At 41.6% G+C, this 144179-nt stretch overlaps 8 protein-coding genes across 9 annotated transcripts in view; 5 read left to right on the top strand and 3 right to left on the bottom strand.

Annotated features, from left to right (window-relative positions):
• LOC137881405 (uncharacterized) overlaps positions 1-5784 on the bottom strand; it is a 6871-nt gene extending 1087 nt beyond the window's left edge. Inside the window, exons 1-3 of the mRNA XM_068723336.1 lie at positions 5759-5784; positions 3597-5132; positions 1-1351 (exon numbers count right to left, since the gene is read on the bottom strand). The exon at positions 1-1351 is cut by the window's left edge and continues 1087 nt beyond it. Coding sequence (XP_068579437.1) covers positions 58-1351; positions 3597-3604 — 1302 coding nt within the window. The 5' untranslated portion in view covers positions 3605-5132; positions 5759-5784 and the 3' untranslated portion in view covers positions 1-57. The remainder of the gene's footprint in view (positions 1352-3596; positions 5133-5758) is intronic.
• A 28562-nt stretch (positions 5785-34346) lies between these two features.
• On the top strand, positions 34347-59172 carry ankrd26 (ankyrin repeat domain containing 26). 2 transcript variants are annotated; one of them, XM_068722983.1, is made up of 45 exons: positions 34347-34402; positions 35205-35496; positions 36298-36412; positions 36562-36735; positions 37170-37276; positions 37359-37496; positions 37645-37805; positions 37932-37958; positions 38262-38298; positions 38379-38448; positions 38526-38577; positions 38679-38866; positions 41449-41617; positions 42047-42108; positions 42196-42295; positions 42552-42656; positions 43011-43075; positions 43161-43230; positions 43341-43385; positions 43850-44122; positions 44270-44371; positions 44461-44534; positions 45296-46195; positions 47394-47569; positions 47816-48031; positions 48606-48636; positions 48731-48872; positions 49025-49238; positions 49346-49529; positions 49797-49943; positions 50178-50640; positions 50982-51487; positions 51612-51764; positions 51952-52127; positions 52291-52384; positions 52527-52553; positions 52961-53038; positions 53980-54114; positions 54230-54342; positions 54884-55010; positions 55100-55390; positions 55617-55852; positions 55951-56194; positions 58140-58185; positions 58296-59172. In XM_068722983.1, the coding sequence occupies exons 2-45, from the start codon at positions 35297-35299 to the stop codon at positions 58424-58426; spliced, it is 7164 nt and encodes a 2387-aa protein (XP_068579084.1). In that variant the 5' UTR covers positions 34347-34402; positions 35205-35296; the 3' UTR covers positions 58427-59172. The 2 variants fall into 2 exon arrangements, with proteins under 2 accessions (XP_068579084.1, XP_068579085.1); XM_068722984.1 differs by lacking the exon at positions 52527-52553.
• A 9158-nt stretch (positions 59173-68330) lies between these two features.
• Positions 68331-80147, bottom strand: LOC137881908 (forkhead box protein P2-like). The gene is made up of 15 exons (XM_068724099.1): positions 79640-80147; positions 77190-77294; positions 76100-76186; positions 75556-75664; positions 74734-74911; positions 74203-74307; positions 73060-73147; positions 72638-72766; positions 71748-71937; positions 71584-71654; positions 70758-70859; positions 70519-70640; positions 69755-69824; positions 69550-69671; positions 68331-69460 (listed from the first exon to the last, which is right to left on the bottom strand). The coding sequence occupies exons 1-15, from the start codon at positions 79793-79795 to the stop codon at positions 69331-69333; spliced, it is 1764 nt and encodes a 587-aa protein (XP_068580200.1). The 5' UTR covers positions 79796-80147; the 3' UTR covers positions 68331-69330.
• Positions 80148-83957: 3810 nt separating this feature from the next.
• Positions 83958-89971, top strand: ppp1r3ab (protein phosphatase 1, regulatory subunit 3Ab). The gene is given in 5 exon segments (XM_068724070.1): positions 83958-83989; positions 83991-84851; positions 85118-85185; positions 85297-85394; positions 86068-89971. Coding segments are annotated over 5 exon segments (4266 nt in total). The 3' UTR covers positions 89275-89971.
• Positions 89972-92733: 2762 nt separating this feature from the next.
• samtor (S-adenosylmethionine sensor upstream of mTORC1) lies at positions 92734-97304 on the top strand. The gene is made up of 5 exons (XM_068722662.1): positions 92734-92978; positions 95501-95642; positions 95761-95889; positions 96211-96325; positions 96653-97304. The coding sequence occupies exons 1-5, from the start codon at positions 92819-92821 to the stop codon at positions 97286-97288; spliced, it is 1182 nt and encodes a 393-aa protein (XP_068578763.1). The 5' UTR covers positions 92734-92818; the 3' UTR covers positions 97289-97304.
• Positions 97305-100088: 2784 nt separating this feature from the next.
• Positions 100089-105769, top strand: LOC137881001 (transmembrane protein 168-like). Its single transcript, XM_068722661.1, has 4 exons — positions 100089-101561; positions 102174-102316; positions 102423-102697; positions 103323-105769. The coding sequence occupies exons 1-4, from the start codon at positions 100431-100433 to the stop codon at positions 103868-103870; spliced, it is 2097 nt and encodes a 698-aa protein (XP_068578762.1). The 5' UTR covers positions 100089-100430; the 3' UTR covers positions 103871-105769.
• Positions 105770-110678: 4909 nt separating this feature from the next.
• ptdss2 (phosphatidylserine synthase 2) lies at positions 110679-127936 on the bottom strand. Its single transcript, XM_068723788.1, has 13 exons — positions 127726-127936; positions 126871-127237; positions 123342-123443; positions 120450-120532; positions 117849-117916; positions 117003-117137; positions 116187-116237; positions 115603-115716; positions 114292-114410; positions 113625-113739; positions 113077-113222; positions 112646-112831; positions 110679-110832 (listed from the first exon to the last, which is right to left on the bottom strand). The coding sequence occupies exons 2-13, from the start codon at positions 127101-127103 to the stop codon at positions 110679-110681; spliced, it is 1506 nt and encodes a 501-aa protein (XP_068579889.1). The 5' UTR covers positions 127104-127237; positions 127726-127936.
• An 8485-nt stretch (positions 127937-136421) lies between these two features.
• cdkn1cb (cyclin dependent kinase inhibitor 1Cb) lies at positions 136422-138693 on the top strand. Its single transcript, XM_068723880.1, has 3 exons — positions 136422-137159; positions 137317-137434; positions 137918-138693. The coding sequence occupies exons 1-2, from the start codon at positions 136625-136627 to the stop codon at positions 137430-137432; spliced, it is 651 nt and encodes a 216-aa protein (XP_068579981.1). The 5' UTR covers positions 136422-136624; the 3' UTR covers positions 137433-137434; positions 137918-138693.
• The last annotated feature ends 5486 nt before the right edge of the window (positions 138694-144179 follow it).

Genomic DNA, 144179 nt, shown 5'->3' with positions numbered 1-144179 from the left:
TTAAAACACTGTTAGCACTGATTTACTAGATTGCTGGCCCATTCCAGGTCGATACTGTTACTGCTGTACCCATTGATCTGTTCTCAGCTGCTGTGAGACATACTGACAGAAACACACCCCTCCCTCCAGGTGACCGGTGGTGCTGGGCTGAGGAAAGGGAAAGTGTCTTTTAGCAAGGCAGCAGGCATAACCTGATGAGAAGAAGGTCAGGGCTCTTTGAAACATATCCTCTGCAGAACCCTCCTCAGAAAACGTTTCTGCAAACTCTTGTTTGCAACCGTTCAGATTAATGTACACCAGATAGATTTTTGAATTGGAACAACAGCCCATTAACACTTTCTCCTCAGAGAGGATTATGTTTGCCTGGCCTATAGCTTTCTGCATTTCCCTCACAATGTACTTGATATCATCGTTCTTCCAGAGACTAATCTGAATAAACAACCCCAATGGAACACAGTAAAAAATAATAGTAGTGATTAACCATGCTCCAGTAGGGTGGACCTTATCCTTTGTGATCAAAGGATGGCCAGTAGCAAATGCCAAAACTGTAGAAAAAGCTGCCATGATTAGAAAAAATATTACGCCTGTAAAGTAGATCAGTACCCTAACCCAGAGTGGACGAAACCACACTTTATTTTGAGAGACACTGTTGATCATCCTCACAGCCTTTCTGTACTTCTCGTGGTCCTGAATGATCAGACGCAGTTGGTCTGGCACCTCCATGTCACTGAACAGACCACAATCCCATTGGTTGAGTCCCTCATCATTGACAGCAATCAAAGGCAGCAGGGCCTTCCCATTGTAGATAGAAGGAGGCTGGAAGGGCACCACAGTGGACCCTTGAAGCTGGTGGTTGGGGGTGCAGAGCACCTTGAGCAGCTTGTTCTTGAAGTCGGGGTCGTTGGCCTCCAGGTAGGTGAGGTGGCAGAGGTGGAGAGGAACAGAGACTCCTGGCTCCAGCAACACTGGGACGATGGGTTTCCTCTGCAGGCAGTCTCTGAACAAAGATATGTTGGCCTCCAGGAGACACCAGCGGCTCCTCACAAACTCCTGGCTGAGAACCAGCAGGACCTTCTGGCTCTCCTGGATGCAGTCGGACATGTTTTCCAACACGGTGCGGCCGGGAGTGAAGTCTCGTTCATGGTAGCAGACCTGCAGGCCACAGGACTCCAGCTGGTTGATGAGGGAGTGGGTCCACTGGTAGTCGGTGCTGCTGTAGCTGATGAAGACATGGTAACACTCCCCATCTCCCAGTGTGGGAAGATCATTAGTAGAGGGAGACAGTGGGACAGCAGGCTGTGACACAATGTCTGCAGTCTGCAGTTCATTGGCTCCATTATCTATGAAAAAACTAAAGTGAGAAGAAAATATGATTTAGAATTCCTTTCAGAAGCTTTCAATTAACCATGTTTTTTTGTTCGACTATAGAAATATGCTATCAGCATGCTTCTTTAAAAGAGGATATTACGGGTTTTGGATCACCCAAAAGTGACCTGCTTATCTACAGAAGCAAATCAGCAAGTAAAACATCTTTTTGAAGAAAGTTTCCTTTTCTCACAGGTGGTTTAGATGTAAATGTGTCTTACAATTTCCTAAAAAACAATGTATGGACTGAAAACAAAAATAATCCCTCTCAATCATCACTTGACCCTAGAAAAGTGTGTGGCGGTGTCTATCTAGAGACCTGCCCTCTGCCTGTATTTTGTCTTGTTTCTGGGTGGCAGCAAATAGCATTTGGATCACGCGTGGGGGTGTAGCCCCCAGTGAATAAACGGGGTTTGCAGCCAGTTTTCATTCCCAGGTCAAACACTGCCACTTTGTCACGCCCCTCGGATTACCGAGGCTCAGGGTAACTGGAACTCTTTAGCGTCTGATACGCGGCGGAAAAAGGACTGCTACATCGCTGTGTGTTCTTTGTGTAGGCCAATATGTTTACCCTGCCGGTCTCTCTGCCGTGTGGCGCTTCATTGGACTGTCGGTGACCGAGCGGAGACACAGGCACAGAGAGAGCAGGCAGGCCACAGCAGGGTAAAGGGTGCCCACTGCTGCATTCAATTAGAATCTGGCACGTTATAGCAAGTGTGTGACAAAGTGTGGATGTCTTTACTTGTGCTTTAGAACGTCATCGCCGTGAATCAATCGGAAAATAACGTTTTACTCTTCTGAATCATGCCTTTGTTCTCACTAACCCCGGTCCCTCACCCCATTCCCTGTCTAACTCGCTCAACCACTGCTGCGCGCTCTGGAGAGCAAGAGCAAAGTGAGAAATCTGTGTTTACAAACGGCAGCCAACAATGGGATTACATATTATACTTTTAATTATACATAAATTCACGTGTCGTTAGTTTCTTCCTTCTGACCTTCAGTAGTACATTTCTATCTTGTTCCTACATTCAACTTTAAAATACAGACAATTTCAGAAAGCATGACATTTCTCAAAGTCATCCTGATACTCCCACATATAGAATAGTACAAATGATTCTCAAACAAGTTAAGGTTTGTGGCAATCATGAGTTCTGTTACTAAAAATGATGATTTCAAGTGAATCTTTGTCGGTCTGTCCGTCTTTCTGTGTGGTCTTTGCATCTCTCCCGAACCGCTCATCCAATCCACTTCACACTTGGCAGGAGTATTGCTGGGGACCCAAGGGAGTGCTTTGCTGAGTTTGGTGCGATTTGGACACGCGACACGTTCACTATCAAACTATAAACTTTGAGTAAACAAGCACACGGTGCTCTGTGCAGCTGCGGGAGCAGAGCGTTAAGCACTCTGCGGAATCATGCATGTCGTCTGCAGCTGCCAGACAGCGGCTGGATCGTTGATGGCAGTTCACTTTGGCTGCTGGATAAATCCTGCTAGAGCTGGATTCTGGATAACCTTACAACTGAAGTTTTCTTCACTTCCCTCGAGTCAACGAGCAGGAGCAGAAAGCCCACAGGAACAGCGCCACCCTCCCATTGCAACTCAAATTGTTCCCGTTTTTGCCACTCTAATTTATAACACTAATAACGTTGTCAGCACAATGTAATTATTATGTACTTAACTTCTGTTCAAGGTCGAGCTTTCAATTCTAAAATGATGCTGGATAGTTTAATGAATAATAATGCATCAACGTTATACTTCTTGAGTCAAATTTGGATTTGCAACATAACCAGGAACATCTCAAAAGTCAAATAAATCTACTACATTGTTTTCCTACACTACACTATGTCTGTCAAATTAAGTGAAAAATTTCAGCTGGTTTCATGTATAACAATATACAAATCTAAAAGGTGTGATGTGACACAACTCACTGCAGAATAACCCGTAAGGAACTCAGTGCTACTGAAAATATACAGTAAGTAACATTATGGTGTATAAAGATTTAATTAAATAAGCTTAACTTCAAACTTATTGAGTTATAATGATCCATGTTGTATAAACATTTTTTAATTTTTTTTTAAAAGTGTATACAACAGACAAAAATGTTTATCTGTGAAGTAAATCATGCTAAAGGTCATGCTAAAAAAACAACAGAATCCTACTGCTCTTTTTAAGAATGAAACCTATCATCACACTAAGGACAACATACACTGCACAGAAATGTACATTCATACCTGTTCATGATACAATAAATTCCAGCAAATTCAATGAGTGATCGCACAGTGTGGATGATCAAGAACTGAAAGTAAACTCAGGAAGAAGAGGGTGCCAAGCATCCTGTTATGCTTTCAGGTTTGTTAAAGTGACATCCTCCATCTGTGGGGCTTCAAACATGAATTAAGTTACTGTGCCTTTAATGGCTCTCGGTGGCTCGTATTGGTCCGACATTACATGTTGACTGGGTGAGCTTTGATCTAATAATAAAGACAAAAATGTAGACATTGCTATTCCCATTGATCTGTTCTCAGCTGCTGTGAGACATACTGACAGAAACACACCCCTCCCTCCAGGTGACCGGTGGTGCTGGGCTGAGGAAAGGGAAAGTGTCTTTTAGCAAGGCAGCAGGCATAACCTGATGAGAAGAAGGTCAGGGCTCTTTGAAACATATCCTCTGCACAACCCTCCTCAGAAAACGTTTCTGCAAACTCTTGTTTGCAACCGTTCAGATTAATGTACACCAGATAGATTTTTGAATTGGAACAACAGCCCATTAACACTTTCTCCTCAGAGAGGATTATGTTTGCCTGGCCTATAGCTTTCTGTATTTCCCTCACAATGTACTTCAATTGATCTTTTTTCCAGCAATAAACATCAAACGTCAAACACAATACAATACAGCTGAGACAAGCAATAAAGACCGCCCCAAGATTTAGGTTCATGCCTTTCCATAAACCAGTATACAACGAAACTCCCCCAAATGAGGATAGAACTGTGAAAAGGAACATCAAAATTGCATTGATAACAAGCTTCAATAATCTAAGCCAGAGTGGGAGCACTTTATTTTGAGAGACACTGTTGATCATCCTCACAGCCTTTCTGTACTTCTTGTGGTCCTGAATGATCAGACGCAGTTGGTCTGGCACCTCCATGTCACTGAACAGACCACAATCATATTTGTTGAGTCCCTCATCATTGACAGCAATCAAAGGCTGCAGGGCCTTCCCATTGTAGATAGAAGGAGGCTGGAAGGGCACCACAGTGGACCCTTGAAGCTGGTGGTTGGGGGTGCAGAGCACCTTGAGCAGCTTGTTCTTGAAGTCGGGGTCGTTGGCCTCCAGGTAGGTGAGGTGGCAGAGGTGGAGAGGAACAGAGACTCCTGGCTCTAGCAACACTGGGACGATGGGTTTCCTCTGCAGGCAGTCTCTGAACAAAGACATGTTGGCCTCCAGGAGACACCAACGGCTCCTCACAAACTCCTGGCTGAGAACCAGCAGGACCTTCTGGCTCTCCTGGATGCAGTCGGACATGTTTTCCAACACGGTGCGGCCGGGAGTGAAGTCTCGTTCATGGTAGCAGACCTGCAGGCCACAGGACTCCAGCTGGTTGATGAGGGAGTGGGTCCACTGGTAGTCGGTGCTGCTGTAGCTGATGAAGACATGGTAACACTCCCCATCTCCCAGTGTGGGAAGATCATTAGTAGAGGGAGACAGTGGGACAGCAGGCTGTGACACAATGTCTGCAGTCTCAGGTGAATAAACTGGCTCCATCATCTAAAGAGTGATAACAACATTACAAGAAGTATAAATGTCCTACAAGAATACTCTTTACCATTATCGTACAGCTATGCATTTAAAAGTAAAACCCACAGTGCATTAGCAGTGTGGTTATATATGAGATATTTACTACCCAAGAGTATAAACATTTTTTTGTTAAGATAATCCAGGGGCTGAAAAACACATCCACACCTGTAAAATCTATTTCTATATAGTATTAAAGTATTTGTCAGAGAGGCGTTTATCCAACGTAATGGTAAAGTGAATTGCCTTACATGTTACAGTATTTCTGTATTTCTTTTGCCACAGAGGTTCACAAAAATGCTTTTGATTGAATTTGATTATGTATTTTACGGCTGCAAAAGCACAATAAATAACTACTTCTCTTTTTCCAAAATGAACAGCATTGGAAATGATGCATGAAGTCACTAAACTGATCCTGTCTGCCAAAATCGACATACACCAAGACATGTATATCAGTAAGGGACCACAAAATGAACACGTCTTTAACAGAAAGTGAATATTAGAGTGCAGATATTCAAATACATTTTCTCAATCTTTTCCCCTACAGTTGAATTCCGACAAATAATAATTGGTTTTAAAAAATAGAAGTATTCTCATACCTGCAGATAATAAACTTGTAAAGCAGTGCCGCAATGGTTCACCAAAAGTAATATCAGGAAGTTGAATGGAAAAACACTGCTCTGTTAGGAGTTTTATTAAAGGTATATAGCCTTGTACCAATGCCTTTATAATGTGGCAGCGGTTGGCACAGTGACTGTACCTTTTAATGAAAAGGACTATCAAATGACATCACCCTAACCGGAGACGTTTCAACCTGTCCGCCTGGCTGGTTATGGTCCAACCTGTCTTGGGTTGTTAATTATACATTTTAAAACACATTGTAAGATTTATAATCACCTTAGGAGCCTGATGTGATAGCACACAACAGTTTACAACACAATGATGCTACTATACAGCTTTCTGAAGTGTCAAAACTAGTTTATTAGTACACAAACACTGACACACACACTTGTGGTAGAGTTTTGAGTCCTTTCCTGGTTTAAATCATATTTGGAATATGACATTTACATTTAGCATAGATACCCCTGGTTATTTAGCTCCTTACATATATTTTTCAGATTTTGTCTGCATGCAAGTGTGACTTTGACTACTTCAAATCTCAGCCACTCACTTCTGTTCTGGCTGAGCTGAACCCAGTCTGGTTTCTGGCAGCCTTAACACTGCTGCATTTATCACTCGCATGTATTACTCTTAAAGAGAGTTACAACACACCTCAACTTTACCAGTATGAGACTTTTACTCACATTCATTGTATATTTGGAAATAAATAGAAATTAGGTCAGATTATGCCAGAAGTTTTAAGTTTATAGGTTTATTTAACAGGTGATGCAACTTCTGTAAAGTACTGTATGTAGATAAATCCATTAAATTATTTTTTTCAAAGGCTTGAATAGGTTGCTTCAGGTACTTTTTTGTGTTGTAAGAGTGACCCTTTAGGAGCGCTGAGATTGTGTCTATAGTTGTTGGGTAGTAGCTCAATTCTGTGTCATTTTGACTAAATGCTCACGGGCCAATTCTTCTGTGGTTGACGAAGGGAACTGGGCATGTTATGTTATGGCTCTACATTGACCAGAAACAGCTGCAGACTTCTAGAGGACAGCCCAAACATAGCGCATATTAAAAAAAAGAAATCCTCACGATTCACACTCTCATAGTGACTCTAGAGAGTAACCCAATAAAGATCTGTAAGCAAGGCCTGTCTGTTTCATTGACCTAGGGCCCTTTTAATATCTTTGAGGTATTGAAAACCAAGGTGAATTTCATTCATCAAAACCACCTTCCTGTCCCAGCTGACATTTAAGAACAATTTAGAGCATAGAAAATGAAACTGTGCCGTCTCTCCTCTGACATTTGTTCACAAATTAGGTTCTACAGATCATTACACAAAGACACAAACAGAAAATATGAAAGTGCTTGGCCTCAGGGGTGTCTTTTTTTCCTCTACTTCCTGTTCAGCAAGTGTTTTCATGCGGACCACTTCTAATCTTTTGGTGGCAGAACGAAACAGGGGCCTCAAGGCAGAAAGGGAAAGCTGCTCTAACGATGTAATGTAGCAGTAATCAGGACCAACATCGGGTGCTCTCCTGATGCGCCCAGGCTGGAGGAGCACTGAGCGGACATGATGCTGAACACTTTAACACCCTTCACTCAACCCAACTCCAGCAGACTAGAAAATATTTGCATATCAGACACAACTTATTGTTATATTTGAAAGGAGAGTCTGCAGGGGATCTTCATATAATATACATTTACAACTGCAGATTGCATATTGATGACTTATTAACATTATTAACTGTAGACATGGTCAATTGTAACTGACTGTAAAGCATTAGCAAATCATTTGTCAGCCGTTACTAAAGCCATTGGTTACCATGAAAAAAAATGTCAAGGAATGGTATCGGTTTTTTTTTATATTCCATATGCACACAATTGTGTCATGTAAAAAAGCAGCTCCACAAATACATGATATTTGAGGCATTAAGATGTAGTGGACTAATGTCTACCTGAGCCTTTTAGTGCATGTGAGCGTGCCACACTGGCTCGCTCACAGCCGCCACTCTGCACTCCGATGGCGGTCACAGCTGATCGTGATCGTTCCCCTTCAGGTAAACACTGTTAGCTCTGTCAGCACTGTTGCCGTTGTTTGCACTGTTAGCTGAGAGCCGCAGGCTCAGCCGTCGCCATGTTTAGAGCCTTTTGGAAGCAATAGATATGCGCAGAATTTTTTAATTTAGCCCCTTTAACAAACTCAAGAAATGGGTTCTTCCCACAAGGAGAGTGGATCAAGTATCAAGGTTCTACATGAATGCCATCTCAGTTTACACTTTGAGTAAACTGAATCAACAATCTGCAGCAAATATTTCCACAGAGTCACATTCTACACTGAAACAATATTTTCACTTGCATAAACATATACAGTATATCCCAGGTCCCACAGTGCATAAACCATTATTCATGCAGTCATTTTTTACTTTGACTGACAAAGGCATTGAAGCTATTTATTAGTTGTGCCAGATTTAGGACAGGTATGGGTAATGACAAGATTGAATAGGCAGTGGAACATTATGCGTGTGTGTCTGTGTTTGTGTCTGCTTCTTCAGGTTTAGGCTACAGCGTCTGAACTGAGAGGATGAAAAATGTAAATGGGGTCCCAGCTTCTTTTGTCACCACATCTACCTGCTGAATATAAATTGTCATGGCTGCGGTGGTCTTTTTTTTTTTTTTTTTTTTTTTTTTTTGTACTAACTGAGACTTGATTAATAATCTTGTCATGACTTGGCAGGCATTAATGACCTGGCCAGCCTGTCATGATTAATAGAATATCATGATCTCTTGGGTGTGTGTCTGTTTGTACAGGCATGGTCCATAAAGATTCCTGCTATATGCATATGCACATGCAAGCATGACTGAGCATTGAAATGTCTGTTTACAAATTAAACAATAATCTGTTCACACATTTTTTTTATGCCTGTCAGTCCGTCGGTCGGTCCATCCACTTGAAATATCTCAAAAACTTTTGCCGTGACATTTGTGTTAGCGTTACCGTCGGGAGCATTTGCATTCAGCTCTAAGCATTGCTGTGCCTCAGTAAAGAGCCGCATGACCATGGACTCTTAGTCCTTTTTTAAGACAAACATACTATTTAAAAGGGAAGAACAATGAGAATATGTGCACACATAGATGATTTTACAATATGCCACAAAAGCTTTTGAAACAATTTACAGCAAGTCTTCCATTTAGTTTTGTCCGTCACAGTAATAGGGGGTTAAAGAGGCCATCATCAGACCTGGTTCTATCCAGACTCGTGAATCATTTCTGATAAATGTATGAGAATAAAGAAAATTCTTTGAAAAAAGTGTTGTTGTCCCGTTCCCATCCCCCCCCCCGCCACGGTGATGGGTGCCGACCGTGGGCACTGCAAATCCAGCTAATGCAGCATATCTTCACTCAGATGAGCCAGATGGCCAGCATGAAGCACCTGACCCTTCTACTCTCTGGCTACAGACTGTGTCTGAGACTGCCCATGGTTTAAAGCCTTTATTAGTTACATGGCTTTATTTATTGCACATCATATTCCACTTGTTTTTCCAGTGATAAATGCAGTTGAAGTGATAGCACTTTCTTTCAATATGCAGCTAAACAGATTACAAAGAGGTTTGACCCACTTGCGTCATCAGAATTGAGCTTTATGTGTACACATGATGATAAGGCTGCATTATCGTATCAAATCCCTTGACAAACACAATATATAATCACAGCAAATATTTAGCTTCCTCAATGCATAAACACTTGGCCCAGATCATAGAGATTATGATATTATTAGTATTGATTTAAAGGATAATAGACAAAATCTCAGGAAGTTGGAGGAGCACTGTGTTCTATCAATACAGTTTGCAATGATCTGATGGAGATAGATGAAAGTGGCATGCTGGATTTTTTTTTAAGTGGATGAAGTAGACAATCTGAGAGCAGCAAAGGAAAAAAAGTCACCTCATAGACTAGGATTTTCTGAAGAAGCTGTGGTAGGTTCATAAAACAGGGGAAAGGCTTTTTGATAGACAGTCAGATATTTAGCTTTTTATCTATTTCTCTGAATCTCTGTGCACACGCACATTGGGAAATGTGTCTGTCATTTTTTGCAGCCCTGAAATTTCCAGCAAGGCCAAAGGAATAATTAAAAAAAATAATATATATATATATATATATATATATATATATATATATATATATATATATATATATATATATATTATTTTTTTTTTTTTTATTTATTTTTTTTTTTATTATTCCTTAGGCCTTGCTGGAAATTTCAGCCTTTTTTCTCATAAATTTCAATTGCAAAGTTTGTGCAAGGACAAACTAAACAGTTTTTCATTTTATTCTGACTTGAAGAAAAGAACACCTTTTTTTAATCACATCAATTGTCTATGTGTGATTGACCCCTAACTCCAGCCAAATGCAGACACTAATGCAATCACAGTCATTGTCTCAAATCAGTAAACTTCCAGTACATAATCTAATTGACTGGTGTATCACATTGTGAAGTAAACAAAGGGCCAGTTTGAACTGTGACGTGATAGCGGTAGCCAGACATGACATTATGAAAGCTAATGAACACTTCTGCTTGTGTTTGCTCAGTGTTCCCATTTTGTTCATTGGCATATATCCTGTGCAAATGCATTTGGGCAATCTGTGTTGACACTGGGAATACACAGACAGACGAGGGCATTATTTACCCGGTTTTAAAGATAGGTCTTCTGAAGGTGCCACAGAAAAGGACCAGAGCACAGACAAGTCTGCAAAGAATTCATGAAATGATGTCTTATAGCACAAATACAGTATCTTCCCCGTTCCTTCACGGGGGAAATAATTATATACATGTTACTGAAACACCATGAAACAAATAGTGGACGAGTGTGGATAATTTTACTTTACTTAAGTAATGGTGACTGTAATATTAGGAAACAAAAAATCGATTGAGCAGAACCAGAGATATTGTGTTTTTTGATTCAGGACATTCTTCCTTCTGGTGCTTATATTACCCACAATGCAACTCAAACTCTAATATCCTACCTACCTGTAAACCTATGTCTCCTTGTATCATCAAAAAAACCTTCAACTGATTGTCTGCATCTGGGTCTTTTTTTTCTTTTCAGTCGTGTAATCACAGAGGATTGTACAGTACATCCTGAGGAACAGATCATACAAGGGAATGTATTCTTACTGTGTACTCCTCTATATGTGTTTCTCTCAGGTTGTCAATGTAATTTAAAATCCAATTTATATAAACAGACATTTGAAATTGTATCATTAAATGAGACGTATTGATTTATTGAACACACTTTCATCTGCTTTATCTGTCCCAAGGAGCTCACCACTTCAACACAAACTAAAGGAAACACATACTCAAAATGTTCTCAGAATAAATATGACTAAGAATAACAACTCATCTGTCTAGATTGCAGTTTAAATATACTGTCGTTGACCACATCCATCTGGTCTTGTGTTTAAATGTATTGACATCCCATGAGAGGTGCTCAATTGTAGTGTTTGTTTTAGAAGTATTAATCTGTGAGTACCTCTGCTTACACTTTGTTGTCATGTGGCAAGACCCACCAGCTTCTAAAATTTCAGATATGTAAACTTAAACAGGCTGAACTCAATGTTTACATGATGCACCGTCGGTGCGTTTAAATATTTTTATGGCTTGAACGGCAACATGGCGTGAGTATGTGAGCTATATGGAATTTGGATGTTGTGCAGAATCTCTAGGGACCTGAAAAGCCTGATGGTAGAATGCCGAGATTTGAATTGCAGAGGAAACGTGACCCCCACACCATCTACTCCATCCTATTGGGTCTGTCCAGTTCACGAAATATCATGAATGTCCCACACACATTCATCCATCTGGGCTCAGAGCTCTTGTGGTTAAAAATATAAAAGGCACAAATAAATCACATGGAAAAATATTTGTAACCGAGACTTAAGGGACAACAGCCAAGCTTGACATACAATCCTCTGAAGGGATTTGCACTCAAAAAAAACAAAAACAGACACTTGTTTTTTTGTGTACATACAGTTTGAAACAATGTTTCCAATTAAATTCCTAGAAATCATAATCTTAGACTAACGCACACATGTTTTCCAGTCTGGCCGCTTTTGGGATTGCTATACATAAAAGATTACCATGAAGCCAGTTCTGTCGGCCAACGCACATGGAACAAATTAGTGTGTGAATGTAGAAAATGTACAGCACTAGTGTTTAGGCTGTGACCTCGTCGCTCCCCACAATAAAAAGCACAGCAGAGTGTGTGTGTGTGTGTGTGTGTGTGTGTGTGTGTGTGTGTGTGTGTGTGTGTGTGTGTGTGGTGATAAACTTCCCTCTGAGGGGGATGGTTGATTCAGGGCCTGCAGGTGGCTGCAGCACTGGCCTTATCAGCAAGTGACAGCATAGCTTTCAGGTGAGCAATGTGGCAGCATGCATGCAACAGAAGAGTTGATAGAATACAGGCTAATCCTATATTTGTTTCGTTAAGTTATTTGTACCACAAATCTTGCTGTGGGTGGCTTTCAGTTACAATCATTATTCATCAAACAGGTAATTTAGCATCTTTCAGCCCTTATTCATGTTTTTACACAGAAACTGTTTTCAGGTAGTAAGTCACAGCATTAAACATATAAATCGTACAGTATTACCTTGAGACAAAAGACAATGTTTGGAGGATGAATGTCAGTATTATAGTAATTACCAATTTTTAACGATATAACCATTTCATTGTTAGCAGGTTGCAATATTGTTACCAAATTACTACACTATTACTAAACTAAACTATCTTTATCTTTCCCCATTATTACTTGTTGTATTTGTTCATTTTAGTTTAACATTACCCAGATACCCATTGTTAATACCAATCTATTACCTGATTATTACTTTGGTATTTACATATTATCACCTCTTTATTATCAAACCATTACCCCACTTTAACCCTGTTAAAAGCTGTAATGATGAATGCCACCCGAAACACCAAGACACAGGAAGCCATGAACTCAATAATGCCACACATCACATAGCAGAGACATTTCATACATATTGTGAAATGCTGCAATTTCATCTATAAAAACTAGCAAAAGAGCTCACAGATGGCCTTGTGTAGGCTGGAACAGACAGGGGAAGAGAGCCAAACTGAAGATCAATAATTGAATCAAGGAAACCTCCTCCTTTGACTTATTTATTAACTGCACTTACTTGAATGGGGTTATGTAAATTCGAGGAAAATGTTGACGCTCATGGGGAAAAAACTGTACATTCGTAACATAGAATGGATGATCAAGAACGTATATTCATTTTAAATCAATTTATTGTTTAGGTGTTGACATCCTTTAACAGTGTAAAAATCAATGAACGTCAGAGCTGCTTTTCATCTCAAGGAAACTTGAGGTTTTGTTTTTGATGATGCTTCCTTGATGTGAAGCCAAAGAAATACCTTGCGTCACAGACATGCATCTCGAACATGTCTCAGTAAAGCACATGCAGCTGTAGAAATGTACAGCCGTACACTTCCCACCACAAATTCCTGGTTTGAATATATTCTTATTAGAGAGAGTTTCAGCTGCCCTGCCTTGACTGCCATCAATCATGTCTCCCACAACTAATAAGAAAAAAGCAGCACCAGACCTTTTCAAGAAATTGTTTTTGTTTAACAGTTTCCTTCTCATAATCAGGGAGAGTGTTGTCATCAAGGCAGAACAACACAAGTGAGATGCTCTGAAGCCCCGTGAGAATGGTCAACCTTTTCCCAAAAAACCAATAGGCTTGTAAAGTATTCATGTTTTGATTTCTATTCTGCATACATCTGCGAGCTCATGACGGGACAGTTGAGTTTTCGATAGTTTCTCATTAAAGCGGTATCATTACAGCATTCATCTGGCTACACCTCTAGTTTCATTATAAATATATGCCTTGTGACAAAAGCTATGAAGAAAGACCCAGAGGAGATGAGACACGGACGGTCCCTCGTCTGAGTCGGTGCTGATGCTGTAATTGATCCAATCAGTTTTCATTACACTTCCAATATGAGGGCTGTGGAGGGCAAAGCCATCATCTTGTGGAGTTGTGGAGGAGCGTTGCTTGCCCTGCGCTGGATCGTTTGTCTGCATACACTATTTTCGTTATTGTCATTTTTTGGGAAAGCTGTAAGATAGCAGCGAGCCTGCAGTTTTGCATCTTAAACAGTACACATTTGGCATTAGTTGTAAAGTCCAATGGCATACTCAAAAAACTCAAGACATTTTTTTCTGCATCATTCATAGTCAGTGGAAGGGCAGGAGGGTGATCTAGTCCAGTGATTTCAACGTCTTACATTGTTCCATTAAGACAATGTTCTGTGGCCAGAAAAGAACTAGTATTACAGAAAAGAGTAAAGAAAGTAGAAAAGTCTACAAAATTGTTGCCATTCTGCACAAAATATAGACATGATGACATATTATAGACAATTACAAAATTGTGAAGAGTTCCTAATATGCAAGGATTAGAACTGAGGAAGCATAACTCAACGTCTTGCAGCAGGATTTTGATGATGACTGACACCGGCAGATTTTAGCAATTGTAGTTTGCCAGCTAGAAAAAACTTTCTGCAGCTTACTTTTTACACACTTCCAGCTGACTCATTTAAAAATGAAAACTGTGAAAAGGTATATAAATATTGACCTGATATTGTGCTAAAAGACAACAGCGTTGTTCTTTTGCATTACAGTGTCGAGCAAGTTAGTCCAATACGTATGATAAGTAAAAATGTTGAATCTGATTTTCAAACAAATGAGATCAGGCTTTTGTTGCCTGTTACATAACTGTCTCCATCTAAAATACCTTTCAGTGCACACTAAAACCCTCAAATCAGTCTTATCAAGAAGCACTGTGACTTATTGGTTTTCCGTGAGTGCTACCATATGATGCACCCAAAAGAAATCCTTTGAAAAGCCATCAGGTAATCCATAATTTGTATTGACCTCGGCGCTGCAACAGGTGTCTGGCACAACCTGTTTATGTTTCAAATACTCAAGTCACATTTTCACAATACTGGTGAGTAGATACTGCAGAGAGCCATTAGGGAATCAGGAAGAGCCCGAATTTCGCAATACAAAATTCTTTCTAATAAAAATACATTTGGCTTTTCTTTGGCTCGGGAACACATGCATGAGCGTGCTTCTTCCAAACAAAGAATACGAGGCGCAAAGAGAGTCCAGACACACACACAAGTCTCAGCATCTGGCAAAACAATCATTGCATCACTGTTTGTGATCAATGACAAACCCACCAATCAAACTCTCACCAGTGTGTTCTAGTCTGCTCCTATGAGGAGAGGATAATTCATCCCAGCCTCCAACTTACATGGTCAGAAACACTTTGAGAAAGAGTTAATGCAGAGCCCATGTTGAATTTCACGCACCCTGACAAAAATCAACACCCCCATATTTCTGGCAAACTTCTGTAAAAACAGAATAAATCTGTTTGCCGGATGTTATCATGGAGCAATCGACAGGCAAAGCTGGAGTGGTAGCTACCAAACTTCTGATGAAAAAGGGGCTTCATCAATCTTCACATGAATTCGGTTACTAATCCAGAATAAATGCACACAGAAAAAGAATGTATGTTTTCTAGGATTGTTATATCGGCAAACTTCATATCTAAACCTTTAGCAACTTTATGCAATTACATAACTTTTAAAAGTTAATTTAGAGAGAGTTTCCCAGCAATGCATGCTGTTGTACAGCAGTACCAACATAATCTCACAGAAATACGAGAAATGACCACGACCTCTTAACAGCGCATCAATGTGTTAAAATTACATTTCAGCACCACGGAAACAATGTAACAAAACAAAAACACTTAGTTAGGTTTAGGAAAAACATCATGAACACAATGACTAAACACTTTAAGACATGAACACCGGTCTGCTGGTTAAAAAGTCCTGTGTTTGTTTATCATTAGCTCTGACCGATGCGCTTAACTCATGTGTCCATCACGAAAAAGGATCCTGGTGTTTGACCCCCGATTGCCACCTGGGTTGTCTTATTTCACAGTTTGTGGGTTGGTAGGCTTTCCAGATACCCAAATGTATGTACACAAGCCCTGAAAAAAAGGTTTTTCATGATATGTCCTCTATGAGAAATTCCTTTTGTTAAAATGTACAAAATAATCACAACATTTTTATTTTCTGAAGTGATGAGTGGTGCTTGAATATCACAATATTTGTTATACTTTCACGTGAGACGTGCTCCTAAAGATAATTTCTGGATGATAAATTAAGCCACGGCATAGTTTATCGACTGTGATAACTAAAACAACTTCCTATAGAAGTCCTGTAGACTCCTGCTGCCCGCTCTTTTTGAAGGTTAACTGTTTTGTAGATGGCTTTACAATGACAGCATGCATGGTCTGTCGTCTTATGATATTACATGTACACACATCTTTCTGTATGTGGACAGACAAATCATTAGCAGTGCATTCCAGTTATTTTACTGTCAGATAAAGGGCCAAGCTAAGTGGAAACATGCTTGCACATGATGACACCAACCTGGCATGCCATCCTCTTCAAACATAATCCTCCTTAATCCCTACCCTCTCAGGTCAAGCATCACTCCAGAGGAGCTGTCAGGAGGAGACTGCAGCAGTGTTCAGTGTAGGGCTGCAACACGCAAACACAGAATGCAGACTGGCTTCCAAAAGAGGATTTCATGCCCATCACCTTCCTGTGTCTACCACACAGTGTCAATTTACCCTCATTCATATGAGTTGAACGCTGATTGTTCCACATGCACATTAGTGGAAGGAGCAACAGAGGCATTTCAAATGGTTATAGTGGGATTTGAACCAGGCTTTCTTAAGGTCTTTCTCCCCCCCCCTGAATGTTGGAACACGTTGTAAATTCATGCTATTGTGAGTTTGTTGAGTGAATCCTGGACCCTCACTTGGTATTGCTCAACTTCAGTTTGAAACCTGAAACACGCACAGGCCATAGAGGGAGGCCAAGAAAAGAGGTCGACACAGGGTAGGCATTGATCATAACTTGGTTCAGCAGGAGGTAATGACACATGATGTAAGTCACCTTACCTGCTGCTTTGAGAAAAGGTTGAATTTAGGAGGGACCTAAGAAGAAAGCATGTGTATCATACAGTATTTGATTACTTTCAACTTTATATTTCAGTGCAGATGTTTCCTATTCCCCCCCCCCCCCCCCCCCCTTTCTGCAAATGGAGAACCGATACCAGAAAAAGGAGGCTTTCTCATTTACAGCTGCAATAAACAACATATTTGCCAAGTTCCTGGTATCATTCTACGATCTACAAGGTTTTGCAAGAAGTAGCTTCATCATCTCTTATATTTGTGTGGCTGCCAAGTTTGGACCTATTTGCATGGTTATGACCTACTGAGTGAAATAATTACTTTGTGTCAGGGATGGAAAGTAGCAAAGTGTGTTCACTTAATTACTGGATACAGGTACCGTATTAAAGTATTTTAAAGCTAAACATTGTACTTTACAAATTACATCACAAAAACAAACAGTATGTATGATAGGGCAAGCTTCACCCAGACCTACTACAATATGAAATTGCTCCTTACACATAAATGAATCAATAAGACTCTTAACCATTTATACACATTATCTCCACATTGTGCTGACATGGAACAGGACAATGATCCTAAACATAAAAGACAAGGGAAAGGAAAGAATGGAATTTCTATGAGCGAAAACTGAAATATTCTTGACTGGCCAAGTCAGTCCCTTGACCACTATCAAACGTGCTGAAGACCAGACTGAGGGAAAAGTCCGCTCCAAAGAAGCAGATGATGACTGCAGTGCAGGACTGGTGAAGCATCAGCGGTGGAGGACGACACCTTTCTGCTGATATGGGCTGTAGTGACTGCCTGCACACTGACTGTGTGGTTGAGTCTCGCTGTTCTCGCCAACCTGCTCATACAAAACCATTGGTTTAAAGGTTGAACAGAGGTGTAGCTCCATTGAACTCAAACTACTATCTTATTCAGAATCAGGGGGAATGATTTGATTTCCTGTGTCTTGCAGATTTAGCCCATCTTGGTTCAAAGACGTGAATTTGTTTTTGTTTTTTAGATGTTGCTCAGAAAAAAGTGTGTGGTGATAGTCCATCTTTCTGTCAGTTGATACACACCATGTTTCCCTCAGGAAGAAGAATTGTAATTACTTTGGTGATCCTCTCTTACATTTTTCATCTACTGCCATCATCAGATCAAAGTTCTCATTTATTGAAGATAAGAAGATAGAAACGTGTATAAACAGTAGACGTAGTCACCGCGACGTTACCCATTGGTTTTTGGACTGCCGTTTTGAAGCCTTGAGTTCGACATTTTGATATTTGACCCTCACCATGTTGTTTTTTTGCAACCAGAAGTGACGCAAGAGGGTAAAACTAAGTTCAATCGAACACTGAATAAGACCCCTTTAGGGGACCGAAATGCTACAATTAACTTTCCTGATCTGAAAACACATCATGAAAGGGTTAAAGATGTAAGACGACAACACTCCTAGACCGGACAAGTTAGCCACGCCCTAAAGCATATCCTGCTTTTTTTTTAAGTAAAATAAACAATAAAATAGCGAAGACTTGAAAGTATAAAAAGAGACCATAAACTCATATTTACAATGTTGATATGTGACAATAAATCAAGTGAGAAATAGAGTTATTTCTTTTTGCAAATGTGTCTTCTGTACTTCTGCATTAGCCTCAGTTTTCAGACCCAAGAGGTTGTAGACTGTGCTGAATATGGAAAACATTACCTACTAAACATCAGAGATTTGTTTTATTTTTTTATTGTAAATGTGATCGGCTAAATCATATTTGTCACACTTCTGATTGTGGGTCAGATATTAGACTATACGACTAATTAATGAAAGTCCACAAAAACTTCACAAAAAGAACATGTTATCTAATTAGTAATATAAAGCAATCAATGCTATTCAAAAGAGCATTGATTAATAGCTTTACCTACAGAATATACATAGTGGCATTCTGAAGCACACAGTGTCATCTCAGTGTTTTCTGTAAATAGTTGGCATAAATGGATTACATAAACATGTTGGGAATTTACATTTCACCAGCTGTTAAAGCAGCTGAGAGGCTGAGAGGAGTATCGGTGTCAAGAAAAGGCCTCAGTGAGGTCTGAAGACCTTATGCCAATGTGATCCATCCTATGTCATACATCCCGCTGAGGTGTGAAGGGATGAAAGGATTAATTACTTCTATATTGATGTCATTTGTTTGCGGTCACTGAAGCTCTGACTCGAGGTTTGCAGGTGGTCGTGGTCCTTCAGAAAAACTGGGTCAATCAATAGCAATTGTCTCAGATGTCTGCTCTGCTGTTGACGCCACTTCACAGATGATTGCATAGATGACACATTTTTGTTGTTTCCTCAATAGTTTCAGTGTTGGCTCTGAAAATATGAGGATTACTCACTTGTTTCGTTCTTTTCCAGCTCAATGAGCGAGCCAACTACACTGTCCCAAAACAACAAAAAAAATCAGGCAGCCTGACTCTAATCTGTCAGTTCACAGCAGTGTTCTGCTGGGAGCTGCTCCTCTGTGAATACCAGACTGATGTGTCTTTATAAATCGTATCTTGGCGTTACTGAGCCAGCTTTCATCTGCTCGAGAGCTGGATGGATGCTGAAACTTTTGTCATAGTCTGCGCCAATGGCTCATTCTACACTTTTATCTTGGCTTTAAGTTAAACTTGAAAAGACTTCACAGAGCTAGATCATTTTGTTAACATGAACACTTCCATTTGATTGTTAGTATAATTACAAACAGGCAATAATAGTGTTTGAACTCAACAGATGGAACAAAATGTCAGGGTTTGCAATCACTCAGTACATCTGAAACTCCAGACCAGTTTTCTTAATAGAAGTAGATCACTGATGTAGATGAACCTATAAATAGACATATGGCCAAAAAGATGTGCACATCTCTCTCCACATAGTTTCATATAGTTTTGGTCTGTGGCTGTTTTACATTGTTTCTTGTTTTGCGATTAAGTGAAATCACAATTGTATATTTTGAATGCCATGCTTCTAACTCTAAGTCAAAGTCTGTCTGTCTCACTTGAGTGATAAGTTAAAGTTACAGGAACGTTCTGTTTGGAGAACAAAGCACGCCTGGCACTGGAGTGTTGCAGTTGATGGCAACGTCTCCTCCAAGCAAAAAAAATGTCTGGGTTCAAACATTTCTGTTGTGAATTTAGTATCTACCAATATGTGTTAGCTGTGTGACAGACTTGTGACTTGTCCAAAGTGCACCTGGTCTACCACCCAAGCCCTCTACCACTCTGCAAGGCATAGCGGGTTTTGGTCATGGAGGGGTGGAGCCCCATCCAACACCCTTTGGGATGAATTGGAACGCTGACAGCGTCACCCAACATTAGTGCCCGATCTCACTGATGCCCTTGTGGTGTATTGTGTGTTCACATGTGCCATGTAGTTAGGCATCTATTTCCAACGCCTAAAACAAGTGAAGGTACCATTAACTACCTCTACTCTCAACCTCTACTTGTTGTAAACATTCTTCTTGTAGCTCAACTCTTTTCACAGTTCCTCCTTTAGTTTTCTGTGGTTTATTATTTGTGTTTAAAGCTCTGGAAAAATCCCCAAATGCCCATCAGTGTCTTAATGTACCTCCCAGCTTTAGGTACATTGTTGACTGAGCTGTCAATGTTAGTATTTAAGAGAAAAAAAGGTCCACAGATGAAATCCAAAGGTCAAGTATACATTTTATTTAAACAACCCAATATCACAAATTTCCGTAAAGGGGCTTTACAATCTGTACAGCATACAACACCCTGTACCTTCAGAGCCTCTATTTGGAGGAGGAAAATGTAACCTCAAAATAAATTGTACGTACCTCAGGAAATGTCTCTCTAAAAACAAGTTCTTAAATATCTAAACGCTCTGTGTTGGTTTCCTTCAGTTAGAAACCAGACAAGCGGAAAAATAGTATGGAGTCGTTTGCAATGTAAGCCTAAACATTGTCAAATTACGTCTGTTGGATCCTGATAATTAATATCCATTTTACAAGGAAATTAATGTCAGGCGTCATGCCAGAGGCATCAATTGCAGGAATTATTTGATTGATGCATATGATTTGGGTGAAGGTTTCTCCAAGTCAAACATGCTATTTCTTACAGCGTGCCTGAGAATGTTGTTTCAAGTTCAAATCGAGATGCCAAACTGTCGTTGCTAGTTAAAAAAGTGCATGGACATTCTTTTTTTTGACAATAAATATAAAATCAAGAGCGTCTTCAAACTTAACTGAAGTCATTGTATTAAAATAATAATAAATAAACACACACACACATATTTATTTTTTATTTTTTTATATTTATTTATCATTTGAATATATATATATATATGAATATATATAAATAAATATAAAAAAAGAAATAAATATATAGTAAATAGCCCCTTTTGAGAGATTTAGAGAATTGCATCCACAAGAAACCCGCTCTGCAGTCTAAGGTTAAACCTTTCAGTATTTATTCTAGCCACACAAATACAATTAAGTGGGAGCAATATATATATATATATATATATATATATATATATATATATATATATATATATATATATATATAAAATAAAAAATAAAAATAAATATATATATATATATATATTTATTTTTATTTTTTATTTTGCAATAGACATTTTTCATTCTTCTACTAAATTAACCCTTTAGCAACCTACCCCAGGAGAAACCAGATGACCGATTTGATCTCTCCGATCTGCCCTGTCACTTCAGATCTTCTTTGACGTGAACCACATCTCCCAGTCCCATTTCCCAGCTCTGTGTCTTTTGCCAGCTGCCGAACATGCAGCACCGCCTCATTCTCAACTGTTTATTTTTCCAGAGGCATTATATTCCAGAGATTATACTGTGGGCTTCTTCTTGCAGATTAATACGGCATGGAAATCACGAATCAACATGGGAAGTTTCATCTCCAGTAAAAAGGAAAAAGAAAATAGAAAGATTGCAGTAATACTTTGGCTTTTCCAGGTCAGAAAACACGATTGGAATACCTCTGAGGAAACCTTTGATGATAATGAAGTTTGGCAGGCAAACAGAAATCAGAAAAAGGAATTTGCATTATGGCCTCAGATGCCATTAAACTTCATTAATGGAAGGGAGTATTTAATGGCTACACTGCACTCCCTTGTTGTTGACAACACATGAAGCCGCACTGTCCATCAAAACCGGAACATTAATGTTGTCTTACTTTCTGTACATTAGTTTTATGAATGCGTAACGTTAAAACAATCTTCAGTGCTAACGATCTCTGTTTTGTATGGATGTTGTATGTTTCCGTGCTTTTTCCTGTACATCACATTTGACCCGACTGATAACTTGGTTTATGTGAATAGAGGAGTGATTATGTTGGTCTTTGCCTCTCAGTGACTCTGCCTGGCTTCTTGATTTGTTCGGATGAGTCACTTTCCACACACACTGAGCTGTGACATTCTCACCTTAAGAAAAAGTTTGGTTTTCCAAGTTTGTGGACCCGATATTAAATTCTGATGATTTACTCTTGGCACTGTGTTAACCACAAAAGCGGCCCATGCGTACATGCTGGTAAGGTCATTTTAAATGGTGAAATCATATTGTGGTAAGAGATATAGTAGGTGAAGCTGACCACAGGTAATCATACATGTGGCTCAGACTTTCCTAATTGCCGAGCAATCTTTTGTATGACCTCAGGCAAATATTATTTTCAAATAGGATACATGAGACTTATACTGCTTTAATAAATGCATGTGTCCTAAAAGGTCTTATGTAATAGTACACAAAAAAATGCAGAAATGTAGCTGCTAGATCTTAAAAATAATAGCTGGGTGAACATTTACCATTCCTGTTTCATAGGACTGACACACATATGCAGTTCATTTGCAGATAAAGTAAAAGTAAAAGGGAGGTGTTTAATACTGATGGCTTGGATTGTATCCCATTGCGTCCTGTAAGTTAGTCTGAGTTTTTCCCAGATATTTAACCAAAACCTCAATCATTTTCCTCACCTCAAAGCTAGGGCTGGTAAACTTCTTCAAAAAACATTTTTGTTATATTTGTTAAACTTCTCTTCACATCCTGACAGCAGTTGATGAAACAAATGCTCTGACAACCAAAAAAAAAAAGAGAAAAATCTGACATATGCGACTGTAATAAGCCGATCATTTCAATGGGGCTGAATAAAATGCTTGGACGGCCTCCCTGCCTCTTTACCGCGGTGCACTCTGCCCTTGCACTCAGTGCATGTCACCAGAGTCTGATAAGCTGCTAGCCTGACAGCTGTGAGAACTAATAATAACCATGTTTGTTGTTTGTTTTCATCATGATATGTTTAAGATCATAACAATAATTTGGGGGGGGGGGGGGGGGGGGGGGGAGTGGCAGTGTTGTCAGCGTTGTCGACTTGGCGATTTCCTTGACAGATTTAGCAAATTTTGGAGTGAGTGCTGCTTGTTACTTTCAGTGGGAAAGAGTTGGCCACACTGGGCTAGGTTCTTCGATTGGATACGTTTTCAAACCTAGTCCACTCTTACTAGTTTCTCAAGATTAAAAATGAAATAACCCTTACCCTATTGGGAAACCACTAGAGGCTCTTTTTATCAAGGCAACATTTTTCAATAAGAAGTTCTTTTACTGGTGTTTATCTTAAAAATTGAACTCTGAGCGTGATAGTTTGTTATTTCATTTCTCTCTATTCTCCACTGTGCATCATAAAATTCCATGGGAATTACATTTGGTTCCCACTTGTTAACAGAGTTGTTGTCTTCTTCCATATGTTCTGATTTCAGCCCACTAATGGCAGACACACGCAAACTGTCTCCCAGTGAGAACATGTGAGGATGAACAGCTCCTTCACTGAGCCAGGATTCTCACTATGAATGATTCCCTGAACACTCTGCACGACAGGTGGAAACAGTTGGACTTCATCAAATGTGTTTATGTTATGAGGATTCTGAATGTTTTGGTTGCCAGGGATTTAAATGTGTGTCTGTGTTTGTTTCTGTGAATCAGTGAGTAAGTTAGGTGAGGGTTTGCTTTTGAAAATGGTTGGAAACAACAAAACAAAATTGCAATGTTTCACATGTGTTTACATGTTTGTCCATTTGGAAATTATGTGGTTTTGATTTTGGAGCACAAAAAAAGAGAAAAACAACAACAACAACAACAACAACTAGTGTTTCTTATATTCAGTCAACCCTCAGTAGACAAAATGTTAAAAACGCCTCTCAGTATAATTCAACAGCGCTGAGAAACTGACCATTATATCCTTCGTTAATTCAGGTTTTATTGCAGTGCTGTTGTGTAGATGACATTTGTTGTAGTTATAAGTTGACAACTGAGAATACAATGCTGTATCATTAGACAACATCTCAACAACTTTAACTACTGGGAGACCCTCCCGCTCTGTTGTTAGAGTTAATGGCTTTTCTCATGGTTGGTATCGACTCATTAAACATTAACCATTCCATTGAGTAATTGCGTGCCCATTCACTCCCTCCCACCTTCTCAACTGATGGGACTTGGACTATTGCTATGCTTTCCTGACAGCAAGCCAAGGTTCCCAGCCGAGCAGATGATGAGAAACAAAATCCTTTCCAGATGTTCCTACCAGTGGCCCTAATTTATCGGCCGAGGAGTCTCAAAAAAAGAAAGGGCTGATTTCCTTTCATTCTACAGCAGCAGCCCCTGTCCCTGGTGTCCCCGATTAGGGGTGAAAATATATCTGTATACGAATGAGTGTGTGCATGTTTGTGGCCTCACTCACTGACCCCCCCCCCCCCCCCCCTCATAAATTGAAATAGCACTACCCTGTCAATGCTAGGCGCTTCATGCTACCATTAGGCAATGTTTACATAATAATGAAGAGAACAAAGAAAGCACATCTGACCGTCGGATCGGACTGAAAGGAATATTGTGTTAGACTCAGTCAAGAAGCATAATACTGACATGACATACGAGACATGACTTGTTCCCCAATACACAGTATGTTATTTTGAAAGATTATTGGCAAGGATGACTGAAATGCTGAGTACAAGCCGCGTTGGTCTGCTACACTCCCACGTAAAATCAACAGTCCACTCACGATTTGCATTTCTGTTGAAAAGTGTGAAGTGTAAGCAGCTTTTCACACTTCTGTTGGACAGAACATGTGCAGAGACTTGGCTGCGTGGTGGATGTTATTCAGGGGGTCGCTTTAGGGAGGTGTGGGCATGTTGAATGTGTGTGGTAGTGATGTTGGTGTTATATTGATTGTGATTACAGTGTCCCTCCAGTCCCAGCTGCACTGCAATGTCGATGGTTTTTGACATATTCATTAGTTACAAACTTACTTTGCCTAAGGCGGACCCTGCGTAATGAAAATGGCCCTGTCTTGTAGAAAGACCTAGTTTTAAAAAACTATAGTTCACACCACTAGGTCTATTTAGTAGCTGTTTTGGAGCTTTTTATTATGTCACGTCATCTTCATATGCAGATCTAGCATCTGCAGTCATGGAATTGTAGATGTTCATCTTGTGATGTGAAACAATAGAAAGCTCCAGAACAGCTGTTAAATCGACCTTGTGATGAGATTCTTTCACAACTATCTTTTTAAAAAGACTGAACTTTAGATCTTTAGTTGTATGACCTTTCTTATTTAACTGTATATGGTGCTCACTTGGTGCATATTTCAAAATAGAATGATGTTTAATCGAATAACCACAAACTATCAGACATACAGAAATGCTCTTGCGAGGTACAGTAGTATTATTCCAGCATAGGAGTACGAGTTTGAAAATAATGACAAAAAATGAAGCTGGTATTTGTAGTCCTCTGTGTGCACTGTACTGTACTTAATTCAAACTTGGAAGCAAAGTCAAGTCAATATTATTCATAAAGCACAAAACAATATTAAAAGAAATCACAAATTTGCCTCAAAAGGCTTTACAATCTTTACAGCATACGTCTCTCTGTCCCTTGACCCTCGCTTTGGAAAAAAAAAACGGGGAGGAGTGGAAGAAACCACAACACATGTCGTGTGTATCCAATTATATTGTCATCGGCAGAACAAATTGAACAATAGATTGGAGGCTGCATGAGCAGGGCCAATAGGGACCCAAAGCAAATGTTTGCCCCGGTGCCTCCAAGCTGGTTAACCTGGCAATGTATTCAATGTGATTCAAACAGAATGACACGTTGTCTTATGACTAATTGCACAAATGTGTGTACAAGAAAACAGACTCCTGTTTCAGATCAGGATGTTCCAGAATGGAATTGTGTGCTAGAGGTCTCCTAATTCTGCAGGCTACACCACGTAGGACCCGTCATGGCCGCTTACTGGTTCTCATCATCGCTCTGTGCGGCTCCAATGAGCCGCACATGTTGTAACACCGTCAGTCATTCCTGCGCGACGCCATTTCAGCTTTGCCAGCAAGACCTTTATTCAACCCCTAACCTTTCACTGCATTAGTGTTACTCAATTCCACCGTTATCGAGCGTGATTTCACAAATTAGTTAACTATTAGTCACAGGGTTTCATCTTATCGACAGTTATCAAAAACAAAACAAAGACTGCTCCTTTTGGCACCATGTGTATTGTACTTTCTGTGTTGGCTGCCAGACGGAAACAAACAAGAACGACATCTGTGAATATGATAAATATCCATGACTAATGGCAGCTGTCTGTGTCAGAATAGAACGCAACTGGTTCTTTGGGCTAGTGTGTCTTCAAAACAAAACATCTTTACACCAATTATTAAAGACTGAGTATTTATGATAACATGTCATGGACAGTGACAAAGCAAAGACGTTCGTCTAAACTAAATACAGAATGACAAATGTTCTCTTGGCTTTTAGCTTGTTAACTCTCCTTGCTGTTGGAGCAGCTTACACTTTAATATCTCACGTCTCTATTTTTAAGCAACAGTGACCACAACAGATTTTACACTAAATGTCTTGGAAGATTCCCTAATAAATCCGATGATTTTTCCAGATTTGTAGAAGTTATTGCTGCCATAAAATTAGGCTGTGCAATCTCAAACATAGTCTTCTAAGCCATTTAACGGTTTTACATCTCAAACATCATATCCAAGTCACGTCTTTTAGCTTTGAAACATAGCTTTCCAAATATGTATTTAAATGTTTTAAAAATAACGTGAGGAAAACTTAAGTTCTTAAATTCATCAGTAAGCTCCTTATTTCATGCTTGCAGTTTGCACATAATAGTCTGGGAAAGTCTGGCCACATTTCAAATTCATTATTAGACATTTGCATACACAGGGGCTTGTTTTTCTTACAGAATTGGTTTTTTGCAGTGATAACAAGCAACGGTGAGGTTGCAGTGATAATTGATGTGTTCAGAAAATGAACCGTGCAGTGTTGACGTATCTTGGGAATGCAGTTAGCCTTGCTCAAATGAGAGAAATGCACCTCTGCATGAAGAGATAACTCTGCTGACACCTGCTCTAGTGATCAAAGCGTGTTTGACATGAATGACATCAAACCCAGCTTCTTTTAAATCACCAACTGTAGAGGGGAAATATTAGCTTTGAGAACACTGTGGTGAGGGAGTAGAGCCAGTGTACGAGCATGTAGGTGTTGTTCTCATTCCATGTTTGCTTTAGTTAGCAAATAAGAATTCCCCTCGCTACCTGCTGCATGCTCCAATTCTTAAGTTAGAGCAGATTGTGTGCTTATTACTCAATGCTGAAGTCAGTGGGTCATTAAAAAAAAAAGATAGGCAGCCTGGTTATGGCACTAAAGGAAAGGGCATTAACTCTCAATAGATACAGACCAATACAGACAAACAAGTAATTTAGTCATTTCATATCACCCTGTTCTTTGTGAATATTAAAAATAAACAACTAGATAATAGTAGTCCACTTGAAGACAATGAAGTGAATGTGTTTGTTTGCTTCTGCTGAAAAATTACAGATGTTTTAAAGAGCTTAAATGGCTTTGTTGTTGGGTGTTTGTTGAATTACAGTTAAAGTTGAAGGTGAGGTTAAAGCACTGAAAGAAGTTAAAGTGTTAGAGTTTAAGCACTTAGTAGAAGTCAAATATCCCTGAAGTGAAGCGATGAAACACATCGTGACAGTTGTTGGAGTGTAAAGCCTAAAATCAGTTGAAGTGACATATTTGTATTAAGTCTTAATATATTTGTCATCACACCTGGTTCAGCCATGATTAGATGATTTTTCAAAGAGGGGTATCATCAAATAAGACCTGGATTTATTCAGCTTGCCTAACGTCTAGTGTTGAGCTGTACTCCTGGGAGCAGACTGCAATAATCCAACAAGCTTCTTCTGGGGCCAAAGACAAAATTAGCACTGAAAAGAGATGTTTGAAAATTTCCCTGGACAACTATTGATGAAGTTTTTTTCTCTGCAGCAGCCCTGCCCCAATTCCTTAAACACAGTGTGACTGGGCAATGAGTCTTTGCCCTGTATTTCACCAGATGTTGTATACATGAGTATTCATAGTATATCCTTCCATGCATTCTTGGGGTCAGAGGGGAGCAATAGGAGACAATTTGTGGAAGGGGATATTTCTACATGCACTGCCCCATCCTGAGCTAAAAATGTAGCGCCCTTCGCTTCAAAGCCACTTGAGTTGTTTTAATTAACCGCAAAATGCCTTTCAACATGAATGACATCAGCTATACCAGATGAAAAACAGCAAATGGGGACATCATTGACTTCCTGCTTTAAATCCAACAGCAAAGCCAACTCCATGGGAACATTGTGCCCCCTGTTCAGTTCACTCATATACCATCGAGGAAATGTTTGGCATGTAGTAGCGTAGTCGCTGGCTAAACATAAACATCATGTGACACATGAAAAAAACCTCCTGTTCAAAGGAAAACTTGAGAATCAGTGTCTCTATGAAGGAGATCAATCCGACTGCATTTCAAGCAAGATGATGTAAGATTAAAGTATACTGAATATGTTTTTGTGGCACATACTAAATCCAAGTTTTTATTTTCTAGATGCATTCATTGATAATCGGCAGACAGGCCAAAACAATCTCCAAGCCTCCATTTCCTGTATTGCCTCACCGTTCACTGTGAACGCTATGAATCTTTCTGAAAAGGTTGCTGATCCTGAATTCATAGATGAATGTTGTTTACCCCCCCCCCCCCCCCCGTCTTCCCCAAGCCTCATATCCACCATTAACATTGACGCCTTTCACAGCACTTGCAAAGGGACCATTCGTGGACTGTCAGTCAGTTTGATGAGGCGTTGATCAGCGGCGTGTGAGAGGGAGCTGAGTCTTGTGAGGCAGCGCTCGGGTCCATCAGTGTTCTGACAGGAAAACGTGTGTGTGTGTGTGTGTGTGTGTGTGTGTGTGTGTGTGTGTGTGTGTGTGTGTGTGTGTGTGTGTGTGTTCACATGGCGTGAAGCTGTTTCTGTAGAAACACTATCAAAGGAAACAGCTCAAGTTGTTTTATTGATTTGGCCACTTTGAACAAATATATGAATAAATAAACATAAAGGAGATTGACAACTCCTGAAATGTTTACCTTTTTCTGGGGTATTTTCTTAAGGTATCCGTGAAGGACGATGGATCCTACTGACTTTAGTGATGCCCTGACTTTTCCTCAAGGCTTGACACTTTTAATTATTTATGAAATGTCTCAACAACAAGCAGACAGATTGCTGTGAAATTCCCTACAGATAACCATGATGATTGTGATCCCCCTTACCTTTAATCGATAGTGCCACCAGTGAGAGATCTTGCAAAACGCACACACCGTCATGGTTCAGAGGATGACTACCAATGACTTTGGTGATCCCCTCACTTTTCCTCCAGCACTTTTCCTCCAGCACCATCATCCGTTCAAAATGCCCTTTTGTCCAATACTTTAGTTTTAATACCTGTAAATATTCCCATGTAATCTTTTATCTGTACTTTTTTTGGTTTTGTGCTCAAATGTTAGCATGCTCACATGCTAAATTAAGGAGGTGTACAAGGTAGGGATGCACCGATCCACGTTTTTCACTTCCGATATCGATACAGATATCTGAGGTTTAGTATCGGCCGATACCGATCTGATACCGATCTAATAGAGAAAAACAGTGCTGAATCGATTTAAAAAACGCAGCCGCCGCTACGCGCCCCCAGGTTGTCCATCGCTTTTCTCATGTTGCTGGCGTTGTCCCTCAGAATCACGTGGATTTTGCTCAACGGAATTTGCCACTTGTCAAACATTTCCTTCAGGCTAGCTGCTATCTCTTCGCTGGTGTGTGACCCACGAAAGTTTGTTGCATTTAACATTGCACTGTGTGGCACAAAAGTTTCATCCAGCCAGTGTGCTGTTAAACTTAAAAGTGACACAGGGGAAACGTCGGAGCTCCAGATGTCTGTCGTGAAACTTATCGATTTGACATCTTTTATCGCCTTCAATATGTGTTTGCACACTTTACCGTGCAGTTCAGGTAGCGCCGTCTCCGACAAATATTTTCGGCTTACCATGTCGTAGCGTGGTTCCAGGTGGTTAACTAGCAGCCGGAATCCCTTATCCCCGACAACTGAGAGCGGCTGCCCGGTTCCAGATGGCTGATCCTTTCGCTCGCTCCATTTTGAAAACAATCTATGCGGCCAGTTCGCTAGCGCATGACGTTACGCAGAACACAACGCATATAATTGGACTGAATAGATTTGCCTTTATGGATCGGTCACATTGTCACCGATACCCGATCTAGAATTTTTTCCTATATCGGGACCGATACAGATATTGATATCGGATCGGTGCATCTCTAGTACAAGGTAAACAGACCTGCGAACATGTGCCATTATAGCATGATGACGATGATAAGATGACCACATAAAACATATTACAGATAAACTGGAGCCATGGTTATGCTACAGCACATACAGAATGTTGAATAACCTAATATAACGGCACTAATTAAGATGCTTTATGTCTGTTAAGTACAGGATGAGAATGCTAATTAAACTAAAGCATCCTGAAGAGTCAAGGGACAGGCAAGGAAGATAGACGAGATATTCCTCGGGCTAATGGAGGATGAGGGCCATATCTTCTGCGCAAACTCATATTGTAAAGTGACATATTGAACACTCACTATATCCCTCATCTCCTTTATCCCTCTGAGTATTAGAAAGTATTACAAGGCGTTTGTATGGAGGGTGTGAAGCATTTTTTTTGTGTTTTTTTCATAATTCATGTGTGAGACTTTTAATAGTGGGTCAGGACGGCATCACGATCGTTTTCTTTTCTTTGTTTAAGCTTGAATTTAATCAGCCCTTAAACTTGAAGCAAAACTTTAAGGATCAGACAGATTGGATTTTAGAATTTGTACCTTCAGGTCACACACCTTCAGCGAAGGTAAACCAGACACAGAAGGAATTCTGAGGGGGGTGGCTGGCTGGATGGATGGCTTTGAAACAAGTCCTCTTCGATTTGAGAACACAGTTAGCGATTGAGGTCGAGGAGCTGGACGAGTGAAAGTGGTTAATGCCTCTGCAGTGAACGGTTCAGTTTGAGGAGGGCAGGCAAGAGACCCAGCGATGGGACAGTGATGTGCATCTGTGTATGTGTGAGTGTGTGTGTGTCCCATCAACAATGATGACACAGAGCACCACAGGAGAATAAGTATGGTCTTCGTTCTCATCACAACCCCACCTGCCATGATGTGAGGCGTGTAATTGGTCCGAGCACAGAGCAAGGGACAAACGGAGCAAAGAGTGTGACAATAACAAAGCCCACTCTCTGGACTCTGTCCCCTATCTTAGCAACGAACCGTGGGGTTTTAGAAAGTCCAGCTCAGTATTGCATCAAAACCTTTTCTTTGCAGAAGCATGGTGGGGTCAAACCAGGGTAATTGCACAACATCCATGATCTGCAAAAGACCTGCAAAGACATGAACGAAATTGCTGAAGTGTCAGCTCTTGTTAATCAAAATACAAACAGCAGAGATTAGAGACTATGGGTTTGCTGATTGAAAATGTCCTTCAGTACTTCCTGCAACATAATCCTTTAAAATAATAACAAAGTAATTGGCTTTAAATACGTACTCTGCACTCTCCAACAAAACCACTATGATTTACAGATCATAGCATTTCTGGGGATTTACATTAGCATCTATGTCTTTGACGTCACAAAGAACTTGTCATGACATTTGAAGTGAAAACCCTAAAAGACCTCAATAAATTCCAGTGTTCATCAGGTTGCATGAATTGGAGGATAATGACAGTCGGGGCCAGCACATCTGTTCAACAGGACTGAGGACTCTAAAGTTTGGGGCTAAATTATGTGCAGCTGATCTATTTGGGTCATTTGAGACAACTTAAATCTACAAAAGACTGTATAGGTATTCAATAGGTATTCAAGTTGTTAGGTAATATGTTAGAAGAAAAGAAATACATTGTATTACTTTTATTATTATTTAGTTTTTACATTTTATTATTGTTGTATGTATTACAATTTATTTATTTATTACGTAGAGATACTTTACTGTGAAGGTTAATTCTTGAGTGGGAATTAGTATAGAAATAAAACATCTTAAATCAAGGTCCACTTGCTAGATTTTCTAAAGCTTGCAAACAAATCTCACAGACTGAGAGGGAAACATGTTTACCTTGTCAAAAGTATTCATTCATTTAGTACTATTTTTCTCTAGCGTTTTCATCATTTTTCAATGATAAATGTCTTACCATCTCCAAGTGGGTGGTACATTTAAAGAATTTAAATCTCTCTAAATCTCTTGGAAGTGTGAACCACAATATACATATTCTGAGACAACGTAATATTGCTTTACAACACCAATAAATACATTTAATTTCCAACAATGCTGTATTTGGCTGCAGCACAAAGCTCATTCGAGCAGCTGTGCTCAGGTGCCAATTTCATTATCTGTATCAAATTGCTCTGTACCATTTTGTTCAATTAAAATTCTAATTAAGGTATATGACACCTTAACTAAGCCAGTCAGGGGTGGGCTTCATTTTCCATTCTGCTATAGTTCGACCCTTGGATGAAATCCTCAACCTGGACATGTCACATTGCTATCTTGCTGTGTATTCATCCTGTCAGGGCTGTAATTGTGTTCAACGCTGGCCTCAGACTTTTAAATATCTCACTTACTATGTACAGTGCAGTGGCATGATTTTCGCATAATTTGCTATCCAAAGTGCTTGCATACTCAAATCAGAATTATTTCCCTGCACAATGTAAATGTCATGACAGCAAATGTGTAATGAAGATCCAACTATTCACTTCGAAATAAAAACAGCTCTTAGAGGATTGTTTTTGATTTATCATATTCAAGAGGCTTCTTGGCAAGATGGTAGCCCATAAACAGGTGAGATTCAATTGAATGATTTGCTTTTCTGGAAAATGCGATACCCCTGTGGCCTCATGTTTTGAGAAAACCACTCAAATCACAGTTTAGAAAGCAGAATATTCACTGACAGAGACGTGAGACTGTGAATCCCTGTCCTGGATCTCAAATATGAACACTGTACACATATACGATGAAGCTTTGAACAGTTGCTAAAAGCAATAATGCAATTCACCTGGCTTAAATTGACCTCTGTGGCACAACACACAGCACACAACAGAAGGGAGCATTTTATTTGTATCAAGCAAACTAAATATGTCTCTGCTAACCTTTACCTTGAAGCTTATATGTGCCTTTTGCATTAAATAAATATCAAACAAACAAAAAAAAAACACTGTCATTTTAATGTTTCTGCAATCATTTTGTTGGATTTTGTTGAAAGACACTGAAAGTATGCAACATTTGTTATTGGCGGTAAAGCCTAAATTTCATGGCACTAGAACAATGTGAGATGCCTTTGTGCTTCCACATGGTGATTAAATAGAAGCAGATATTGAGAATAAGGGAGGCCACATTTTGTGAGCAATAATACATACCTTCTGCGTCAAAGAGGTTTTAATTTGGTTTAATAGCAAGTTTTACGATATAGACTGATGTTGTGTTGGATTGCATTATGAAGGTATTTCTGTTCATCTCTCGCCAGAAAGACCTTACAATAGGACGGCAGACATGACAGCAAATCAACATTGTGAGCCTTGGAAAGATAATTATTATTGCTGGAATATTGCATTTGATTTCTATATTTTACTGTTGGATCTAAGCATCTTATTGCATCCAAAATCATGACTTCCTCTGCATATTCAGTCTGTCTGTTTGAATGAGCACATCCCCTGGATTCCTATTTTAACATAAAAAATAGTCTACTAAATAAAAAAATCTAATTATCTACTAGTTTTGTTCTTTTTTGATTCATATTCTAAATTACTCTATTGGGTTGACCAAGAGAAATGTATGAAACTAGGCTCTTTTGAAACCGCAAGGATCCAAAAACATTTTAATTTCAAGACAAATGTCGCCATCAAGTGGTAAACTTTTGCCATTACACCAACGAGCCTTCTTTCGTTTCACCCTCCGTGACTTGTAAATCAACCCTCTGCATACAACGAAGCCGCCTATTGGTCAGTAAAACCCCTCGTCTCCTCAAGCTCATTTCTGATTGGATCCTTGAAACCCAACAGCCAGCACGTTTCCATTAGCTTTAGCCATCTCTAGCATTAACTAGCTCTAGGATAAAAGTCTGACTCGGACAATCAACAGGTTAGTGTTTAAGTTAATATACTGTAAGTGCGTGTGTGCATTAATTACACACACATGCTTGCGTACGTTATTAAAGCCCCACGTACTTCCTTAGTCTTAAAGTTATCGTTACCAAATACTCGGTTCTGATTTTTAAGAGTTTGCTAATTAGCATTGAGTTAGCAGGGTTAAAATTTAAGCTTTTTTATATATATATATATGATGAAAGAAAATGAAGGTAGTGTGGCATTGCGTACGTTAATATAACTAAAAACTTGAGTTTACAGTATTCTCCAACATATACGGATTGGATAACCAGTACGTTACAGTCAGTTACCATGGTAACAAGCCACAAAATATATTCGGCTAACTAACGTTTATATTAAACTACGTTAGCTTGTTCTGTACATGCATCGTTATCGCATCAACAACGTGCTAATGAGTCGCTTAAAATAACGCAGACGACGTCCTTTTGCGTAAAGGTATGGTCAAGAAAATGAGGCTAATGTTAGCTTAGTTAACCTTCTTACGTAGTTAACGTTATAGCCTTCTTACGTTGATGTATCGCTGCCGTTAGCATGACAGCTGTGTTTTAACCGTCACCTAACGCTACGTTAAAGTAATTGGATACTAGTTGTTGTGCTTATTAGATGTCCAGATATGCAGTGGATCTCTATGCGCTTAAACTAGGTTATCCCACCTAGTGTTGCTGTGTGAGGAACAGCATTTGTGGTAACATTACTTAGTTAACGCTATATCTTATATGAAGAAACACCGCAGTGTTTTATAGGCTTCTAATCCGCTTTGCACGTCTTAATTCTAGGGATGGGAGAGGCGCCTGTGTTGATCCTCCAGCACCTGACGAGTGGCAGGTAGTGACGGTGCAAAAAGCAATGTTGTAACTGTCCTTCTACAATGAAGAAGATATTCAGCTTCACCAAGAGAAAGAAACACCCGTCCGGTACTCCTGACAATGGGAGTGTGCTTTCTGCTGGCTATGAACTTAAAGAAAAGGACCTCGGGAAGGTTCACAAGGCTGCCTCTGTGGGAGATTTGGCAAAGCTGAAGCAGCTGGCTAAAAAGAATGATATCAATCAACTTGACAAGGAGAACAGGTAAGTGGGATTGAAGCACTTGTTGTCAAATCCTTAACAGTGTCTGATCTGATCTGAACACATTGTTTTGGAGCCCTTCCCCCCCCACTGTTTCATCATATGTTCGCCTTCCACAATCAACCCTTGACTGCAGCCATGCAGATGGACCTCTATCTTGTGCTTTTGAAATAAAGCCCTGAAGCACTAATGATAATGTAGCAGCCCCATGGTATATTGTTGAGTGTAGTACAGCATATTTTTTTGTATAGTTCAGCTGAGTTGTGGTAAAACAATGTCCAGTATCTTTACTGTTAACAGCAAATGTACTTGACACCCCACTGTTTCTTATCTACTTATGTTTCAAGGTAGGATCTAATTACCATTCACAATTAGTGTGTGTCAGAAGTCACTGAGTGTACGTATAGTACTTGAGGCAATTTACAGAATGGAAGCAATAAGTTGATTGGATACAAATACAAGCAAAGGGTGACCGTGGCTGAGTGGAGAGCAGGGGCCGCCTTTCAATCAGAGGGTCGGCGGTTCGATTCCCGGCTCCTGCTCTGCTAGTCTCATGTCAATGTGTCCTTGAGTAAGACCCCAAAAATGTCTCCCGTAGCTGCGTCTACGGTGTGTAGATAGATACTGAATTGTAAGTCGCTTTGGATAAAAGCGTCTGCTAAATGACCGTAATGTAATGTAATGTAAGTAAGGCCTCGAATAATAATACCTCTAAGAATACTTCTAAGGATCAATGGTAGTGCTAACCCTGTTTATTGAGAATAAGAATGCTTGCATATGAAAAACTCTCCTCTACTGTTACAGAACTGCACTTCATATTGCCTGCGCCAGTGGACATGTTGAGGTGGTGCAATTCCTCATCGAGAGCAAAGCTAAGCTTAACCTATGCGACAATCAAAATAGATCTGCCTTAATGAAGGTAATCCTGGATGATGAGACTCCACCACAGACTGATTCTTCTTTTCATTTCAAATATAATTGTCGTGATCATAGTTGGCCAAGTTCCCCGTGTATTGTTTCAAGCCTCGTTCGGGCCTCTGGAATCACAGTCATTCTCCTCTACATCAGGCAGTGCAGGGCCAACATGAGCGCTGCGTGAGCGTACTGCTGGAGAACCACGCCGAGCCGAACCTAGTGGACATCAATGGCAACACGGCCCTGCATTTGGCAGCGAACATCCCGTCCATTTCCACGACCGTCCTGCTGCTGGAGCACGAGGCTGACATCAATGCACAAAATAAGGTGATTCTGTCTGCCGCAGTACAATCAGGCTGATCTTCAGTCTATGCAGACGTAGTGTCATGTTACCAGATGTGTTTGAACTCTGATAGATACAGGGAAGACACTAGGGGTTGGACAATATTTGGTATATTTTAAAAGAAGGTAGTAACACATATCATGCCATCAAAAGCTCCTAATAGCAGTCTTTATTGCAATAACCAAATATGGCCAATAGGGGAGGACCTCTTAGTGTGTGATTGTTGCAGTGAGAAAGATGTGTTGTGCTTATGAGTTGTCTGGATGCATCTTATGCGTTCAGTGTCTCTAAGCTTCAGTAAAAATATGAAATCAAAAATGCCACCTATGATATTTGATACTCGGCGTACGATGAGGTGTTGCTGTTCTGACGACACCTGTCCAACGAACGGGGTCGTTGACTGTGACTATATTTTCAGGAGGGATTCACACCCTTGACTGTGTCAGTGCGTGAGGACCACATCGAGATGGCTGAGTTTCTCCTCAAGGAGGGCGCTGGTGTGAACTTTATGGACCAAGCCCAAAGGTCAGTACGAAACAAGGACACGTTTGCAATACATCTCCAATAATTTGAATGTCGCTGAAGTCATTGTTTTTTTTACCTGCAGGTCCCCGTTAATGATCGCTGCTGGTAATGGACAGATTGGTATGTTGCGGCTGCTCTTGCGGTTTGATGCAGATATCACACTAAAGGATACCAAAGGATGGTCAGCTGATGACTACGCAGTGATGAATGGGCATCATCCGTAAGCTGTGCTTCTTTTCTTTAAACATATGTCCCTACAGTTGTGTGTCTTTTGTATTTTATGCATTTATGGTGGTTGTTACAGTTTAATTCTTCCTCTTTTTCTTGTTAAGGCTTATGGCATTGTCACTGTCTTGTCTCTCGTGTAGTTGTTCCCTCCTGATCATCGAGCACAGCACCCAGAGGAATGATGGGCCTTCCCTCTCCAATCAAGGTCCGAACAAAAAGAAGAAAAAAACACTGTTGGGCAGTCCTTCCCAAGACGTAGAAGCAGGCTTCTCTTTGGGAGGACCAGCCACTGACAAAGATGGTAGGGAGATACGTTTTCATCACACACTAGTGGATGAAAGTGGTGGGAGGATATTGTTATGTCTGTTAATTATTGACTGTGATTATTTTATTTATTCCTCATGCATTACCTCTTGACTGGATCTAGAGCATGGAACAAATGAAGCAGGGGGAGGTATTACTTTGCTTAGATGCGCTTTGTTAGCAAAATCAGTCAAAAGCTGTGAGTTTTGTGCCAGTAAAGATCATTCATATTTACTAAGAATGGATACTTAACCTCTCTTCAGGAAATGCACTTCTGTATGCTGCTTAGATTGTAGCGCTTTGTGCATTGTACTTTGTCTGCTTCTTAAGATGTAGATGCTCTCAAGATCTCACTATTTTTAAAGTTTTGAGATTAAAATATGACTTGTGATGAAGACTTTTCTAAAATCGATTGAAGTGAGGCTGAAAATAAGCTTTGCCGCTTTTTTTGCAGATTTTGAAGACAATTCTCAGTCGGAGTCACTAAGCCGGTGAGCATAATCTTCTGGTGAGATGTAACTCACTATTACAATTGGCTACCCGACTCAAACCGTTCCTCCTTCCTCCTCAGGGTTTCAAAAAGTGCTGCAGATGAATGGGCTTCATCAGAAGATGATGATGAGTCGGTTTTAATCGAAAAGGTTGGTGCTACTTTTTTTTTGCAACTGTGTTTTTCTTAAATATCACTCTGGCCTTCATCTCATATGCTGTCTTTCAGAAACCACAGAAGGTTAACCTAAGGAAAATGATTGCATCTAAAAGAGGAGAAGGTACTGAGACATTTTTTTTAACCTTATTCACTTGTTAGTGTCCCTCACAAGTTTGTGGGTTTTTTTTTAGAAGTGATCTTGTATCCCTGCCTGCCCTGTAGCTTCAGCACTGCCTGACAGATCCTTGAGCGGTACAGAATCTGAGCCAGAGAGTGAGAATAGAGTCCAGAGAATCCCATCCCTCCCGAAGGCTTTACCATCCAGAGCTCTGCAGCACCCAGTAGATCCCGCTCCCTTCCATTCCAAAGCACCCCAGATGACCTCTACCCCTCTTCCCAGCTACAGAAAGGTAAAGTACTTGTGTTGAACTTGCATTTCTATGACACCTTTCTCTCCTATTTGTCCTTCTATATAACAAGCAGAGGAGCAAGAGAAAGGCAAACTCATGGAGCAGCCTTCAAGTAGTAAAGAGAGGTCAGACTCTCAAGAGGGAAGCCCAGAAGCAGAGGAGGAAGAGGAGGAGGAGGAGGAGGAAGAAGAGGAGGAAGAGGAGGAAGAAGAAGAAGAAGAAGAAGATGAGGAGGAAGAAGAAGAAGAGGAGGAGGAGGAGGAGGAGGAAGAAGATGAGGAGGATGATGAAGATGAAGAAGAAGAAGAGGAGGAGGAGGATGAAGATGATGATGAGGAGGAAAGTGAAGAGAATAAAGAAGAAAATGAATGTGATGAGGAAGACGATGACAAATGTGTTGCATCTGTCGAGGCCGACACTAATGGATTTAAAGATATACAAAAGGCTTCTGTTACCAGTGTCCTTAAGATTATTGACGGTGCTGATGCTCAAAACACTCCTGGACCTGACGTCTCTTACAGCAGTGGAACTAGTCCTGGTACTGTGGGGGAGAATGGAGAGGTCAAAACAGAGACTCAAAGAAATGACACCGTCTGCCCAGCTGGAACAGCAAGTTACGCAACGCCAGCAACATTAGATGTAGAGGAGGATTGTGTCGTGTCAGCCATTAGGGTCGAATCCAAATTTTCGGATGAAGACGACAGCCATGGGAAGGAATCCGTGTGGTCATCAGACCTGGGTTCAGCAGGAAACATGCACACAACATCCAGACATCACACGCAAACTTGTTCCCCTACTGCGGTTAAGGAGGAAGAGTTCGAAACCCAGATGGAAATTGCTGCTGACCACTCCTGGAGCAATCAACAAAACAGCGGTGATACAGTGAGCAAGGACAGTGCCGATGAAGAGGAGAATCAAACGGGGGGACGCGGTCGCAACACGGTACTAGCTAATCGGAGAAATGTTGCGCCTGAGGATGGAGTTGAAAATACAGAAGGCTCCTCTGATGCTGGATCAAACAAAGAAGCTTTCAAAGGGGACAGACGCAGATCCTCATGGGGCTCCTCATTAGAGGACAGCGACACAGACCTACCCAAAGAAGAAGAGGTACATAGGGAGACGCATGATCAGAAGAGTGATGTTCAATCATCACATTTAAAACCAGAAGCAGCAACTCTGCATTCAAAATGCTCATTACCTCAACCAAACAAAGACCACCTGGATACCTCGTGGGATTCTTCATCCCCAGTGGGAACATCTCCAAAATCTCAAGTCTCACCTCAGCCAGTGAAAGATGAACCGTTGCCCTCTTTGGGATTATGTTCAACAAGCGCTCCTCAGTCCAAAAACAGACCAGCACAAGCAGCAGTAGATGAATCAGAGTGGGATTCTTCTTCTGCAGATAATGACCAGAACGATAATGGCTCCTTCGCTAAAGGTGATGCGCAGTCACCGGTTTCCAAAACAAATATTGTAACCGCAAACCAGACTGGAGAGCTGCAGCGTTCTGGTGGCTCTAGGGAAGAAGAAGAAGATAAAGAAAGTGTTGAGAAAGAGTCAAATGACCCCTCCCCTGCAGTGTCACCAGTAGCTGAGGATGAAACAACAACCAGAGGCCAAACACTAGATAACGATGACGTCGGACAAACGGATGGAAAATTTGACTTGGAGAATGAGAAAGGCGATGATAGTAGCTGGGACGACAAAGATGAAAGTGATGAGTTAGAGAAGCAGGAGACAACGGTGAGAAAAGAAGGTAAAGTTGGTAACGCCTTGAAAACATGTCTTTCTATCCCAGCTAAGTTGAGGCCCACAAGTGCAATAGACAGGAAGTCAGAGGGAGACGAAGACGATGAAAAGGCTCCTCAATCCATAACTGATGGAGAGGATGAGTATCCAGAGGGAAACAGGCCGGAGAAGGAACTGCTGGTTGGTGTTCAGAAAGACAATCCCAGCATAGACGGTGAGACAAGTGAGGACTCGGACAGCCTGGACCAAAAGCTGCAGTACGATTTTGCCAGCGCCACAGTCAAGGTGTCTGACGAAGACGACGAACACAAAGCTAGATTAACTGCTTATGTTCCTCTGGAGAACAGAAGTGCCGTCGTTCCCCAGCCAAGAGTGTCATCGGAGGACCTCAATGGAGAACCAAAAAGAGCAAAAATGTCATCAAGCCCTGCCACCAAAGACCGTGTCACCGCTGGTCAACGCCACGATTCGGAGGGGAGCACATCCTCTGATGAAGCGTTGCCTCAGACTGACATCGACGATGTTGACGTAGACTCACCTGATGAGGCAGAGAGCATAGGCATGAGAAGTCAAGAGCTCAGGAACATTGAAGAGCCTGTCCTTCAGGTAAAACAGGAATACAGCAGGTAGTTTTTAGGTGTAGTGTAGCAGTTTGTGAAATGTAGTTTGACCTCTTCAAGCACTCTGACAACACACTCGCCCGCGTTTGTTTTCATCTGCTTGTTCCCAGTTTGCCTTCCCTTTCATTAGAGATGCCTCTTATGGACGCACACACTCGTAGAGGTAGGTTTTAAAGCACATGGTGATGAGGACATTGCTTTTCTTTTACACAGAAAGAAGATTCCACTGGGGACGAGGATGATGATGATGACCAAGAGGAGGATAGAGATGACGAAGAAGAAGACGTCTCAGATGAAAACGATGAACCTGAAGAGAGCGGAGACTCCCTTGACGCCACTTCACCTGTTCCTGAGACGGAAGTCTCTAAAGATAAGAAAAGAGGTAAGGAGCAAATCATTTATAACGGCTGTTCTCAACATGTTATTAACAACTCAATTTCCACAAATACAAACCCATTTAGTGCATTTACATGCAATATTGCACTCTGGGTTTTAAAGAAAACATTTTCTGAAATGGAAAAACAAATACATTTAAAAAACTAAAAATGTAAAATAACTTTTAAAAAAGGGTATAGATCTCATGTGACAAGGTTGAACTGTAACAATGTGTTAAAATTCAAAATTGTTATCGATAATATTGGGAAAAAAGCTGATTCGATGATTTTTAGTATATGAGTTTCTCTCGGGATTATTTTAGCCCTTAAATCAAATTGTGGTAAACTCCTATACCAGACATCCTGTATTGCTCTGCAACCACCACCGCCCACTTTTCACTTATATCATCGTAATTAATCTGCACCTGTTGAAATAGACTTCCTGTCTGAGCTGGGTCTAGAGAAGGGAGAGGAGGAGCAGGATTCTTGGGACTCTGAGGTACGGTAGAGACACATTCTGGACTGTCTTTGTAGGATCAGACGTTTGCCACACAGATTCTCACAGGGGGATGTTTCTCTCTTTCAGTCCCGCTCCGATAACCCCGATATGCCCCGTGCAGAGAAACAAAGCTTGCCCACTCAGGATCAAGAACAGATGTCCACTGTTGAGGAAGAGATTAAAGGAAGTAGGTCTATTTCATTTACTCCTTTTTTTGTTTTCAAAGCAATCAAACCATTCCAGGCACCATTTCATGCTGCAAAAACAGTGTGACCTTATTTAATACAAAACTGCGCTTTTGTGTGCATGAACTATATTTGTCTGTGGGTAATGGTTCCGGCTTTCTTCTTTTCATTCTAAATATGGTGAAGAACGTGCAATGCAATATCATTTCCGTCAATCAAAAAATATCCTTTCCAACAATATGTTAATTTCTTTCGTAGACTTGTTTTATGTTCCCTCTTTTGTAAGAGGGGAAGGAGGCAATAGGATGGCAGATCTAGAAGCTCGGAGGAGTGTAGGCAGGCCAAGAGGCAGCCAGGGAGAGGGTATGAATGTCTTGACTCACAAGTCAGAGGAACAGCATGAAGTCTGACCATCACCCCATGATCACCATAAGAGAATGCATGCAGAATGCACTACTCCACCCTGCTTGCTGCCCCCCTTGAACCCCTTTTTTTTTTTTTTTTTTACCACTTATCAGCAAATATTAACAAGGAATTGTAATGCTTGTCTGACGCCTTACCAAGTATCTTCATGCTAAATAACCATGAGCTCATTTGCATGGGAATGCATTGCACAATGTTCTGCCAAACCCACCCAGCTTCATTAGAACTTTTTTGTTTTTCACAGAAGAAGTTCATTCCGTGTCTAACATGACGGACATGTATTGTCTCTTGCAGTTGAGATCCATAATGATGAGACTGGAGGCGAACATGTTGAGAAAGACGACACTATACAGAAAGAGGTGGGTTCAACAACTCAATGCCGTAGAGGGTAAAATAAACTGTGATCTGTTGGAATCAAATAGCAACGTTGTTCCTTTTTACCAGACTGAAAAGGCAAAGTGGGAACCTCTCCGTGTTCTGAGCAAACTTGAAGGAGACAGCGAACGAAAGACAGGTAAATGTTGTCACCTGAAGCAGCGTGGTTCCTGTTGATCTAAAATGTAAGAATGTATTTGAAGAAGAGCTGTTTGTATTGAACATGGTGCTTTTGTTTTACTTTGACAGACTTAATGGAAGAGCTTGGTCTCGGTGATGTTGATGATCTTGAAGGTAAGACGAAATAATGAGCTCTCTTATTTAAAAAAAGAAATTGGATTATATAATAGTCACAAGGTGGTTGATCATCTAATGCCGCTGTCCCTGCTGGTAGATTGCCTGATACCTACAGAGTAGGTATTAGGACCCACTGTCTTTCTTACGCTTTTGTATAAAATTGTCTGTCTGCATGCAACATTGGCTTAATTACCCTTTTGTATTTTCCTGTCATCAAACTCTTTGAAGCTAAAAAAGCAGGTCAGTAAACATGAACTAGAGGATTAGACAAGCTGAACTGTTTATTCTGGTAGCTGTAGTTCCTCGTTTGAGACCTCAGTATGATGGAGTCCAATAGCGTTACAGCCTTTCCTTGTTCTCTTGTGTTGCGGTTATCCCAATGTTAACTGACCTCCATCCCTCAGCGACATCAATGCCATGTTTTGTTCATTGACCCATAACTTCTTGTGTTAATGACACAGATGCATCCGACTGGGACTCGGCCAGTACTGCCAGTAGGAGAACCCTGCCTGGCCGCAGAATGCCCTCCCCTGGACTTGAGGAGTTCCCAGAATGCTCCTATCCATCTGTTAAAGAGCAGGATGAAGACATTGCTCCAGCAGCACCCCTGATACCTCAGAGGAGCATCGACTCTGACAAGACAATGCCCAGCACACCCCTTCAGTCCGTGCCCCAACCCCAACCCCAGCCTCGAGCCAGGAAGATGGTGCCTCAGAAAGCAGAGAGTGAAGAAGGTAAGGCATACCGTTATTTTACTGTCTGAGGCAAAACCATTTTCTTTCCAAACTTGTTCTTAAGGGAATGTTTTAACAGCATTTATATAAGAATAATTGTGTCCTCATATAATTTTTCTCTGTCTTTATATTCTTGCTCTCATTCAGAATCAGATTGGGAGCCAGACAATGTTGTGTCCTCTTGCAATACAGCCAAAATTGACAATCAGTTGCAGAATATAGCTGAGCTTCAGACAGTGGTCACACCAGGTAAGTCTCACTGGACTTTTTAAGTACCGTCTACAGATATTTGTGTGCACATGCAATGTGCTCTGGATAAATACTCTCTGTTTCCTTAGGTTCCCCTGAGCTCTCAAAGGTGGCAGAAGACTGTAAAAGTAACAGAGTAGAGTCAGACAAGCAGCAACAAAAGGTGAGAAATACTCAGAATATACCATCACTACCACAATTATTCCTGACACAACATCAACATTCATGCTTTCCCAGTTACATCAAGTCACATTTCATGGTACATACAGTATGTGCATTTATGTAAGTGCGGTTGTATTAAAAACAACCTATCCGACTTTAATCAAATGATCTACTTTGTGCTCGTCAAGGCTTTAGGGGCCCTCAAAGCCTGTGTTTCCCCTTCGATCCGTGTCAAGTGAGACATGTGAAAATGCAGTATTTTAGAACCTCTAGGCGAGATCGAAGACTCACAGTTTTTGTAGTTTTGGCTAATTGTTAGTAACTAGGTTGATCATCCCAAATATTGGCAGAAAAACAATTTAAATATGCATATGCCATTGTGGGACACAGCTTTAAATTCTTAACGCATGACAGCCACATCTCTTGTTCTGGCCTTTGACAAATTGTTCAGAAAAGAATCAAATCTTGTCTGTGCCAGAAATCAAATGTTCAGTTTGAAAGTGTAACAAATAAGTGCCAAACAAGTTACTTATCCCAAATAACATTCATGTAAATATAGTCTTTTCTATAATTAGAATGTAGTTTGTTAACATTATAAGAAGGATCTGAGAATGTAAATGTCTCCATATTTATTTTAATATTGTGTTACTTTATATGTCAGTCATATATGTATGTATGTTAGTATTTAGTCCAAACTTGTTTTTTTGTGCATTTTTGTCTTCTCTGTTTTGTGTTTTTCCTTGTCCACCCATGCCATCAAAGGAGATAGATGATGCAATAGATACATGTGAGTTAGATCTGAATAACCCAAGTCCATCTGGCCATGTGAGCTCTGACGGTCGAGAAAGGGATTCAGACTTTAGAGATCAACGCAGTCCTGAAGGAAGAAATGAAGCGAGGGATGACGTTCCATGGGAGAATCGTTACGAGAAGCTCTGGGTAGAAGTGGAGAAAAGGGAGGTCAAATCCACCTTCAAGAATGTTGCCGGGGAATTGAAAGAGAAGTTTGGAGAACTGCTTAAATCAAGACGCTCTGCTGAAGACGTCACAGAAGAAGAACGGGCCACGGCTGACTCTACTTCCGCAGAAGAAGACTCGAGTGATGAGGAAGAAGGGGAAGTCATTGTGCGCCCCATGGCCAGAGCGAGGAGTACCGTCCTTCTCACCATACCTGAGCAGAGGGAGTCTGGACTGGAAGACTCTGTGACGGAGTCCACCGACAACTCCCTATGCGAGGACCGGATGCAGCTCCGCCAGCCCCCAGCGAGTGAGAGCAACAAGCCAGATCTACTCACTGAAGATGTTCTGGAGGAGTGCAGGTCTCCTTCACCTCAACTCGCCACAGCACAGGGACGCCGCTGCATATATCCTGTTGCCACGGCTTTTACCGATGATCAATGCATACCCGTGTCTGATATTGACCGGAGCACATCCCTAAAAGAGGAGGCACAACTTGGGCCATTCCAGAAGCCACATCTGGACCTAATGTGGAGGAACAGCGCTACTGAACTAGATGAGGCTGAGAGGAACAATGCCGGTTCAGAAGAGGATCCTGAGGAAGTCACCAAGGCTCACCCCACCTCACTAAGCAGATGTTCAGCTTCTGTCCCAGGTGTTTCTGATGAAGAGCTGGAAGAGGACATGGGAAGATTTAAACTTGAGGTAGGGATCCTGAAGTATGTCTTCCTGGTTTTGGAGAAAGAAAAGACCCAACTCCAGAAAGAGGTAGAGGATGGCCGCCCCGCCTATAGTCCCTTCTTCATCACCTCACTTTCTCTTCATTTCATCCGTGTACTTCATTCCATTTCTTTTAATCAGTTGTGTTGTTCATTGCCCATGTCTTCATTTATTTTCTTTAGATTTTATTTCAAGTAGAAGAGTTCATCTTGCATGTTCTCCTCACATTTGTGTCTTTTTAACTAACATGTAGACTTCGTTTGTTGAAGGTCATTTCCACTGCGCTCAAGTAACCTTTGGTACTGACTTGCAGTTAGAAAAATCTTGGTTGTTTGGCAAGTGTGCTCCAAAACCAAACGTTCACTCTTATGTGTGCTTTAGTAGTGACTTGTCCTTCATCATGCATGGACCTCGCATGTATCTTTATGTTAAATAAGTTCCGTTGTATGAAATCTTTTTTGAGGTTATGTGGTGTGAAGATTGTACAAAGAAAAGCCTTCTTTGCCCTAAAAAGAAGTGCTGTTGTGATAATACGGCAATTAGCATTTGACATAGAAATGGTCATTTTGTGGGTGAAGTTAGTCTTTATACACACAGGATGAATAGATTAATTTTTTTGGGCCAGCCTTTTGTTGAGTGTTTTTGTTGTTTTTGTGGAAAGAAACCATAGAAGGAAACATATTGTTGTGCTTTGTCATTGCTACACAGTTTGGCTTTTTCATTCACAGAGAGAACAACAACAACTAATGTCTGCAATAGACAGTGAGATGTCAATGTAAATAGCATACAGTATAAACAGCTAGAGGTAGTACTTTAAGAGATAGTAATACTGTAGTGTTGAGCTCAAGTAGAATTAGCAGAGAACCTTTCTAGTTCTTGGATGTTTACCATTCATTTTTAGTGTGTTCAAAACTGATGAGATTTTACTCAGTTCAGGTTTGCCACAGCATCATTGTAATGTGTGGAATTGTGCATCCTTATAATTAACTGAAATTACCATGTCAAATAAAGTAACCACACTAAGGTGTTAGGTCTCCGATGGGAGGGGTGACACTAAATTATGTATGACAAAGAGTACAAGTCCCTGCTCCAAAACGCATCTCAAGGCTGGCCCCAACCTGTTTCATGAGAGGAATAATCTCTCGAGTCCAATTATCAAATATTTACCCTTTTGTCTTTTCAGGTCGGCAAGGAGACGACAAAGACTGCATCGGAGGAGCAAAACCCCATAACTTCCTGTGACACTGGTGGAATGGCATTGGAAAAAGCGGGTGCTGAGAAACCTGAGACCAGGTTAGGATCCCTGTCAAGTCGAGCTGGAGCAACTCACCAGGAACAGCAGTCTGTGGCCACCAACAGGTATGCCTTGTTGTTCTTTTGTGCAGTTTTAGGCCCTGACAGTTATCAGAGTTTAATTGTTGCTTTCAGAACAACACATCCAAAATCTACAAGAAAAGTTTTTCCTTTTGGGTGTGTGCTCTTTTTCGATAAATGCACTTTTGCTACATTTCTTTTTCACACATATTCAACAAAAGGAAGTGAGTCCAAGTCCCCAAAGTGTAGATGTCACAACGTATTGACTGTCAGGTTTATTGCTCTCCATAGCATCAACGGGGCACCAGTGCAATTGCATCTCCCACCCCAGCAGACCTACAATAGCAACAGACAGGAGGAACCAGCTGTAGAGGAGACCTTACAGCTGGAGCTGGTCAGAGGGGCCCGGCGCAGCAGAGCCCCTCAGACCAACACTCATGTCAATGGAGATCCTCTGTCCGTGTTTGACGATAGCACTTTAAGTGAATTGTCCGACGATGAAGGAAGGTATATATGCAGTATGCTTTTTTTTTTTGTATCAATTTCACCTCTTTGTCACTTACTCGTAAGGTGTGTTCAGACTGAACGCAAAGTCAATTAGACAGGCAGCACGACTTAACGAAGCTAACGGAAAGAAGTGAGTAGACGTGAACAGTCACAGATTCGCTCTGTTTAAATAAATAAAGGATATAAATCATGTGTTTCCGAAACTTCACTTAATGAACATACATAAGGAAAGAGAAAACAGGAGGAACATAAGAGAAACTACTGGAGTTGTTGGTAAGTTAAGATCATGTTTGTGACAAATAATCAGAATAATCTGAGGCAGAACTTTGCATTCAGTCCAAACAAACCGTTACAATATTGGTGGTGGGTGATCAACAGGATGCAATTTTTCTTAATTCTAATGATTTTCTACCCACATAGTTGCATGACTAACCACTGATTTTCCAAAATAAATCAATAGTATACTGCATTATACCATTACAACTCTCCAATACAGCTCTCTTATCTTGACAACATGCACATCAGTTTCCCAAATAACCCCTTTTTTTTCTTCCCTGCGTTTTCATGGGCTCAGGTTTCCAACCAGTGGAAAACAGAAAAATGAGGTAAAACACAATATCTGTTTGGAACTGGATTGCAATTTGAGTACAGAATAAGAAAGTGAATAATATAAACGCCCCACTTTGGTTCCATATTCAGAACCCTGAGGAGGTCGGGATGGCAGAAGACTTTGATGAACTCACTCAGTCATCCGACACGGCCACAGAGGACGTCGACTCTCCCACTTCAGGCTATCGCCACGCGTCCCTCCTCATTCAGAAGCTGGACTCAGCCACTTTGGGTACTGATTCAGCCGATTCAAATGCTCATTTATATTTTAATAATAAGTAATTATTTATGCCTTTTCAGGACTTTTGTAATTGAGTCAGTTTGTTAAGCAAGATCTGGTATATGCTCCTTAACTGGTAAGACTTGCCATATTATCCCTCACAGACGCGAGGAGCATGGTGAAGCTGCAGAACATTTTCCACGAATATGAGCGCTCCATCCAGAAGGCGAGGAGTCGCCATGGATACCTGACAGACAAAGTGAGCCAGCTGGAAATGGAGAGGGCCGAGTTGAAGAGCTCTCTGGAGGAAGTTAAAGACGTTAAATCTGCCTTGGAGCGCAACCAGCTGGAGCTGCAGACCGAAGTCACAAACCTCAAGTGAGAACAACTTCCTTTTCTCGAACGCTAGAGTACTCTCCGGCCATTTCCTCTTATGGTCTTGCTCTCTCTTCTCATGGTTTCTCTCTGTCTGAAACGTGGTATAGATTTCAGCTGAAACAGGAGCAGGAAAATCGCCGAAACGCCACCATGATGTACAACACAACCAGAGACAAGCTGAGGAGGATGGAGGAGCAGCATCAGTTGGAGGTACAGGAGAGGCAGAAGGTGGAGCTCTCCCTCAGGAATCTGGAGCTGGAGATGAGAACACTGGTCAACAACATGAAACAGGTACACTCTATTTAAACCAACGTGTGTTTTCACTACATTGATGTCAGCTATTGTTGTGTTTTGATATTGAGTTAACATAGCTTTATTGATTCGATCATTTCAAATACAGTAATGTATTTTGTATAAAAAAGTAATTCTCAATATTTTGTATTCACGGTGATGAGATGCTGTGGAGAGTTGTATCAGTCTCTAGCTTGTCCAGTTGTTGTTGTTGTTTGGTGTGTATGTGATGGTGACCGATTAGTGGTTTAAATGTCCTCCATCCAGCTCGAAGAGGACCACAGTGAGACCCAGAGACTGCTGGCTCAGGAGCGCAGTGCTCGGACGCTGCAGGAGAATCTGCTCAGCAGCCATCTCCGGAAGCAGCAGGAGATAGAGGACGACAACAAGAGGAACATAAGCAGAAGCAATGAGGTAGTGGGATCCATTGTTTTAGTTTGGTTCATGGTTTAGATGATATTCTAACATTTTGCATCTATTGATATTGTTGTGTTATAAGTGGCTGTAAATTAACTGAGTGCTATAGTTTAGTGCTGCTAATAGAAGATTAGTATTTATAAATTTTTTGGAATAAATCCTACATTTAGAAAATAAATCAGTAAAGACTCGATGCAATCTTAACTTAACAAGTTGATTTCCTGTTCTCAGGCCTTGTCTCAGCTCACTGAAGCCAGTGACAGGGAGAGGGAGTTGCTGCACCAGAGTGCTACCTTTCAGGAGCAGCTGACCATCCTGAGAACTGACCTGGAGCGTTCGCATGCCAACAGCAGTCTCAAAGAGAGCCACCTTTTGGATGAGAACGAGGCTCTCAAGGAGCAGCTGGAGGATGCTCGGCGAGATCTCAAACTCAACACCGAAGCCCTGACCCAAACCGTCTTCAACTGCAACAACCAGGTGACCACCCTGAAGTCTGAGTTAGCTATGACAACAACCCGTCTGGACAATGAGCGGCAGACCCGCGAAACGCTGGACGCAGAAGTCGAGTCCACTCGTGTCCGCCTGGCCGGAGCCGTGAAGGAGGCCGAGCTCTGCATGGCGGCTCGCACAGACACAGAGAGAGCTCTGCTCCGGGAGAAAGAGGAACACCAGCGTCTTAAAGACAGACTCACAGGTCAGTAGTGGGAGGAATGGACGGACAGCTCCAACCATCAACCAGGCCCCGTGCTTTGTTTCAGGCACATTCCACGCTTAGAGACGGGGAATTTATTTATCAAACAGGCACATCAGCTTGAAAGAGCTGTTTGTGACCTTAAGTAGACCTTATGTGTAATTCATTCATTCATTCATTTGTGCATATCTGTTTAAGGGGAGTGAAAAGGGCTTGACTATAGCAGATTTTAATCAATTCAGTTTCAATTTAATTTAATTGTATAAAGCAGCTGTTGTTATGCGCATCTTTTTTTCGCTTAACTGGGAGCTGGTTTGTAACTCCTACGGTTTTTATATGCACAGGAGACGCGGCCAGTCAACGCGAGGCGGTCAACAGCCTGTCCCAGAAGCTGGCCAAGGCAGAGACTCGTGCAAACAGCATGGAGAATGAAGTTCATCGGGCCACGCTGCAGCTGACGGAGAAAAGCCTACTGCTGGAGGTCCTGCAGCGGGAGAAAGACCAGGCGGCTGTACGCGTCAAGGAGCTAGAGTCGGCCCTTCACACCGAGAGGGAGCAGATCAGCCGCGTCGGAGCGCGCCAAGAGGCCACGCAGGAGCGGCTCGCCCAAACCCAGAGTGAGGGCATGCTACTGCGGCAACAGCTGGAGGAGGCCCAAAACAAAGGCGTCGCGAAAGAGCGCGCTGTGACGGACGCCCAGGAGCGCTTCAGTGACATTCTGTCCAAGCTGCGCTCTGACAGCGAAGAGCGAGTACAACTAGTGGAGGAGAGAAATAAGGAGCTCGCCAGCAAGGCTGCTGATCTCCGAGATCAGATCTACAAATTAGAGGAAGAGAAGAACGAAAGAGAGGTAAGATTAGGACTCTGTAAGAGGATTACCTAACCTCTTCTCCCAGACCCAGTTTTAGCCTTTCTTGGATCTCCCTTTTTTATCTAATCAAACCCTGCTTTCTTTGGAATATGTCTGAGCACAGACTAGTCTAAGGCAGCTGCAGCAAGAGCTAGCTGACTCACTGAAGAAGCTGTCGATGAGCGAGGCTTCTCTGGAGGTCAACACACGCTACCGCAATGACCTGGAGGAGGAGAAGGCCCGGCTCTTTAAAGACTTGGACCGGGTCAAAGGAAAGGTAACGGCAGCGAACAGTGACACCTTGTGGCAGCATATTGTCACCACATCAACGTTTCCACCTGTGTTCATGATTATGAGACGAACACTTTTTAAGCTGTACTGAAATTAGATGGCTCGTTATTTTTTTAAGTTGTGTCCTCCGTAAGCAATGCTGATGAGGTGGATGTTCTGTCTCTATCATGTAGCTGGAGGAAAGCGAAGACCAGTATGTGCAAGCTGAGAAACGTATCAACGGTCTGAAGAGCATTCTGGACGAGAAGGAAAAGGAACTCACCACTGCTGCTCAGAAACACCAGGGGGCGCTGTCAGCCTCAGCAGCTTCTGACACCACCATCAAACAGCTGGAGCAAGCTGTGCAACAGTATGTACTGACACATTCTGTACACACATAAAGTAGAGCTTGAAAACTCCAAAACACAGGAATGATTGTATATTCACTACATAATGATAAATGTATTGTCAGCCGTGAGTCTAGATCATGTGTTTCAGTGTACAGTGTGTGAGTATTTGTGATGTCAAATTAGGCTCGAGATAGAGAACGCCCGGCTGGAAGCTGCTGCGAAGCAACAGTCCAACAAAATTGATGCACTTCAGAAAGGGGCTCAGGAGTCTGTCATGGTGAGTGTTGTGAACTTAATCCAATTACCCAAACACAAATTTTTTTTTACTCGGCTTCTCTGTGGCAACATATTTATTTTTTGACGTCAAATAGCTGACTTTACGCTGTGACGTCATTTTAAGGTATTCAATCTTTTTCCAGCTGTCTGACTGTGCGCCTGGAGGAGGGGTTGGTATTGTGGATTTAGGCTTAGTTTCTTCGTGTGGGTTTACCTCTGTTTTTTTTTTTTTTTTTCTACGATATAAATCGCCAGAAATGAAAATGAAATGCACTTGGGCTTCGTGGGTGTTTTGCACAAGCTGCTAGACCAGAAATCAAACATGTGGAGGAAGTAAAAGCTTTGTGTCAGTTTGGGGGTTTTTTCTCGGTGACATCAACATGTGTTTTCTCTCTTTACTCTGATCTTGGTATAAAGGGTCTTTCACTCCTTTTCACTCAATCTGCATGATGCATGTTTGATCTAAACTGTCCTCTCAACTTTCCAAAAATGATAAACACAAGACAACCGAAACACAAACAAAAGCACCCTCTCCACATTATGTTTAAATGTTTAAATACTTTTCTTATTTCTGTAGGTCAGAGGTCATTTGGAGGACTTGGTCACAAACCTCCAAAGCAGTAAGATGACTTTAGAAGACCAACTCACTCGTGAGGTTGGTGGCATATTTTGTTTCCTCGCGCAGAAAATCTTCAGCTTAGATTTCCATTTCTTACTTTTATCTTATTGAGTTCATCAATGACCAGTCTGAGCAGGGAGTTCCTACAAAAGAGTTCCTTAAATGTTCCCTTCTCATGATCACCAAAAGGGAAATAATCTGACTTTTTTAAAGCGTGTTGTTTGTGCAAACAAGATGATTAGAATATCACACATAAAACAGAAAAGTAGCCCTATAAGCATTGGTTTAACTATTTTGATCGTGACTTATTGATATCAATGAGTCATCCAAAACTTAACTATTCAAACTCAAAGTTTTAAGGGGGTGTTGTAATACATTGATCTGGATTGATTGATAAATCGACTCAATGATCAGTGATCCAATATTATCAATGCACAGTGAAAAATCATAACATATCTTTAGGATATGCCTTTATTTTGAAATTCCCACGGAAAGTCTTTGTCACCATTTCTGTCCACTCCACACCTCCTTCCAAAAGGCCCAGAAAAGAAATTGTCAAATCACATTTGAGTTGCTTTTTGGTCATAAATGTAACTGAATGTGTTATATGGGCATATGATGTCTCTGAATAGAATCAAATCAAAAACGTATCTTCGCTATATCAGCAGACATTATATCGTTGTCCAAAGAATCAATATGATATTGCATCGTGGCGAAACGTGTGATTTACACCCTAAACCCTTTCTGGAAAATAAGAACCAAGTGAATGTTTCAGTCTTTTTAAACTTCTACTGATAGATTCTAGTGAAGAAATAGAGCCGGTTAAACTAATGAGAAATAAGACACAATTTTCTCACAGGTGAGAGGAACAGTTTTCTGTTTAACCAGCTATCTGAACTTTGATCATTGTGACATTGTATCTTTTGTATATTATGTATATGTGTGATACTTCTCACCTGTGTCTTTCTCTTCCTCAGGTCCAGAAGCAAAGCATGCTGTCTCACACGGCCCAGGACTCTCAGGCCTTGTGGGAGGAGGAGCTGAAGGGCCGCTCTAAGTTAGGCCTGCGCCTGGCAGAGCTGGAAAAGGAAAAGGGAAACCTGAGCACCCAGGTGATCATAGTGGGGTGTTCATAAGCAGGCTAATATTGTTGTATATGATGGATTAATTAATACAATGCCCATGGTTTGGGCCTCAAGAGTTATTGGCCTGTTGCCTGTGTTCCAGATGGAAATAGAAAAGAAGAAAGCCAAGAAGATATCGGAGCAGAAGAAGGCTGTAGACACCCGGCTGGATCAGGAGATGAATAGAAACACAGAGCTTCAAAAAGAAATGTACAGGTGACTCCTAGCCTCCTCCTCGCTCCCTCCTCACCCACGGCAGCACTCCTTCCTACTATCTAGACACAACTAAGATCCAGTAGCGCGCAGTCTGTCTTTCCCGGCTTATGTGGCTGTGCTGCTCTAATGTGTGCACCAAGTGGTTTTACCTCCACACCTATCAATTCATAATAAGTCCCTGAAGTTTGTGTTTGTCTGGTGTTTTTGTGTGTTAACTTAATTGCGACTGGTTTGTGTATTATCAGAATATTTTCTGTGTGTTGTTTTGATGTGTTTTTAATCTGAACTTGTCACAGTTGGTATAAATGAGTTACATGTAGTCAAAGCTGGTTGCAACTTTGTTCAGTAGGTGAATAATTACACTGTTTGGAATAATGGAATAACTTTGCATATCATTAGTTAAGCTGATATAGAGTCTCTGAGAAAGCCGTGCGTATTAGGTCTTTACTTAATTCTCGATTTGAAAAAGACAGGTTTGTATTAGATATTCACTTTGTACTTAGTTATTTGTTTACTTATAGTATTTGTGTATGTGTTTTAGGTTGCGTACTTTATTGAAAACTGCTAAGAAGAAGTTGCGGGATCAGGAGACGGGCGGAGCTGAATTTGGCTCTCCTATGAGCAGTCTACAGGTGGACCAAAGCAGGCACGGCCGAATGACAGAAAAGGTTTGTCTGTGTGGTAAAGCACTAAGATTTGGGTGTAAATGCCCTAAATAATATACTGCTACTAGCGCTAATCAGTCTTACGTTACCAGGTGGACGATCTGCGGGTGCAGCTGGAGAAGGAAGGGTCCCGTCGCAGCCAGCTGGAGAAGGTGAACGGCGACCTTAAGGATCAGCTGGCCTCCCTGAAGAGCTTGAACTGCAGTAATGACCAGCTGGAGAGGAGTAAGAGGCAGCTGGAGGAGGAAGTGCTGGACCTGAGACGCCGAATGGAGGCTTCTCAGATGGAGCAGAGCCAGGTGGAGCAGTTCCGCCATGACGCAGAGGAGCGGGCCCGTCAGGAGATAAAACAGAAACTGGAGCAGGTCAACATCTTCCTGCAGGTAAAAGCCCCGTCGGGTGTATTTTATTGATTAATGTGAACGAAGTCCATACCTCAGCAAATATTCTACACAACAGAAATATAAAAGAAACTTAAATAAATGATGAAACAGACTAAAATCTGAATAATAAATCTACTGAATAAGTGAGTTGTTGTGTATTTATGGACATGTCTATTAAAACATCACTCAGCCTGATTCAATATGATTGCCTGTGTTCGTCTCTCAGTCTCAGGCAGCATCCCAAGAAGCTCTGGATCAGATCAAAGCGACCAATGAGGCCAACCTGCGCTCCCAGCTGGAGCAGAAGATCCGGGAGCTGGAGGGGGAACTGGGCCGGGCCCGCACCACCCATCATGACAGCCTCAACCAAAGAGACTCCACTCGCACAGAGCTGGACCGATACCGCCAACTCTACACAGAGGAGCTGCGCCTCCGCAAGTCTCTGGTTGCCAAACTAGAGAGGTGAGATCAGGTTTCCATGGGGCAGTCGGACATAAACGGTGCTGATGCTGACAAACCTGTAACGTATCAATGGCTTCCCCCCCCCCCCCCCCCCACAGGGCCAACAGTCGGCTCGAAGATGCCAATTCCAAGTTGCTCAACGAGCGCAGCAGGTCTCTGATCACCAGCAGCATCGCAAACGGTAGCCTCGGAGGGCCCTCGCTGGACGTGGGCTCTTTGGGTTCACCAGCACACTATGGGGCCACACTGGGGCCCCTCAACAGGAGCCTAGGCCTGGGGCTCTCCCTCCTAAGCCCTGTAACCGACGGGCAGAACAGCAGAGTGGAGGATTACCTAGCCAAGGTCTGTACAGGCATTAATTGACATAGTCATGGTGATTACAGTGGGATATTTTTTTTTTTTTATGGAGGCCATTTTCATTTTCCATAGCGTCATGGTTGTCAGCGTTGTTATTGTGTAACTGGTGCCGTTGTGTTCAAAGATGTTGCTTGTTGTACACAGGTTAGTGTGTTGTTGCGTTGTCATACCTGCAGAGACGTGTTTATCTGTCAGTATTAAGACACTACACGCCACATATTTCAGATTGTGGAGAAGACATTGTGAAAAGAAATATTGATCTAATTGACCTGTTCCCCCCCCCCTCTACAAGAACACCTTCAAAACTGGAGCCATTTCTTCCCCCCCCCACTCCTTCTCTTCCTCCTGCACGTTGTTTCTTCCTCACTCTATCTCTGGCCTCTATGGGAGTGGGACTTTACTTCTAACCTGTCTTCTATTTCTCACTCTTATAGCTTCTAGCTCAAAAGTCTGTCTCTCACCTCTCCTCTCTTCAGCCAGACCCATAACCAGGTTTGTAGACGTGTTTAGCTCGCTGTCTGACTGGCTGCTATTCCCTTCACCTTGCCGATGGGCCTACATTCAGAGCTCTGTTCACATGCCAACCGTGATGGTCAGGGTTTGCACATTGAAAACGTAGTAGAATGTAGACTTTAAAAAAAAAAAAAAATACATTTATTGGTCCTGATAATTGCAGAGCTTTTTCCTGCTTCATGTTTCAGGAATTACTTAAAGGATCCACACTTTGCTTAAAGTGACGTAACACATGTCATCACTTAAAGGTTTAATGGCAAAAGAATAGGATAGAATTTCACTTGTGAAATGTGCAAGAAGCCTGGGTTTTACATTGTGCGGTTCGTTACGTGACTGACTGCACTACACTCTGACTCTCTGCTTTGACTTCCTCCATGCTCTGAAGTCCACTGCTAGTAGAGATGATGATGTGGGCCTTTTTAAGGAGAATTAGTTTATTCTAAAGCAGATTTAGTAAGCCACAAAAAGACGATGTGAAGACAAATGTTGTTTGGAGAAATGCTCAATGGAGCGACAAAATGGACAGATTCATAACAGGACCTAAAACAGATGAATGAGTTAAAGCTAAACAGGACTTTTTAATTTATTAAAGGTTTTTTAACGTGTTAATTTGAATTAATAAAAAAAGATATAAGAAGATGTACCTTCCAGAAATGTCCATGTCTCCATATTTGTGTATAAACTATATTAATTATAATAGTGATACAACTTAATTTATACAGCACTTTTCACAACAACGTTGCAAAGTGCTCTACGAACACAGAACCAGGATTACAACATTTCAGGACTGATGAGGCAAATAAAACCAGACAATTCAAATAATACAAAAATAGAATATAGTAAACACGTACCATGTGCATGCTGTATGTTTATGTCTGTGCATGTACACCAGCACCTCTAATTGTGCATGCATAGAGAAATACAATTCTGGAATAATAACAGTTTGCAGAGAAATACCTTTTATCCTTGATATGTTGCAATGCAGACCTTTATGATTTTACATGTCAGTTATCAATATGTGTAATATTTATGTGAGGTTCATTCATTTATTCACTAAAAGCATTGAATCGCTTCTTAAAATGCAGCTTGGTGAAACTATTTGCATCATTTGGGGTCATCGGTTGACCGTATTGACTGAAGATTTAAAGGCAACATCAGAACTCTCCACCAAAGCAGAAAGCTTGCATGTTTGATGTCCTGCTGTGTTTCACATAATAGTCCTGATTTCCTTGCAGTGTTTTTTTTTTTTTTTTTTTTCCCACTATCCATTCACCATAGTATTGTGTTTGGTGGTGAAATATCATTTGTTTCTGTGTCTTTTTATTTTTAAGGCCACATTCTTTCAGGCTGATATTTTCCACCAAACACATTCCATCTGAAATCTAACGACATCTTTGCCTTTTTTTTTCCTTCCCAGATGCAGAGTGAGTTGGATAGAAACATATCAAAAGAATTGAACAACGGTGAGAGCACTGCGGCCGTAAACGAGGCACTAATCTTAGCCGTCTTAAACAGTATTTGAGTTGTGGCTGCTGCTCACTGACGGTCACTTTGGTCTCTCTCTGGTCGTCAGCCACAGCGGAGCTGGACGGGACCTCAGCCCGGATGTCACCCGTGGGCTCCGCCTCGAGGGTGGAGCTGGACCCCGTCAGCAGGGCGACGCAGCAGTACCTGGAGGTACTAAAGAAGAACAATATGATCTGAACACGGTTCACAGCTGCTCCAAGTCATCCTTATATTTATAAGTCATCCTTATATTTCAGCCATTAAAAAAAACAAAAAAAAACAGTTATTTAACACCAAGAATCGAACTTTATCCCTTCTTTCATGAAAGAAAGCAAACATAAGGCATATTGCACTTAACCACTCAGGAGCAAAGGGCGCGACTCATATGTATATGTGTATATATTGCATCATTGATGGGTACAATTAGCGAGAACCTCAAAAGTATTTGTTTTCCGTCTTGACTAATTCCATTCAATCTGTAAGTTTTGCTTTTATTAGGACAATGTAACGATTTGGATCTTTATTTGTGAATATTGGTGTTGCTGAATTTAAATTTGTAAGTATTTGATGTATGCATCATTAATAATTTTGCCAAGATATTACATTTGGTACGTGCCATCAAATGGTGCAATATCTGTCTAGACTCATTGGAGTATTGTGTGTATTTTATTTATTCATTATTATTTTTTTATGAACACGATATACTTGAAGAAGACGAGCTGGAATACTCTCTGGCTATTGAAACAGGGTGACTACATTTATACATTTCAGCTTTTGGTTCGCTCGCTTTTTAAGGCCACCAAAAGTGAAACGCGCGTTTGTTTTTCGTTAATTCATTTCATAAATACTGTAACAGATTACATATAGGAACATATTTATGACGCCTGTACATTACAGAAGACTCTAAAGTTGCAAATAAAAAATAAAAGTAAAAAAAACAACAACTTTGTTTTGAGTGAGCCATTGATGTCTGGAGTGGACATGAGAAACGACAATAAAATGAGCAGAGATTCATAAATCCATCTCTTAGTTTGGTGTGAAGGGGTCTGAAATATGACTCATTTGATTTGGTTTTATTATGTCTTAATCAAAATTGTCCAGATATTGACGGAACAAAAAAAAAAAATATATATATAATGAAACAAAATAAACTTTGAATAGCATGTAGGACAAACATGCATACAATTTACACTGAATAGAAATATTCATAAATATAAAACATGCATATTTAACTATTACAAATGTTACTTATTATACAAATAGTACTTGAACTTAAATATGAAGTACATTCACAGTATAAGTCCCCCCCCCTTTAACCCTGCTTTTTACACCTCTGATAGATAGATTCCAAGTATCTGACTGAGTAGTTATGAAAAGATGATTGATGAAAGTATGTCCTTATTGGATTCAGTTGAGCTGGAGAAGAAGAGTATACGTTTAGCACTGACCTCTCTTATGCTTGAATCACTCTGGATTCTTGTTGCCGTGTGCAGAAGTTGCTTTAGATTCCAGGTATCTCAAATTCGAGATAATATGCAGCTTTTGCCATCAATATTTCATGCACAGCCATTTTTAGCCCACCCCTCATTAGTTATGTTTTGATGTACTTCACTTTACCCCCCCCCCCCACACCACCACCACGTCTAGCACTCCCAAACACATGAAACTTGATGATACGCGCTGGTTTAGAAACCATTCCCCTCACTTATTAAAATGAGACAATGTGTTTATGATTGCCCCCCTCTGGTGTGTCTCTCTTCCCTTTGATCCGTCCTCTCTGCGTCAGACTCAAATGTTAGATATTCAAATCTGGTTACATTTATTTTTGTTTCCTTTACAGCAGATGGGCACATCTGACAGACTGACTATTAGGTGTTATTATTTCCCCTTTTTTTTTTCATACACTACACGAAAACCTCGTCTTGATTGAGGAGGTTACAACCGTTGTCGTAAAGCTTTGGAGGCGTGCGAGAATACTAATAGACAGATTCTGAAGAGGAAAAAGTGTTGAAAGGGTTGTTTGTGAAAAGCAGCTCAGCTTTAAAACAAGCCGCTCCTCACTGGGTCATCCTCCAGCTGAGATGCCCGGTCTTGTTATCTCAGACTGCCAGTCCAACGACTCTTAAGAAAGAACAAGGTGTCGGTTTTCCACCTCAAGCCGAGGACGCTTCATGAGGTTGTCAACTGAACGGGCCTCCTATCATGTGTGCAAACCCAAATATCAGCATGACACAAAACAATATAAGAAAAGTCAAACGTTTTTCAAGCCGTATTAACGAGAATGCTCCTCTTAGAAAGTCTCGGACCCAAAAAGGTCTCTTTATTTATTTAAGTGGTCATTTATACTTAATGTGCATTTTATTTCCCAGCATGACGGTCTTAATCAGGGCTCTCAATCTACGGGTACATGAGACAATCCTCTCAGTTAAGTAGCTGGAACGGGAAAATATTTGTCATTTTAGACAGATAGGCTGACATCTATTGACCCGATAGTTAGGAACTAATTGCCATTTGGTCGACCTAATTACGAAACAGAAATTTCCTCCGTTTCCTGCATCCTATTATACCAAGAGCTGCTACTTTAATTATTTCTATTTGTACTGCAATAAAATCATTTTCATCAAAATCATCATAGCGGTGATTTCAAAATCAATACTCCACAGCAACAATACACATCCCTCTTAAAACGATGTATTGCTGTGTGGCTGTGGTTCTGAATTCACTCTGACAATGTCAGCTGTTCATTGTGGCGGCAGACATCAGCTGTGGGTAAAGGGTATAACAAATTGAGGGGGACAAGTGGAACAAACCAGAGTGTTTATTTGTTGCTGTATGCTCGCCATGCTCTAAATTGGACGTCACTGCTGTTTCTTGTCACTAGCAGAATCGAAATGTGTTGTGGGCAAAAGAGATACTTAAATTTGATTTACTCGCTCTAACGTGATTTAAATGAGCCTCTTGGCTCGCCCGGACAGATTGACAGTGCTGTCTTTATCGCCGCTTTGTTTTATTTTTGGCTGTTTACTCTGCCTGTCTGCTGTCATCTCACGCGACGACTTTAAAAGGAGCCGGCTTCGATCTTCCAAGATCTGGAGAGAATAAGCATCCTTTTATGTTCCAAGTGCTTTTCATGCCATATATATGAAAAAGGACTCACGAGAGAGCTGACAAGTTTTTTGTCGCCCTGTTCCTCAGCTGCAAAGAGCTGTGCAGGGAGAAGTCAAACCTGCAATCTTATAACATGAGAACCCGTACAAAACTGAGCAAAGAGGCAGACCCCTCTGGGTCGAGGTCTTGCTGGGTCAAAGTCGTTAAATGCAACTTGATGTACAAACAAAAAGCTTTATTTCTGGAGAATAAAGCCTGAATCTTGAAGGCACTGTAGTTTTTTATGCTGCTGTGCTGCAACTTTCTGTTCTTGTTTGTTTGAGTATTATTGAGTCCCACTCTGGCTTCAATTTTATTCACCCTGGCTATCCAAAGGAATTTAACAAGCAGAACAAATTACCGTGACACATTTCTTTTAACATTTCAAAAGGTCCTTGAATCTAATTTCCACTAAATCAACCAGGCAATAAATAATGCATCCTTTCCCCTCAGCGCGGTTGCTGTTGCAATCATATGAGAAGGCACAGATGTTAAAGGAATAGGAAATACTGGAGCATTGGCGTCCGGAGCCAAGAGGCGGTTAGCTTAGCTTAGCACGAAGACTGTAAACAGGGGTTGACAGCTAGCCTGGTAACCTCATGGTGAAGACAATACTCCAGGAAGTCAATGCTCCATGCCAAAAATAGTCCATCAAATAACCCCATGTGAAGCTGGTCTGTGCACAATGAACAATGAATGAGCTGTAGAGGTGCTGATAGGCAGATGCTAAACTATCTTTCTCTTGCTAGCTTCATATTTAAGGGACAAATATGAGAGCGGTGTCAACGTGCTCGTCTAACTCGACGAAAAAGCGAACATGCCTATCTCCCAAAAAGTCAAACTATTCTTTTGAGTATGGATAGGGGAGGTGATTAGCTTAGCGTAGCATACAGACTGGAATAGTGGCTAAACTGCTAGCCTGGCTCCGTCTGAAGTTCAGAAAACTGTATCTCGTTTGTTTAATCTGTACACAAACGGAAGTGTATAAAACGCCTGTTTGTGCTTTAGCATGGATTAACACCATGTGAACCTAACTGTGGTTATCAATGTTCTTATCTACTTCTTGAAGAATTATTATTGTTTTTTAAAAGTGCTTTAGGTCATGACGAAGAGTGTGAAGCACTAATATTACATCTTCCCTCTTTGGAAAGTGACCGTCTAAAGTTTTAGCATCATGTGGTGGAATAATTACTAGTAGATAGATGAGGTGATCACAAAGAATTGTTTGTTTGTTTGAAGCTGTCCACAACTTTGAGAATAAGACGATGTTTCGTCAAAAGAAATGCAGTCCTAATGAATTCCACGTTGGCTTTTAACGTCTTTCGCTTCAGTCTTGCCACATGTCTTGCAGATTAGTCCTCAGGCCTGACGCTGTCCTAGCTGCGATGGCAGATCTCGCAGCACTCCAGACAAAACTCTAGACACTCGGTCGGCTCGCAGCAAGACTGGAACAGCACCGAGTGGCAGTGGGCGTGGCAGTTGAACTCCTCCACGGGCGCCTCCTGGATGGCCGAACAGCAGCGGGCGCAGGCGTGGCAGCAGCCGGAGCAGAGGGTGTCCAGGCAGGAGGAACAGGCCTCCAACAGACCCAGGAGCAGCACGGAGCACTGGCACGACAGGCACGCCAGCAGCAGGTGAAAACAGGAGTCTGTGGGTGAGGCGGAAAAAAAGAGGATTTAGCCACGAATATCACATTTGAGGTCACAGAAGTGCTATTGTATGTTCTAAAAGCCTGTCAGACACCATCACGATCGGGGATTAATGATTCTATTAACCCTAAATTAATCTCTTGCATGTTTATTTGTCGTGCCAACTAGAACTTAAAAGACAAACTACGCCACTGCCGTGATCAAGTGTGATTGTGTTTACTTAATCACAGAGCTCCGTTCAGTCCTCAGGGGAAAATGAAAAAGGCCAGCGAGGTTTCCAGCGATGAACAACAACTAGGAGGAAGCTGTCACGAGATAATTGCTCTCCCACCCAAATTAGGCGCAGATGAAATTGCATGCATTAACCCCACCGGCGTGTTACAGTGCATCTCCTGCGAGTCCTAACCGTTGTGTTGTTACTCAGCTGCCGTTTTCATCCTCACAAGGACCAGAAAGTGAGTGAGCTCATGCAAATTGAGCTGTTTTATCCTGTTTACTCAAGGAAGTAAATGAAAAGCAGGTGGCAGAATTCCCTGGGGAGTGGGGTTCAGCGTTTCCCTGCTTAGCCGCTCGAATTATACACCCCCGCACATAACTTATGCTAATCTCTCTCTATATATATGTGTGTAGATGAAAAAGGAGCATTATGTGTGGCTACCGTATTGATTTAATGCATAACTTCATAGAGATAACAACACGAACACAAGGATAAACAAGGAGTGGCTCACTGCACGCTTTGATAAAACTGGACGAAAGTGCAGCAGTTTGAAAGTGTTCAAGGGAAACTTTTTGGTGCTCCGTTTGTGTAAGGAGACAGAAAAATCAATTCAATGTTTCATGCAGTTTTTCTGCCCTCACTGTAACTTATTTTCCCATACGGGTGAATGATAAACCAATAAATGTATCAAATTAACAATATAAGGCTCATACAGTACTATCGTTATCGAGATAAATGTGTCAATTTATTGTGATATCAATTGTAGATCATATTGTCCAGTCAAATTTAAAGAGCGTGGAAGTGAAGGCACATTATTGTTCCTACCAGCAGGTGTAGCAGTAGGTTGGTGTGAGCCAGACACGCAGCCCCCGCTGCTCCTCGTGCTCCTCCTGCTCCTCTTGCTGCTGCTGCTGCTGCTGTGCACCGACAAGCTGGAGCCCTGCAGTCGGCTCAGGCCCGGCGACGGAGCGGCGAGTCTGTGGTCTGGGACTGTGAGGCCGCATCGTAGGCAGGTCTGTAGGTCACACTGAGGCTTCTTAAACCCCGCTGCCTCCTGCGAGGCCTCTGCTGGTGCGGCTGCAGCAGCAGGCTGAGGCTGGGCTGGGCAAAAAGACGGAGACACATCCAGTGGAGATTGTCTTACTGCATCGTCACAGAACAGGAATAGAATTCCTTTGTGATAAAAGCTTCTGGGTGAGCGCAAGCTGTAATCAATCTGGAAACAGACTGGTCATTGTAAACCAGTTTTGGAGCTTAAAACCCTTGTTTTGCACCCAGGAACATTAATAATAATAACTTTATTGCCATTTCTACAGCACTTTTCAAGCTCAAGCACAAAAGTGCTTTCCAGATAAAAACATTTTACAGAATAAACAAATAAAACAGAAACCCCAAAACACTAATTAAAAACATTAAAACATAAATCAAAAGTTCATACATAAACAGATGGGCAAAATAAAAGAAAAAAAATCATATATAGTAACCACATATATAGACAGATAAGATGCAAATATAGGAGATGGTCTCATATATAACGAATATACAGCTGCTAAAGTTAAAATAAAGAAGCAGATAATAGTATATAGGACATAAATGCTCAATTAACATTTTCTCCAGATGTTGTACATTTAGTTTTGGTCACTGTATTGTTTGCTGTACAGATCTCACCCTTTCCACTTACTGCGGATGAGGCCGGTGGGGGGGGTATTTCCTCTGCTAACGGGGTCACATGGCGAAAGGATTTCCCGTGCTGATTTTAAAGACTCACTACCTTGAGACGCATCAAAAGAAAGCAACGTTAGCTGACGAGCTATCAAAGGATGAGACAGAATCCTCACCGACCACACCAACATACAAATGATATTTTTTCTCACTTTGCGTACATTGTTTCACATGAAAACAGCATTTATCAAAATCCCAAAGTCTTAAAAAGCTTCTCACGTCATTAATTAAGATGCTTCAGTGTCCCATAGTGTTCATTGTGTTTCAGGACTTTCACCACCCAAGTTTCTTTAGTTAACACTTCCACTATTGCTGGGATACACATGGTCCTAAAAGTATTGTCCCTTTCAGTTGAAGCTTAATAAGAAGTTGCCATAGCAGCAGCTCATATGTGTGAAGAACAATAAGCTGCTTCTTTCAGGTCAGAGTACTTGCCTTTAGTCAGGTTGCTCGGTTCCTCCGTCCCGTCCACAGGTAAATGGTCTGCTGGTAACATGTCTGATACTCATGACTGCTCAGGATCTCTGTTACACTTTGTTCAACCGTTCACCTTTTTTTTTTTTTAAATCATCCTGCTTCTGTCAGCACCAAGAGGTCAGGAAACCTCCAACACCCAACATGCCGACCTGAGTCACCGCTCAGGAGACTGTGAGCTGTACTCCGTGTGTGTGTGTGTGTGTGTGTGTGTGTGTGTGTGTGTGTGTGTGTGTGTGTGTGTGTGTGTGTGGGTGTTTTGTTGTTGTTCAGTGACTTAGTAATACTCCCCTCCGCTGAGTGGCCGCTCTAAACATGCTGATCACAGAGCAGCAGACGCGGCCGAGGCTTTGCTGTGTGACTTTACGTTGCCTCCTCTGTTCTGCTTTTAGTCACCTAACACAATGGAGACACATACCCCACATGTGTGTTAGCTGAATACTGTTTGTTTGCAAGCTCTCTCGCCCTCTTATGAATAATCTCATACAAACCTGTCAAAGTTGGACACTATCAAGCCTTCATTATGCAATTACTAATTTGCTCTGTAATTATGTAATTCATGCTTCAGAATGAATAGTTTGTTCGTCAGTATTTATGTCGATATCATGCCAAACATTTGGCCCATCCCACATGTGATAAGACACAGCTTTATTTATTTCTGTGACCTTTATTTAACTAAGGGAGAGTCTAAAGATCTCTTTTTTTTATATGCCGGGACAGGCAGCATCTCAAATGTTGCAGACACAAAAGCAAAACACATGGAATATAAAAAGCCAACAAAAGAAGAAATCATAAAATATCAAAAACATAAGGCACCAATCAATCAAAATGTGCCAGATGTGCCGGCCTCCAAGTCATTTAATTAAAATGCCTTAAAATGCATCCAGAGAGACCAGCTCCTGATGATTCAGGTGATTTGCCAACTGACTCCAACCAGAGCAAACAGCATTACTTCAACACACCTTTTTCTCAGTTCAGTCCTGGCTTTAGGGCGAATAGTAGAAACAATCCTGGGAGCGAAGACAATAACTTGCCATGCTTTTTTTTTTTTTGAAGGATCGGTAAGATGGAAGCAGACCAAGGATAGCCTTATAAATAAGAATATACGCCAATGAATTAAGTCTACAGTGGTAGCCTATCCAGCCAGAGCATAAGAAGAACAATGGTGAGTGAGGGCTCTAGAATGTGTAATAAATCTCTGTGCTTACCTGAAAAACATTTTCAGGTAAAACTTAAACTGTACAAAACAACAACAAAAAACAGCGGTTGCAACATTGTTCTAGATACTTTAAAATAACATCTTTATGTGCAAAATGTCAAGTAAGCCATCATTATTGAACACAAATTAACAGACTAATCGATGCATGATTTTTTTTTTTCAAATCATGATCTGACGAAAAAAGGTCTCCTTACTAGCTTTTAACGCAATCTCATGGTCTTTCTCGGTGGATGGAGCTTCCAAACGCCACGTCCACGGCTTATCTGAATGAGCCGTGTCGTGTTACCTTCGACACCCGTTAACATGCAGTAAAATGTAAATGTGTTCATGCTTTATTTAAACACTAAGTATGCAATTTGAGAGCACGGTAATCAATCAATCACTAGTTCAGAGTTTGTATTGCAACTTCCCAGAACAAAATCAAACCATTTTACCAGAAGTAATCAGTCAGTGACATTTAAATCTTTGTATGTGCAAATTGTTTGTTTTCCCCACAGATGAGGATTTTTTTTTTTTTTGACGAGATTGGACACATGGACGACAGCGTCATCATTACGCACTGATGAGGAGATGAGCGGAGACCAGCCCTTTGTGAGGGGTTGTCGACTAAGTGCTGTCAAAAGTGCTGCGCGGAGAAAAAAAAAAGAACATGTCGACTTGCCCGCCTCACAGTGAGTATATGGCACATCAAAGCAACACCTAAGTGAAGCTGTTGAAGTTGTCTAGCGCCGTGCTAACTTTCAGTCAGTGAACGCAGCGCGGAGAGGCAGTCAGAAGAAAATGTCATCTAATAGGCTGACAGTGAATCAAAGGAAGCCCTGAGAGGCAACAGCAAACTTAAAGCTAACTTGTTATCAGCAAAGACAATTACTGACATTAGTCAAAACAGGGAGCTGAACAATCGGAGGCCTTTGTTCTGTATTCAGTAGTGAAGTCTGCAGCTTCACTTCACGGTGCTCATCAGTGGAGGAGACGGCGTGATGCCATTGTTTATCCACTTATTTCATTATTTTACGTGATGATGTGATGAAAAGGAGAATAAAGTAAAATCTTTGTTCAGAAACAACGATAAATATTTGCTAGAGTGTTTCAAAACGATTGGTTCAGAAACGACAATCTGCTGTTTATGTAATAATGTTCATCATTGTTATTTGTAGTAGGAATTTTAAAGTATGGCACCTTTAAATTAATGCATAGTCGTACATGCATTTTTACTGTCCTCATATACGACACACAGCTATCATTGTGTTCACACCGTCTACGTCAACGCATTGCTAAATACACATTCAAAATTGCATATTGCAGCAATATTGTGGAGGATTTGGATTGCACTAAATATCTGATGTAGAAAAGATTTTAAATGATCTTATTATCTTATTCCTCATTAGAATTAGACAAACTGAGCAACATGACCCATCTACTGCTGTTTGCATTCAATCCAAAAAAAAAAAAATAATATTTATTTTCTATGTAAAATACTCATTTACATGTTCCATTAGTATACTGATGGTCTAAAAGCCTAACAGTGCATAACATTTAACTTCGGTCTGAACGCTAATGTTTTTTTCAACACCATTTAATTACAGGTGAGACAATGATAAAATAAACAGAATTCATTTACAAACAATTAACATTTACATATATTTATTACATTGCAATCAGACACTTTGGACATATAACTACAAAAAACATGTATAAATACAGATATTTGTATGTGCACAGCATCTATTGTAAATACTCAAAATGTTATACAAGTGGAATGTGTGGAAACTGGCATTGAATACATAAGTTACACACAGAGAAACAGGAAAACACGCGAGACGTAGTGACTTTACTTACTCTTTAAGAAAATGAACGTTGATAAATCACATTTCAACCGGCTCACGTACAAAGACGACGGAGAGAAGCCACAGCACAGACTGCAGGTTATCAAATATTTAATAACAGAAAACCGTCACCACAAAACATCTCTCTCTCTCTCTCTCTCTGCTTTAATGTAGCATTCACACTCACCCTGTGCTATTTATTTGAGCTATCACAGTAAACAGACAACACATTCATTCTCTTCATCATATTATAACGAATATGTCTGTACTTTGTCCTTTGGAATGTATCCGTTACTTTTGTTTCATGGTGAAAAAAAAGACACAATTTCCTCCAAAATATCAGATCCCAACTTCTCCTATAATTTGTACTTGATGCTTGTCATGATGCACTTTTCTTGGACATTTCTCCTTTTGAAAAAAAAAAAAATCATAATTTTCTTATATGGATAGTTCAAATGAGAGCAACTGTACGGCTTTAAATACATTGAATCTCATATTTAACTAAACTTTTAGTTATTTTATCACAAGTTTGACCGATAGACTTAAATATTATTTTCTTAATCTTCAGCTGATCATAAAAGCAGAAAATGATCAATTTGTCGGTGGAATTATATTGAAAAAGTGTTCTGCTGCAAACATGTAAACAAAATCCGTTTTCATGTGTATGAATATATGAACCATATAATGAACCACAATTCAGAATATGTCCATTTTCATGTGTATTTGTCTCGGTGAGAATCTCAGACCGCTGATGGTATGACATGTAAACTGTGCTCTACACCCCTGAATGTTCACAGAAGGATTACTTTACTGCAACTGATTATTGGAAGTCTGAAGCCCTTCTCTCGTCATTCGAGATCAAACAGATGCTCTTCGTCGTCTTCAGCCGTGTCGCGCTGCAGACTGGCTGCTTTCACTGCCGGCATCAGAGATTCCTGGTCATCGAGGTTCAGCGCTTCGTCTTTCAGGAAAAGAGACCTTCAAGGGGTGAACAACAAAGACGTGTTGATCAGTCATTTCAGAGATTTTTTTTGGAGACATTAAGTAAAGCTCACTGCTGGACTTACACTGGAGAGAAGTTTTGTTTGCCGTTGCTGTTTGTTGCGTTGCTCTCCTGTATTTGACTCCTGGAGTTTCTACTGACACACTCCTTCTTGAATCCTGTCAGTGAAGCCTCAGCCACCGCCGTCTACAAAGGAGAAGAAGAAGAAATCAAACGGTGACTCCGGTTCAAACTCCTCTAATCGGGAAGGCGTACTCTAACCCTCTCACCTGTAAGCCGGCATTCAGAACGGTGCCAAAGTCGAGGGTGGAGGACACGTTTTTCATCAGCGATGGACTCCTGTGGGACAACCAAGGTAACAGAATTTAGAAATGGACACAATCCTAGTCTGATTCATGGCAAGCAAATCAATACCTTGTATGTATTAAAGCCCCAACGTGGCAAACAGCAATAGTTTGAGGCAAGGTCGGTTATAATGACAAATAATTCAGTCGCTTGAAGAAAATCAGAAGGAACCGTCAACTAGAACCACGAAACCGTCACCAGTCATATTTATCATTCATTCACTGAGGCTAAGGAGAACACATCTGCTCTACTGTGGCTGCAATAATGAAACTATTATGACACAGTTGTACACAAGACGATATATTGTGTCAATTCTGACTTGACGGCAACACATTGGTGTCTAAACGGATCACAGATTAAAAAAGTCTTTTTATTCATAAGAAAAGGTCTAATAAAATAGATTGTTTTATCCAGTCTTCATCTTCATGCTGTGCTTTAAATCCCACAACAGCAATTACAGGGATTTGCATGTTAATTAGCCTACACTCCAATAAATATCAGCGTACACCTACACACACCGCCGTGGTTCTGCTTGAACACCAAAGCAAAAATGAGAAACCCTTGAGCATCTTAGCTTCGGCACGTGTTAAATTAAAGAAATGTCTTAAAAATATCATGATACTCGAACTGAAATATGTGCAGATAGCTGATACCGAACCTGTGATAAACAGGAAGTCATCTACCGTACCCTGTGATCCTCTGGGATCTCCTCCTCTGGTATTCCAGCTCGTCCACCGTCCACACCGCGCCTTTCACATTCTCCACACGCACGAAACACTTGTGCAGGCTCAGGTTGTGGCGCACCGCGTTCTGATCCCGAGAAAATCGGAGCGAAGGAGATATTACTGAGTACATGCTGCCTAAATCAGGTATGACGCACAGAGTAACAGTTAATTATCTGAGGGGGGGGGGGGGGGGGGGGGGTACCTTCCAAGTGGCAGCGTTGCGTCTGAAATAAGCAAACGTCCGTGTGAACCAGTTGTATATCTCGTTGAGTGTTAGTTGCATGTCTGATGTTTCCATAATAGCCTGTAGATGGAGAGGAAAATAAAGACAACTGTAGCACATTACAGGATCAGATTAAAGCCATGACTTGTTCTTCTCTGATCCAAGGAGGGAGGTCACAGTCTCACACTCCGAACTGTCATGCAGTCTTTCTATTTTCTTATTCTATGAATAAACAACCTTTTTTAGGATGAAAAGGTTCATTTTCGTTATTGAGTAACCTGCCTAAGTATGATTACTCCTTCATCCAATCCATTATTTGATGTCAGTAAATAGCCCAAAGCCCAAGTTGCCCAATAAAAAACGTATTTCTTTTTGTTTGATGAACACAAAGATTACGTTTCCTATCATAAACCAGCAAATAATCATATTTAAGACACTGGAACCGGCAGATTTTTGGCTTGAAAAGTTACTTAATCAACATGATAAATCGACAAAATGGTTGCCTATTTTCTGTCAATGTTTTCAGCTGTAGACAGTTGATTAAAATAAAGGCAATCAACCTGAATGTAGAAACACAGAACATAGAGCCGTTGTTTTTCTCCTTATTCACATTCTAGGGACCAGAGAATACAAAATATGAAAACAAACAGCAAAAATCACTGTTGAGAAAACATCTGGATGCATTTGAATTGCAAATTAAACAATTAGTCTACGAAGCTATTTAAATAACACAAACATATGTCATCTAAGATACCTGTACAATGTTAAGTAAAGAAAGAAATCTATTCCAATGCATAGACCGTACCTGTCTTATCAGTGTTGCGTAGGTGAAAGGTGGCCTGATATCGGTGTTCTTGTAAAGCTCGTATTCATTTTCTGAAACAAGACAAAAACGTAGTACGTGGACAACGTCCTGTGAAGTGTTTCTCTTCTGCGTGAACATATAAATGACGACAGTGTTTGGTTTACCCGAAGACAGTGAGTAGACCAAAGGGTGATGGCGACGCCTTAAGGCCCCGGCACACGACGTGTGAGCGGGCGACTCTTCTTCACACATCTGGGACGGAGTGCTGACGGGGGCCAGAGGTTGCGGGGACACCTGGGGCGAGTCTGACGGACTCGGCGAGGACAGGTTGTTGGGGGCAGCGACCGAGCCGAGCTGAGAGCGACGCAAGCAGGTGATACGAGTTAACAAAGGAGCAAGTGGAATGAAAAAGACGGACGGAGAAACAAAAACAGAGCGGGAGAGTGTAACAGAGCAATTTGATTCGCCTCTTCAGAGGTGATTCCACTAATATCGCAAGAGGAAGGAAGCCAATTATTGTTAATTATAGGGTGAAATTGTTTGGTGAGTGTTTTGATTATGGTGCAATATTTGCAAGATTAACATCTGATTAGCTTCCACATTATGAGAGCTGTCTGAAAACACAATGGCAGCCATCTGGTACCAACAGCTGGGCACCGAAAAGGAAGCGCTCGGAACTCACATCTCAATGAGAACGGAGGTCTCAACAAAGGAAAAGTGGAAAAGTGTTTTGAGAGTAAAGGTGAAAAGTAAAAACTTTTTCAAGAAATGCATTTGTGATCCGATCTGGCATAAGTTTTCTGACCAGGTTCAAATATTTCTGATGCAGGTGTATCCCGCACTTATGGGTTTTTTTTTTGTTTCTATGAAAATGCCAACATATGTTTGCGACTCATCCAACTGTAATAGTTGACCAGGGTCAATTACAGACCGGTGATATCTACCACATCACCGGTCTCCACCACATATTTGGAGCTCTGCTTGCAGCTCTGAAACGCCGTATGCAGGTTTACGGCTCATTTGCTTTGTCTCTGTCGTTCGCACAGCTCTCTACCTGAAGGCCGCGTGGGTCAGCGGCCGTATCACATGGGGGCAGCTGTAGACTCGAGATCGACTGAGATTCTAAAGATGGCAGATGCAGGTGAGCCATCATCGCCCGCAGACGCTCCCGTTCTTTGCAGAGCTGTTAGAGGAGATGAAGGAAGAGGGGGGGGGGGCGGAATAAGAGAGGACGGTGTCGCTTCAGAATCACTGAACACAGATTGTTGAAATAGAACGCTGTGAACCAAAAGCATTTCGCAAAATGCATTTCTTCAAGTGTCAAACATGAGGGAGGAGGCAAAACATGAATATATTTATCATTAGCAGACTAATATTGCCACTATATATATATATCACGGGTGACAGCACAGGTTTGCATTGGCCACTAGCTCACATCCAAGCTGCAGCTCTAGCTTTTGTCTTTCCAGGACTCACCTGAAGCTCAAGCTGCTGAACCACCTGCATCTGGACTCTGCACTGCGCTGTACTTCTGTCATCCAGAGTGTGCTCGCTGCCGATGTGCCTGAAACACACAGCGGGGCGTTAAAGGAATACTCCACTGAAAAGCTGTCTATTGAGAATCAAACACGCGGAGATAGCGACTGTAGTCTACGATGAAAAATGTGTCAAAATCTATGAAAAACATTTGTGATTTTCATGATAAATTCTTGGCTAAGTGAGGATTGTTTGAAGCATTCTGGATGCATCAGCAGCAGAGAGGTGGATGATGCTCGAGTGGTTTGAGAGGATTCTATGGATGTTTTGATACGACATGTTTGTTTTTAACGTCTTTTATTCACCATTGAAAGACATTGGAAATGCGATGAATCCACACTGAGTGACTTTTTAGCCCCAGTTTGTGCTTCTCATGTCTTATTATATATACAGCATCAGTTTATGTGAAAGATAAATCCTGAACGAAGAAAAGGCATTTTTAACAACAATTTTTAAAAGAATCTTCAAATATTATTCTGTCCTTTTGGGTAAAATAATTCTCCACCTTCTGCTCTGTGAAAACAATTATTTTTATCCTGTTTCCTATAATTACCTGTTGACTTTAATTTCCTCTGCGGACAAAGGTGGTAGCAGGGAATGACATTTTAATTAAGTTAAAGAGTGTTATTATCAGTTACATTTTATTTTTTTTCACTTTTATTTCTATTTTTGTTACTTTCATTTATTTTCTATTTTAATACACAATAATATGTTTATATTTTTCTTGTGTCGTACAAAATGAGCGAGGATAAATGTAATTTATGTCTACCTAAAGATGTTAAAATTGCAACTTGGCAAACTGGTGTGCAGTCGACAGAATGTTTTTTTTTTGTATCCAGATGTTTAGAAGAGTTCTTGATGACTCAGAAAATAGCTCATCTGTAACTGTGTTTAAATGACCTACTGCAAAGATCACCAGAGAGGCATCTTTCAGAAAAATGAATGCATCGTCTGCAAACATGTCAGGGTCACCTTTTAACCCTACGGGAGTATTTGATACTGAAAGAGTTTCACTGAAGTATTCCTTTACATCATGAACAGAAAGGTGCAAAGAGTCAGAAAGCATTAGGAATTAAAACCTACTTGATGAACTGGCTGAAGTTTTCACACACCGACTCACATCCGGGCCAATTACACACACCGTGAGCGTAGAGAGTGTGTGTGGCAGCGCGATCAGCTTTGACAGCACTAGAGTGAAAGCATCGTCATGATTACAAACCACAGCAGCCAGACAACAGCAACACAACACATATAAAAGGCTTTTCTTTTCTTTTTCAGGTGGCAGAAAAATGACAGAGAGAGGTGGAGGGGAGCAAGTGGAAAACAAATGGAAAACTATTTACTTTTGATTTGGGACATGTATTCATGTAAACTTTTTCTTTGCTTCACCACTTCAGGTGGTGGAACACAAAGCAAACAAACAAGACAAAATATATCGTCCCGAGGGGAATTAGTCTCGCTGCAAAAAAAGCAAACAGCTCCTCACCCGCTCCTTGAGAGAGAGAGAGAGAGAGAGAGAGAGAGAGAGAGAATGACAAGTCTTTGATGTTTAGAAAGAATTAGTGTCGTCTCAGTTCTCACAATCAGTTTACAGCGCCAACAGACAGATCGTACCGTTCTGCCCCGTGAGGAGAAGACGACTGCTGGTCACCGGTCTGCCTCCCCGCGACCTTTGTTGACACTATGCTGTTAGAAGACGAGTCCTGATTGCTCTTCGATGTGGTTTTATCTTCCGTTAAACCATTTGTGAGCTCTTTCCATATCTGCTGCATCTCCGCAGGGCTGAAACCAGCTGAAACATAAAAAAAGAAAAAATATTTGTAAATGTAGTGTTTTTCCATTTTGATTAAGGAAACTGCAACAACAATGCATGGTTAGTTATCTATTCAAAAGACATTAGGAGCAACTAAATGGCATATCTTTCTAGAATTATATTTCCTCTATAATGAGTATCTTTGTGCTTTTTTTTTTTTTTTTTACACCTTCTACACTTTTTTCATCTGTGCTCCACAGTTTCTACTCATTCGCACCTCATGCAACTCTTTCTCATGACCTGCTGTTACCTCCTCACTGTAATCCAGGAATAATTATCACAGCTTGAAAGTGAGCAAGGATCACATTTCTACTTTTAGGTTTCACTTTCATCATCGTCTCCTCTGAGTTCAGTGCAGTTATGTAACAGAGCGTTACAATCAACAAGAAGCTAATCTTCCTGTGTCGAGGTCTCGGTGACAGGATCGTATCAGACGCATGTCCATGTTTTGTCTATTTTTGTGTCCTCACGATATGACGCAACCTTACTGTCAACTTTAACCTCAAATTACAGCACTAAAAATACAGATAGTGTACAGACAATTTCAACACGGTACATTCAAAAATGAATCAGCAAGACACCACGATGGCGTTCAGACACTGAGGGAGAAGAAACATAGTGACCTGGAGAGAGGGCGGGAGAGGACAGGACTGGTCTCTGTAACCGGAGCAGCTGCTGCTGTTGCTGCTGGAGCTGGAGGAGCTGCTGGAACACAAGCTGCTGTGCAGGGAGCTGGAGGATGGAGGGGAGACAAGTCCACAGAAGGGTGAGGCAGTATTCATGTAAAACTCTCTCACACTTTCTTTTCTCCTGGCAGTTGTCCGGGTTTTGATGCTGGGCTAAAATCAGTAGCATATATATATACTGCATCTGTTAATGCATCCTACAATAATTACTTCACTTTGGATTTAAATCATTGTTGTCAAATCTCAAAAACAAGTGACAAAACACATAAACATGTTCTCTCTTGATTGGACATTTCTGATGGATCCCCTACCTTCCTATCTTTAAATTCAGGACACATTCTTTTAATATTATATTATTTAATTTATTTAATTGTATTGATCTTACACAAAAGAGCTTTTAAGATCGGTATGTAAATTTAAGCCATTACAAACTGAAAAAAATTTATGAATTTTTAAAAACAGACCACAAGTAACTACTAACCTCTTTGACTTTCTTGCTGGGCTTTTGTTGAAGCAGCTGAAGGTGAACCTGTTGTTGTTGCTTCTTGTAAAACTCTTTCAGATGTTGCTAGAAATAACAGTGATGGACCATTTATGTTACATTCAAATTATCATAGACATTTACCTAATTCTCAAACAACGTACAGTAAAATATGTAAACGAGTACAAATACAATCATTACAAATATTTCTGCATAAGTCTGTCTTTGGAGAGGTTCAACACATTTTATTTTGGTGACTGACATCAACAAGATTGAGGTATGAGGTAAAGTACAAATCCACTATTAACTCCACAGAGAGTTAAACCTCAGAGGGTGAACTCAAAGAACCTCAAACAAATTGGGTTACATAATAAAAAGGCAAAAATAAATGCAAGCAAAAATGTAAATGTAGTGATTTTTTTTTTATTTAATGCAAGTGACCTGAAACTAGTGAAGCTAAAATTGAGGGCAATATTATAATATATCATAATAGTTTTCCTTCTATGACAAGTGAAAATGAAAAAATATCAATAAATTGAAATTGGTCAGGTTAGCTAAATAGCTAAAGTTAGCGTTACTCAAAACACACATAACAAATGACGTTACTATATATTATCCGTTTTGTTGTTTCGTTAGGCTAACTAACTGATGTTACAGTAACGTAAACCAAAATACTAAACCTTATAACTGAATTGCTTGGGTTTTGAGTTTTTTGTGCATCATTAAGCCAATTTGTATTTCTGTGTGAGCTAGCTAGCTTGTCTTAGCAGACTAGCTGTTAGCTATACATAGCTTACCTTGATTGTTGTATGAAAACGGTTACTGTTTGAACTTGAACTCGGCTTGGCCTGAGTTTCAATTTAGAATGACAAGCTAACCAGCTAATCAACACACTTAATGTTAACATTTTATTATATCCACACCTTTTCTTACAGTAGTTTCCGTCCAATAAATATTTGTACACAAGAAAAACCTTTTATTCTGCACTGGTATAGTCCAGTTAACCACAGTGCAGTGTAGTATTATTATTATTATTATTATTATTAGTCGTAGTAGTTGTAAGGTATCTATATTAATATTGCATAAATACCTGCTGTAGCAGAAGGGCTTGTTGCTTCTGGTGGATCAGAGCCTGCAGCTGGTTGGGGGACAGCAGCTGCTGCATCTGCTGAGGAGCCATCATAGCCAGAAAAACCTTTGAGCACAAGAGGAATAAAATGATTAAGGACCAAAGTCTACAGAGTGAAGGCAGGAGGACGAGTGAGCGAGACAGAAGGCAAGTGTCAAGTGTTAAACAGTAATAACCATCGAATGGGATTCTTTCCAATCCAATTACAAAACAGTGCTGTCAACCTTTTGTGAACATCATCATGCTGGATTGTGTCATTGACCGTAAATGAGATGGGAGATAGGCTGACCAGTTAATTAGCAACACAATTACATGCTTGTTGTGACTCCTAATAGAAGTGTATGGGTATTAATGAAGGCAAACACTCACAGAATAATAACTGATCTGCACTGTTACTGATTGAGCGACAAATAACAGAGCGGCTGTCTCCTTTTGTATTCAAACAGAGGCCACAGCAATTGCCATGAATGCATTAAGAAACGACACTTACAAATTCAACATGTAGTACAAACACTGCCAAAAACAATACTAATGCTGCCAATTGATTGCTAGGGAAAATAAAACGTATTTATATGAACGATGTGGGTTTTTTTTCTAGATATAAAAACGTCACTTGCTGTATACAGACATGTACAAGCTGTGACTAGGTTTCAGTGAAGCCTTTTGTCTGTATTGGAGTAATATCTTAGCGGCTTGCAGGATGTAATGAAAGAGGAACACATCAGGGACCTCAAGTTTGTCATTTGTGTCACCAGATAATACGTCTTGAAGTTTCAACCAGACGGATGCTGTGGAAATCAGATGACGGATTCACAGCAGGAGTAACCATGTGCATTCATGATTTGGTTTTATTTTTACAAGAGTCGACTAATTGATTAGTCGATTGTCGAAATTGACAATTTGAAAGACTTTACACTTGCAGCATTTACAGCCTCTTAAATGTGAGGATTTGCTGCTTTTCTGTTCAAATTGAATATATTTTTTCGACTAAAGGAACCAGAGACAGTGACAGCGACAGACAAATCATACAAGAGGAAAGGACAGAGAAAGTGGTGGTGGAATAAGCAGAACATGTGCAGCGTTTATTTGACTGTTTGCAGTATTTAAACACACAAAGAAAGGTTCTCTTAATGTGAGGGAGAAAAGGAGAAAGTGGCTTTGTCAAAATGACCTTACTCACCTCACCTAACTAAACTTGATAAACAAATCACGTAACTAATTAACAAAGTGCACTAGCCAATAAACCTAGTGTGTCTACTACTATGTACTTACCCCACCACATGCCTTTTTAATTATTCCACTATTTAGTGAATCATAACAAGCAGTTTACAGAGGTCACTTTGGGATCTGATAAATTGGGATTTTCTGACAATGTATTCATTTCTAATGAAAACAATTGCTAGTTGCCAGCCCAGTCTGACCCTTTTTTGTGTCTTTCCTGAATGCAGTTTTAAAGAAGGCACTGACATACGGCTGGCTTCATTATCATGCTTTATAAATCACTGGGAAACCATCCGTGGTGTGTGGATTTGGATGCTACAGTTAGAAAAGAAATGCATTACAGATGGAGGTCCTTCTCTTTCATTAAAAGAGAAAACCAGTCTTCACTGTAAATGGTCTTCATTTGTATGATTTTGTAGAGTTTGCGGGGTTGAAGAGCTTTCATATTACAAGCCATTATTATGTTTTGAAGACTGAAATCACACTCTCTTGCAGACGGGCAGCGTTGCATCGGTGGCGTTTTGACATTTTCACCTGCTATGTTCGCTGAAAAATAAAATCAAAAAATAGCATTTTTAAAGATTCTGCTCACTAGGCTGCAGACAGTGCTGGCAGACCCTTTACAAGCACCGATGTATTTCGTAGGGTCACAAGTTGTGTGTGTTGCACAGATTTAGAAAGTGAATTAAGAGGAAAGGACACAGCAAAACTGACGAGATGAGGGAACAGACTGAAGGAAATGGCAGTGACCAGGCGTTCATTATCTTGTTGTTTCACCGATCCCCTAGATTAAGATTCTTAGGGACGGAATCACAACAGACAACCGTAAAATTGTGTTGGGTCATGCTTATTTGCCATTCACTTGTTTCTGTTTGGCCTAGGTCTGTGGACAATTACTCCTCCCTGACTCCGACTCACAAACTAATAATGAAGGACAAACAGAGTTCTGCGCGTCAACTCCCAGCCCGGATCAGATCTCATATGAAATCCCTGCCACTGTCAACAGAGCTGCAGGCTCCGAGTTTGGTGTCCTGTCAGAGGACGTCCAATATAGAGCCGTCGTGTATTTCTCTTGACATCTGTACGCCCGAGACTGTTCTATTTCCCGCTTATGAAGAGGAGGACGAAGAGACGAGGGAAGAAGAGGAGGGCGAGGGGGAGGTTGGGGAGAAGGAGGTGGATGAAGATACCTGTTTATGGTGTAGACACTGCCAGTTTTCCGCACTCACTCCACTGCAGGAGTCCCCATTAGCTACTCTCTCTCCTGCACCGACGTCGGTGTGACTGAGGAGGCTGCTGGCTGGGGTTTGACGGGCTGTCGGGGGACTGAGAGGAGACTCAGGCATTCCAGCTCAGGTCCTAAAAGAAAACAGTCAACCCTAAATAAACTGTGAGACTCAAACACTGCAAATACAGTTCAGCATCATTGCTGAATTACACCTTAGTGTGGCTTTGCATTAAAGACACAAAAAAATACCAAAGATAATGGGCATGCTTTTTGAGGTGCTGGCTAACAAGACATACAAAGAGAAACATAATAAAGTAAAAAGTTTCCTTTGCACAACTGCAGTAAACAACACAAGGCTTCAAATGTGATGAAATTCTATAGATGCAACTTACAAAACCACAATCTAGAACCAAATAAATCTGTGATTTCCATGTTGGAATGAGTGGAAACAGCAAAGCAGCGTCAATATTTCAGCATAGTTATTTTTACATTTACAAATAATAATTCCTGGAAATCAAAATCATCCAGACTTCATGCACAAATAACATAACCAACATACTATAAGTTTACAGTGGGTTGTTAAATGAAAGTGTCTAAATGCAAAGAAAAAAAATTTGATACGTTGAACATGCATACGACAGTTATCTTGCACTTTCCTCAAATCAGTGTTATATGACACCGAATATAGTCAGTGAATGTATTTGTGGCTCTTTATTGGCAGGGCGTGAAGATCCAGGAAAGCTTCCATAGAGTTTTTTTTTTTAAATCTAACTTTTTGCATTTCTAAACTTATCTCGGCAGTGCATGAAGAAGAAAGAGGTAAAAAAAGATCCTACACGTGTTTGCAAGAGAGCTATAAAACACATCCTATTACATCTGCAACTGAGCACTGATACGAGTTTAACTTAAAGTAGTACCTCCTAAAAACATACAAAAAGTCAAATCTTTTCAATGGTCTCTCGCTCCTCTATTTTTGTCAGAATTGTATTAAAGCTACATACCGTGAAGGTGAATAGTCGAATTTAGAGCAGCCAGGCAGAGTTGATGTCTCCAAGTCATGCAGTTTGAAGTGAGGATGGGAGCGATCTGATGGAGTTGTGTGTCTACCTGAGGGGGAGGAGTCACAGTGTCTGTCAGTGAATTAGACAGTGTGAATAGCTGTTGATTACCAGGATGTGCAAAACAGGAAAATCAGCTTCAGATATAAATCATTTTTATTGTAGGCTTAAAAGTTTACCTGCTGTGTGTCTTCACATTTCTTGTGATGATTTGTTTTCAGCATTTGCAAAAAGCTCCTCTACATTTTGCATAATCAATAAATATCACTTCTATTGCAATAAAGAATATAATCTATTTGTAACATATAGTGAAAAAAAATGTTTTGCTTTCCAGTCGCCTATTTTGCAGATGTCGCTTTTATTTGTTGATATTCATAGACATAAACAATCAAATAAAGGAAATAAATTCCTCAAAAAAATCATTTATTGTCTTTCATGATTAAAACAAAGCGTTCTGTTTGAGAAAAGGATAAGTATAGTTGTCTGTGACTTTATTTAGATATGCATCAACAACGAAAAGAACTCTGCAGCCACACAACTGTCAAACTGTTATCAAAGAGCTATTTACAGTAGTGTCGGCACTTTTGTTTGAATAGCACATCAGTACATCTGTTAAAAATAAATAAAGTGTTTTAATTTTGGCTTGCGATAAATGCAATGTACCCTATTGTGTTAAACTTCAACACAGCTGCGCTGACAAACAACTGAAATTAAACTTTGTAGAGAACATGTCTGCAGTCATGTCTTCATGTTTTTCTAATAATTTCAGTGTTTTCATTCAGTTTTACTATTTATTTATTTATTTTACTATGTTGTCTCTTATTCTTCCCTTTTTCTTCTTCTAAGCATACCATATTTTTTTGCACTCCTACACTGTAATGTCAGGTCTTTATTTCAAAATATCTTTTACAGATTGCAAGTACATGATCAAGGAAGATGATGAGAACCTAAGGCCAGGCTGCATATAGCATCAGGAGAAATTTTACTTTGGTGAGACGAGAGGGACTTCAAGGTAAAGAACATAGAATACATCCTTTTATATATTTGCACACACACACACACACACACACACACACATGCGCAATGTTAAGTGTTTCTCTCTCGTCACGGAAAATGAATGAAAACACAACACGGCATAGCTATGAATTTACGCAACATTAACGTAACACATGTTAAAGGTGCAGATATTTACACCATGTGGATGTGGATTAGTTCTGTACGTTTAGATATGATAGAGCAATTAATGATTGAAATGTAGATATTGTTACAAAGGTAACTTTCTGCCACCTACTGGATTAGTATTTACTTGCCCTACATTTTATATTGAAAAATAAAAGTAATGTAAATTTCTTCTGTATTGTCAGGTAAAAAATGTTTTCAAAATGCCATGCAGTGTCCCTGTTCTACTTTTCATTACCGCTTTATGGCTTTAAAACTTTGAAAGGTAAAGGTGTTATCATCTCTTTGACGGCTGGAGACAAACACCAGCAGCCAGGGAACCTGAGCTCTTGCACTGGTGGTGTCGTGAACCTGCTGTCATGTGACTCTTTCATGCCACCCAGTACTGGGGTCATTCGACTCAAAGCGGTGCAGACTGGAGGGCATGGGTGGACTGCCGCGCCCTCTCTCCCAGCTGTAGCCTTATACGAGTCGGGTAGCCTCTCTGGAGGATTACCCAGCCCGCTTTGACGCTCCGAGGCTGATAGCGTGGCGGGGTCCAGTCCAAAGAACTCGTCTGATACCTCCTTTGTTCCTGGACAGACAACCCAAAGATCTGCACTCACAGAACCTGCCCAGGAAGCAGCTGGTCTCCATCCAAGGCAGACACCCCTCAGCTCTCACCCTCTCCGTCTTCCTCCTCTCCCTGGCTTTGTACTGCTTGAAGTTCCCCATGCTGGAAGTCTCTCAGGTGGGCTTGGTGGACACCCCCGACCGTCCTCGCAGCTGCTCACCTTCACGAAGCAGTCGTTCACGGACAAGTTGTGCCGCCCACTGTTCCTCCAGCCCAGACCCCGGCTCCTGAGGCAAGGAAACCGCTCCTCCATTGCTCTGTAGGTGGACGCCAGGTTGAGTTTCTTGGACGAGGAGGACTGGAGGACTTTGGCAATCAGGGCAATGTAGGAGAGTGAGGGCTTTGAGAAGAGATGTGTGTTCTCAGAGGAGGGATTGCCTGAGGAGCTGCTTGTGTTATCTAGTGGATGAGATGGGTTGGTGAGGACGCTCTCATAGCTACAGCATCAGCCGTCAGTGCAGCCATTTCTTCTCCTATAACTTCTCTGCTGCTCTCTTCTGTCGTAGATGTATTTCTGAAGTCACGTCTCGCTTTTGCTTCTTCCATGTATGAAGTATCTGACAGATGTTGACTTGTTTGTCCTCTCTCTGTTTTCATTGATTATTCTACTTCCTAGCACTGCAGGGATATTTGAAGTATCCTGTCCATATCAGATCCCAAATCTTCTGACAGTTTGTCAGACATCTTCTGTTGTACAAAATGCTGGACAAAACTGTTATCTTCCAGACAGCCTTGACATGCTTTTATACTGTTCATAACCAATTCAGCAAGGGTTCTCCACTCTTGCGTTGAGACACAACACTCTTACTCACTGTGAAAATATGTATGTTATTTGCTCAGTAAGATTAAGGACTAACCGCTTTGGTCATGGCTGGTGCTGGACACGCCACTTTGTCACAGCTGTGACATAAACACAGGAAATAGTACAAACACAAGATAAATCTTGATACGTTATAAGCAGATAAAAGAATGAGCTTCTGTGGAATGGTTGTTTCTTTCATACTATCAGGCTTTCACAGTTATTGCGGCATCAGAGAGTCAGGGATTGGTCAGTGGAAATTGTTTTGGAGGCCTTAACAGTATGCACAGGCCATTTGTTCTGCTTCAGACCTCATGCGACCCATTGTGGGCCAAAAGCAACAAAACACAAATAGCTGCCGTGGTAAATCTCATGCTTGTTATGCAAATAGTATTACGACTCTCCAGGGAGACGTTACAGTTACATAAGAACAATGCCCACAAAACGTTTCGATGTTGGAGTTGTTTTGCTGTAAGATAAGTAGATGATTATCAATCTATATCGTAGATTATATCACGCAAACTCTCTTCCTCAGAGAGGCAATCGGATGATATTTTCTCTTCCTGAGCTTAGACTACTGTACATAGTTTAAGTCCCCTCTGGCCTATTTATAGTGTTGGCCCTTGCAACAATGTCATCTGTAACTCGACTCCATCTGTTAAGTCATGTTGAATGTCAGTTGCCAGAAGCAGACGCATTGCAGTTCACTTCCCGCTGACTCTCCTACAGAGAGCTCCATGGAGTTTGTGGGACAACCAGGGCCTTCTGGGGCCTGCAACCTCTTAGGAGTGCCAGGCCTTTGCCCCCTGGAAGTGGACGATGACGATGAGTGCGAGGTGGTGGTCGGCATCAGGCCCAAATCTTCTCCTCGCCCTCGGAGAAGGAGCTCTGACAGTGACGAGGACTCGGAGCCTGGTCCGCCCATGTCTTCCTCCAGGAGAGTGTCCTTTGCAGACGTCAAGGGCCTCAGTTTGGTGCATGTGAAGGAGTTTGACACTTGGGATGTACCCAAGCTGCCAGATTGTGACTCTTCTGTGGCCGAAGGTAAAGATGCAGAGGTATACTTCCTATCTCCTCTCACTTTCTCCCTTCCGTTGTCTACCGAGGAGCTGTTTGTCAGAGTCCGGGAGCAGAAAGTGGAACTGGAGACCATCGAGTTACTTCCGGGGACCTCGATACTGAAAGGAGTGATCCGTGTCCTCAACATCTCCTTCAACAAAGCAGTATACGTCCGAACCACTTTGGACACCTGGTCAAGCCACTTTGACCTCCTGGCAGAGTACATGCCCGGTACCAGTGACAGTCTGACGGACCGCTTCTCGTTTAAGCTCACCCTAGTGCCCCCGTTCGGAGAGCAGGGAGCCAGAGTTGACTTTTGTCTGCGATATGAGACTTCGGTGGGCACATTCTGGGCCAACAATAACGACAGGAACTACGTGCTGTTCTGTCACCGGAGAATGGAAGAGAGGAAAGAAACGCCACAGAAAGAAAGATCGAACAAAAAAAGCTGCCTTAAGACTGTCAGGTGAGGATATAAAGTGTTTCACTGATCAGTATTTTTAAAGCTCAATACGACTTCCTGAATGATGGATTGACAAAATGTGGTGAGGTGCAACCAATCCAGGCTGTTTGTGACAGGGAAATAGACAACGTTTTTTTAAAATCCATTATGAATGATCACATCTTGCAAAACTATTTGAAATGTTTTATTTTTTTATCAAAAAGGATTACAGTACCTCAACATTGTTGTCACATAAAAGTCTGACTGATCACAATTCCATTGATTCACAGTCAGAGCTTATCCACTGTGGAAAACATTTCTGCAACAGAAGCTTCATCTCAGGAGAACATTTCAACAGGTGAATATGTATTCTGCTGATTGTGAAATTAAGAATATAATTGGGGAATGTAAAGAGACACGGCTGTAACAGTGCAGCCTCAGTATAAATAGAAATATCTCTTTTCTCCAGATGTGTCAGAGCATGGAGAGATAGCGGACACCATGAAAGCCGAGCAAATCTCCGATGGCCAGTCGGGAACTTCAGAGGAGGCTCGACAGAAATTACTGGCGAGTAAAAAGAAAAACACAAATACTTCACATTTCTGTGTTTCTTGGACAACATTCCAGTTTACTAATACATTTTAGGATTTGCCTTTAGACTTCCTCGCAAAATATAGATTTAAAATCCAATTCGGTAAATGTGTGCTTGCAACTCAAGTGTATTTGCAGGTTAAGATAGCATAATATTAGACTGACTGAAGTTCCGTGGGATCTAATTGTTCTGAAATCCTAAACCTTTCTCATCAGACACTACAGATCCTTTTCCAGTGATTAAACAATCTCTTATTTTCAAACTTGATTTGCCAGGTTTGATGTATTATTGCCTATGAAAGCAAGTTCAAAGGCACCACGATATGTCTATGAGGCACAGGATGACCCCGGTGCACTTTTTGAGAGAATATCACATGACCAGTACTTGAGTGACACCAGCAACATAATGTACTGCGCAGCTAAAGGACACTCAGTGCTTGCTGTTTGCGCTTGTGTTATACTTTGTCATGCCGGCTATTTTAACACTATTTTAATGGTTCAAATCAAAAATGCAGTCACGGATCTTATTTAATCGGAGCACGTTTCTGTGTGAGATGCAACGTTAAATGTAACCCCACTCCCTTTTCTTAAAACAGCAACTGTTGTGTGAGCGAACTGAAATGAATCTATCCCTGTTGTTGATGGACAGGCCGAGAGCAGACGGAGCTGCAGCCGAAGAAGTTGCAGAAAGGCCGCACGGATGGCTCGGGTGAGGGACTACTTTTCTCAGAGAAATGGAGGAGCGGATGACACTGAAAGAGATGTATCCCCTCCCGAGGCAAACCGGGCAGCTCAAGAAGAAACCCCCGAGCAAAAGCAGTCAGAAGTGCGATCATTTCCTGAGGGGAGCAGTAAATCAGAAGGTTCTCCTTTTGTTTCTGAATCTCTGGAAACGTGCAGCGAACCTCTCATTGATGTTCCACGTGACGCATCACCATCACACGACCACGCGTCTGACAGCGAGGCGGAGAAATCTGAGAGCATCAATTTGGCTGACTCGGCCACATTAACAGGAGGTGAGAGAGCCACAGTTATCCCAGACGACCCATCAAATGATAAGCCCGCTTCTGAAGAATGTCAAAATATCAACAGGTCTGTCTGGAAGGCTGAGGAAAGCAGTCAGAGGCAAGGCAGGAGTTACGAATGTATTGGCAACATTGCAGCTCAACCAGCTGACAGTGATATTTCAGAAGGGAGCAGCGAAAGCCTTGACAGGCCGACCAACAGCTTCACATTTGGAACTGTGGTGGCTCCGTTGTACCATCAGGTGTTTGGCAGAGGAGGAAATGAAAGTGATTGGGGAAATCCAATACAGGCTACATTGCATGCTGGAGACTTAAGTTACTCTCACACTGAAAGAAGACAGACTAGCTGCACTGGTAAAACAGATGCAAGAGGTAACGAGGGGGAGGTTCAGGGACATGTGATTAGGAGTCCGCATTCAAACCAAGCATGCTTAGCTACAAATAGTCCTCCTATGGGAAAAGAAGAAACAAGTTTGAGCGTGACAGCGAACAACATCCCAGACAAAGCAGAAACTCTGCGGGATCCAGATGATATTACACATTCAGATCAGAGACGAACAAATACATCTGAGGTTCCTAAAAGTATTTCTGGAGACACGGTAGTGCATTCACATACTGCAAACATTTTAAATACAGATTCGTTGAATCCACAAAAACCCGCTGAGAGTTTACATCTCCAGGGAGAAGCACAGGAAGACAATCTAACCCGTGACCCTAAACTGCAAGAGCATACTTGTACACAAACTAAGACTAATCTAGATGAAACACTTGCAGAGAGTGAAACACCAGAAGTCATGTCATCATTTATGTCACTTCAACCTTCTGAGAGTGTATCCGAGCGTGTTAGTGACGAGACAGACAAACAGACCAGCGGTAGGGGAGCAGACGACCGTAAGCTTGTACGTGAATCAAACGAAGAGGATGATGTTTGCAAAACAGTAACTATACCAACAACCAATGCCATTTCAGAGGAGGATGAAGCATTTGAAGCTTTACATGATTTGAATCCGAAACACATGAATAATTCAGCTACGGAAGAAACTGAGATTAGCTACGTTACTTGTTTTGACATTGTGGAGGAAAAGGATGTCACAGCACCGCAGATATCTCTTGAAACTAATGTGGAAGAAGGAAATAAAGTAGTGACCAGCTCGCCGAAAGACGAAACAAAACACTCAGCTGAAAAAGAGATAATCGGTGAGGTAGCTGAGGCAACGGCAAAAGCAACGATAAATAATCACATGCATGGTGACATGTTCGTGGAGCTCAAAGATGAGGACGCACAACATAGAGAGCATCATGAAATGGAAGCTGCTGTCGCAAAACAGGAGGATTTATGTTTCGCAGACACGACTGAGGTAAACTGGGAAATGATGGTTGAAGAAGAGGAGCAAAACATATTAACCGATGAAGAGGAAAGTGAGGCAATAAGTTTAAAAATAGTGGGGAAAGACCAAGGACAGGTGGAGGATGCAGGGAGAGAGACAGCAGTAGAAAACAAAGATACAACAGAGGCGGAAAAAGAGGACAAAATGGTTTGGGACATTGAAGCTGCAGGAGAGAAAAAGAACGAGGCTGAGGATGCAGATGTTTCAGAGGGCATGCAGAAGATTGGAGAGGAAATTGGGGAGATTATGGCAGGAAAAGATGGGGAAGAAGTTGCGAAAGAATTAGAATATGTTCAAGACACAAATGAAGCTGGAGAAGAAGATCTAGCTGAGGAGTTAGAAGAAGAGAAAAGAGAAAAACAAGAGGAGACTGAGCTGGAGAAAGCAAAACACTTTGCAGAGATACATGGCGTTGATATTGAAAAGACATATGTCCAAAATGAAGAGGATATAGAGGGGGAGGAGGACATAGAAATGGACCTGAGCGATGACGATGAAGCAGGTGTGGAGTGGGAGGATCAGGTAAAACCAAAGGAGGTAGAAGAGGAGAATCCAGATTACGAGGAGGACATTTTTGTTGTTGAAACGGGAGAGTCAGAGGTCATAGATGCAGAGTCAGAGAGCGTGACGATAGAGGACGGGCAAAATGAAGCGGGGTGCTTTGAAGTAAGGTTAGACATTACACAAAACAAGCTCGGGGATGGTTTATCTGCTCCGGTGAACAATGTGCAGGACAAGAGAGTAATTGACAGAGAGAATGGACACATCCCAACTGAAATGCATCTGTACAAAGAGGAAGATTTCCGAAGCAAGGAGACTGTTACACATGACCTCAGAAACGCTGCGGGAGATGAGAAGGAATCCGTCGCTGCAGAGGGCGGTTCGTTCATTTTCACGGATGAACCTGAAGACGATCAAACGAGCCGCGACAGCGCTTCAGCAGAGTCCGACTCAGACGACGAGGTGGAGTTGTACATGCACTGCCTCAGGGCCGTGCACGCCGGGGCACAGGCCCAGACGGACAGGAACAAGGACACAGGTTTCGGTGAGGGCAAATTAAGGCCCTCTGTAAACAGAGGCAAACTGCTGCCCACACCCATGCCATCCATCAGTGAGTCTCAGGATGAGGAACAACACCCCGGCCGCCTTCCGGACACTCACGAGGACGTGGAGACAGCAGACGTCCAACCCACAGCTCTGCCGGCGTCAAGTGGACAGGAGAGCATCGATAGAAGCGTTTCATGGTGGAAAGAGACTTTTTCTTGCAGCAATATCTCAAAAACATTGCTGTACGCCACATTGTTAGTGGTATTTTTAGTTGTGGCCTACCGTTATGATTTTCTTGCCTGTTTTGGGCTCTACTTGATATCAGTGGTTTGGCTCTACTGTCAAGGAGAGAGACAGCCAAAGCAACAAAAAAAACAACAGAATAGGTTGAATTAAACTATAATACTATCATACCGCCATTTGATATCTCCCTTTATCTGAAGATATTTGAACAAGACCTATTAGTAGTGGTCTAAATAAGAAGAAAAACGTACAAAAGTGAATGACAATGGGCATTGATTTAAAGTAAATATGACACATATCAGAATAAATGCTGTATATTCCCTATGGGAGGATGCTAACTCTCTGTTGTCAAGAGTATGAACCAATTTTCTTTACTGTACATAAAACGTAGCATCGACTCAGACTGCAGGCTGTGGACCATTGCTCACACTGATCAGTTCTGCAGAACGTTAATGCATTCTTGAGGTGCAAATGAAAGCAATCAGTGTGCCGTGTGTGTGGATGCCTCTTACAGATCACTGTGTTTGTGTCGAGGACATTTAGTTTTCATAAGTCTGGAATGAATAAATTATACAAAACAAATAATGCAATGCGGACAATGGCTTTTTATTAGTGTTCACAGTACTGATAGTAGCCAGCTCAGAGTGCATAAAACCATCTTTGTTTAGCGTGCTGGCATTGGAAGATATTCTTATCAAAATGTCATGGCATTATATGTTGAGATATTTTAGTCTGTGTGGCTAAAAACTGGGTTAATGTATCAGCGAAAAGCAGTTAAGAGACTGATTTTGTCTTCAAATACGCATAAGAGTTTTCTAAAATAAACCGGACTGCACTTGGATTTACTCACTAACAAATAAACAGCAATGCTACTTGGAGTAGATTTTATTTGCTCTAAAAGTTACTGATAATCCAATCCATAATCAATGCTTTTCAAGAGGAAATATGAACGCCGTGAGAGGTATGTTCTGTCAGAGGTCTGCGGTCATACCCTGAAACTCTGCAAAAACACAGAAACCGGATTCAGACCTGACAGTTTGGATTCTTGTTTGTGTTTCCAGTGTGTTGAAATGTTCAGGGGCTGCATTCTGATCAAATCAGCTGTGTCTTTATCTCCACTTATCAGTCTTGAAATATGTTTGGCATCGAGCTGACCATAAGAGGTATTAATTAACCTGTATATTCATACTGTTTGGATGTCCGGGGGTTTTCAAAGTGTTGTCTGAAAATCAATATTTACGCATTAACAAAGAGTAAAAGTCAATAGTTTTTGAGGAGTATTACTTCCTTTTCTTGTCTTTTCTCCGGGAAAGTTGATCCAAATAAAGGACAAACCTCGAGTCCAATCCATGAGCATTTCTAAAGTAGCGTCTTTAGTGTCAGTCCACACTGAATCCAGTTAGGCAGAGTACTCTTCAGGCAGCTTTCAATGCCTGTTCAGTGGTTTTAGTTGGGTTGTTTTGTCTTAGTATGAAGGAACATAATGACAAATCAGGTCACTTGTAGCGATAGCAAGTAGTTCCTGCTCCCTATTTCAACTTTGGCTTTGAGCTTTGTTTTGAGCTGAACACAGCTGCAGTAATATACTTGCCAGAGGATTTCAGTGTAGTCCACTGGGAGGATTACCACTCTCTTTTTTTTGCCGGATGAACAGGAACATTTTTTAGCCACAAAAGGAAACACACTAACATTTTTTGAGACACACAGATTGGGACATGTATCTGTGCAAAGAGAATGAATGAGCATACATCCCTCATAGGTCAAATTCCAGTTATAGCGTCCAGGAACAAGGGTTTCTAAGTATCCTTAAATAATAAACTTCTCTTTTAGAGGTTTTAGTATCAGATCTGACAAACTTGGTGTGGTTAAATATTTTAACTTTTTTAAAACATGAGATCTTTTTGTTATCTGACCTGAAATGATAGGTGTTGCCCTCGCAGCATAACCCATGAGAGCAATAATAACCCATGTGTATTAGCTGTGCAGGTGGGGCTTATGTTACACCTGTTGTTAATGCCTACACCTGTTGGACTGCATATATTCTGATATGCAGTCCAACAGGCCGCAGCAGACTGCATGTCGACTGTCTTCATTTCAACACAGATGCCTGTCTGATCTCTTTCCAGGACTTGTATTACTCGAGTGCAGTTAATTAAATGAAATGTACTTTGAGTATGTGGATCAATAAACCCAGCGAGTATTTTTCGAAGGAGCAGTGGTGCTGTCTTTACACGTAAAGAGTATGAGAGACATCTTCATGTTTATTTAATGAAATACTATTGTGAAAAAATTGTGGGAAAAGTATGATCCGACCCCAAATACATATAGCACATATAGATCAAATACAAATACATAATAGACCTTTCTCATTTCTTAGTTGCAAACAACTTTTACTCCGAGAATCTTTATGTCTCACATGATGATGCTCTATAAATACCTACTGACAATAATATGTTTTTATATGGTGTAATTACATCCCGCAGTGCAACAAGCAGGCGTATCTGCAGCTAAAAAAAAACTATGCAGTCACCGTCATGTGCTGTGTGTAATTTTTGAGAGACAACTGTAGACTTAAATGTACAGGCATGTAAACATTGTCATCTAAGTATAGAAAAATGAAAAGGACATGTATAGAGGAGACCAATCTTTGGAAATGTGGGGACCACATAACACTACACCAGTGGGGGGCACTATATACAGAGTACAAATCAAATTTGATGCACAAGAATGAAATAAAACATTTTCACCACATACTCAATAATCCTAATAACCCTTCATGATTATGATTTATTCATATTCAATGTAATTTTTGTAGTTATTTTGACTGCACTTTTATCGCAGAAGGCGTACGCTGAAGAGTACTTGAACAACATTTAGCTGGGTCGACTTGTGTATATCAGTTTGACTCCAGAAGTGTCTACAGTATTTCCAAGTGCCTCTCCTCACGCTATCCCTCTGAACAGGATAAAACATCATGCATGTCCAGTCCAAATCTATTGTGCATGCTTCATCCTATTTCTGGGCCTAATCAGATTAGCTCACTTGCTGAGGCCTTTAGCCGTCCTTGCTGTGTAGCTGTATCTGTGTCAAAGGATCGTAGGTTGTACTAAACATTTGTAGGAGCATGTTCTTGGACGAATCTCTTTTGCAAGTATACAACCTAACTTATGTTGTTTATAGTGTAATTGTGCTGAGTTATGAACATCAAGGCCTTTAAAAACAGTTAAATACAGTTTACAGTATGAAAACATAATGGGAAAGATGTATAGCCCCAAGTACACAGGACAGACAATAAGTGTACTGAAATGCAGGGTTGCATTTTTGTTGACGCTGTTTCAATATAAATTTTGACATTATTTATGAGAATATATTTAACAGAAACAACCCTTTTTTATGTCACGTCATGAGGTGTTGTGTCCATTAGTTGTAGAATGTACGAGCTGCGCTTGAACGCTTCACGGGACACACGCAGTCACAGGTAGGCTTCCAAGGTCTGTGATTGGACGACGGACTGTCAGTTCCGAAGCGTGTGTGTCAAAGTCAACCAATCAGAGTGCGTTTTGTTGGCCCGTGCACCGGTTCGCCGGTCGTGCTTTTGCACAGGTTTTTTTTTTTTTCTTCAGCTGAGGAAAAAAGGGGAAGCAACTGGCGAAGGGGGCAGCAGCAGCATCGGCAGCAGCATCGGCGGCGCGGTGCTATGGACCTCAGGGACAATGTCGAGACAGGAGAGACGGAGAACCACACGGAGCTGTTCTTCGTGCCGATTCCAGACGAAGTGCCGTGCAAAGGGGAGCAGGAGAAGCTGTCCGGGGTCGTCAAAAACGTCCACAGAAAACTGCGCAGGAAATACAGAGAGGGTAAGCAGAGCCTCGGTGGGCCCCTCTGTGTGTCTCTCTTTGGCCCAGCACGGAACGTTAGCACTCCGTTACACAACTAAATCCTTTCCGTTGGCAGCAGTAAAGACACGTTATTGTGCTCGGTAACGTTACTCGGGCTCGTTTTGAGTCCGGTTCACGTTAGCTGTTATGGAGGCGGACCCATGGGGCACAACGCAGCAAACGAGGCCTTTTTAAAGCTACTTAACAATAATATTAGCGCTATATACACTGGAAATGCCATAAGCTTTTTTTTTTAAGTCACCAATGTAAACATGCATTTATCTCTCTTCTAAAGCCAGCTTTATATGGCTGCCAATGAGAGATACTGTCTGTTGACAATGAATGACCTACTTTTGCCTCTTTATTGCCAATAACTGATAACTCTGTGGACTTTTACATCCAAAGTATTGGTGTTATTCTGAACTATAAAACTTTAAAGGTTGAAGGTACATCAATCCATCATTGCCTAAAAATCACCTGAGTACACCAGAGAGAGAAGTTTTTACTCTTTATTTCTACTTTCAAGAGACATATCCCTCAATTATTTCCTCATAAATAAAGTAAAGATCCAAAACTGGACAGGATGCCAGCTCAGGATAGATTTACTTCTGCTTTTGCTATTTGGGGAAGTGCAAAAAAAGTTGAAGATTTCTCCAAAAAACACGTTCCTCTGGGGGGGATGTTGCTCCTGATCACCTCGTCTGTCTTCACTCAGAGCAAGTGCTCAAATATTTGCAAATAGAATTTGCAAGTCTGTAATAGAACCTTTCGGATGAAAGATGGAAAAACAAAATGCAGCTTCATTCTCTCATGCGCTTGTGATCCAGTGACTGAAAGGAAAATAAGTAATAGATCCTTTTTTAAAGCTGTAAAGATTTTATCAGGCTTGGATTTCCACAATACTGTGTGTGTGTGTGTGTGTGTGTGTGTGTGTGTGTGTGTGTGTGTGTGTGTGTGTGTGTGTGTGTGTGTCACCGGATGTCTGTCCTAAGGACATCTGTCTTTTTTTCTATTATGAGTTAATCTGGACATCTAAAATGGGAAAACCCTTTCAAGATACATCAGCTCTGATGTATGAAATCCAGCCAGACTGCTCAAACGATATATACACAGAGGGGTTTATTCCAGCTACGAAGTTTGAAGTTGAAGAGTGTTTGTAGTTTTGAAGTGGCTACCAGCGAAGCTGAAGTGGACTTAAAACAAACAAACAAAACAAAAAGAAACTTGCTACGATGCGTAACCACACTGAGGCTTTGTGCTGTTGTTGACGCTCATGTTCTCCTTCTGATGAAATGCACAGTCCTACTGAGACTGTGTGGGAGGGGAACACTAAGAGACGAAGTTCCAAACGGCGTGTGCAAAACCGTTAACTTGAGGATAGCATTAGCTTAGCATTAGTGTAGCAGAACAACTGCCTGCAGTTTGTACGGTACAGGCTTTATGGTTTACTTGACTGGACTTGACTTGAATGCTCGGCTGGGTCGTTTCATTTGACTGCCTCTGAAAATCAAAAAGATGGATCTGATCGTTTCACTGTCCTCAAATCATAAAGCAAGCAGCAAAAAGAGAAGACTCGGCACAGGACAACTGTAACTAGTTCAAAACAATTCATCATGCCGAAAATGAGTTTCCGTAATATTTGTGTTGTGCTGTAACGGATGTTTCCACATTCTCCGTTATGTAAAGCGATGCATAAAGAGGTCAGGATTTTGCTGTTATTAGTTTTGGCTCTGTCCTACTTTTCCCCTTTTTTTTTTTTTTTTAGAAATCCTACACAACCATGATGTATTGTTTTTAAACGATGTTTGATCAAGTCCTATTTTGAATAAATCCCCCCCCCCCCAAAAAAAATGACAGTAAATGAGATTCGTTGGTTGTTTTGGAGACTAGAACTGCACAGAGAAGTCGTCCTGCTAGCAGACCTCATGAGTGGTTAATAAGTAAAGCATGATCTGGTAAGCTTGGCATAGAATCCCGGTGGTCATGCTTCTAGAGCGCTGCTGTTTACCACCGCTCCTCTTGTTGTCCCTTCATTTCTGCGAATCGGAGTATTTATTTGTTTTTTTTCTCTTGCGGTCATGGGATTTCTCTCTTAGCGGCGTGTTTGCCTATGCTACAGGCCGTAAACTGTGAAGGGATTTTTCGTGGACTTTATTGTGACTGTGAAATGGCGACATGAGGATGCTTTTCAGAGGAACAGTTCCACTTCTGTGGCGGCAGAGACGAGCGAGTTTGTAGGCAATGCATCAGCCGAAGCTTCGCTCAGCAGCTTTTTCCAGAGGAGTGCTGCCATGTTTCGGTGCTAAAGGGGAGGACCAAAGTTGGCAAGTAGGTCGTGAAATGTTTGCTGTAACTTAATGTGGATGGACGTGTCAGACTTGGATAAGGACTTCAGCATAATGATGCCAGTAGCTTAAGCTAACTTTTAAAGTCTCAAATGACTTTTCAGTATTTGTCAGGTCTGAGATTTACTTCTGATGTTTCTTTTTTTTTTCCCTCAGTGGGCGATTTTGACAAGATCTGGCGCGAGCACTGTAAAGATGAGCAGACGCTGAGTGAGTACGCCCTCGCCATGAAGAATCTCGCCGACAACCACTGGACCAAAAACTGCGAAGGAGAGGGACGCATCGAATGGTGTCGCAGGTAGTTTTGGAACCTCATGACGGTGGAGTCTGACTCATCCGAACCTGCAGGATGCGTCTTTCACAACATGTCGCTGTCACAGTGAAGTTTGAGTCGTGTTTTGATTCTACTTTCACAGTGTCTGTCAAGAGTATTTTTTGGACGGCGGGATGAAAAGAATGGTAGAAAAGGATAAGAAAAGTGCCATGCTTACCATGGGTCTGGCTGCGGACTCTGTAAGTGCCCAACCGTACAGCACCATCCCCAGGTAAACTGTGTGTGTGTGTGTGTGTGTGTGTGTGTGTGTGTGTGTGTGTGTGTGTGTGTGTGTGTGTGTGTGTGTGTGTGTGTGTAGTTACAGTAACTGGCCTGAATGTTACTTTACAGATCAAAAAAAATCAATGTTTATTATAAAATATGTGTTTGTTTTTATCTTGTTTCTTATAGAAAGCATTTTCAGTCATATTAGCAAATTATGTGTGGACCTTGCTGTGATGTTGTATTTGTTTGTTGAGGAAAAAAGGGACGTGGTTGTTCCAGGACAAAGAGACCCGTTGGTACTGACGCTTGTTCCGCGTTTGTGTTGCAGTTCTATCTCTCAGCTGGGGAAGATGCGCCTTCTTGACGTGGGAAGCTGCTTCAACCCTTTCTTGAAGTTTGATGAATTCCTCACAGTTGGTATCGACATAGTGCCTGCAGTTGAGGTATGGGTGCTTATTCCGCTGTTTTTTTTTTTTTTTTTTTTTTTTTAATAAATCCTTGTTGACGCAAATAAAATGCATAGGGTTCCTGTTTGGAGATTCGGTGCTGGCATTACAGAGCAACTGCAAGACCGACAATGACTCATTCAGGCACATCACTGTTGTGGTTAGACAGTACGTGTGAACAGATTCTGCAGAAAGCGGAACAAAAAGCACCCTGCATTCTGCAGCTGCAAGGAGAGAAACGACACGGCCGTGACAAAGAGAGCAAAAAGATCAAATTGGAACCGTTTGAAAGTGCTGATGTTCTGCCCGTGTTCTCTCCTTCAGAGCGTGTACAAGTGCGACTTCCTCAACCTTCAGCTCCAGCAGCCTCTCCAGCTGGCGAGCGACGCGGTCGAGGCCTTCCTCCGCCAGCTCCACAACCCCATCGACACGCTGCCCGCCCAGCTTTTCCACGTGGTGGTCTTCTCTCTGCTTCTGTCCTACTTCCCCTCACCGTACCAGCGCTGGATCTGCTGTAAGAAGGCCCACGAGCTGCTGGAGCTGCACGGCCTGCTGCTCATCATCACGCCCGACTCCTCGCACCAAAACCGCCACGCCCTCATGATGCGCAGTTGGCGCGTGGCGGTGGAGTCCCTCGGCTTCAAGCGGTACAAATACGTCAAGTATTCCCACATGCATCTCATCGCCTTCCGTAAGGCGTCTCTGGCCACCACCAGCGACCTGGTGTCCCGCAACTACCCGGAGATGCTCTACATCCCTCAGGACTTCCACTCCAACGAGGAGGAGGAGGAGTGTGCCGACGTGCCCGTGCAGGCGCGCTCCGAGTTCGAGGATGACCAGATGGCGTGGGGCTTCACGGAGCTACCTGACGCTCCCTATGATTCCGATTCTGGGGAGAGCCAGAGCAGCTCGGTGCCTGGCTTCCATGAGCTAGAAGACCCCATCCTGCTTCAGAGCTAGGCTAGACCAGCTACACCCCCCCCCCCCCCCCCCCCCCCCCCCTCCATCTCCCCCTCCCCCTCCCCCTCTCCTTTTCTCTACATAACTGTCACCTCCCCTTCAACTGCTGCGCTGCCAAATTTAACCTGCTGCATTCTTCTCCCACTTGTCCTCCCTCTCCTCAAAACAATGCAGTTTGCACAGTGCGAAAGCGAGAAGTTTACAGATTATTTTCTCATATCCACACTCCTCTGAGAGTACACACACACACACACACACACACACCTATATGCATACACACACACACACACACTAAGATGGATATATTTTGATAAATATCTAGGTTTTTTAAAGAGTTGGAAAGTGAATGCCCCTAAGATATCTAAACTCCCTGCTCCTTAATTTCCATGCAATCTTCCAATCAGCTTTCAATAACAAAAAGTCAGCTTGTCTGCATTCTGTCCTCGGTCTCTATTTGATAAGCTAGTGTGGCAGGCTGCTTAGTACAAAAGACAAAAATACAGCAACCCCAGCAGTCCGACAGGAGTTTGATTGCACTGGAGAGACTGAGAAGGAACGACTGGACTGGTACGCTTGCTTCTGTCACAGTCATGCAGCTCGACTTTCTGAACATTCTTGATGTGCGTTTTAGTTTTCCAAGACAAAAAAAAAACAAAACAAGTAAATATATATATATTCTCAACAACAGTCAAAAACATTGGTGTTGTCCGGTGTGAAGTGTGGCAATGCCATTTTAACTGGCCATCCTCTGAATAATTTGTGTATCTTTTTACAAGAAAGTGGTATTTGTAGCATTTTAAACATTTTCAGAACCATACGGTAGGAGTATTACTAGGTTTACTAATGTGAAACTGTAACTGTGTTTACTCATTGTGTAACAAGGTACGAGTGTTTCAAAGTAGGTATTAGACTTTTTTCTTTTTTCTTTTTTTCCCCGCCTCTCGTTGTCCTCACAAATATCAAGATTTAATTATCTCCTGTTAGCTTTCGTGATCTTTAGCAGAGACGTAGTACAACACTGCAAGTCGGTGACCCAAATGAACTTTAAAAGCACCGGTATCCTTTGACACAATTTTGTAACTTTGATGTGAAATTACAGTTAAGTACTCTGCCTAAACACAAAAAAAACAAAAAATCCAGATATGAGCTCCTCACAGAAAATTCACCTTGACAGAAGAGATTTGCACTAATTTACTATTTTGTCATACAGAACCTCTGAGACGGGTGAGAATCTGTAGATTTTAGCAATAGCAAGCGAGAACGGATGTGAAGACGCCGCGTCTGACGACGGGAGGTTTTAGCTGAAGACACTACCAGATGATGACGTCAGTGTGTGCTCCGGCCCGACCCTCGGCGGGCTGAATGTGTGTGTGGGTGTGGGTGTGGGTGTGTGGGTGGATTTGTCCGTGTGAATGAAAGACTGAATTTACGTTGTGTTGTTGTCAGTGGCACTTTATCATTGATCCCAAAGGGTGTCACAAAAAAAATGTAATTATTTTCCTATGATGACAGTTTTGCAACCAATATGATGGGCCCGCGAGATAACAGTACGTCTAAAGGTGCCTTCTTTGTTCACATATACTGTATGTTGCAAGCGGATTTTTTCATGCCCCCTGGAGAAAGTGGAACTCCTACCTTTTTAAACGGAAAGATATCAAGTTTCTCTGGCCAAATAGTGTACACTAACTGTCCAGTTCTCCTTTGTCATATTAATGGCTACCAAGAAACATTTCCAGCGTTGATGTAATGCAGTGTGTCGTACCCGTTCCCATCTCATTTTCCAGTTAATGCACATCTCTCTGCTTATATCTTCTCTGCATTAACAGAAAGGAAAAAAAAAAAACATGTCACAGTACCACACAAATTCAGAATATGAAGTTTTGTGATGAATTGGTGCTTTTGTCTTCCAATGTTTCTTTAGGTGCATTTGCATGAGTTGTTTCATCTTCATTATCAACATTTTCAACAGTGCAGAACAATGTGTGCTTATTGTATGGTTGTATTTCTCTTTTATAAATGAATGTAAATGTATGGTGCCTTTTTTTTCTTTTTTTAAACACAATACTGCTCTGCTTATGGAGTTATGAAGAGGCAGTTGTGATTCAGGAGATTGAGAGGGACATTTATTGACAGGTCTTTTAATACATAAAAAATATTTGTCAACATTAGTAGCAATTTTGAAAACATGAATAAAGTAGGAACTTGTATGGGACAGGATGACTTTGTTTCTATACCTAGACTTTAAGGCCATTTTCACACTTTTTGGTGATAAAAGTTAACACTTGAATCTTACACTAGTATTTTACTTAAGTCTAACAGAAAGTAAAACAAGTAAGAAACATACAGAAATGTAAAGTCAATTTTACAGACTTTCTTATAACTGTGGGATTGGTTTTATTTATTTTTAATTCACACTATTGCCCTGTTGCCCCCATTTGCTTACATTTTGAGCACAGACCCTCAACAGCTGCTTAATTGGACATTGACAAACTACAGTACTACAGCAGTGGGCATAAAGTAAAAGTAAACAAACAATAAATTAACAAATGTCCCCTTGCGGGATGAATAAGTATCTATCTAAATCCTTGACCCGTACATCTCCACTCAAGCTCTATGTGAGATGCGGTTGAAAACTCCGGAAAAAGTCAGTTTTCACATGAGTACAGCTTGAGTTTTTCGGTCAAGCGCAAAATAGCATCTATAAACCAAAATATAATGTAGAAAAACCGGTTTCGGCCTTTACCGATGGAAAAACTGTTTTGTCCCTTAAGACTTGCCGTAGTAGTCGAAGCCAGCCAGCGTCATGGTGTCCTGTCAACTCGAAACTTTTGACGCGACAAACTTTTTCTTTGAGCGGAAATGTATTTCACTGCCCTGACAGATGGTTTCAGGGCGCTTCGTCTTAAGACCCATTAAACCCGCATCGGACATCAGATGAAAAGGAACACAAACAACGTGAATCATCAACATGTAAATATGTTGGCGTTAAAATGAACCGCTAGTAGCTAACGGTAGTTAAGCTAGCCGCACGTTCAACAAGTTCGCTAGCGGATTTGAAATGCCATAACGGACAATAAACCGACTTCAACTCGTTTAAACTTCCTGTTTTGGGGGTTTTGGATAGTCAGTCTTTCTTGTCAAGATGTGTCGTTTTCTACGGTACTGTGTCAGCCACTCTCTCCATGCAGCGATGGCCCGACTCAACGTAGAAGAGGTGAGCTTGCGGCCGTCTGTCCGGTGGGTCGGCTACCTGTCCAGGCTCAGCCTTGTGGTCGCCCTGTTATTGGGGCTCTATACCCGGTGGGAGAGGACCGCGGATACCACTTTTCTTGTCATTTTCATTTTGGCTCTACTCGTCCTCGGAATAGCGAGTGTTTTGTACTGCTACCTCCGCGTGGAGAGGCTCAGCCTCTTTCTCATCCACCTGTGGTTTGGTTTCTTGCTGGGATTTCAGTGTTTCCTCAGCAGCCCGGCTCTGGAGAGCGACGTGAAGGCGCAGACGGCCGACTACCTGCTGCTGGCCAGCGTGTGTTTGAGGGCGCTGTGCGCGCTGCTGGAGAGACTGTTCGGATGCACCATGTACCGTCCCGCCTTCCTCACCTCGGCGGAGCGGCTGGAGATGGTCGGCTTTGCCGCTTCCAGCACGACGCTGCTCATCCGGGACTTCGTGAGCGTGACGGTGCTGGTGGCGGCGCTGGCCGCGGTCCTGGTGGCCCTCCGGATGAAGGCTTTCCTGGCTCTTCCCAACTTGGTCTGCTTCGCCGCCATCAGTGGCGCGCTGTTCTTCGAGTCTCTGAACATCTCCACCAACCCTTTCGCCCTCGCCAGCTTCTTCAGCCTGCTCCTCTGCGACCCTCTGCTGGATGTCTTCTTCAGTGGTCTCTCTGTGACCGAGCGGTGGCAGCCTCTCCTGACGTGGCGGGGCCTGTGGCGCCTGCTGTCCCTCCTCCCCCTGACGGTGGTGGAGGTGACCTTCATCATCCTGGCCGCTCAGAAGCTGAGAGACCTGGACCAGTGGTACCTGACGATCCCGGGCTTTGTGGTCTGTGGGCTCTTCTGGGCCATCTGCCACATGGTGTTGGTCATCGCTGTGTGGGGCTTTCACACCAAGCTCAGTAAATGCCAGAGGCTGTGCTTGTCCCAGGGGTCCGGGGTCAACGGCCTGAACAAGATTATGGCCTCACAGGGCATGAGACATTTCTGCCTCATCTCTGAGCGCCTGGTGATTTGGTCGCTGGTGTCAAATGTTGCTGTTGCCGCACTTTGTTGGCAGGTAGGGGGCAAGCCAGACAACATGTATCTTATTGTACAGAGAGATACCACAGATCAGATGAACACAGGGCTCTGTAAATACAATCTGCTGTGAGCACAAAAACAAAATTACAATATTGGGATTTTAAACAACAAAACAATGAACAAATACCCGTACACTGCTATTTGTTATTAAGTTTTCCTACATGTCCTCTGGCAAAAAAGTGGTTCAGGTGAATGGAGGAGGAGGAGGATTTCATGTAGAATAAAAGAACAACACGTTAGCAGTGTGTGGGTATTTTATTTGTCTTCTAAGACCAGCAGTGTTTACTTGGGCCCCGCTGGTTGCTCATGTCTATGATTTCCCATCAATCCACGAGAAAAAATAAATGTCATTTTTGCACAAGATGCTTTTCATCTTGTGACCCCTCAGATGTATCTTGCGAGCCCTCGTGGGGGGTCCTGAACCCCAGGTTGGGAACCCCTGGTTTGGTCTATGGGACAAAGTCTGAGAATCTTAAGAATGTACATTGATATTTGACGTTTTTAAAAGACATGCAGAGCTCGTGTAGTTAGGAGCATGTTCTTGTTCTCAGCTGAAGTAGTTCATGATATTCTGTTTTGCTCTCCGCAGGCCTCCAGCAGTATCTTTCTGAGCGTCTTCCTGCTCGTCCTGCCTCTGGAGTCTCTTTTCCACGGGCTGTTCCACGAGCTCGGGACCAGCCTAGGAGGGACCTGTGTGGGCTACGCGGTGGTCGTCCCCACCAACTTCTGCAGGTAGGGTGTAAAGTTGTGTTCGAGTTGTCTTTGCGTCATTCCCTGGCTTGTGCATAGCGACTGACCTAAATAGACACAACTCTTCCTCCTTCCTCCTTCCTCGTAGTCTTGGCGGCCAGCCCACGCTGCTGCCTCCGAGCCAGGTTCGGGAGCTGAACGAGCGCTCGATGGGCATGTTGAACAACGTTCAGCGCTTCTTTGCCCACCACTTCATCGAGACGTTTGGCTGCGACTATTCCACCAGCGGGATGAGCCGGGAGGTTCTGCAGGCAAAGATCAGATCCTTCTTTGAGCTTCGCACGGCAGACGGCCCTCGCCACGACACCTACGTGATCTTCTACAGCGGCCACAGTCACCACTCCGGAGAGTGGGCCCTGGCAGGTGAGAGGGAATCAAGTGGAAGCGGTTAGAAAGGTCGACGTAGCGACCGATTCAGAGTTACGTCAATTACAAGTTATGCTCTACATTACTTTTTTTTATTATCATAATTTTGGATTTGAAAGTTAAAGAAGCTGCAGTTAACAGACTCAACTTTTGGGGAAAAGTTTTTATTACATTTTTTATGGCATTCGATACTATGAAAATGTAACTTTTTTTATAACTTTCTAAACTATAACTTTGTTTATGACATGTTAATAAGATGCTATACTATGATTGAAAAAAAAAATCATAATATTTCTTCTGACATGCATAACTATGACATACTATACTATGACTTTTTAAAATGTTGTTTATGACAGTGTATCATGACCTTTTTATGGCATACTGTACTACGACATGTTTATGGTAAACTATACTATGACATTTTTTGTGACAAACTACTAACCTCAGAATCTTATATTTTTATATACAATTTTATCTATATCTTATATATATATATATATATATATATATATATATATATATATATATATATATATATATATATATATATATATATATATATAAAATATTATTTTCATACATAGTTCATTGTGATTCTTAATGAGCTGTTTTCTGTCATCAGGAGGAGACACTCTTGGCCTGGATCAGATCCTGCAGTGGTGGAGGGAGAGCAATGGCAGCTTCTGCTCTCGCCTCATCTTCGTGCTCGACTGTAACCGCTCTTTGTCGTGGGTGGGCGAGGTGAAGAAGGTGGACAGTCTGTACGTTGCCGTGCAGGGAGCGACGCTCACTCTGGCGACGGATGTCGAGCATCTGGAACCGCCGCAGCTCGGAGACTTCACCGCTCAGTGGGTGGAGTTCAACTGCAACGCAGACAGCAACGTCCGGTGGTCGGAGACGGGCAGGGCGGTTTCAGCCGCCTACGGCATCTCCAAATACTGGAGCGACTACACGCTGCACCTACCGACAGGAAGCGACGTCACCAACTACTGGAGCATGTACTTCCCTCGGATGACCTACCCGGTGCTACACTCTGTGGTCGGGGCTTGGCAGTCCGACAGTCCGTCGCCCTGGACCGTCTGTCTGCGATATTATAAGAGAGTCAAACTAAACATGTTTCCACCAGCGATCCTGGACACCGGCCAAGGCTTCAAACTGGTCCGCTCATAGAAATATGAGGAAATCATTTTTTTCAAAAGCCAAGTTTCTTGGACCTTGAAAATAGGCATTTATGTTTGTTAACGCGCGTTAACCACCACTTAGTTACTGATTGGAATTTGTCTACTTTTAGCACCAGTTTTTATATTCTGCAAACTTTTCTATAAATGTGTGTTTTTTTTAGCTGTGATTTAGAGATGTTAACATCCCTCTCGTGAAGAAATGTCGAGGTGTGGGATGAACCTGAGCAAGTTGACTCAATTTTGCACATTTTTGTGTCATATTTATTGTTAGATATGATTCCACCTTGTTTTTAAGAACATTCGTGCCTTTTACTCTAAAATCACCAAAGAATATCCAGCTGGCCAGGCTGATTTTGTTTATTTTTATTTGACCTTTTAACCAAAGTGGCAGTGGTACATTTTCAGAGGAAGATCTCAGGCATAAATCAGATACAGAACAGTTAAGTCAAAATGTTGCAGCTCTTGTATTTTGACTGTGAAGCCATTCCTGTCACACGCCGCTGCGCCACACTATGCATTCTCATCTCCAAGCTTTGAGCGCGTTCAATGCACTGCTTTGTGTCTGTTGTAGCAGCATGTTGCAATGCTTTTTAGGGGTTCTTTTTTTTTTTTTAAATGCTCTCCAGCTGCTTCAGGTAGTCCAGAGAGAGTCTAAACTGCGCTGATGATTGCACTACACACCGCTATGTGTGAACTATTTCTGGAATTAAATGCATCTTGTGATGAGATCCCTTTCTCTTCCTGGGGTTAATCGCAGTTTACTGGGTTATGCAAGATTATTCAGGTGAAAGATGTTTGAAACTATGCAATAAAGGAGAAGTGGGACTTCGCTGCTAAACTATAATCATGCATTTAATGGGCTCCTTGTTGGATACATTCTCCTATTACCTAAATCAAAACAGGTTATTTCATGTTTTGGGGACTAGGACTAATCTTCCATACATAAAAAAAACTATCTATGTAATTTAGCACTAATTATAGGGAAAGTAGACGACTATACTTTGTTCTAATTATACTGTATTATTCTTTATTGTTCTTCGTTTAAACAGGTGATTTGCAGAAAGATTTCCTTGAAAGAACTGCTCCTTTTAAACCAAAGTATTTAATCATGTGTTGACTTGCGTGTAGAAAATGTACACCAACAGCTTCTGTTAGCCTTTGTCTGTAAGGAGTACATTATTATAATAATAATAAAAAGAGTAAGACTTCTCTGCATACTATCACTTAAGATGAAATGCTGTTTGAAAGTATTTTAAAATGTCAACTGATAATGGCTTCTTGTGATGTGATTTGTTAAGCAGAGGTACCTCCTCACAGTATTATACATCCAAAATGTCATCACTTCATCATTTTATCCTATCAACTTGTTTTCAAATTGTCATAATGAATGAATGCTTATGGCCAAAAAACGCCTCTTGTGTGGTCACAGTGACAAATTCTAATCAGTTCATCCTTTCGTCTAACTTGACGTTTGTGCCAAAGACACTCACTGCCATTTTATTGTTTTACTGCTGCTTTTGTAAAATATTATTATGCTATAGTATTTTATCTTTTTTGAGAAACAAACGGACAACTCAAAAACATAATGCAACCAGCCAAAGAGGCATGAAACAAATCATAGAGTTGTATGCCATAGAACATGTCGTAGTATTGTCCTCACTGCACTGTTTCCCTGTCTTTTGATTTGTGCGGCTGCTTTCTTTGCAGGTACTGGAGGTGAGAGTGGAAGAGGGTCGTCACCACATGAGTGAAGCTTAGTTGCTGCCTCTCTCCTCCCTCTGACGGCCATTTGTTGCTGCACCTTACAACTTTGCACTTACACTCATGCGTGTCACTGTTAGTTTACTTTTCCTATTATGCTATTCTTTAAATAAAAAATGTTTTGGTATTTGGCTTGGTTGTTTTTTTTGTTTTGTTCATAGTACAGTATATCAAAAAAGTCATCAAAAGGTCAGTGTATAGCATGTCAAAAATAGTCAAAATAGTCATAGTATGTCAAAAAAAAACATTAAAATGTCATAGTTTAGTATGTAAAAAATAGTCATCAAAAAGTCATAGTATAGTCTGTCGAAAAAAATCTTAAACATTTTCAGTATCGTGAAAATAGTCAACATAGTATAGAAATGTCATTAAAAAAGTCATAGTATAGCATGTCGAAAAAAATCTGAAAAATGTCAGTTCAGTATCTCAAAAATAGTCATCAAAATGTCATAGTGTAGCATGTTTAAAAATGTCATAAAAAGACATAGTATGTTGAAAATATGTCATAAAAAGTGATATTACAGCATGTCTAAAAAATCATCAAAAAGTCATAGTATAGTCTGTCGAAAAATATCGTAAACATTTCCATTATCGTGAAAATAGTCAATATAGCATGTTTAGAAATGTCATTAAAAAAGTCATAGTATAGCATGTCAAAAAAAATCTGAAAAATGTCATAGTTCAGTATCTCGAAAATAGTCATCAAAATGTCATAGTATAGTCTGTCGAAAAAAATCTTAAAAATGTTCAGTATCATGAAAATAGTCAACAAACATAGTATAGCATGTTTAGAAATGTCATAAAAAGACATAGTATGTTGAAAATGTAATAAAAAAGTGATATTACAGCATGTCTAAAAAATCATAAAAATGTCATGGTTTAGTATGTCAAAAATAGTCATCAAAAAGTCATAGTATAGTCTGTCGAAAAAAATCTTAAAAATGTTCAGTATCGTGAAAATAGTCAACATAGTATAGCATGTTTAGAAATGTCATTAAAACAGTCATATTATAGCATTTCGAAAAAAAATCTGAAAAATGTCATAGTTCAGTATGTCAAAAATAGTCATCAAAATGTCATAAAAAAAGATATAGTATAGCATGTCGAACAATAGTCATAAAAAAGTCATAATATAGCACATCAAAAAATGTCATAAGTCATAGTATAGCATGTCAAAAAAAACATAAAAATGTCAGTTAAGTATGTTGAAAATAGTCACAGTATAGCATGTTTAAAAATGTCATAAAAAGACATAGTATGTTGAAAATATGTCATAAAAAAGTGATATTACAGCATGTCTAAAAAATCATAAAAATGTCATAGTTTAGTATGTCAGAAATAGTTTTATTTGTATTTTTATCGCACTTTTTTTTTAATCTCAAAGTGCTACAGGCTAAAACAGAGTAGAATAAAAACACAGAAAAAGACACAGTAAAAACAATCACATTGCATAGCATAGCATGTTTAAAAATGTCATGTCGTAGTTCAGCATGTCGAAAAATAAAAAAGTAATTGTATAGCATGTCAAAAAATGTCAAGTCCTAAAAAGTTCTAATTTTGTAAAGTCATAAAAGTCATGGAATACCAAAAAAAATTATAAAAATGTTACAGTATAGTCCAATTCATTATGTTATACAATCATAACATACATGACAGTTAATAGACACTAAAGGTCTATTGATATTACATGGAGTTTGATTTTTTATTTTTTTTGGATAGTCGAGTCATTATTTGTCTTATCTGATGCAAAATCCAGTAGCTCATATCACAGAAGACATGGTTCAGATCATCTGGAACATATCTGCCGGCCTTGCACTCTGTGGCAGACATGAAGCCTCATCTCACCATCGTCATAACTAGCACGTGAATTCTTGGTCACAGTGACATTTGACCCAACAGATTCAAATCAATCCATCCTTGAGTCTAATTGATTTGTGCCAGATCTAACGAAATCCCCTCCAAGTGTTCCCGAGAGGTCAGATAGGACGGACGTAAGGTCACGGTGTTCCTTGACCAACAAGATGTAATCGGTTCATCCTCGAGTCAAAGTGAAGAATTCCCTCCAGGCGCTCCTGAGACATTATATTCACGAGACTTGGCATGGAAACATACAAACCAAGCACGCTCAATTCAGGTTTTCAGTTGATTTTATTGAAAACATTATAAAATGATGTGGTGCAGCAGCATATTTCAGTTTTTAAGATCTTTACGATGTTCACATTGATGATCATGACCATGGAGACAAGAACATAGGACAGAGACAACAACAGAACAGCTATCACCCCCGTGTGGTTGCAAGTGAAATTACACCGAACCCTTAAACACTTCAGGAAAATCTCCTTTTTTAATTTCGGTCCACCCACTCATTAACGAGTTCAGTTTCTGAAGTCCAAATTTTGTAATTTCAGAGCTGATGTGCAAATTCATGGCTTGGGTTGGTTGTTAACAAGCATGGACACAGGTGCCCCCCCCCCCCCCCGTCTAAAAGGCTTCCATGGAAGAAAGGAGGGAACTTCCTGAACTTCTACCAAGTTCACAAGCAACTGAATATGCACAGCACAGAATAACAAGTACACACTTTGACGTATCAGCCTAACATTGCTTTTAGGCTTTTTTAAATTTGCACAACAATCTCTGTATTCAAAGAAGAGGGAGAACAGATGCAAACAGTTACAGCCTGGATGAGCGTGGAAATGAGCCTTTGACAAACTTTGGTTTGGTGTTTATGGCAAAAATAAATAAAAATGAACTGATGCATAATGAACAGCGCCTCTCATTTGAACAGCAGGTTCTGCTGGGTTTACATTCACAAGATAATCACTATATTGTCAGCCTAGCTTACGACGGGAACATTTGGAGCTAGATTCACAGGACGTCATCTACTTCCGTCTTCAACTACGTAGTGTGTAGCCACTGGGACACAATGAGTGACATTTACAGCTGATTCTCTAACAGCCACACGACCTGAACAGGACAAAGACTAAAGCTTTCTGCTGGGACACTTTAGGGAACAGAGAATATCCAGCCGGACTGGACCACCAGAGTGGTTTGTTCAGTTTGACCGAGTCGGGACTTCAGCGTAAAGCTCGTTTCTTTTTTTTGTAGTGTTCTGAAAAGTTCAGAACATCTTAAGCTGCAACTAGCTAGTCATCGCTTAATCTATAGATTATTTTCTAAACTAATTTTGTTTATACGGAGGTCAGAAAAAAAAATAAAAAAATGGACAATGTCCATTTAATGATTCATAGTTCTCCTCAAATATCTGGTCTTGTCTGTCAAATAGTTGCTGGTTAACTTTCAGTCGTAACAACTTTTGTAACTGACTATGTAATTGAAAAGTACTGAGATGATTACACACTTATTTAGACCGAGACATTGAGGTCGGAGTTTAGTCAAAGTCAATTTGTTTTCAATGGTCCGGCATCCAGATGTCAATTTCTTTTTTGGAAAATAAAAACGGTGTCTGCTGACGCGACGTGACCCCGATGACCTTGGGACTCTGCTGTAGTTGAAATGAATAGGAATCTAAATGAGGTCTAACAGCTGTTGGAGCAGCTCACGTGGGTCTGAGTGGCATTTATGGCTTCAGCAAGAATGGGATCTAAGCTTTGGCTTGCTGCATGTGCAATATGGCAAACTCCACAGAGCCGGAAAAGGATGCTTCTCTTCCCAAACCAAAACACACCTAAACCTTCACCCACTCCCCCTCTGATGAAAAGCTTAGTTTTCATTTTGTTTCAGCTAATTCAGACACTGCAGAGCATGTGATTGTTAATAAAAATGAAAATAAATGAGAAGCATTTGGCATTAAAGCTATTAAAATCACAGTCTGATGTGATTCAATCAGTTGAGCCCAGCCTTGTGTTATTCAACCTGTAACAGTGGAGGAACGTCCAGATCTGAGTCGTCACTTTGCTGTATTTGAGCCAGCATGTCTGGGTCACAGCAGAGCACATCTCCTCTACACGTGCGATTGTCACGGATGAGTTCGTTAGAGTGCTGCAGATTTGTCAGTGCCTCGTTTCCCAAAAAGGAAATTGAGTACAATCTAGTGTTCATCGTCGATTTACCCTAAAGAAATAACAATAACGATAAGAAAACATTGACAAATAACCCCATACATCAAGTATAATCAGCAGTTAAGTAACTAGAATATGGTACATAATGAATTATTGTTTTTATCTAAACAAAGTTTTTTTTTTTTTTTTTTTTTAAAGAACAAAACCAGAGAGGAGCTAAAGGCTTTCGCCAGTTTTTCCTTTCTGTGTCAAACTGAGCGAGGATCCCCAGCAGTTACAAGAACCGCTCGACCTGAACTGTAAACAACAAAACCTAAGAAAATGAACTATCATCAAGCAAGCTCCACTTCTAACTGCTTATTGGCAATAATGTGGCCAAAATCCCAGGTTGACACTGAACATCAGTTACCTACACCTACAGAAAAAAAAACGCACAACTGCTGCAAATACTCCCCGCACAGAACACAGAGAACGAAGCATATTTACAGTGGCGGCCATGTTTCTTCTTTTCAATGATGAAGAGAGCAACTGAGAAAATGAAGAACTGCGGTCCGTTATTGGTCACAAGTCTATCTACTTCCCTGGTCACCTATATCCCTCCTTCCACTAGTTTCCCTCTTTGATTCAACGCTTGTTTGTTTGCCCCCCCCCCCCCCTCATGACCCGACGCCCACAATAATGTTTGAATACAACAAAAAATGTATCCGTGTGTAATTCCCCGAATGCTCTTAAAAATTAGAATGAGGTAAATCCCTGTAGTAAGACAATAACTTGACAATTCACAGAATGAAAATTGCCCGATTCCAACCCCCGCCTCTGTTGAATGACTACTGGGTTCATGTAGGCACAAAGAAAAAGTCAACACAGCACCACATACATGTGTCCATCTGTTTGGCTCTACGTGTGTCTTTTAGTCTCCTTCAGTCCCCCCCCCCCCCCCCCCCCCCCATCAAACCTCGTCCTTTTCCCCTTCAGTCGCACCCCTCCCCCCCCCTCCCCTCCCCTCCCTCCCCCCCCTCAGGACTTCCGCTGCCGCACGGTCTCGGAGCTGCCGTTCAGTTTGCTCCGCCCAGACGGGGTGGCTGTGCTGCCGTTGCCCAGAGGACGGTCCCTGTCCGCGGGGACTTCCTGTTTGCGTTGACGGGTCTCTTTGTAGCGGAGCGTGATGTCCCTGTGAGAAGAGTGAAGAAATGGTAGACACACTTATTAATAGAAAATCCTCCCCAACTGCTTTCTGTTCCTCATTCTAAACTACCTCACAAACAAAGATACAACATTGAAATCTAAATCATCTGCAGCCTTGACAGTAGAAAAGAACCATTTTACTCGTTGAAACAGAGCGATGAGGATACATTTACTTTCTTTTAAGCTAATGAGGAGCTACCTCGCCTTCTCTCTTAACAATGAATTACATCTCTTCAACACACTCCATGAAATGCATCGTCACAGAAAAAGACAGAAGTCCAAGTAGGTTGGCAATCCCCTCTACAGTGATGCGTCAAATATCAGTGTCCAGGTCTTTGAGGGACATTCCACAACCAAACTTTGTCTTTAATGTATTCCAGATCAAGACGAGGGTCAAGTGAAGTGAAACATCCCCACAATACTCACCGTGGTCTGCTGATGCTAATGCTAATGCTAATGCTAAAGAGAGGGACATGACACACCTGAGCCTGTACAGCTGGGTCAAATAGTATTTGCAGATAACTCTTTGTGGGTTTCTTTCATGCTGCTTGGGTCGGCAGACAAATTGGGTTCGTAGCAGCAGCGATGATCAATGAGACAGAATATATATTTACCTTTTAAAAAAACAAAAAAAAAACAAACACAGTCTCTATTGGGGTAAAGCCAGTCTTTATGTAGCCAAAGAAAGCTAAAACAAAAAACATTCAAACTGTTGGCAAATAGGCATGCTTCCGTGCCTGACGTCCTGCACTGGTTTTCATGCTGACTGGGTAGTGTGTGTGTGTGTGTGTGTGTGTGTGTGTGTGTGTGTGTGTGTGTGTGTGTGTGTGTGTGTGTGTGTGTGTGTGTGTGTGTGGCCGTGTTTTACCCGTCTTGTGGGGACAAAAATCTGATTACACAGTTACATTTCCTCTGGCTGTCTCTCAATGAGCTCCTACAGTGTCAGCACAAGCCGATAGTCTTCTGTATTACTTAACTGACTGCAACTAAGAACAACAATGATGTGAAGGGAAATGCTCAAAATAAAGATGGCAATGTTCACCACAGCAAAAAACAAACAAAGAAAACTGAAAAAGTGCCATGTGGGAGAAGGACCTATGTGGAGTAATATCGGTGTTGTCTAGAGAGGATCCCACAGATCTTCTGAATATAACTATGGATCCAAACAGTGATGTATTAGAGGGGAAATAAAACTGAATACAACACTGCTCTCTCCTATACCTACCTCACCGGACATGAACATTACTGCTGAGCATGAGCAGGAAGGAGAAAGGGAGGGAGGGAGGATGGAGGAGGAGAAAGTAGACCAGAAGCTTAACATGCTGGGGGAACGGCTATGCTTAATAGGAACACAACTCAGCAGAAGGGGAACCAAAGCAAAAGTTACCTAAAATATATTGCTGCGTGAGGTCATGAGGAAAAATTGATAAAAAAAATCCCATTGGATTGGAAGCACATGATTATTGTGATTAAACTGTATTTTTTGCAACGCAACAGTGACTGAGAAGAAATGGTTATCTATTAAAGGCAGTGTTACCCGACTGTAAACAGTGTGTGAAAGCCTTCTTTATAGCTTGTATCTCTATCAGCCATCCTCTTCCTGTTTTGCACACGTTGCATGGCTTTTACAATCTGCACATATCAACATCAACTGAAAACTAAATCTGGATTATTACATTTCATAGTTGCAGACCAATGGATTACTTGCACCATGAGCACAGAGTTTTATAATGTCCATGTCTTATGTCTTCACAGCAGCTTTGTACCTCTTCTCCTCTCTGCATAGTAACACTTCTTACCGGATGAAAAAACGCCACAGGGTCCAGGTAAAGATGAGGAAGATTCCTAAGAACCAGCACTGCGTGATGACGAAGGGGATGGGCAGCATGATGGTGTTGGGATCATACTTGACCACGATGAGGAACTCAGTCACCGTGATGGCCGCCACCAGCCACGCCTGCTGGCCGAGCTTCTTGTGGAACTTCCTGTAGAGGAAAATGACAAAAAAAGGAAAAGTGATCATGAGTTGTTTTTTTTTTTTTACTGTTTACAGGTAAGCACCGACAATACACATACAGCATAGTAGCACTCAAGGTTACACACCTGCACAAAAAGATGTCTGTACAATACTATACATATAATGCCAACAAGCTCCATTGAAGACGACGTACGGTTGGAAGGTTTTACTCCGTAACGAAGCCCTTTATCACTTTATTTCGCCGCTACTCACGGGTCATCCATGAAGTCGTAGATTTCCCTCATGGCTACGCCTCCGACGTTGACAAAAAAGACCAGGCGGAGCAGCACCAGGTAGTGTTCAGGAGGCATCCACAACACAAACTTCAGGTAGAAGGTGTTCAGCTCGGCCAGGAGGAACTGGGAAAGGAGGAGAGCAAATAACATTTGTCTTAATTTAGGAGCACTGACGATCTAAGGAATTGAAGATAACAGAATAGGACATATATCTTTATCTGTGGGAAGAGACCCATGTTTTGATATATCAATAAACACTGAAGTTATTAAAGCAATCAAAAATGACAACTGCGGAATCGATGTAGCTAAATAGCTTCAGGGAGAAGCTGAGAACAAAGTGATGTCCTACAAAAAAAGCTATATTGTATAGTTCATAGAAGCTTATAAGAGCTACATTTTCAATATGAAAATATCAATGACAAAAATATCAATATTTGTTATTGTAATGTAATCCTATTCTTGGTTGCCGTTATGACAAATTGCCCCCTCTTCTCGTGTCAATGAACACAACAGGATATTTCTTACCATGAAGATGATGCCTAACACAGCAAGCCAGCGACGAAGGTTTGAAGCAGGCTTCCACTCGAACTTTACCCAACTGTAGGGCGTGAACTGGAATGCGATACGCTTTATCTTCCCCCTGAGAGAGGGCGCAGAGGAGATATGGTGAGAAATAATTGTACATACATTAATAACACGGCAGCGCTAGCACTTACTGTAATTAAAAAGGGGCGATAAACCCCTCTATTTCACGATATTTAAAACGTCAACAAAGAAGTTCTGTCAAAAACGACTCAATATCTTATCTTATGTTTGTCACACAATAACTGTGGAGTTAAGTTCAAGAAATATACTTTAAAAATGTGCATAAAATGTTAAAATGTTGTGGTTTCACTTCTTTCAGAGTAGAGTTCTGACCGTGGGTTATTCACATGAACACATTGAATGACCGTGGCTAAGTGGAGAGCAGGGCCGCCTTTCAATCAGAGGGTCGGCGGTTCGATCCCCGGCTCTACTAGTCTCGTGTCAATGTGTCCTTGAGCAAGACACTTAACCCCAAAATGTCTCCCGTAACTGCGTCTACGGTGTGTAGATAGATACTGAATTGTAAGTCGCTTTGGTAATGTAATGAATAAATGTTGCTTCAGAAAGGCTGTTTTCAGAGTTTGGTGCAGCGAGCGTTAACTCTTACTTGTATGTAGGAATGTTCCACAGGCCCTGCCACTGGTAGGGCTTCATCGACAACCAGGCCAGGGCCTTCATGCCGCAGTAGATCCCCAGACCGTTACACACCAACACATCCATGATCCACTAAAGGGAGATGAACATAACAGTTTTAATAAAAAAACAACAACTAAAAAAAAAAGCATCAACTGTGATCCACCTACACACGTTTTCTAGATTAAACCTTTTGTTAGGACGGTGTGGGCGACGGCGGAAACAGATCTCCTCGACTCTCCTCCTAGTTTCGTTACAGACCGGGAGGGAAAACTCACACTTTGGCATTCTTTTAACACCATGGTGTTTGGTGACCGTAGAAAAAAAAAAAAAAAAATCCCAGCACAGCCTCTCACACAGTAAACCTGATTTATACCATGAACTGTTGTGTTCAGAATGGTTTCTTTCTCTTAAAAAGACACAATATTTAGTAAATCTGTACTGTAATCCATATTTACTGTTAATAGGCAGTTGTTTGTGTAGCAACTCAAGTAATTGCCCTGGCTTTCTAGGTCTACCTAATGTGTCATTACAGTCAACAGCGTGTCCTTCTTTAACACCCCACTATTTATCTGTTTACATTCTATTATGTTGCTCTATTGCTTTATAATAGTGTTTATATGATTTCCCCTGCTATCGCTTGTTTTGCTTCAACCGCCTAGTTTCCCACTGGCACAATAATAAAAAAAAAAAAAAAGCTTCTTATCACCCAAATAAAATGACCACTTTAATTGCTGCCATAGATCTCAACAGCAGATTTGCAGAATACTGCACCGGCAGGCATCAGGTAGCAGGATGTTACAAAAAAATATATATATTGATGCTTCCTTTAACTTCCCGTGAAAGACACTGCTCCACATTGTGCTTTCACCAGCGCAGAAGTACAGTGACCTTTGCAACGTTGAGCAATTTCAGTACACGGTGAGAAGTTGACCGATCTGTCCTGCTGAAGAGCTCGTGAGAAGAGTTCCAGACGTACTGAAGAATTTCTAACAGCCTCGTTCACTTCACCCCCAACCCTCCGCTGTCTGCAAGTGGTCGATATGCAACCATGCTTTATTTATTTGTTTACGTCTGCGTTTTGTACAAGTCATGTCTGTTTCTCACTGTGACTCACCGGTATCTCCAGCTAATGTGGCCACATTTGAACAAACACACCCGGAGTCACACCGACTATACCGGTGTTCGTTCACTGCAAGCGAGATTTCAATGCAACGCCATTCTGAGGGCAGGCCTGTTGATTCTTAGGTGGGCAGAGGAGCAGAGCAGCGATATTGGTACGTACATGGTCCCACCAGCACTCGGAGAAGTTAGGTAACTGGTGCTCCAGGCTGTATTCCAGGAACTCGAACATGACACTGATTATCATACACATCCACCAATCGCGAATCATCAGAGTCTGAGGGTGAAAACAGAGCCAAAAAGGGGAGGGAGAGTAGGAGGGGGGTGAATGGTGAGGAGTGGGAGGAGGTCAACAAGATACCGTAGAGAGAAACTTTTCTCATTGCTGAAAATGCAACAGAGCAAAACCAGTGCTGTCAGTCTGTTTCATACTTGGTTGTCTATTTTAACATCAGCCAATAAATGACAGGTTTTATCCCAATGCTTCTCTTGCTCTTCACTCTATTGAAATGTGTGTAATCTGTAATCATTGGAGAAGAGATTGTTGTCATTCTCAAGCTTTATCTTTTTTTTTTTTTTATGTCCCATGCTCAGCTACCTTGGTGATGCATTTTATTAAGATTGAGCAGGTGGAAATCGGGACAGGCCGGTCTTTAATACATCATTGGACAATAACAGTACAGTTGAAGTAAATGAGTGCACACTGGTGTGTAGTGTTCAGTTGTGTTAAGCCGTCTCCATACATACCTTGATATACCATCCCAGGAAGTGAGCTGGAACAAAGCCGTCCATCTTGTCCTGCAGAGACAAACCAACATGGAAATTTAACAAGTTACGTGATGTTTTTTTTAGGTCAGTCCTTACACACACACACACACACACACACACACACACACACACACACACACACACACACACACACACACACCCCTACAACTCAAAATCTGTTTGTTTTTTTCTCTCTCTAAATATTTGCTGATAATTTGACATTTCCAAAAGGTTATTCACATACGTTGGCTATAATGTAGTGGAGAATGTGGAGAGTGTGACCCACTCTCAGAGACTGAATTCAGGCCAACAGTAGAGATGTGGACTGGGTCATTAGACCGCTTCGCCAGGGCGAGAGAAGGCCTGGTTCTACTGACGGGCTATAATCTGCACCAGACACAAGCTTGTGGAGCCAGTCGGCACACAGCCACACGAAATAGGAGTGTGTGTGTGTGTGTGTATGAGGGATAAAGAGAGAGAGAGAAAGTGAAAGGGTCGACGGGACAGGGAGGGGGAACAAGAGTCAAAAGGAGAGAGAGAGTGTGAATGAATGAGGGATAGAAACATTTATTTAGGCTGCCATGCTATTTAAAATCCTGGGTCTTTTTCTTTTTAGTCATAATTGAGGGCAAAGAGCACCACAACATAAATAACAGGACCAAGTCAGACATTTCACTTCTTCAATACCATGAGCAAAAATGGTACCGCACACTCAAAATGTGTTTCAAACAGAACGACAAAACTGAAAGAAAAAAAAAACCAGGTGCATCTGTGAGATCAAGTACAATGTCTTACCCAGATGTTGTGGAAGGGGTCGGTGGTGTTGCCTGGGTCGTACAAATGGCAGTTTCCTCCATAGTCGCGCTCCGGGAGGGCAACCCCAAGCTTTGGGTCAATGTACTTCATGAACTGTCGTCCATCGTGCACCGTCTGGATAACAGGCGAGGAAGAAGTATAGAAACTATCAGTATAGAAACTGTCAGTATAGAAACTGTCAGTATAGAAACTATCAGTATAGAAACTATCAGTGCTTATTCTCCCCAGGAAGGAGCCGTTATTGAGACACAGAGCCATATTGAGACTGAAAGGTGTATGTTGTTTGAGGCATATTACAGATTTTAATGGAGGATTTCACCAAGCTACACTTTTTATTTTCCTTGCATGAGTAAAGAAAGCAGATGGCTTAAGTATTTGAACTTTTTTCGAGTCTAGGCCTGATTAAGACACAGTTCGCCAACTGTACTGCTATTTTTCAGGCACTGGCTCTGACATTTTAATTAAACTGGGAGAGAAAAGAGGCTTCCAGGGTTCCAGATGTGGGAGGATCACAGAGGTTGGTGTAATCCTGGTTTTAAGATGTTTGTATGTAGTCCAACACATATTTCCTCAGGATGTAGCTCCTTTACTTTGGTTTGTGGATCCACGATCTAAACCAAGAGGTCACATGTGAATATGAAAGAAATTCTGCTGCCTGGTTCTGGGAGCGGAGAATAGAACACCCGAGAAAGACCAGCATGCACTGTAATTGAAACCCTTTTTTTTTTTTTGTGTGTGCATGTGATTGCTATACGTTTTTCCCTACATCAGTGACTGTCAAAGTGTTTCAGCCCATCGAGGTATCGATATCATCTACACACCAACCTGGAAGAGGATGAAGATGAGGAACAGCTCATAGACGACAGTGACACAAAGCCAGAACCTCCAGTAAGCTAAAGAGAGAGAGAGAGAGAGAGAGAGAGAGAGAGAGAGAGAGAGAGAGAGAGAGAGAGAGAGAGAGAGAGAGAGAGAGAGAGAGAGAGAGAGTTGTTAATATTTCTTTAAACTAATCCCAATCGTCTCAGATAAGCCCAGGATGCAGCAAATGTGGCCTTGCAAAATAGAGAGCAAAGATAGCGGAAGGGGAGGACAATAAAGCGTGAGGTATGCAGCCAATGGCAGACTTCTACCCACAGTCTTTATCCAGTGAGTGAGACCATCTGGGCCTTCAGGTTTTGTTTTCTCGGTTGTTTAAAGGCTTCACAGACCAAATAGAACGGGAGTGATTCTTTATTTCGTGAGTAACATTATGTCCCAGGCACACAGACCTTGTTGACAGTGTGGTGATGTAATAAATACATAAATTATAGTGTGTTTTTTTTTTTTCATTACCAGGGATACAGCGAATTTGAACAATTGAGTACTACAGTCAGCGCTATTGCAACAGATAATCTGGCTTCCATCAAAGTTCAGCCTCATCAGCACGTTTGTAAAAATAGCGACGTGAAAGGACTATTAGTGGATGCGGTGAAAGCCGAGAGCGACCGTAGCGGCACCGTGTGAAATAAAGGACCCACAAAGGGATTCAATTAAACAGCCGCTGCCGTAGTCATTTCTCGTGAATCTTTGTTCATAGTCTCAGTTTGCTGCGACACACCCGGCCGGGGAAGGTTTTACCCCGAGAGATGCAGGTTGTAAATCCTAAAGGCTCTGTTGTCATGGTACAAACCTGAGATGTTTCAACACAAGAAGCTAAAGCATCAACTGAACCTACTTGGCTGGCTCAACAGGTCAGGAAGTATTATGCAATCAGTTAAAACACACACACGCACACACACACACACACACACACACACACACACACACACACACACACACACACACACACACACACACACACACACACACACACACACACACACACACACACTAAAAACAACTTGTTTTTCAGTCCACAAAAAGAGAGAGGGCAAGAAGGCAGAAGTAATGCAGCCCAAATTCTTGGCTGGCCACTTCACGCCGCCAACATTCAGAGTGTGCGTCTCCATCTGACCTCCACACCCTGTTGTCTTCCTGTCTTCCTTCCTTCCCTCCTTCCTTCCTTCCTTCCTTCCTTTCCCTCTGATGTTCAGTGGGAACATGTTGTGTGATAGATGAGATGCATCTTTTGCATGACTGACCTGGTTAAAAACCTAAATAGCAAACTACTTTCATGAACGGCACCTGTATAAATAGAAGCATCCCTTTATAGAATGTAGAAAATTAAAAGCAACAGTAACATTTAGGGGGATCTATTGGAAGACGTGGAATAGAATATTATTAAGTATGTTTTCTTTAGTGTTTAATCCCCTGAAAATAAGAATCGTTGTGTTTTCGTTACAGTAGAATGATCCGTTTATATCTACGTACAGGAACAAACCAACCTGCTGCAGACTCATATTAACTATTAACTATCGACTATCCCTTCCGAAGGCTCCGCAAGTTGTCGCGTGAGTGTAAGCAAAGCCTAACGCGAGCTCCAAGCGCTTTATCCAAGCCCCATTGTTGCTGTCCTTACCCCCAGTTTGAATTCCAGCACATGAAAATTTAACTGGAAAACAAACACCTGCATCCGAGGTGTCAGCCTGTCACCTGTCAAGCCAATCGCAACTGAGAATTCTCTGCGGTCTCAACGCCATCCATCTTTAATGGCTGGTGTCTAGTCACTGCAGTGAATTAATGCAAAATGTGCCTTGCTAGTGGGCCATGAATGAATTGGAGTGGCAGTGGTCTGGAGGCTATGTAAGCATTTAAACAGCAGCTCGCCGATCTGTGGGAGAGGTTTATGCGTTAAGCTGGGCTCAGAATCCTTTTCATGTTGAAACTATTGACTGAGCACCACAGTCCTCTAGATATTACAGCTACAGGCCAGTAGAGACGTCAACAACGGTGATGCAGATGCTCCCCAAGTGCGTTTACTTTGTTCTCTAAGGGATCTGCTTGGACCTAACCCCTGCCAGGAAAGCCCTCCACCTCCTTTCATTTATCCATACGTCTCCTTCATTTTGACAATTACATTTAGCTCTCCATTGTGTGTATTGATTCCCTGCACTCAGAGGATCTTCATGTTATAGCAGAAGCCAACATGAGATTCTAAAATGTTGCTATTGATCGAATTAGTGGCAACGGCTCTCAGGTACTCTTACCCCTCTACAGTAACAAATAATGCACCATTAAAAAAGTCAGACTCAACACCGCCAGCATGCTTTACGACAGTGTAAATTTCCCGTCAATTACTGTAATGGGAAATTATATTTTCAATATCTCAGTTTGCAAACAAGTGCTTTTTAAGGCATGGAATAAAACCATCCAACCACAGCTTTGCACAAGATGTGTGCTCTTATTCTGGAGTTTTTCAGCGTTGCTTTGGCTGAGATACATGGAATGAGGAAGATGAAATGTTGCCATAAAACTGGGAAAGGAAGCTTTGGCCTGTGCCAGTCTTACCTGGGTGTGGTCTTGTGAAGGGTCCATCTTTGGCTTGTGTCACTCCAAAACAGAGAAACACCAGGATGCTTGCCACAATCCCCCTACAGGACCACAATTAGAAACACAGAAAAAAAAAATGCAATTTAAGGTTGTGTTATACTATGCTATTATTACTGTAGACAAATACGGTGGCTGATTTTTTTTTTTTTGTGCAGCAGCCATTACTGCAGTGTCAAGAGTGTAGCTGAACTTATGTACGCCGACAGTGAAAGCAGAGATGTTTGATTTAATCACAGTCTGTGTGGATGTGGAGGTTCTTCAGGCTCAAAACACAGGCGTGAAATTGGTTTACGACGCTGAATTTTGGGGGGGGGGGGGGGGGGGGGGGGGGTACTGAGCCAGAGATATGAGACAGTAAGCAGCTCACCATCGGCCCTGTGAGGGCGGATCGGCCATTTATTGGCAAGCAGCTCAGAATGTGATCAAAACATGAGAATATGATAATAATGGAGACCTCGGAAAATAAAATAGATTTCATGGAGCAGAGTGTCTGTAACTTTACAGCCCAGAACAAATGGCCAGCTGTCTTTTCAATCTGGACTACATTTTGTTGACAACTGTAGTAGATTACTTATTTTAAAGAAATTTGATGACTGTATTTTCAACATACTTTACAAGCAGCTCTACAGGATCTGCTGGACAGATTTCTCTGCAGGTTTACAAGAGAGGTGCCAATGGCGGCTTGTTTCCTTCCTCCTACAATCCAGATGTGTCTGTATGTAATAAGCCATTTTTGTCTGTGGAATGGAAACTATTCCAAGCCGTTCAAAGAGATCTGTGATGTCACTGGTGTAAACATAGGCACCAGGAGCAGGAAGAGGAACGTAATGGGACATCATTTGATTGGGTGACCCGTCTCAGCAGCTAACCGTGGATAATTACTCTCTACTACACTTTCCTCTGCGTTTACTAAGAGATTAGGCCAATCTGAACCTGCTGCTGTCAGGTTGAGTTGCCTTTAATCGCTGCTGTGATGATTTCTGAAATCCAGGACACCGGGCAAGGAACGCTGCTCTGAACCGGCAAATGAACAGGCGAGGCTTAGCAACCATACACACACGATGAGATTTCAGCTCGTGCTTGCCAATAAAAAGGTGGGAGCATATAAGTGTGTGTGCGATCAAGTGAGTGTGTGTAGGTGGGAAAGTGAGTTTATGTGATTACAATCATGTGTCAAAATGAGGGTACAGGTGTGTTAACTAGTGACAGTGACCGATCAGTTAAAAGGACGAAAATGTTTCAAAATGAGTGTGACTGGACGAGTGTATCCAACGGTGTGTAAATGAGTACATGTCAAAGATTTGGACTGTATCTGTGTGTGTGTGTGTGTGTGTGTGTGTGTGTGTGTGTCTCTCTCTCTCTGCTGGGAAGAAGCTCAAGGGTCTTTATCCCGATGAGCCGGACTACGCTGACCGCAGCAAATCCAGTTAAGATCCGTCCCACAATCCCTCACAAAACACAACCTACAATCAGCCTCTCCGTCACCAACGCACGCAAAATGTATGCCGCTTGCTTGTACTTGGCCTTGACCCATTCCAATTAAACTCCCACACGAACAGCCACTGTTGCGTTAAAAGCGGATTCATCTATACAAATTGAAAGCAGCTCGTTAAGGAAACGTGTTATCCACACTTTCAGCTCACGTGAGCCATTAAACAAAGCAAGCCTTTCTCAGAGAGAGCTGAGACGGCTGTCATGACACCGAGCGTGAATCAGAAGTCAACTCCTGCCCAACACGATGGCGTCAAGTCAGTCCAAGTGAGCAAATCCAGGTCAGTTCTAAAGTCAATGTTTGAGCATGTTGAAATATGTGCAAGATGTTCTTTGGTGCTTCTCCATGGAGTGACTTCAGACCACATCAACAACACCGGGGCACATTTGTCACCAAAATCTATTGATTCCAATTGTAATGCTTTAAATCTGTGGATTTACTTGTGCTTTTAAATTTCCACGAGTCAATTGCTAACCAACTTGAGAGTTGAGGGAATAGAGAGAACCAGTAAGTTCATAATAAAAGAAGAACCATCAACATTGCCAAGAACCTGCTCTGAAGAATTAGAAGAAACGCCAGTAGAGCTTTCTTCTTCATATCAATTTTGCCACGACTAAAACAAGCCATAACCCAAATTAGCCACTATATGACCCACAACTTTGTGGGAATATTAGTACAAGGGGACCTGGACCACACCTCAGTCATTCTGCATTCATCCAGGTCTCTACGGTTCAGGAAATGTAATGTTCTGGGTTGCATATTTTCTCTGGGTTGAAAGATGAAGGCATGAAAAACCAACTCTCCACATCTACTTCAAAGGGGTGGCCTGACATTCCCGCTCTTCCTTTTCATGGTCACCAGGGTTCTGTTTTCCTTGGAGGAGGGCCAGCTTGGTTCAAGGTGAATGCTGCCGAAGAAGTAAGAGCTTCAATTTGAATCGATGCGTTCAGCACCTCGCCCATGTGAGCTGTGGCTGTGTTTTTTTATGTGACCTATCCATCAGGCTTCAAATGTCTGACATAATCCACAGAGGATTGACAAACCCTTACACTTCACACACAAATAGGACGAACAGAACTCTACAACAAGACAAAACAAAGTTTTCAATTTCTGGTTATAAGGGGCAGGAAAACAAATCAAAATCTAAACCCGGCATGACTACAAAATTCGAATAAACCTTGATGCTGATTGCTAATAAAACAAGTTTTCCTCTAAAGATAAACTGCAGAACAAACGATTATTCGGTCCAGTCAAAGCGCCTCAGTGGATTGAGTGGACTTCCTTTGGGCAGCCTGCTGGTTTCTGCAGGCTTTTTGGCTTCAACGACACGGAGGAAGTGACGAGCGCAGCCTGCTGACCTCTTAGTGTTGTAGGTCGTGTCCTGGGGGGTCTCCTCCAACAGCGTGACGTAGACCAGAGCACAGGTCAATATGAACAGCACTGTCACAGTGTGGGCTCGCCTGCAGGAGAGATGGAACAAAGAGAGGGATATTAATAACATCTATAAAGAGGACAACTCAATAAAAGCCACTGGAGGAGAGAAAATCAGCAGACAATTGTCTGAGGTTGAATGTTAGCAATATAAATGCAGAACACTTTAGTCATTGCTATAAAAAAAAAAAGTGTCCTAACAAAAGCTATTAGACGTCATGTGTGTGTGACTGAAATCACGTCTCTAATGATCAGAAGTAAATATAATGAGATGAGATAAAAACGGATGAGTTGAAACAGATCTTTGCTGAGAAACTGGGTTACTTCAGCTGAAAATAGCTACAAAAACTGTAACAAACAAAATGAAAAACACACGCACGCGCACACACACACACACACACACACACACACACACACACACACACACACACACACACACACACACACACACACACACACACACACACACACACACACACACACACACACACACACACAAAATGAGGTATGGATTCTATGAATCAGTTCAATATTTCCTTTCACTTAAATGGAGGAACGAAAGTCAAAAGCGGCTTTCCTATCACTTTTCTGGTGACCCGCCTGACTGTGGACCGTGAAAGCGTCCGCAGGGTGTGTCTGTCCTGTTAAGAGTTTAATGAAGCGGTCCATAGGCTCACGTCTCCCATATCACCCAACGGCAGGGAACAAACCTTGGCCTTTGTCGTACGACGGTTACACGCTACAGTCATATATATATATATATATATATACACATCCACGCTATCTGTGGGATTTATCTTACCTCAAGGGTCACTGATATGAGTCACAATAACGTATAATATTTAATGGATTACCCCAGGAATTATCAAACGGACAGGCAAGCTGACAATGACATCACTGCAAAAGAATGTATAGGGAGAGAGAGAGAGCGAGCGAGCGAGCGAGAGAGAGAGAGATGGGATATGGCCAAAATCCTCTGTCCCGATATATTTTTACAATAAACACAGCAGGTGTAGCTTCCACCTATCAGTTCATCACACTATGCATAAACATGGAAACATGTCCCCGGACATTTGACTGACACAGCGACTCTCCAGAGATCGACAGCGCAGTCAGGATGTCGTTTCAGAACACTCACCGGTCTTATTATTTAAAAAGGTGCTCATTATAGCAATAAAGCAGTATTTTCTTTGGAGCTCACTGGCGTCATCCGTCAACCTAAAGACCGTCACCTCCTCCGCCAACCCTTCTGGCTCAGAGTCTGAGTCACGGAGGCGACATGCCGGGTGTCATTAGCGTCGTCTCCATGTTCCACCTCCTTACGCCAACCTGTTTGGCAGAAGTCACAGGGGAGGGCCTGACTCCTCTCTTGCCTAACAACCACACAAATCATATAGCTTAATGTTGTCCTGCAGGGTTGAGATACACTCGTTTGTGACTATACTGAGAAAAAAAAACACACAGTATACTCTATAGTCAGATTCATATATTTTACCACAGCAGCCTCTGGTTTCTATGATCTCCATTTGTAATGAATCACAAGTTCACTGGCCAGACGCTTAACATTAAATCCTGTTATGAGTCTCTGACTTAAGAGTCCTTCTGTTCTGACTAAACGTTTTCAAGACAGTGTCAGTAGTCAGTATGCACAAAGCTTTCTCAGAAGACTCTCAGAACTGAAATGTGTGGGCAGCACTGCTATTTAGGGAAAAAAATCCAAAGTGGAGTGCCAGCACAAAATGTTGCGTCATCAGGCTGACTTCTATTTAAAGGATCTATCCGAGCCATTCCTCTTTTTCCTCAGTAAAAAAAAAAAAAAACCATCAACACTTCTCTCGACGCCAGTCTGTGCTAACGAGGCAGATTGCACAGTTACCTTCCTAAACCAGGAGAAGGTGCCACCGTCAACAAACGGCTCGTTGGCATGTCTCGAACACTTGGGAGACTGGTGCAGAACGCAGCCGAAGAGCTTCTGCACCGACTCCGTGATCAGAAATCCACCGCCAAGCAACCAACTCTTCCTCTATTTCAACGCTGATGTGTGGTTGAGTAACACCCACTTCATTCCCAGCTGAGTTAACCACATTCAGCTCGGAAACAAAAATCATGGTGTAATTTGAGGTAGTGGTTGTGCATATTTGACAAAATATAAACTGATGAATGTAAAAAAAAAATTTTTAGGACTTGTGATGACAAGAAGGAAGGTCTAAGATGCTACACATGTCAAATAAAATGTATTTTGCCCCTTTTTTTAACATGCGTGCAATATTAGCCCATAAGTATCCAGGATGCCATGTGACTCATTATGGCCACAATTCCACGTTGACCACAAGGCAAACAGCTACATTCTTTATTATCAGTTCTCCATTATAACGGACTGGGAGTGCCGACTTACCACTGTGAGGCCAAATTCCTTATCAGCAAACACACACAAATAAAATTTAAAATTTAAAAAAAAAAAAAAAAAATCACATGCAGTATTACCCACAGCAGGTCAAATTATCAACTCAACTGAGCTAGCCAAAGCTTCAATACTACATCTACATATTGCAGCCTCCAGTGTCAGACTAACGGATATCTAGATGTTAAGGCTATAACACAGCAATGAGATATTCTCATCAAAAGTTTCTCTTGGGGAGGACCGGTCTCCTGTGCGGTCAAAGATGTCCGACACCTTAGCAGGTTGTTACTGCCCCTTGCTTTACACACAGAGCAGAGATGAGTCACACGCACACTTACTCAGGCTTAAATATTCCTGGATCGACAGGTTGAAGGGCCATGGTGGCTGAACATTAAAGAAAGGCTGAAGAACAGAATGACACCCCCCCCCCCCCCCCCCCCCCCCCCCCCCCCCAGAACAGCCCTGGCACCTGCATCCTGCCCACGTCAACACGCTCCGTCTGCCCGTGTTGCGTTTGTGTCAGTGGGTGCAGAAACTCACTCCTCCAGTTCACCGCACGGCCCGGATATCTGTCTGGACTTCAGAACCGGCGTGGATCTCTTTCTGCTGAAGGTGCAGCCTGGGATATTGGCTATTGGCTTGTCAACAACAAGCCCTGCGCCTGGATGTGCAATGTAAGCATCCATAACAGCACAACACCCTCCATATAACTGAGACCCCGGTGGACCTCGGTGAATCCTTCCTATCATTTTACATTTGAATAATTTCCCCCAGACACATTTCAGCCCGACATAAGAGCTACTATTTAAATCCCTGTATATTTAAAGATTCGGAACAAGGTTGCAGCATTTGTTGTGATTAATGGAGGTCACTTGGGGGCCTGTCTTTCAGTTCACCTTGAGAGCATAACGAACCTTGGTGTTACTCATATTTCTGCAGGATCTGTGATTTTTTTTCTTTTATTTAATTGCATAAAACAAAACAATAACCTCCGATGCTGCAGCGTTTCAGTATTTGACGTTTTGCATTGTTGACATTGTCAGAAAGGCACTCACCAGAAAAAGGTGTTGGTCCCGTCGTCATAGACTTCGCACTCCGTGATTCTCCGAAGCATGCTCTCCCTGGAAGTCTGCTTCATCACATTAGCTCTGATATGCGTGCTCTGACTCGGACAGCCCGGCTCGACCGAAACGTTGTGGTCGCCGAGCTCGGCGGATGCGGATGTGGCGCACTTGCCGGTCGCGTTGACCGCGGCCACGCCGCTTTTCTTCGACTCGGGCTTGGTCATTGCTTTACACACCAACCAACCAGCACCTCGGTGCGTTAAAGTGACACCGTGCAGGTTCTGGGTGTATCACTGGGCCCGGCTCCCGTGTACAGTCATCTGCGCGTCAAGCCCTTACCCAAGTGACTATCAGCATCCTGGGGTAGTCAGAGGGAAATAACGTTAATAAGGCGAGAGAATAACCTGAAAATCCCGTCCTGTGCAGTTGTTTTAGCCGGCACGGCACAGCGCAGTGTGCAACTACACGCACGAGACGTGTGGTTTAGCTAAGACCTCTTCTCTGACACCGCCTACTTATATCAACGCATTTCTACTTAACATCAAAGCACCGCACGTAACGCCGTTTAATTGACGGCGAAACAAATCAGAACCGCTGCTCTAAAATAAGTGCGAAGCCTCGGTGTCGGACAGCATGGCTAACCGCGTTAGCCCCCGTTATGTGAAGGTTAGCAGGCTGTGTTGTGACTCTTCTACAAGCGTGTTAACAATTAAGCAACGTAAAAAAAAACACCATTGCTCGAGATACTGTTTTAGCATTTAACTTTAGTGTAAACGTATCTTTACATTAGATATGCGGGATGTATTTCCCCCCCGTTTAAATTAACCTTAAGCTAACATTACGTACCAGTTGAATTTATTGGATTACTGACTGGAGTCCAGATGAGCTCGGGAGCGACTGACGCTGACGTTACATCAGTGCAAACATATGGTGCAAACGCTGGAAATCCGTGTTGCCAGCAGAGAGAACAACAATTAATAAGTAAACACTAACATACTCCGCCTGGTGACTGTCTGACACTGTTGCAACTAAAAGACAAACCGCCCCAGACCGTAGACTGTGCGGGCTACACTCCAGACACGCATCACATGGGCATGGAGTTGTATTTAACATCAGGGTAACAGCAGCAGCAACACCGTATCCGGTTTACCTTCTTCACAATAAAAGATGCTTCTATAGTCTGACATCAAAATGGCATTATTCTGAAATCACAATATTCAACTCAGAAGTCTAACATCTGATACTCTCCGCAATGATGTTGCAGCGACAGCCTGACCTATCTGGCGGGTTTAACTGAGGTTTATCCGTTTAAACGATTTGTTTGTAACAGTTGATGAGTTAATATTAAAGCTTTGAAATCCCACAGCAACAATAGGCAACGTCGACGTACAAGTAGCAGCGCCACATTTCGCCGTTTAATGGGTTAAACTGCTCAAATGTGTGCTCAAAAACCGTCTCAACATGTTTTGTATAATTTGTTTGTCGTCACTTCCGTTCCGCCTACGCCTCATCAGTCGTCATCAGCGGACAGGGCTCTGGTCATTGATAAAATAAGATTTAAGTGGGAAAAAATAAGAACAGTAATTCCTTCAGCGAAATTCAGCAAAAACACAATAATAAAAAAAAAATACGTTTTATAATTATAATTTTTTTGGTCATTTATTTGTGAAAAAAAAATTTTTTTTGAGGAGCTAAATAATTGCAGGGTAGTCAAGTCATGGTCAAGTTGTACAATGCAATTTGCTCCTGGATTGCTTAAAGAGTGTAGCCATAATAAACACTAGTCAATTCTTCACAACCTGGCAACCCAAATATTGTTCTTATTCAGAATTCATTACTGATCTATAAAGCACAAGTTAATGACCACCCATAAAGCTATTAATTAGTTACATTTTATTAAGCACGTTACAATGTTTTTATTTTAATTTTGGAAACATGATTATAGCACCATAGCACTGTGGTCACATTATTTATATGCTTCAGAAAGCTAGAGATTCAAAGACGTACGTACTGTAAGATGCATAAGATCTAATCTCTGTCAGCCAGTGTGGTGTAAACTCACCCTACGGTCTTCAACAGCTTGATTTGCCCACAGATGGCTCAGCCGCTTACTGTTCTTCAACTATTGTGAGAGAAGATTTTTAGGTCTTTCCAAGCAGTCACTGATGGGCAATCATAACCTTTGAACAAAAAAGTAGTAACACTATTAAGTAGCGTGGATGTAGCCTTGACTCCACCACATAAATAGGCTTGTCAAAGATACAGTCAGAAGAAAATCCCTCAGCTGACGGCAGATGGCAAAACCACCTTTATCTCGCTCTTGTGTAACCAGAGAGGCCCGAGGTCAAAGGAAAAAAGATCTTCTGTACTTAAACAAACGAGGCCTATTTGCAGGCCTCAGCTAGAATAAAGATAAGAAATACCTAATTAAGTGTATAATTAAATAAAAAAATAAAAGAATTAAAAAAAATATATATTTTTTTTTAATATATTTTTGAGATGAGAAAAATGATGGAACTATCAGAATACATGTTACAGGTTCACATAAGATAAGGATGGAACACAGCACAACTTGGAAAACTCAAAAGCTCGCCCTGGAAAAACAGCACTTTTAGGATATTGTTTTTTGGAAAGTATGGAAATCCAAGACTTTAAATATGCTGAGCTCTTAGAACAACTGATATAGGCTCTATATACACAGCTATACATAGATACAGTGAAACATTTATAAAATATAGAGCATATCAAATTAGAAAACTGATCAAATATTCCAATATTTGAATACAAAAGTATTTTTTAAATTCAAAAACACTCTATATCACTTCTATGTATCACTCCTGATGTTCAATGAATCAATAGACAGAAGATTGGACCTTTTTTGAGTGTTTTAAGCTCTTTCTAAGCCCTTTTTAGTTGTTTAGTTTAAGGTCAAATACTGCTTCAGATTCAGCCCACTCTCTCTGCTTATGGCTGTATCTCAGCCCCCCCTTCTCCGATTTTCACCATTGAGACATCCTTCGAACCGTAGGAGCCAATAGAATTGCCTGGAATTGAAAGCTAGATGATTGACAGCACTATTAGCCAATAAAGCTCAAAAAGGTCCAGCTCTGAAATCTGATTTGCTGAGCTTCCAACCCTCCCACGAATCCGAGGAGTGTCGGAGAGACACGAATCGAACGGATTCACACGGAGCACCAGCAGCTGGACATACATGCAGTGGAAGTACGAAGATATTCCATTTTTTCGCTGAGATTCGACCAAAAGTAAGTACAATATTCGATGAAAGCTGTGTGACTTTTTGTGTTCGAAGCTGAATATCTCTGCGATGGTTTACCGGGGAGAGAAATGGAAACTATGTCCGTAATCTCCGTCAGGCGGACGTGCTTTTTCATGCTGCATGTTCGTAGGTAGCACGTTGCTAACGGAGTGTAGCAGCTGTTTTCTCCGGTCTGTCCCAGTCATATCGAGTATGATTTATGATATTGTGTTATTTGTTTGCTTGGCTGATGGGAGATGTGTTTGTCTCATGTAGAAGTGACCGAGTTCATGTTGTTCCCAGGACGCTGAGGTTTCTGCAGAACTATAACATCATTATATTCGTTCTTCGTGGGTTCTCTGCCAGTTACTTTTAACACAAAACTCTCTAAGTTTTGATGTACTCTGCGTCCAAATGGGGGACCTACGGGTGTATAAGGTTTTAAGCATTTTCATTTGGGAAGACTTTATTCTTTTACTCAACTGCATCTCAATAGAAACGGTTGCACTTTTTACTCAACTTATCGTCGGCCTGTTGGTAATTACTTTGCAGAATTAGGTTTTACATTCAATCCTGGCCTATGATTGGTCGTTAATCAAAGAAAAGCGTGGTAGAAGTCACATCACACAGTGAATGCTATTATAAGATGAAAATGTTTTTTTATTACACTTTCTGATTTGGGTTCTTCTTTGCACATTGCTTTGTCGTGATTAGCTGACCCTTTGAGTTTATTTTGTGAAAAGGTAAAGGAAGGGAAAGAAAAGTGTGTGTGCGTGTGCGTGTGTGTGTGTGTGTGTGTGTGTGTGTGTGTGTGTGTGTGTGTGTGTGAAATGGTTGGCCTTATAGCACACACAGCCAAAGGCCCCATTCTCTGCGGTCTGGATGAGGCACACTGAGGCTTGAGAACCATAACGGCCACAGAAGGTCATAAAACTGCGAGGATAGAGGTTTTGTTATTGTAAGGGTAAATGAATGGCAGGAGAAGCCCAAGGCTTTAAGTATTTGTCTAAACTCAGTTTATAATGTTTGACTGTATGACATATAAAACACTTAGCATTCAAATACAAAAAAAAAACAGAGTGACGCTGCTCCTTTGAAGATATTTATTGTTTCGGAACAAAGAACAGCACAAGGTGTAGCTCTTTAAATCCAACAAAGTCATATAAAAACTGCAAAGCGTCAAACAACACAAATCAGCCATTTTTACATTATTTAAAATGCAGCTGCAAATAATGGAGAGGCACAGTTCAAATCTAGTTCAAGGGAGAGCAAGACAATAAAGTGTGGTATAAAGTCTTATTTTGAAAGGAACAGCACAAGTCAGGCGCAAACGGTGCTTTCCATCATCTATTTCGATTAGGGTATTTGCTTTAGCAGAACGAATACATTCCAAGAGCTATTTTTAACCAAGCAACTAAAACTGTGTTTAAAGAACTGGTCACAGGTGACTGCATGTCACAGCATGTTTGGGCTGAAACATCGCCAACAGGATGATTGATTTATAACTGTTGGAAAATGGACTAGCTAGTGTATAAAGGTGTTTAAAATGTGTGTTAGAAAGAAGGGTTGACTTTAGAACATTCTTGCCTTTTTCCTCCAAAAATAAATTCATAATTCTTGGTGGTTATTTCATATTTTTTTTTGCATATAACAATAGTTTTTTCTTTTCTTTTTGTGTTCTACTGTTGAGGTGTCCACCAATAATGTCCGAGACACACTACACCCCAGCAACTGCACTTTCTATTTCTCTATTAAAATAATTGATACGATTTTGATTAAATGATTAAGCGGATACGTGTAACAAGGGGATACGGTGGTTTTCTGCACACTGCAGAGGAACTTTGGTACTACTAAAACTCCTATGCGGGTAGGCTTTGATGTTGTCTGAATCCCCCGCTAGTAGAGCAAGAGACGATACCTCAAAAAGTGTTGAAACAACATCTTGTGGTTTGAGCATCTGGCTGACTCTTATACATAGAAGTCTTCAAAGTGCATTTGTGGTTAACACCTAACGGTCATGTACGACACATGGCCGTTATGACCTCTATCCAGACCGGAGGTCCTATATCACGGTGTTATTAGTATCTTATGAATACTGTTCTTTTTCTTTATTTCCGTTGTCAATGATGAATCACAATCTATTTTTTGTTTTGTTTTGAGCTAAGAGTGTTTTATTTTTAAAGAACCGTATACTCGTTTCATATAATCCCATATTGCTTAGGGACGGTTCAAATATTAAACGTGCTTTAATGTGTGAGCTGTTTATCATTTTATGTAAATGTTATCATACGTGATTGAAGTATAAATTGTATGTTGAATCTAAAGGAATAAGTGAACTTTGAGATAAACCCATTCTGACAGGATGAATGCTAGACAGCAGAGGATACAGGTGGTAAAGTCAGAAACTAACTATTATATTAGCTAGAGAACATCCTGTTCAGTGAGAGCTACAGAGACACCTTCCACGAGGGGGGGGGGGGGGGGGGGCAGCAGGAAACAGGACCGAGGTCTTAGGTCTTGAATCTTTGAGCTTTTAGGCTTTAGCTCTTTAGGTTTTTGGGGTCCCTGGTTCCTTGAGAACTTGGTAATTTTGAATGAACTTTTATTTCTGAATTTGTATTATTCCTTTTTGTAAGCTTTTTTTAAAACTTTTTTGTAAAACCAAATAAAACTGGGTTGTATGTTGTACAGTCCTACCAAAGTCCAGTGTCGCTCATCTCTGTTGGTGCCCTCGTAGTCTCCTAAAAGGTAAGAGAGCTCTTCTCCTGGGATAGGCTGACGGTAGTCAATACATTTTGATGTTTAATATTGTATGATATTCCTTTTGTAAGCTAAGACTAGAATAGTGTCGAAAAAGGTTTTGCTACGCTTAATTAATTTAGTTGACTCAATGTAGCTGCAGGTCTTTAGAATAACTCATATAACACTGTTGTTGCTGGTCCTGCACACGTTATTAAATGACACATGCACTGAATCAACTGCTTTCCTAAGACACCCGCAGACATGCGTTGGTTATTATAAGATATTACAAAGGTCAGCATCAGATATTGTGTGTTTTCTGTAAATAAATGAGCTTCAAATGTAAATTCATCAGTTTTCTTTCTGCTTTCTGCACAACTGAAGTTTCATCAAACAGGAAGAAACGTAATGAAACAATCACGTATTTGTGTAGCTCTTTGCTGTGAAAAGATCTGTCTCTGAAAGGTCTAATGAGATTACTGAAACACATGCATAATTCAGCAGAGTGGATGATTTGGTATAGGAAAACAGCGGGTAACTCATCCAGGAAATCACTCCAGCTGAGTGTGTCAAACAATAGGGCCGCTTCAAACTTAAAGGCAGCAGGCAGAGTAAACTGTTGTGTAGGTGTCGCGTGTGGTCGTGGGGTCAAATTACCATTTATCCTCGTCCTGAAGGCGGCCTGTGGTGACGCCTGCAGCCCCTCTTTAACATCTGAAGGATGAGTTTCTTCAGGTGAGTGGTGGCGAAATGGCCACATTCATTCACAGCATGCAACACCACTTCTCTTCAAGTTGGCTGTGTGTTTTAACAGCAGGCGAGGAAAACAATGTAGGCCTCGATCAAATATATATACTTAAATTTCCAATTGAATCTCATTTTTTATTATCACATAAACTATACAAAATAATGTTTGTGTTAACTGCTTTTATGTGAATAGCGGAAATAAAACATCAAATTAAACTGAAAGCAGGAGAGTTAAAAATAACTTCTATTGAGAGCTTCAACAGAAAGGCTTCTGACGGTAGCTGCAGCACATTCAGACCTCTTCATCACTTTCAAATAAACTCGGTCCAAACCTGTTTTTGGTCTTCGTCTGCTATCGACATGCGAGTCTGGAGAACCTGGATCTTTTTAGCTTTGCATTTAGCCCTCTGGGTATTTCCATTTCTGTCAAAGAGCAAGTTAAGCCAGTTGAGGTTTGTGTGTGTGTGTGTGTGTGTGTGTGTGTGTGTGTGTGTTTAGAGATAAAAGAATCATTCTGCTGCACGTGCCAGAGAGAATCAGGCTGGAGGACATCACACTAGTCGTCTGATCGTTCTTGCTGCCGCGATGAAAGCTGTGAGATTATCCTCCCTTTGAACGAGAACTAATACAGAAGTTCTCCCTGCATTATAATGGCCTTTAAAACGTGAGCTGATAATATCTGTTTTGAGAGTGCGCCCGAGGAGCACAAGTCCTACTCCAACTTGTCAAAGTAAATTTGCGACTCGGTTGAAACTGAGTAATGAGATGTCAAAAGTCAGATCATTTTCTCTTCGGGGATAGTTTGATGTCAGAACAAAAGCATACTTGTGATCAGACTGACGGACTGAGTCTCTGTAAATCACCATGGCCTGTAATACACTTTGTTGATTACAATGAATATTAATAAGATCAAAAGTGGGCATTTTAATGAATAATTTGTGAGATACAACTTACTCTCTCTGCACATATATACTGCTTTACAATAGGATAATATAAAGTGTCACATTTCTGTGCTCACCTTTCACCACTAGGGGGAGCCAACAAACAACACATAAAGATCCCTGCCTGCTTTGCTCACAGAGGGGGAATGTTTCTGTGTCATGTTCATGATCAGGGCCAACATGATGAACGATCACTAGGTAGGTGGGGCATTAATCATAGCTCAACTTAAGAGGCCAACCATTTTGATCATTTTCTAGATTCAAAAAACAGCAACAATCTAAATGTTTTAGATTTATTTTTAAGACGTGAAAAAAAATCAAACCAGATGAGCTGCATGAGGACCAATATTCCCCCAAAAGTCTTTATAGTAATATGCCACAATAACCAGATAGCCCTTTAATGTCTTGTTTGTCCTCACTCATTGATTTTAGGCAGAGAATCTGATTCCAATTCAATCAATAAAACATGAATTATTGATCACTCATACGTGTCCTTTGTGCCCATGCGCTGCTTACAACTTAAAAGCAGACTCATCTGCAGCGTCGCCAACAACTGAATCACGTGTCCAACCCGTGGGGACCGAACATCACGTGGGTGAAGGGACATCACTCTCAGGGAGCACCTGACCTTTTTAACGAGTGACTCATTTAGGCACACTGCTGCACACAATGCCGCCCTGACGCGCCTCCCCGGGTGGTTTCGCACCTTCAAATCGTGTGACTTCGGCAACTCTCACATGTCAAATGTGACATCGTGGTGTCACGAGAAGGTGTCTGTAAACAGTGCGTTATTGAGCCGTTAAGCTCACTCATTCCCCTGCTGCTGCTTTTGCACGTTTAACAAGCTCCGGGTGCAGTACCGAGTTTTAGCCACTAAGGGTCACTGTGCACATATCGTCCACTGCTCAGGCGACGTCTGCCTGTCCTGACCGACTGGAGACTCTGCAGACACTCGAAGTTATCAATTGTTCTGATATTAAGGACACGTATATGAGGCTTATTTCACACCACAATTAACTAAATCCATATTGTTGCATGACCGATACTGAATAATCTGTTGCCACCAACCAATATGTATCCTCCACGCGAACGCACGCACGCACGCACACATCAGTGGGTGACAGCCGGATTGTGTCTTTGCGCATAATCTTACTTTGAATTTGAATTCACCAATTAACTTGAATTACAATAATTTAAAACATAAAGGGGTGTTAGATCAGTTAGAGAACAATACTTTTGAAGAGGTCTGACCCGAGGAGCTCGTATAGCGTTATTGTGATGAGAGAGAAGAGAGGGGAGTGTGTGATGTGACTGTAGGCGATATGCACATGGAGAAACGTGAAGGGGGTCAATATCAGACAGAGAATGCGTTTCCTTTTACAATTGATTATATTTTAATAGCATATATACAACATACAAATAAAACACACAATGATTGCGATTTGCAAAGTGGTTAAACAACCGATAAGTGCTTTAATGTAACGTGAGAGGATCGATCTCCTGTTAGTCCATTATCGAACGCACAACACGGCAGCAATAGTGCAGAAGCAGGAGGACAAATAAAGTCAGATAATCGATACACAACCAGCAGCTGCTTGTGTAAGCACCCAAAATGTGATCGAAAAAAAAAAAAAAAATGCAGCTCCATCAGTTTGACATCGAGTCCGCTCACTGTTGTCAGAGGGTTGACTCTCCGGGAGGAAAAACCAAATCGCTGCGCTCTGCTCGGCGCACAGCCAAGTGGGCACCGGGGGCCGATGGGAAATCAGGGTGGGGGTTGGGGGGGTTTCGTTTGGAGAGGGTTGGGCTTAAGATCAACCAATGAGAAGGTCTCTTGAGGTGGCTACGCTGACAGAGGACTTGTCGGTAGGTTATATACTCCACGTCTCACCGAGAAGGTACATTTAAACCGAATTCTGTGGCGGAGACGAGAGTGGAGAAAGAGACGCGCACTTAAGGCACAACAAAACAACAACAGCTGATACTCTCTCATCGGGGATCGATCAGCCAAATAGGGCATCTTAATCTGTGTTTTGTTGCTTTCGTTGGCAAGATCTTGGAGATGTCCAACGTCCAGTTATCGTGCAGCGCGCTGGAGAGGCTGGTGGCCAGGAGGACCTTCCCTCTCCACAGGCGCACGAGCGTCTGCCGCAACCTCTTCGGACCGGTGGATCACGACGAACTGAGCCGGGAGACGAAAGACAAGCTGCGGGAGATTTCCGAACGGGACCAGCAGAGATGGAACTTTAATTTCGAGGCCAACACCCCGCTGGTCGGGGATTACGAGTGGGAAGAGGTGCCCGTGGATACGACCCCGGTGTTTTATCAGGACTCTGTACAGAACGGCAGGACCAGGGTAGCGGAGACATCCGTCAAGCAGAGGCCCTCCTCGGACTCTGTTCTCCCGGAGAGCCCTGATATGGATGTACTGGAGCGCTTGGCCGTGCCCGAGAGCAGCGGCGCTCCGTGCCCGGTGGAGGTTAACCAGGAGAACCGCACAGACAAGCTCAACTCAGGGAGGCCAGCTCACAGACAAGTCCCGTGTGTGAGACGCAAGAGAACGGCCGTTGCCGACAACAACAACACACAAATCACAGGTAAATACGCGACCCTTTAAAAACCTCCCTTTGTAGGAGGTTTGCGCTCTGGGCTTCGGGGGCTGCGCTCTGTATCCAAATGATGCGCGTCGCTCTCCTCCTCAAGTGGATTTCTGTGTATTAATGTTTTTTTTTTTAATTTCTTCGTTTCCCACAGACTTCTTCGTGAAACGAAAGAGGGCTGCTGATAAAAAATCGAATGAAACGAGCGCTTGCCACCACTCCAAGTCTCCAATCCCGGTGGAACAAACTCCACGAAAGAGGATCCGTTGAAGGTAAGAAGAATTCTCGTATTTTCTAAACTATTAGGACCGTTTTTTCAAGTGGTTAAATCGCGTCGGGGTCTTGTGACACCTCAGATGATTAAAAACTGGTAATTATTAAGACTTGTGTTAAAGACCACGGCTGTTTTATAATCTGTTATTTCTGTTTTTGTTTTTCCTGCGTTAATTGGTAATGATTACATGAGCCCAAAAAAAAAAAAAAAAAAAAAAAAAGCGCAGGGAGGCAGGCAGTCTTATCTGGGAGGGGGTGGGGGAGATTGCGGTGGCGAAATCGCAGTAGTAGTGATAGTAGTAGCTGTAGTAACACCAGTGGGTGGGGGAGGGGGATGTGCGTCACGATGTGGCGGGAAAAGTCTCGGGTAAAGGGTGACGCCCGCCACTGAGGTTCCATCTCCGGTTTCCTCGGAGAGCTGACTCGCGTCTTTCTTTCGGAACCAAACAAACTGACCGTGTTTTTCAATTCTTCTCCCTCAGGTGTTTCTTTTTCTTTTTCTTTTTTTTTTGTTGCACTATTTTGCCTGCGCATTTTTTTTTTTTTTTTTGGAGGATCAAGACGAGGATGGTTTTTTTCTCCCCTGCTTCTTCAACGCAAGAGAGGAGGAAAACGGGGGAGGAGGGACGGGACGGTGCGGGAGACATAAGCCCGACCGGTCGGTTGCTTCGGCTCGGTGCGCCTCGGCGGAGCGCAGCCTGAACACTCGGGACCAGACTCTCAGGACTGAAACGGTTTGGGGGAGGAAGGGGAGAGGAAAAAGAGAGGACATGTCGACCGAATGACTTCTATCCAGTACAAATGTAGCATCCATTGTTGCTTTTGCATACAGCCACTCGACAGTGTTAAATGTTTTAACATCTGTGCAATCCTAAATTACTTTAAAAAGAATTGTCTACACTGGCCAAAAGTGTACAGCTTTATAGAGACAATAGCCTATAATTGTTTATTTCTGTTCTGTTTTTTTTTTTCTTCTGTATATGTATATTTTAAGTCTATTCTAACTTATAATTTATTTATGTTTCTTTATATTTGTTCAAATGCCTTGTTGATTTAGCCAAAGGGCATGTTTTTATTTTATTATTCCCATTTTTTCGTGTTGTTGTGATGTTTTGCAATCATGTAGCTTAGTAGTCGACACTTGAACAAAACATAGGTTTCTTTGTGTTTCTGAGCCGTTCCTTTGTGTTTGCATACAAGTGCCCTAATTGTGTCTTGTAAAAAGATGAGAATAAAATATTCTTCACTTCAACATTAAGCCGATTTGTTGGTGTGTTTTGTCTTGGTAACTTTATTGTTGTTGTTGTTTTTTTGCTCTGGGTGTTTTGAAACAGGATGCGAGTAAAATAGTCTTGAAACTGAGAAAAGAGACGTGTTGTCTGGTTTCTGTGGTTTTTGTTGTTAATCTAGAAGAAAAACAGCAGCTTTCATTATACAGCCTACTTGGCTGCAATTCTGAAGATGATTTATTAGATTTCACACAAGTATTGCTGCAAGGAAAGCACAACAAACGCCACCAAGAATCCATGCAGCGTTATCGCAGACGTTTATGACTCCCCGTCTCCCCCCGGGAGAAGGGGAGAGAGGAGAGGGAGGGGGGGGGGGGGGGGGGCGCGCAGGTACATTACTTTTCATTGAGCTCCGCCTGTATCTGTCTGCCTCTGCGGGCTCATATACCTTGCGGGGGCAAAACGCATTCAGACGTGCAGCCTTGGGCCGCATGGCAGCTGCGGAATATAGGCTGGGATTTAAAGGCCCTTTCGCCCCTCTAAAGAAGCAGCAGCTGCCTTTGGATCCCCGCTTTGTCCGCCACGAAGACACCCCCACATCCACCCGCACTCAACAAGCCCTCTAAAGACCCACTCACACACACACACACACACACACACACACACACACACACACACACACACACACACACACACACACACAGTGTTTACCCCGCCGTGGATACACCGGGCGTGGAGGCCACCTGCCAGAGCTGGAAAAAGAGAACTACTAGTCTTTGTAATTGTCCTCGTCTATTGAAACAAACCATTCAACAGGTCATACTTGCAAGTTTACCCTTAATTGAAAGAAGCCAAAATGAAGCTGCGTCTGAATGCGCGCGGGGCCCGTGCGCGCAGCGGCCTGTCGGTGTAGTGCGCAGGAAACAAAAAGGCACATTTCATAATTTTCTGTACGTTTCTCCATTCGTTTGAATTGCTTTGACTATCTGACATTAATGTTGTGATGAAAATGGAGACTTTTGATGGCCAGGGTGACTTTGTCAGCTCCATGCAGCCATAAGCTCTGACGGGCTTGTTCTGATTCCCAACACAAAGCGCTCTGCGGCTCCATTCTTTCCTTTTTGTTGCCATATGGCAAATCCATGTAGACATAGCCAAGATCCATTCAGTCAGCCACAGAATGTCCTGCATCAGAGAACAAAAGACACTTTGTCTGGCTGCTCTATTGATACGAATGGGCGAAAAAAAATATTATAATTAATCTATGGCTATATCCAGCTAATTAACGCCCATATGCCCACGGGGAGCGGCGAGGCCATTCAGTGTAGTTTTAAATTCTCAATAGTTTACATGTTAAAGACAACAGCTGTTCGTGTGTTACTTTAATGAAGTCCCCGCTATGTTGGAGACTGGACACATTCAAGGGCTCAAGTCCCCCCTCGGAGTTAAAGGGGTCATCTGGCTTTATTTGTCTCTACAGCTGTGCAACTATATGAAATTTGTCCCCATAAATAGAACTTTAAATCGCGCTCGCTCCCTCAGAAAGGTATTGCATTTGAACCATTGCGACAGAGGTCATAGGTTAAGGCCTGAAATTCAACTCAGTGAGCTTCTTTCCAAACAGGATAAAAAAAAAACACATTGTGTTTTAAACAATAAATCATTTTAATCACACTGTCATGCATAATAAGGGAGATTTGTCTCAAGGAATATGAGCTTCTATCCTGCAGGCTTTGATATTTTATGCCCTGATGGATTTTTTTTTTTTTGTACAGCTTAAATGGGCACAGAATATGTTGCATGACAATTATAACTCAATTCAGCCCCGCTGTATGATGGACATAAAGGAAAGAGATGACAGCTAACATATAGACCTCATTAACAAGCCCACTGCAATAGAATACAATTAAACAACCAGCTGCTGATGGAGAGAATCCGCCTCATGAACCCTGTAGTCTCCCATCTGACCTTTAAAACTCCGTTTCATTTTTCTCAGTCATCAGTAAAACCAAAATCAAATGTCCTTAAAAATTATATATAGGCTGTGACATATGCAGCATATCTGAGTTATGCTGTTTTCATTGACATAAAAAAAAGCTTTTAATCTGATGATCAGATGAATGTGAATATCAAACATGTTTCAACCATTTCTTTCGTTAAAAGAACCTTTAAATCCGGACATCATTCATTTCAATTAGATCAAAATTAAATCTACGTTGCAGGTAATGCAGTATTCCGTTTTTATTTTGTATCTTCTGCTTTGAAACTAAGTGATTAAAAACGTGCATTTGCCAAAGAGAAACGAATGCATGTTGTAAATTCGATCTTTATTTATCGCAGTGATAAAAGACGTGATGGGTTAAGCTTAATACATGAAATGGGTCTTAAAATGAATTTAAAGGCAGGGACAGTGCGTCCTCTGTACTTGCCTTTGCAGAGTTTGTTATTGCTGTCTTCCTGAATCACATCGACTGCTAATAAAATCTTGCCGGTTCTCAGTAAAATGCGTCACCGCTTCCTCTAAATTGTTGCTCCTTTATGGGCAAATGGCTTAGATGGAGCCACTTTGACATACAGTGGCTTTGGGGGCTTCATGCAAATGTCACAACAACAAAAAAAATTGAATTTCAGAGAGAGAAAAAAAATAACAAGCTTAAATCGCATTTTCCTCTCAAAACCAACAATTAACGGGAGAGTCTGCGGAGGCTGCAATTAAATATAGAAAGGAGGAAAATCAGCCAAGAGGAATTAGCATTTTCCATGACCATCTGGCATCGGCGCAGGCGACGGGGAACAAAGGCGAGCTGGATGGAGAGGAGAGGCGAGTGTGCCATCGCATTGACCTGCAAATGAGGCTTTGTCACCGAGTTAAAGCTCCCTGACCCCCTTTACCCCCCTCGCCAAAAAAGACTTCTTTTTTTAACCTATAGCGTAACAAATGGAGGCCTCGATTCAGGTCTGAGTGTGTTTAGAAGCTGCAGATCAAAACAGTTATTGAAAAAGAGCAAACAATCCCGTCCTACAGGTCGGTTTATCTGGGCGAAATTAAAGTCTTCGTTAAATCAAACAGTTTCCTAAATATATTCAATATATTCTAAAATAAAGGTGTTATTAAGGTAAACCAATTCTGGGTGGGGTGAATTATTTCCCATTGCTACTCTCTTTAATCGTTTTCAGGAATGAAATAACACAAACGACTGAAAATCAAACAGAGAATGTGGATATTCCAAGCATGCCCTTTGACCTCGCTTAGGCCTCTTTCATATTTCTTTGACGCTATTCTTTCACGAGCGTCGCTTTAATTTCACTATGAATAAAGATCATAAAGGAACCTTCAGATTGGTTCCTCCTCGCTTTTGCCTTGGTGCTTGCGCCCCGCGATCTCCAGTGCAGCGACATAAAAGTGCGTGTGTGTGCAGAGGGTGTTTTGTGTCTGTGTCTGTGTGTGTGTGTGTGTGTGTGTGTGTGTGTGTGTGTGTGTGTGTGTGTGTGTGTGTGTGTGTGTGGGAGGGAGGGCGGGTTGTTTGTTGGATTGGTGGACACCTGTGACCCCCCTCAATCAGCCCCCCCCCTCCTCCACTCCACGAGTGAAATAGGCAGAAGGAGGCCCACGTGTTTGCATAAAGGTGATTGTATCCGGAGGAGGGAGCTATCTCTTTCTCTCTCTTTATCCCTCTCTGTCTGTCTGTCTGTCTGTGTGTGTGTGTGTGTGTGTGTGTGTGTGTGTGTGTGTGTGTGTGTGTGTGTGTGTTTCCCCCCCCCCTCTCTGTGCGTCTCTCTCTCTCTCTCTCTCTCTCTCTCTCTCTCTCTCTCTCTCTCTGTGTGTGTGTGTGTGTGTGTGTGTGTGTGTGTGTGTGTGTGCGTGTATGTGTGTGTGTGTGTGTGTGTGTGTGTGTGTGTGTGTGTGTGTTTGTGTGTGTGTGTGTGTGTGTTTCCCCCCCCCCCTCTCTGTGCGTCTCTCTCTCGATCTCTCTCTCTCTCTCTCTCTGTCTGTCTGTGTGTGTGTGTGTGTGTGTGTGTGTGTGTGTGTGTGTGTGTGTGTGTCAGAAACGAATTGATGTGTCCCAAATAAGCCCCGTGCAAAAAAATATATATCGCACAATCATAACAGCACAGGTAGAGGTCCGCATTGGAATATTACAGGACCAAACAACATGGTAAATATAAAACGCATTACACAAAATATCACAAGTTTAAAAAACCCTGTAAAAAGTAAATATTTAGGGAATTACATCAACAGAGTCGTAAGAATATTTCAGCAGATGAAGCATTTGAAGTGAGTCTTATGTGAATATTATACTAGGATGTTATAATAATAACTAATGTTGATCATAAATACTTTGTATTTCAGTATTGGGTTACAATGAGGCCACAGAAGCCTCAGTATTAGTATTAACACGTTATGTGTTTTGCTCTTATAATATGTCAAATAGTTTAAATAGCACGAGGAGCAATTGGGGTAGTAGATACAATAAAGTATAAATAAGAGAAGAGCCCGATTTGATCGAAATGTTGTACGTCTTAGTTTTGTTTTGGGTTCTTCTATAGACGCAGACGTGCCCCGATGTATTTCTTTTTCCTCCCTTCTTCTGGGCCTTTTTCTCTTGACATCCACTCAGTATTCATGCCTGTGGATAACAAAGAGCACGGCTCAATCCACGCAGGAGGCGGTGTGACAGGGAACTCGTGGCAGCTTTTCAAATATCTTCTCTCTGTCTCCTCCTTTTCTTTGCATCGCGACTTTGGTCTCAGCTGGACGGGTGGGGGGGGGGGGGGGGGGGGGGGGGGGGGGGTGTAATCAGCCTCCCACCTCAATCTCTAATTCACTTTGCTCTCCGCACGCATCAAGGGGATCGGCTTCAACACGAGAAAAGCAGATCCTTTACAGTGTTTCACAACGTGATGGAACGAGCAGCTTAATGTCTAAACAAAAATACTATACAAAAAAAAGTTGCTCGAATTGATCTTTTAATCTATTCTTTAAAAACACGTTTTGAACATTTACTGCCATTATAAATGCAGGCCATTTGATAAACAATAATTCCCGAGTGTTTATCTGAATTATAATTATAATTAACGCTTTTATAATCTTTTGATCATCCTGTTCATTTCATTTCAGATGGAGTAGACTGAGCATTCTGCAGGCTTTGCATTTAGAAGAATTATTGACCTGCATATTTGGAGAGATCGATGCATGCACACTGCAAAAAGTGTACATTTTAACAAGTAATTTGGTCCAATATCGTCCAGTATTGTGTTAAAACAGGTGTATCTTTCCTAGTATAAAGGCAGATTGATATGAACCTCTCTACCTCAAAGACATTCATTACATAGAAACAATGGCGCTCCCACTGACGCATGCATCTTCCCACATAAGGAAACAAAAATAAAAATGAGGCAACGCTTGACTCATTGACTTGAGATCGACATTTTTTCCAGTGTAAAGACCATCAATCTAGTCTCTATAGGACAGCCAGTTTTTCCCGCCTGAGAAGGTGAAGAGGTCATCAAGGTC

This window comes from Cebidichthys violaceus, unplaced genomic scaffold, assembly GCF_023349555.1.
Source record: "Cebidichthys violaceus isolate CVI_PGR_0920_01 unplaced genomic scaffold, fCebVio1.0.p SCAF_3, whole genome shotgun sequence".
Taxonomy (NCBI): domain Eukaryota; kingdom Metazoa; phylum Chordata; class Actinopteri; order Perciformes; family Stichaeidae; genus Cebidichthys; species Cebidichthys violaceus.
This window is presented reverse-complemented; position numbering and strand designations above follow the sequence as displayed.

Excerpts from the sequence above, each read along its gene's own strand:
- LOC137881908 (XM_068724099.1), bottom strand. The coding sequence starts at position 79,795 with ATGCCTGAGTCTCCTCTCAGTCCCCCGACAGCCCGTCAAACCCCAGCC. Across the intron at positions 69,825-70,518 it reads AGATCCCAGAGGATCACAGG|GAGTCCATCGCTGATGAAAA; the intron begins GTACGGTAGATG and ends GTTGTCCCACAG. Across the intron at positions 69,461-69,549 it reads AAACAAAACTTCTCTCCAGT|GTCTCTTTTCCTGAAAGACG; the intron begins GTAAGTCCAGCA and ends CACCCCTTGAAG.
- ptdss2 (XM_068723788.1), bottom strand. The coding sequence starts at position 127,103 with ATGACCAAGCCCGAGTCGAAGAAAAGCGGCGTGGCCGCGGTCAACGCG. Across the intron at positions 113,740-114,291 it reads TGGAACATTCCTACATACAA|GGGGAAGATAAAGCGTATCG; the intron begins GTAAGAGTTAAC and ends GCCCTCTCTCAG. Across the intron at positions 112,832-113,076 it reads TACGACTTCATGGATGACCC|GAAGTTCCACAAGAAGCTCG; the intron begins GTGAGTAGCGGC and ends TTTCCTCTACAG.
- samtor (XM_068722662.1), top strand. The coding sequence starts at position 92,819 with ATGGACCTCAGGGACAATGTCGAGACAGGAGAGACGGAGAACCACACG. Across the intron at positions 92,979-95,500 it reads GCGCAGGAAATACAGAGAGG|TGGGCGATTTTGACAAGATC; the intron begins GTAAGCAGAGCC and ends TTTTTCCCTCAG. Across the intron at positions 96,326-96,652 it reads ACATAGTGCCTGCAGTTGAG|AGCGTGTACAAGTGCGACTT; the intron begins GTATGGGTGCTT and ends TCTCTCCTTCAG.
- LOC137881001 (XM_068722661.1), top strand. The coding sequence starts at position 100,431 with ATGTGTCGTTTTCTACGGTACTGTGTCAGCCACTCTCTCCATGCAGCG. Across the intron at positions 101,562-102,173 it reads TTGCCGCACTTTGTTGGCAG|GCCTCCAGCAGTATCTTTCT; the intron begins GTAGGGGGCAAG and ends TGCTCTCCGCAG. Across the intron at positions 102,698-103,322 it reads CGGAGAGTGGGCCCTGGCAG|GAGGAGACACTCTTGGCCTG; the intron begins GTGAGAGGGAAT and ends TTCTGTCATCAG.
- cdkn1cb (XM_068723880.1), top strand. The coding sequence starts at position 136,625 with ATGTCCAACGTCCAGTTATCGTGCAGCGCGCTGGAGAGGCTGGTGGCC. Across the intron at positions 137,160-137,316 it reads CAACAACACACAAATCACAG|ACTTCTTCGTGAAACGAAAG; the intron begins GTAAATACGCGA and ends CGTTTCCCACAG.
- ankrd26 (XM_068722983.1), top strand. The coding sequence starts at position 35,297 with ATGAAGAAGATATTCAGCTTCACCAAGAGAAAGAAACACCCGTCCGGT. Across the intron at positions 43,386-43,849 it reads TGATGTTGATGATCTTGAAG|ATGCATCCGACTGGGACTCG; the intron begins GTAAGACGAAAT and ends TTAATGACACAG. Across the intron at positions 49,530-49,796 it reads TGGTCAACAACATGAAACAG|CTCGAAGAGGACCACAGTGA; the intron begins GTACACTCTATT and ends TCCTCCATCCAG.